Source organism: Ambystoma mexicanum, chromosome 2q, assembly GCF_040938575.1.
Source record: "Ambystoma mexicanum isolate Mex_15411 chromosome 2q, UKY_AmexF1_1, whole genome shotgun sequence".
In the NCBI taxonomy this organism is placed as follows: Eukaryota; Metazoa; Chordata; class Amphibia; order Caudata; family Ambystomatidae; genus Ambystoma; species Ambystoma mexicanum.
Window position 1 is genome coordinate 1,268,315,219 of NC_090924.1, and position 144,179 is coordinate 1,268,459,397.

Below are 144,179 nucleotides of genomic sequence, written 5' to 3' on the forward strand. Positions count from 1 at the left end.
TGTGCGCTTAAAAAGCTAGCAGTTTAGTTTTACAAATTTGTGCAAATGCATTTGGCAATTGTTATTTTACGCACACTTTCGCTTTAAAATAAACCCAGGGTGATTTAGCAGTTTGTTTTTCAGCCCCCCGCCCCTACTTTGGTCTGTGTTGGGGAAGACTGTTAGAAAAAATTGAATGATTTGGGAATTTTGGATTTTAGACCCCCCTCCACTTAAAGGTCTGTGTTGGTGATGCTGGATAGTAAACATTGGGATGATTTGAGGATTTTTGAATTCAGGCACACCTCCACTTAAAGGTTTGTGTTGGGGAAGCTAGATAGCAAACATTTCAATGATTTGAGATTTCAGACCCACCTCCACTTACAGGCCTGCGTTTGGGAAGCTGGATAACAAAAATTGGGATGATTTGAGAATTTTGGATTTCAGACCCCCTGCACTTAAAGCCTGTGTTGGGGAAGCTGAACAGAAAGTACAGCCTATGGTTTGCAGCACACACCGGGAATGAGCTTGGTTAATTTGAAATTATAACACAAATCACCCCGTGGTGCCCTGCCAAGAGGAATTAATTAAATTAATAATCTTTTTTGTTAAAAAGGCTAAGGATCAGCACAGTTTTGACCCACCCGCTATAAAGGGAAATGATTTAAGGTCTGCAGATCCCCCCACCTTTTTCGTTGCAAAGGGGTAAATTCTACTTACATAGAAAGCCTCCTTTTAAAGTTTAGGAAAGCCAGCTGCATGTCAGCACCTATTGGAAGGATAGGGCAGTGGTCGAGTCACTCCGCTCTCAAGGAGGGTCCCACCTCTTCACCAGTCCAGTCAGCTTTTTTAGGCCGCCTTAGCAATAGACAGCTCCACCCGAATGCAATCTCCTTTGGTGATTCCTTGCAGCTGTCAGATCGTACATTTCAGCAGCTCTCCCTCTTCCTCACAGTGCATCCACTTATATAGCAGTGATGACAACATCAAGTTTACAATCTTGGGGAGTACTCTGCAAGAGTTCTCGCAAAGAGGATTCTCTCTCCTCCCAAACCCATTCCCTCTCTAAGCATTTGTTTAGGAGTCTGGAGCAGACATAAGGCAGCTTCCATTTGCAATCTCCATTTGTTCTCATGTCATATTTTTGGAAAAAAACTAGTTATGTGTCAAAAACCTTGTGATTTACTAGTAACTAGTAAGTGATCATAGAAGCTGGCTATATGTAGAGCCGCCATTGTATAGAAGCTGGACATTGGTGTCATAATTTTAGTAAGCTCAGACCCATGATATGATATGGCATGTGTAACGTGTATACACAATTGTATGAGTGGAGAAAGAAGGTTGAGGGCTGTTTTGCAGTAAGAATTAGCTGGGATCGTGAAAATGAATGCCGAAGTTGTCTGGCCCGGTGTCAAGGCTGAAGCAGCCAAGACTGGTTATCTATTCTTGAAGGCGGCGAACGTGAGATGCTGATTCAACCCTTGTTAAGGTGCAAAGAAAAACACCATGACTGACAAATTGTATTAATTTAAGACATTTAATTGCTGCAAACTAATCCAAATCGTGGTCTCTTGTCACATGAGCCAATGATGGAAATAGAGTTGGGCAAGGAGTTCTAGATGGGCGATAGTGGGAGCCTCTACTCCCTTATATTCCCAGAGACAAGAATACACTGCAAGGCCAAGTTCAAAGACAATATTCATGGCAGAAGGCATGGGTGATGAGAGATGTTGGGCTAATTGGGTGGGGAGCTACAGTCAACTCCACCTCCTGGAACCTGGGGTATGAGCTTACGTGCTGCTAGTGTGCCGAATGTTCCAGACTGGCACGAGCATGGCATCCAATTGTAGAGGGCCATATAACGAAGGGCCTTGTAGTTTGAGAGCCAATGATATACTGTGTACTTAATAATGATGAAGATGACGTGCACTAGCGGTAGGCAGAAGATGTCAACCTGACAGCAGAGACCCAATCACAACCCAACCCTATATAGAAAGTATACTTAGATATTCCCCTTGAGCGTATCATAATCCCCCGTAGGTTTCTCATATTTGCTACGTAGTATGACATCACGTATGACACATTTTTTCTATATAACTGCAAAACTTTTTTCCTTCTTCCACCCTGACTACCTCCCCTCTGGCTGCTTTTACACCTTCTTCTTCCACCCTGGTTCCTCTGCAATCTACCTCTTTGCCACCCCTTCCTCCAACTCTCAGGCTCCCTTGCCAGCTGCCTCTCTCCTTGCTCCTTTGCCACCCTGCCTCTTCCTCTCTGGCGCCCTTGCCAGCTTCCTCTCTCCTGGCTCCCATGCCTCCCTCGGCCTCCACATCCCTGGCTCCATTGCCAATTGACTCCCTTGCAACCCTTTTGCCTTCCATGTCTTCCTTGGCTCCTCTGCCTCCTCCTCTCGCTACCTCTCAGGCTCCTTTGCCACTTCCGTTGGGGACCCCTTTCCCCTCTATCCCCCCGGCAAGTCTTTCAAAAGTGGCAACCTTCTCCACATTGCTACTCTTAACTTGTGCTGTGCTGTCAAACACTCCTCTGACATCTGCCACCTCCTTGAACTTCTGCATCTAGATGTTCTCGTTCTTACCGAGACATGGTTTTAGGCCAGCTCTGCCATGTGTTTTGACACACTCCTCCCTTTGGGCTGCAAGATCCACTCTGAGCCCAGGCACAACAGGCCTGGAGGTGGTGTGGCCCTGATTTTTCCTAAGTGGGTTTCTGCCTCCATAATCCCCACTCAAACCTACTCCTCCTCTGAACGCCTCGTCTGCAGGCTCTCTGTTTCTCGTGGTTCCTCTCTGACCTTGGTCACCTTCTACAGGCCACCTGGCCAGGCTGCCCTTTTCCTCTCAGAATGGGCTAACCTGACCTCCCAGTTTCTTCTCCTTGGGGATCACAACATCCACTTGTACCTGCCTGACTCCTCAGGGCTTTTCCTCCGACTCTCTCCCTTTCCATTCTACCCTCTGGATCCGACTCACTCTGCAGGACATGCCCTGGATCACTTCTTTCTCTCTTCTCACTTGAAGCTTACTCTCCCCTTGGCAAAGGCCCACCCAACACTGCGACCTTCCTTTGCGGTCATTCGGCCCATGAAGCGAGTGTCAGTGCCAACCTTTGTCTCCACCTACTCTCCTCCTCCTTCTCCTGCGGCTGACTCCCTTCCTGACAGCCCTCTTCAACCTCCACCTTTCTATCTCTAACACTCTTGACATCTTTGCCCCTGTCATGAGGATTCGCATGAAGCATGCCAAAAGTGCAATTCTTGGTATGACTCCGATATGGCCGCCCTGAAACGCAAGTGCAGAGCAGCTGAACGGAAATGGGGAGCTTCAGGTACACCCTCTGACAAACTGGCCTGTCGCCTACTCCAAAGGCAATATAAACTCTCCACCCGCTCTGAAAAGAGGGTCTATATTCAAGCCTGCATCTCTGTGGCCTCTTACAACATGGCCAAATTATTCAAAATCTGCAAGGAGCTGGCCAATCCTATTGCAGTTTCTTCCTCCACTGCAGCCACCCAGGTCTTCTGCTCGGCCCTGGCCTCCCATTTCACCTCCAAAACCCAGGACATCCTGTCCTCACTCACAGCCCCACCCCCCCTTTAACTTCTCTCAGGCCTTCCTTGTACACCCCCTCTCCTCTCCTTCTCTCCTCCCTCTCTTCCTGTCACACCTGATGAGGTTTCCAGAAAAGTCTGGTCTGTGAAAGTCTCATCCAAACAGGGGTCCCGATTCCCATCCCGAACCATTAAGGACAACATTGACTCTCTCGCTCAAGCCTTGGCCGATCTCTGAAACCTCTCCTTTGCCACTGGTATTTTCCCCTCTCCACTCAAGCACTCTCTTATGCACCCCTTCTAAAAAAGCCTTCTTCTGACCCCTCCATTCCGGCAAACTGTCACCTGATCTCTATCACTCCTTTTCTGGGCAAACTACTAGAGAAATTGACTATCTCCCAACTAACCCTCCACACCAAAGCTGTTGGTTGTTCGCACAACCATCAGTCTGGCTTTAGAGCAGCCAGAGGCATGGAAACCGCTGTCCTGAACACCTGTGAGGATTTGCTCTATAACCTGCACTTTACCTCTTCCTCTGTCCTCATTCTCCTTGACCTTTCTTCTGCCCTTGACACAGTGAACCAGAACATCCTGCTCACTCGTCTCTGTGATACCTTGGGCATCACTGATCAGGCTCTGGCATGGCTATCCCCTTTCCTCGTGGACCGACTGTCCCAGGTTGCATTGTGGTCCTTTCTCTCCTCCACCACAATCTCCACATGTGGTGTCCCCCAGGGCTCTATCCTCTCCCCCTGGTTTTTCAATGTCTACCTGGCCCCCTTTACCCTCCTGCTCTGTACCTTTTCCACCAACTTTCAGTGTTATGCAGATGACCTGCAGCTCTCCTTCAGGCTACCCTGGGAGCTCCTCCTCCTCACTCATCCCTGACTGTCTTTCCACTATTCTGGCATGGTGCGCCTCTAACGATCTCTGCCTTAATGCCAGTAAGACTGAGATCCTTCTCATTAGGACCCCTGCTCCCGCTTTTCCCCTCTCACTCTGGCCGGCCTCCCTTGGCCCTGTGCCCTCACCCTTTTGTGAGGCAAAAGACCTTAGGGTCATCTTCAACTCCACTCTCTCCTTCTCTCCACACATCACGGACATCTCCAAAGAATCCCATTTCGAACTGCACCCCCTCAGAGTTATTCTACCTTTTCTCACCTTCCCCCTATATAGGAGCAGCTGCATGCCTCTGCAGGAAATCCCGCCACCCAACCTCCTATATGTTGGAAGTCTGAGACTGTGCCATGTTTGACACCAGTAATTGTGGCAATGGCGTAGCAAATATTTGAAAAAAGGTATCCACTGAGAAAACCCTATTGAATGTATCCCCGAAGAGATGACAATCTGAGTTAGGAACTCCTGAAGGAATATGAAAAGGAGCACAAGAGAGAAGCTAGTGATGTCACCAGAGACAAGCGTGACACCCTGAGAATACTGGCTGAAGAGAATGGGCCTCATTACGACCCTGGCGGAGTGGGTTTACGCCAGCGGTATTCGCGGCGGACCCGTCCGCCCCACTACGAGTTCCTGTAGCGCCATGGAGCGTTTTCCGCCTGGTTTATCCGGGCGGAGAAATCCATGGCGCTACGGGACCTTGTTGTTAATTACGCCACCGTATTTTACGGTGGCGTAATTAACGCCTTCCCCACTCCCATTATACCCTATGGGGCAAAAATGGGAATGGGGAAGGGTAAAATGGGGAATGGGGATTTACCGCCCCGCCAAGGTCGGCAAGGGACACATCTCTCCAGCTCTGAAATCCCTCCACTGACTCCTGATGCCTGCAAGGATCAAGTTCAAGACCCTCTGCATCGTCCACAAGGTTTCTTGAGCCAGGCCTTTAGTATCTCCAAAGCTCTCTTCCTAAGCACCTTCCTACCTGCTCATCTACTTCCAATTCTCTTCGGCTGAGTCACTTTGCCATGCAGAGACTGGGTGGGAGATCTCTCTCCTCTGCAGGTGTCTACCTTTGGAATGGCCTCCCAGCCAACCTCCTTAAGTTCCAGAAGCGCCTCAAGACCTTCCTCTTGGCCTCTTCCTTTTCTCTTCCTCTCCTCTGATAACCTTTCCTCTCCTCCTTTTTCTCTTACTCTCCTTTGCTAAATGTCCCCTCCTCCTGCACAGTATATTGATTGGCTGTCTGGTTTTCCTCTGAGTCTTAGAGGACACTAGCCCCCTCCCCCCCACTGTCCAGTTCCTCGCACTTGCATGCCGGCCTTCCTGCACTGCCCCCTGCCCTTGTCCTGGCCCTCCTTGCACTACCTGGGTGTGATTCCCTTGGGAGGACCTGCCCTCCTTGCACTTAACTCTGGGCCCTGCTCTGGGTGCACTCCTTCCATCCCCCTCACTTCTTGTCTGCGCACTTGCACGATCTGAATGATACTAGGCCTAGTAAGATTGTTTGTCTTGTTCTCCCCTTTGATCCCCTCCCTGCCTGGTTGCGTCTCGAAACACTTGTTTATAGCACATTATATATGACTTATCAATCAATCAAAGTACGATGAGAGCAAGGGGTTAGAATATGTCCTGATGTATAGATCCTCAGTTTCTCTAAGGTTAATATGAAACATTTGATCATCATCGCATTTGTATCACTAAAGTGTAATAGAGAATAGCAGATGAAAAATAAGAAAAGATCTGTGTTCCTGTCTAAAAAGTGAATACTGTGACTTTTAGATGGTTTACCTTTGCATTGAGAATTACAAGTATAGATTAAATCTGTAGTTTTTTTGTCTTCATAAAAAGGAACATTTATTTCTGTAGGAATTGCTTTGACTTCGATGATGCTTCGTGTGAAAAAATATTTCTACAACATTTGGGACTATGAAGACAAATTAAGCAGTGAGCCATGGGCATTTTTCTATAGTTAATCAACAATAATTTACTATTATAAGAAGCTATTGTATAAAATGCCTCTTCTTATTATATCTCACAGGGCCCTCTTGCATTATCGTTTGGGTCCTGAGGAAGGTGACTGGATCATATATCGGCGAAACGTCTTTAGAGGTTGGACCCCCAGTGCCTCAGAAGCTCTCATACACCAGTGTAACATTGACCTCCGAAGAATCCCAAGATCATTAGATGTTCATAATGAACGTTCATATGAACTGTAAATATTGATCTGAAGTAATGAATTCATAGTGGAATATTCTCTGCTGCTCGTTCAACTGGTCGCCTTATCATGTTGCTTTGTTTCGATTCTGAACATTTATGTATATATTGTGTCTGTTTGTTGAGGTTTTTGTATGTTGTGATCGCCTAAATGCTGCAACTTGTCTCTGAAAAGCAGGATCAAGCAGTGGTGTCTTTATGCTCTTTGTCGCCACTTTCTATGCACTGTATTTTGAGAAATGAAGAATCACGAATCATGGATTGCCTTGCATCACTCGATTTCTGAACATTACATGCCTACAAGATATGTCTGAAAGGAAGAAACTCTTTCTTGTTATTGCTGCAGGAACACTGCTCTGTAGATATTATTTACAAAGTATTCTACTCACCATTATTCCATGCCAAGATATATGCCACCCTACATCAGGAAGGGCAGCAGCGCCATGCAGAGGCATAGTTCTCATTTCTGTGAACCTGCCCTCTTTAGACTAGTATTTGTTCCTCAGTAACTAAAGGAGTGGCTTAATGAGGTCTCACTGCTCTTCGGTGCATTATCGTGAGTATATATATGCATTTGCCTCGGGCTACCGCCACACACAGTAACCTCTAATCGGGGGCTCTGCAACGTCGGCAGCTGCTTCACCCACTACAGCGATGTGTCACTGTCATGCTGTGCCCCAAGGAGAAGAGCAGAGTCTGGGCTGAAGCCACACAGCACTGCACTGCACTGCACTGCATCATTCCTGAAATCAGGAACCAACAGTGTCCCTCACCAACGAAGGAATCAACATTGGCTGCATGTTACAAATCTGTTTATAACCTACTTGCTCTGGGGTCTCGGGAGGATAGCTCAGGAGCAACGTGCTAACCTAGCAAGACGACGCGAGCATCGCAGGTTCGATCCCTGTTGCACGCTTAGACACCTCTGGGTATTAAGGGCGTTATAAATAACCTCATACACTCCCAATATGGAAATGGAGGGAGGGTGTCCTAGATTAACCTATGTTTCACTTAAACTGGCTAATTTAATGTATCCTCTCCTGTGGACATTTTAACAAGGATGAGCTCCCTATCAGGAGTGGGTACTGTACTGCATGTGTTCTTGTTCAAAATAAATTGCAAATACCGATCAACACTAGGCCATACGACTATGTTCTATGCTAGTATTCCAATTTCTCTGAAATGTCTAGGTAATCCTTCCCTGGCAGTCCATGCGGGCACTGGACTCGCTTGCTCTCAAGCATCCCTCTCTTTCACAGGGCAGCAGCTAGAATAGAGAGGCCTACCTCAGTCAGGAACCATCATAAAATAACTCCCTATCTTGCAGTGATGCACATCTAGGCAGTTCTTAACAGTACCCCGCCATGGATGAGTGCAACCTACCTCTGCCCACCCTTTCTGAGTGCAAATGTCTGCTCCTACACATTTGCGGGGAGAGCCACTGCATTTCATCTCCCATTTTAGAGAAAGGCACAGAACTCTCTTGATTGCTTCTGCAGAAGGGATCTGCATGCAGGCAGCTGCCACTGTTTTTCATGCAGATCCTCATTGCGCATGTGGCGTGCAGCAATGCAAATAATTCTTAGGGCCCACAGAAAAGAGGTCCATGGCGAGAGGCCTACTGGGGAAATCTCTAGACTTCCCTATAGTCCTGTCTGTCATTGTCTGTCTCTCGTTGCCTCATTCTATGTCTCTGTGGTACGACGTACTTTCATCGCCTGCTTTTACATCGCCAGGCTTTTAAACGTGCACATTACATCGAATGTGCTCATTGAATTTTTTAGGGGGGGTGGGAAAGGGCAAATAAGGGTTTGGGCGGGTGGGCAATAGTATAAAATAAGTGTGGGTGGGGGGAGCACATGTGATGGAATTTGCACGTTTAAAAGCCAGGCGATGTAAAAGCAGGCGATGGAATCACATGGAACCATCTCTGCATCGCTCTCTGTGGGCAAGAGTCACATTTTCAGATTTCCATTTGCTACAGCACCCGCCCCGCCCCCCACTATTTGCAGTGCAACCAGAGAAAAGAAACATGTATCTTGGGACTGGAGTAGCTTTGTTTATTTAATTGAAAATAAAAAATGGGAACATCAGCGACAGAAGCATCTGCAGAAGGAAGTAAGAGCCAGTCTGGCATTTGCAGACCTATTGTCATTGCGTGTGTCCTGCAGGAATGTCCGCATCACACTAATGGTGCATTACCCCTATGCACAGGTAGGTGACGGGACTCGGACAGGCTCTTCCACAGGTCCTGGGGTTTTGACAGATCTTATAAAAAACCAGAAGACCATGCCCTTGCTTCAGAGTCTAGACTGCGTCTTTTACTTGCTATTTTTTGTTTATTAGTAGTGGTTGTACCTACTGTAAGAAATCCATGTATGCTTCAGCCCTACCAATCAATCAGTGGGCAGCTCATAAAAATAAAACATTGTCTTGGTGTCCACACAAAAAATAAATAATTTTTTAAAATAGTGCAGACATTTCTAAGAAGGAAGGACATTTTGAGAAACAAGTGGTGGGTAAAAAAGAATCTATTAAAAAACAAATGTAAATTATTTAATTTTACTAATATTGTAAACCGGCTAATTTCCCAATTTTACAATGTTAATTTCTAATGGTCATTTTATTGTGATAAAAAAATAAAATCACACTTGTCTTACTGAGCCAAGCATATTACCAAAACCTTCAATAACCAGATCAATTATTTTATGACAGCCAGTCATTTCAAGATAGTTAGCCTGGCATGCTTGTATTGTACTCTTTAAAAATACACCCTATGAGAAAGAGAAATGGAACAAATGGCAGCACTGAGAGTTCCTGGCTGCATAAAATCAAAGATAGTTTTCGGAACACAAGAACGACAACAGATCTTAATATTTGACAAATATGGCAAGGGTATAAAGTTTGTATGCTTAAATCACTACGTGCATAATGCACACTAAGCTTGGTGTTCATTTCATGGTTCATGACACTCACCCTAATATTACGATCTAACTATGAACCAAATGCTATATATTACTAACCATAATTGTATTTCTGATGATTGTATCTGCTTAGGTTCACATGCTGTGCATATAGAGTGACATCTAGTGTTAATCGCGAGTATTGCATCTTTCTTTCAAAGATCGGAAAGGTACGTCGACATGGGCGTGATTGTAACGCTATCCGTAACGTGATGTGTAGTGTACCTAAAATCCATCACACGTCGAGGTCCCACCAGTTGTTTTTGTTCTGTCGTGAGGGAGCCTTACAGAATGCCTGAATGAGTATAGAAAAAAGCAGGTGTAAGAGGTCTATGTTCCTTCTACTCCAAGAGGGGAGGAAGGGTGGCCGCATGTGAATCTAAGCAGATACAATCATCAGAAATACAATTACGGTGAGTAATGCATGCCCTCTGATGCTTGTGAATCTGCTTAGAATCACATGCTGTGCCCAGACTAGCAAGCAGTACCAGGAGGCGGTGGTGGGATGTGTGAAGGAACAGTAGCAAAGATATGTTTTAGCACCGCTTGTCCCACCAAAGAATCAGACTTAGAGTGTGTGTTTAAGCAGTAATGTTGAGTGAAAGGGTGATCAGCTGTTTTGCAAATAGAATCAAGAGGAACATTTGTAATAAAGGCTAAAATAGCTCCTGTGCCCCGAGTCGAATGAGCCCTAGGTGTAAAGGGTAAGTCTCTCTTGGCAAGAGTGTAACACAGTGTGATGCATTTAACAATACACTTGGAAATAGATGATTTCTATTAGCTGCCAAAGAGACAAAGAATTGGTTTGTCTTTCTAAGTGGTTTGGTCTTTTCAAAGTAGTATACCACCACTCTCCTAACATCTAGTGTACCAATGCTTCTTTCAGCTGAGTAAGATGGATTCTGAAAGAAAGTTGGAAGTTTGATTGATTGATTCACATAGAACTTAGAAATAAATTTAGGCGCGAAACTTGGGTGTGTGTGCAATATCTCCTTATCTTTGTGAATAGTCAAGAATAGGTCATGAACTGAGAGAGCCTGCAGTTCACTAACTCTCCATATAGAGGTAACTGCCACTAAGAAGATAGCCTTATAGGAGAGGGCTTTAAGACTAGCCTTATGCATTGGCTCAAAAGGAGATCCCATTAATCTTGTGAGAACAACATTCAAGTCCCATCCGGGAGTTGGGGTGGAAATAGGAGGGTGAAGCCTTTTTACCCCTTCCATGAATGCCTTAATTACCGGAATCTTCCACTGTGAAAACTTGCTCTGAGATGTGGTATACAAAGAGAGGGCAGCGAGGTGGACCATTAGAGAGTTGAAAACAAGTCCTTAGTCTAATAAGTGTGTTATGTGTGTTAGATAAAGGACTATGGGCCTCATCATGAATTGGGTCAAGTGGAAAAATGTGGCGGTAATGCCATTACCGCAGCATTTACTGCTCTGCTCAATCTCGAGTTGGGTGGAAAGTGGGAGTTTTAACTCCAGCTTTTTGCTGGAGGTAACAAATGTGCCATTTCTGCCATTTTCGGCACTATTAGCACAGCAATAATTGTGCCAGCGCTAATAGCACCAAGAAACCCAACTCAAGATCTGGCACAAATTGCGACCAATCGAGTTGCTATAATGCTAACAGTGCTGGGTGGTATCCTGGCGCAATTAGCGCCGGGATACCGCCCAACCCCTGATGAAGCCCTATATCTTTAGGTGAACAGTCAATAGGATTGATGTGTTTAGAGTTGCACCAAATGACAAAACGTTTCCACTTATTGGAGTTACAATGCCTGGTGTTCGGTTCACGTTCCTCTTTAAGTATGTCCATACATAATTGAGGTATTTGGAGATGCCCAAACTCTTTCACCCTGATTCATGGATTATTTGCTTTAAAAAATAAATGGGATTTGTGCGTCATTCTGCCCGCAAATCCCATTTGTTAAACAGGGATTTGTGGGCAGAATGGCACACAAATCCTGTTATTTTTGGCGCAAATAATCCATGAATCAGGGCCTTTGACTTCAGGAGCCAAGCTGCTAAATTGAGTGTTTGGGGACACAGGTGCTGTGTCTTCCCTAGGTCTTGTGACAGCATGTTGTATGAGCATGACAGTTTCCTTGGAGGGGAGACTGTCATTCTCATGAGATGAGTGAACCATGGCTGTTGAGCCCACATTGGTGCCACCAGCATCGGTGTGACTTGTTCCTGGTGCATCGTGTGCACTATCCTGTTGAGTGTTTTGGGACAGATTGCATAGCCCTGGAGAGTGAGTACCCTTCTGTTTGTTCAGAGCATGGTGCTGCATGTAAGGACAACAATTGTCTTCCCATGTAGATGTGTTTGGAAGGCTTTCAGGGCTTTTAACACTGCAAGTAGTTCCAACATATTGATATGTTTGGATGCTACTGACGGAGACCACATGCCGTGTGCTATCTGCTGTAGGAGGTATGCTCCCCACCCCTACAGAGTTACGTCCGTGGTGAGAGTGACTTACACTGCAGGGGTGCTAAAGGGTTTCCCCTTCAGATGGTTTTCCTTTGACCACCAGTACAGAGACTGAACGAGGGCTGTCAAAACAAAGACTAGATCATCCCACTGACCGCTTGCCTGACACCATTGATCGAGAGCCACTCTTGCATTGGGCGCATGCACAGACGAGCATGTGGAACTGAAAAGATGCAGGATGCCATCATCCCCAGAAGTCACATTGCTTTGCGCGCAGTTATACGGCGACTGGCTACATACTGAGGGATCTGGAACAACATGTTTTTAACCCTTTTGTTGCAGGGGAAGACAAGACTGTCTATCTGAATTAGTGCCCCTAGAAATTGTTTGACTTGACTCGGGACCAGACTTGACTTGTTATCGTTGAATGAGAATCCGAGATTGAAGAGGAGATTTACTGTCTTTTGAGTGTTCTACAGACACATTCTGTACTAATCTCCAGCTATAAGCCAGTCATCGAGATAAGGGGGATCTGCATGATTTTTCCATCACGGAAATGTCTGCAACGGAAAAGGTTGCATGAGAAATGTACGCACCACAAAAGGTTTGTACATTTCCCATGCGAACATACATTTAAAACCCCTACAAACCCACCCCCACAACCACAACACCCCCACACACACCGTCAACACACCCCCACCCACACCCCAACATACCCCCACGCACACCCCCAACATACCCCCACACACACCTTACTTACCTTTCAAGGCGCGCTGTGTCCCTGCAGCACTGGTTCCCTTTCACTTCCGTGATTGGGAACGGGCGCCACAGGATCCTTTTCTTTTTTTTCAGGCAGCTGCAGGTGTTTCCCCCCGCAATCCCCATACTGTGTAGTACAGTGAGTGGGGTGTTGCGGGGGATACCCTTGCAGCCCCCATTTTATTTTTTCTCGTGTGCTTTTTTTTTTTACCTACCTAAAATGCATGCTACTTTTGGTGTTCGAACCTCTGGTGGCATGAGTTGACGACCTTTTTGTATAGGTCAGAACTTTTGGTGCAGTCATTTTGGCCTATACCGATAAGGGTATACTGGAATGGACTGCCTGCGCAAGAGAGCTACCACTCCTACTAGTACCTTTTGTAAATGCACTTGGAGCTAAGGCAATGCTGAAGGGGACTACCTTGAACGGATAGTGAGTGTTCTCTATATTGAACTTGAGGTACCTTCTGTGCGCTGACAACATTGAAATATGAAAGTATGCACCTTTAATAACCAACATGGCCATGTAATCCCCTGTTGCAGCAGTGGGATTACTTCCTGAAGAGTTGTTATCCTGAACCTTTGAGGTTGTACATACTTGAGTACAAGGAAGTATATTGAATAAATACCTTTGTTACCTGAAGATGAGGGCCGACCTTAATTGCTCCCTTTTCCAGAAGGACCTGGACCTCTTCTAGGAGGATCTGTAGATGCTCTGTTGACAGTCGATTGCTCTTGGGTGGATGGTAGCGTGAATTCTGTGCAGTACCCATGGGCAACGGTCTCGAGTACCCACTGATCTGGAGTGATGCCCTCCCATGCATGGGTAAAAGGTGTTAAACGCCCCCTGACTGAAAGACATGGGTGGGACCCGTACTGCTGAGTCATTTGTTGGCCAGGGTTCAGCCTCTGGCTGCAGAGATTCTCCCTTTACCCTTTCCACGTCAAAATCCCTGCTGTTGAGGGGACTGGGAGCCGCTGGAAGTACCTTGACCAGAAAACCAAGGGGCTCCTCCTGTACCACAGTGCCCCTGGGAGGAGCGGGAATGCCCACGAATGGACCGGCGATTGTTTACCACCTCAACAAAGAGAGCAGAGTCTTCCAAAGGCCTGTTGATGAGAGAAGCTTGAGTCTCTGGCTTAAATCCTGAGTCGTTTAGCCTTGCATGGTGTTTTAGTAGAGTTCCTTGTGTGAGAACGTGTCCCGTCATCTCAGCCAAATCCAACGTGTGCATGAGGATGTCCCCGACACCCTTCAGCAACCGCTGTTAAGAGTTGGGTGTGAGTAGGTTCTGGGATGTTCTGAAGACCCTTCTGCATGAGTCCCCATTGCGCATCGCTATAGCTCATAAGGAGCATGGTGTTCTTGGTGATCCAAGTACAGAAAGCATCAGAGGTGGTGACCCATTTGCCCAGAGAGTACAGCCTTTTACAATCTTTGTCTGGAAGAGACTCTGACGGCATGACCTCTAATATATAAAGAGTCTGAGTGCAACAGATGAAACATATTCTCCCCCACACCTTTTCCTTAAGGATATCCTGTACGAAATATCTATGGGGTACATCCCCTGGGTGACAATCTTGAAGTGGTCAGCTGCCTTCTTGAGGAGGTTATTGAAAAGCATTTGGTCGTAAATGTGCGATGAATCCCAGGGTTGAACAATGGGAGGAGTGTCCAAGAAAATGTCTGGGTCAGGGTTATGGCTCTGGGTAGTGTGCCAAGTGCCCTGGTCATCAGTGGGGTCCTAGTCTGAGTCTTGTGAGACAGGGTCTTGTGATGCCTGATCTGGGACAGGAACATAGTTAATGTCCTCGTCTGGCTCATCCTGGTTAACAAGGAACATATCCAAGGAGGTTCAAATGGGTGTTGTTTGGACAGTGATGCAAACTGTGTACCTGGGGAAAGGAGCATTGGGGACTTTAGAGGAATAGGGCAAGTATCCACAGTCTTAAGTCTCTTGAATATCATCAACTGATCTGAAAAGTTGATAAACTGAGACATCTTCTCCATACAGGTCTCACATGTTTCCCTAGTTCACCTAGAGGAATTGGACTCATCAGTGGGAGAGAAGGGTGGAGCAGCTGGAGCAGAATCCTGCTGCAGGGCCTGAGATAGAGGGGAAGTGGCTGGAGAATACCCTGCAGGGAAAGGAGAGACATTTTAGGGTCAGAACTGTGTGAATGGGCTTTAAAAAGATTCTACCAGATCTTTAGGGGTGTTTTGGACGGGTGGGCCTGTTTCAGCATGCCTTTCGATACAACCGCACCAAGGGCTGAAGATTTATAGGAAGCACCCGATAAAGATGTAGTCTTAATGCATGGCAGGCATGCAGAGGGCGCTGAACCTCAAGGTTCAGTAGGCCCTGTTAAACCTTTTGACGGCCTGCGGTTGTCAATAGCTTCCTCATTGGATCCGTCGAGGGGAACTTAGGGGTTGTATGTTTTTGTGTAGTGGTAAGGTGTATTTCCTTGTCACCGTGGTGTGATTTCCCCATTGCAATGCCGGTGGCATGCTTGCCGGGCCGGACATGCAGGAATTTGTAGGTTCCAGCATTAGGTCTATGGCTTCCGAATCAGAGCCATGGCTGCCGGCAGACTCCTCGTTCAAGGAGACAGCACCATTGGGGAAGTTACTCTCGGCCTGCATGGTGTAGGGCCCCCCACTGCTTGGTTCGCCTGTCTTTTAAGGTTTTAGCCCAAAAGAATTTATAGGCCTTGCAACGCTGCTCATCGTGGTCACGAGGGAGGCACTGATTTCACTCTGTATGAGCATCTTTCCAGGGAAAATAGCGGTTGCAAAATTTTATTTAAAAGGTCTTTGCTCCATAACATAGAAATACAGCAGCCAGAGTGAAGGAATAAGAAGAGGATGGGCAAGGAAGAGGCATTCTCAAGAGAAAGACAGTAAAAATGGACACCACTCTCCCTACTGTGTGGCCGGGCCTGATGGCCAAGGCTGAGAAGAAATGAGTAGCTGAGTCACCAGTAGATGTAGCGTTGGCGAGGCAAGATCAGTCTATGAGACGATGCAGAGTAGTCGTCGAGACTGCCGTAAAAGAAATTTAGCGAGACTAAGTGATATAAACTCTCTACGAGCCCCGCATTGAGCGAATTGAGCGAACGACTAGATAGGTGGAAAAAAACAATCTGGTGGGACCTCAACGCGTGAAGGATTTTGGGTGCATTACCATGTTAGGGATAGTGTTACAGTTACGCCCATGTCTATGTCCCTTTTTCGATCTTCGAAAGAAAGATGCAATACTCTGCCATTACCACTAAATGCCAGACTACATGCAGAGCATGTGATTCTAAGCAGATTCACAACCATCAGAAATACATCCCATTTATACATCCTTTGAATTTGGATGTGAGGTTAAGTGGCTTTGACATTGGTCACTCAGTTTCTTGTTTTGCAGAGTGTTATAAGAGGAGGGGATGGACATCAGTTTCCGGATGTCTGTCTTTTACACATTCACAGTTTCCATTGCTTTGGCATACTTAAAGGTTTATATATGTAGAATTGATCACACTTACAAAGATGGTGCTACATCGTTGAGGTCTTTGTCGTCTCCTTTTCTCAGGGAATCAATAAGTATTCCTTATGTTTAGCAAGGCACATGAGGAGGCCAGAGCATCGAGCCCAGGGTAGGACAGGTGATTGACGGGTCTGCTTAAGTGATTCCATTTAGAGTTGATAGAAAGAGGCAAGAGCACAATGAGAGCTTACCATCTGTGTTAGACTATATTAAAGAGAATATTACAAGAAATCATAGCTGTGTTAATGAATGTGGGAGGCTATGATTCAATACCAATGTTGCCGACCATCTTCACTCTTTTCTTTTTCACTCCCCTTCTCCTTGCTTTCTTCTTAGTGACTTTAATCTTCCCCTTCTTGCCACCTCTATCAACTCTCCCCGTATGACACTCATTGACTCCTATCATTTAAGCCTCCGTCCCTCATCCCCTATCCCCTTCATCAATCAGGCTCAATCCTTGACCTCATCTTTTATTTGCTCCCTTTTCTGGGTACTATCACTGCTCATCCCCTTTACTCCTCAGATCACCTTCTACTCTCTCTTTCTTCCTCCTTTGTCTTCACCCCCGCTCACAACCCCTACCTTCACTCACTAAAATCTCAGCTTTTTTAACCTTACCTCATTTCTTTCTTCACTTTACTCTTGCCCCTATTTCCTCTTTCTCCTCTCTCTCACCCAATGATGCAGCAAGTGCTCTTCACTCCTCCTTGTTGTCTACTCTCGACACGTATCCGGCCTGCCCTTTTTCCTCTTCCCGTAAACCCCCTCAACCTTGGTTTACTCCTGTCCTTACCTCACTCCAATCCAGCCTTCGCAAAGCTAAACGTCGCTGGAAAAGGTTCTGGTCTACTGATCGTTCTGCGCTTTCGTCTCTAGTTTCTCCCTATGTTCTTACTTTGCTTAATGCAAAACAATCCTATTTCTCTGAAATTCCACTTTCCCATCACCTTGTTGCCTTTTCCAGCTTCCTCATACTTTTGTCTCCCCTTGATCCTCTGATCCCTCCCTCTTATCATCACACATCTTCTGATTTAGCAAACTTCTTTACTTCTAAAGTTGCAACTCCCCACTACCTCCGCTTCTCCACGCCCACCTCCTGTTATTGACCCACGCAACTCACTATTCACCTTTTCTTTTCTCTCTGATTTAGACACTTCTGCCCTTCTCACACAAGCCCATCCCACCGCCTCACCTTCTGACCCCCTTCCTTCTGCCCTGATCCCACAAATGTATCCCCACCTCCTCCATTATCTTACTTGCCTCCTCAACTTCTCCCTTAATAATTCTTGCTTTCCTTCTCTTTTCAGACAAGTACTAATTCTTCCTATTATGAAGAAACCATCTCACTATCCCTCGGTTCCCGCTAACTTTCATCTCATATCTCTTCTTCCCTTCCTCTCTAAACTTCTTGAGTGTGCCATCTACTCTCAAGCTTCTGCCTATCTCAATCTTCACTGTCTTCTGCCTCCACTTCCATATAGATTCTGACCATCCCACTCCACTGAAACTGCCTTCTTTCATGTCTCCAACACTCTTCTCACAGCCCAACACTCTAAACGTTCTTCTGACCTTATCCTCCTTGATCTTTCTGCAGATCACTCCGTTCTTATTTCTACCCTTTCCAATCTTGGTCTCTCTGGTTCCATTCTCCCTCACCACTCCTGCTCTGTGATTTGGGCTAGCCATAACTCTCCTTAGTTTCCTTCTTTATGGCGTCCCTCAAGGGTCTGTCCTTGACCACTTGCTTTTCTCTCTTTATACATTACTGATGTCTCCTTTCACTTTTATGCTGAAACACCTAAATCCGTTTCTCTTTTTCCTCTTTCACAGACACCCTTCACTCTACTGTCTAACTGCCTCTTTGGAGTCCAAAGTTGGATGACATATTTTCTTCACCTCAACCCCTCAAGAATTGAGGTTTTATTTTTTTCATCTACAATTCCTCCTCCCTCCCTCTCGTTCGTTCCTTCCTTCCTCCCCTCTGCTTGAAACCTGGGTGTAAATTTTGACACTTCCCTCTCTCCTCTTCCTATCTCTTCTACTCTCAATCCTGTCGCTATGCTCTTTTCAATAGCCGCTGTGCTTGGCCCTGTCTCTCCCTTCATGCCACCAAGCTTCTTCTTTCCAGCATAGTCTTCTCTCGCATTGACTGTTGCTCAGCCCTTCTAACCAGCCTTCCTGCCTCTCATATTGTTCCTCTTCGTTCTGTCTATATCTCCTCTATTAGTCTCCTCTTCTAGCTTTCCTGTCGACCTTCTATTGCGTCCTCTCCATCTCTTCCCCCTCTTTTGAATCTCATCTCCTTTATCACTTCCTCTCCATTCTTTAAATGAATCCGTGTTCTTGGCCCTTTATCTCTTTTCACTTATCTCACTATACTGTCTTCCCCGTGCTCTTTGTTCTCAGAATCAGTTCCTTCTCTCTGTCCTTAAACCCGCCCGTGCGTCCTCTCGCTTTCGTTCCTTTGCCTTACTTGCCCCTAAGCACCGGAACTCTCTCCCTCATTTGATTTGTTCTTCCTCCTCTCTCTGTATCTTTTGAACCAATCACAAAACCCATCTGCTATCCACTGTTTCCAACAACTGACTCTAGTTTCACTCCCCTCTGCTGTTCTCTGTTACCTGGATTATGTTATTCATATTGATTTCCTATTCTTGGACAAGGGATTTGGCGTAAAGTGCTATATAAATCAAATCCAATACAAATACATATAGATACCATGTATACCTGATTTGCATAAATGTTATAAATGATCATCAGAAGCACAGATTAAAAAAATGATTTAATGCATGTTAAGTACTACAGTTGTATTACAAAATAAAAAAAAGACTAATAACAGAAGTATCAGTTGGCACTCGCACTGGGCTCAGTGGCACGCAGGATGACTGGGCTCAGTGGCATGCAGTATGGTTACTGAGCTCACTGGGACGCGGGATGGTGTCTGGGCTCCATTGCAGGCGGCATGGTGACCGATGCAGTTCTCGCCATTATCTCCATAACCAGGACAGCTTGGTCTAGCTGATGTCCAATGGGTTGTCTTCGCAGTGAGACATGTGAATTCTGGGATTTGCTCCATTTATCAATTTCTGCATCGTCTGTCTGGATGTTGATGCACATTAAAATACGAATAGTGATGCATTTAACCCAAAGCCTAGTTCAGCATAAGCAAAAGAAACATCAACTCACCAAGTTGAGAGTAGCAGCCGAGTCTTTGGTTCGCTGCATTAAACCTTACTGATACCAGCAGATTACGAAACTGCTGAAACTAACACTATGTTACATAGTAACAAAGAGACAAAAAGGGACTTTACGGTCCAGGTGGTTCTAATGAGCCCACTTCTTGCTAGATCTAATTACTGCAGAGGGTATATGTACATAGAGATGTTGGGAAGCATATTTATAAAATGGTAAGAGTCTAGTTCTAAGGCAAGAAGATGTCATCGTAAACTCCTCTAGAAACCTAACCCCAAACTCAAGTCTTCCTAAATATGCTACAGTGAAGACATGGTTGGCCCATACAATTTAGTTTGTAATTTTGTTATATTAAACAAAATGTTTAACATGGGTTTAAATGTACTGGAATTGGTTTCTCAGACATACCACCTTGTACAAAATCGCTTTCCTGCTATGCTCTCTTTCTATTTAAGATCGCTCAAACATGTTACCCGATAACTTTCTCACCAGAGACACTCCCACAGTGTTTCTGTTTACAAACGCTGTAAGCGGGTATTACACACCAATGTGCCGATTGATGAATGACAATAGTACATTTCGCAGAATGCAGCCGGCACCGAGTGCTGCATTGAGTCTGTGGTGATGTGGAGACCTGGGCTTACCCTTTCAATCAGAACACAGTTCGAAAGCTCAGGACCTGCTATACATGGAGCATATCTGCAGGTTCACCACCACTGAGGCTTTCCAAAAAACCTTTTGTCTCTCTGAACTACCCGGTGAGTATGTGAACTCCCACTAATCACTCCCAGAAATGTTCCCTTGCTGAGACCAGTGATACAGTTTTAGACGGATTGAAATTCCTAACCACAATATTTGATGCTCAGTACAAAAGGCTCTTGATGCTCCAATACTAGTTTACGTACATGGTTCATCGTAGGAGTTCAATAGCATGAGCCTCGTGTGACTATGCATCCAGTCCTTCCTGTAAGGCTTACACATCTATATCTATCTATTCTATAACAGCATAGACCTAGAAGATCCACCTGAAGAAGACAGGATGGGAAAGAAACTTCCTTCTTGTGTGGCCAAGTCTTCATTTGTTCTTTTTTCTTTTGCGGCATGGTATTCGAGAATGCTCTTCACCTGAAGAATAGAAGAGGGGGGATGAAATGTCCATCCTGAGTGGCTCAGCTTCCTTTTTTCTTTAGTGGCATGGTGGCAGAGAGTGCTTCACACGTGGGGATTGGGGAAGAAAAGTCCTTCTTGGCTGACCAGGTCTACGTGTTTCATGGTTTCTTTAGTGGTAGGGCTTAATAGCATGTTTCCACCTAACGAGCAAAGGATGGGGGAAGAAATATTCTTCTTGCGTGGCTAAGTCTTCACTTTTGATCTTTTCTTTAGCAGGATAGAGTAAGAGCGTCTTCTGCACCCAAAGAACATAAGATAGGGGAAAAAGTCTTTCTTGAGTGGCTGAGTCTTCACTTTGATAGTTTCTTTAGAAGCAAGGAGTAAGAACATACTCTTCACCTGAAGAACCCAGAGATGGGGAAGAAAAGCCCTTCTTGTTTGACCAAGTCTTTGTTTTTGATCTTTTCTTTAGCGGCAGAACATCAAAGCATGCTCTTCACCTAAAGAAGACAGGCCGGGGGAAGAAATGTTCTTCTTGAGCAGAGCAGCTAAATCTTCACCTTTGATCTTTTCTTTAGCAGAATGCAGTCCAAGCATGTTCTTCACCTGAAGCACAGGGGAAGAATGTCCTTCTTGATTGGTTAAGTCTTCAGTTTTGATCTTTTTTTGCGGCAGAGGATCAGAACATGATCTTCACATAAAGAATACAGTATAAAGGGAAAAAGTGCCACATAGTTATGTCCCATTCCATGGTCCAATGTCATCAATATGATGAAATACTCACCAGACGATTCTCCACTTGGTTCAGGCAGTTTCTCGCTGACTGGCCAGTGTGCTGATGAAACCTCCCTCAAATGGAAGGCGAAGAATTCAGATTTCGACACAAAGCCACTATGGGCTCAGTGTCACTTTGGCAGGTTAAGTGCATAACACTTGGGGCGCTGTATGAGAGTAAATCTCGAGAGTCATTCTTTGTTCAGATAGGCTTCTATTGCAACAAGATTTCACATCTTAAGGTCTGGTGCTTTACAGGACCAGATTCCAATGGAACTGTTGATGCTAGGTTGAGTTGTAGTAAAAGTCTCTTTTCTCTGATAGCAAATGGGGAAGTGCCCCTTGTATAGGGGATGTCCCCTCTGACATGCTTTGCAAATTAAATGGCGGAATCTTCCCGTTGGATGATGAATTAGTGTGCATGGAATAGCTGGAATGGCCGTTTGACCAGGCAAGTTATTTTCAATGTATTTGTCACTCCTTCATAATGTAACTTTTTCTTCTATGTATTTCAGTTGGAGAGTTGAGTGGGACTGGGACTAATTGATCCAACCTGATGGACGTATACCACTTGTGTTTAGACACTTTGTCTTGTATGTCAAACGGGTAAATGACATTATTTTGGTCCTACCTATTCTGATCCAAAAATTGCTTTTAGTATTTCACTTGCGTAGCATTTTTACCATTGTTGCAAATGTTGATAGGTCCCTTCCAACGTATACTCACCAAATTTCCAAGGGCGGCTGTGGTGTGTCAGAGTGGCACAGCCATAAAAAGGGTCTTCTTTCACTGCTGTCTCATTACCCGTCCAGTTTGAAAGTTCCAAAATAGCTAGCAGTCTCTTCATGCACAAGCATTGCCAGGCTAGAGACCGATACAAACAGCTCATCTCCGGCTCTTAGCTCAAACACCCCGGCCTGATGCACAGAGTGCAGGCCGTACTCAGCATTGGGTGCCCAGCACTTGGTTCCCACGCCTTTGAGGAGCAGGATGGGGTGCACATAGGAGGTCTTCTTGTGAACGCACTGCACAAGCTGTTGACTGGTGGCATGGGCAGCATGCTCGCTTTGTTGAGGGTAGCGGAAATAGATCTGGGAATATACATAGTATTTGCCAGCATGGGTGATCTTCAGCCTGCCCTCGTGGTAGCTGACATTCTGCCGGTGCGACCAGATGTTCTTATCTTCCCAGCGGCGAATGGGGTGCCTGCATGATTGGTGGAGGGTCCCAAAGCCATGGCTTTCTGGTGGGGAGACTCCTGAAAAACAAATACATACATCTCGAGTTAGCCATCTGTAATAGGCAGACTCTTATCTTTCATCAAACAAAGCTATTAGCCCGAGTTGAATATGCTCAACACCTGGAGAAAAACTGAAAAGTAAGGCTGAAATACACACTGAAAAATAGATGTCCATGATCATGATGTGTATCTTACTTTATGGATTCCAGATGGCCACAGATTAAAAGGCCGGCCATTCACATAATTGGCTATAAAGGACTTGGCTACACTTTACTTAGACCTCTTCTGAACTCTAACTTGCCAATAAAATATCAACTGTCAAGCTCTTAATGGATGGTTGATTCCCGAGATACATAAGTCAAGCGTATATCAGTTCATGTTTAGCTCCAAGCACAGAATAATATATATATATTTAATATTCACATAATGCAGAACATGATTCTCTCGATAACTCCACAATGTTGTGGTCTACCGGGAAAGCAACAACTGTTCTGAAATCGGCAGACCAAGCCCCATGAAAGGAGACTAAATATGACATATGAATATTCATTAATACAAGTATTTAATTTGAATAACATTACCATATGACATGCTGCAGAGGCATGTAACATGTCTAGAAATGAGGGCCTGCTCTGCAATTCCGAAAAAGATATACTTTCATGATGGGAAAAATTGTGAATGAACATTAGGAAAGAAAATATGAAATTGAGTCCAAATTGACAAAACCATATGTGTGAACTATTTTGACTTCTAAAGTAAGAGAAAATAGTCTCTGGGGGTGTTCACTTCTTAAGAGAATGAGTGGAAAGACTCAACCAATCAAATATGATGTTAAATAAGACAGTATGGTAAAATGTAGAGTCTATTTAAGTTTAAACTCGTAGAAAGCAGAGGAGCTCTGGGATTCTGAAAGTCTGCAGATGGGGTATTCCTGACCAGATCAATGAGTGCTGAAGTATGATAATAACTTGAGATGATGGGAGGAGTCCCTAGCATGACCCAATGCAGAGGAAGCCTGAAGCAGACTTTTCCTAAAAGAAGACCAGATTCCCTGAGGAGAATTCCTGAGTAGAGACTGGTGGGCCTAGGCCACTGCATATTACTGCCTTCATCTGGGAGGGTCAATGCCGGTTCTGTGTCTTAAAAGAAAATCCCAGAAGGGAGTATAAAAGCCACAATTTAATTAGGTATTTGTCCACAAGAATCCTTTATCAGTAGGGTAAGGAAGGGAAGTGAAATTGGGGGAGTGATTTTAAATTGAATACTGTAGTATTTTTTCAGTATGAAATATCTCTGGATTTCTGGCCATATTCTAAGGCAGTGGTCTTCAAACTGTGGTGTGAACCCCCACCCCACCAGGGGGCCGTGGCCACATTCAAAGGGGGGTGTGAGAGCCAAGCCTAAATTCTTTTCTTTTGTTAAACATTTTCTTTTTTTTTTAAATCGAGGAAATTATCTGGGGCGGCTCACAGGGTGGGACTGGAGCATAAAACTGTCTCGGGCACCAATGAAAAAGAATCCCACAGTTGCAAATGGCAATGCATTCCTTTAGTGAAAGGCTGTTTAGATAGTACCCAAGGGTGTTTTTTGCTAAAACAGAAGCAAATTGTGATATGTAAACAATATTAATTCAGCAACAACCATCAGAACTACCAGCTGCATAGTGAAGTAAATCATCCCGCTGACCCACATTGGCCAAAAAACTGGCCGATTTTGACCTAAAAAACTGGCCCACACAAGCATTTTGCATTTTTGGTTCGGGCATTGCAGTTCAGTTACCCAGCCTCAAATTCTCAATGAGCCATGCAAGGCTGGGGGTGTTTTGCTTAGCCAGCCTTCCGTAACTCATTGGAAATGCTGGCTGGGGAACTGCATGTCTGTGTGTGCGAGGGGGAGCTCCTGCACCTCCTCGCACATACAGACAGAGCAGCCTGTATTGGGGCGTTTCAGCACCTTATTCAAATCTTTGCATGCGTTTTGTGAATTTGCAAGATCTGTGCAGGCAGGCGAATTCTCTTTTTGTAGACTTGCACAATGTAGTTGGTGACTTGCCCAGCAACCACCTTTGGTTTTTAGTCATTGTTAAATTAATACTAAGCCCTAATGAAGCCTGTTTCTTGTCCCCGAATTCTGGGGTAGTATTGCTGCAATATGGGGTGTTAGATCAGGAGATTTAGCCTAAGAAGAATGAATGATTGTATTCATAGAATATTCAACTAGACCTTGCATCAGGGATCTTCTTTGGCAGTAACGGCTAGTGGGGAAATAGCTGATGGTAGGCCGGTCTTCCACCGTCCTTTAATTGGTTGAGCACCAAAACCTGTGTAGCTGGCAGACACCCTCTCATGCCACCTACATCTAAACACATCCCTTACAATAGTAGCAGAAGATCGGTTAACTCTCTGGTGAAGTCTCATGGCATTGCCACAAGATGCACATTCTTGCTCTTGTAACACCAGAGAGTCATATACATTTCCTTTACTTTTAGCAGAACTACAACTTTATCTCCGCTGACGGCCACACGCTGATCTTAGCAGGCACTGAATTTCTGGGCAAAATGGCTCTGCAACAGAAAGGTCTGCATATTCCATTCCTCGTAGCACTGGCTGTTTCCATCTGGCAGTGGAAATGCATGGAATAGGACCAGTTTGAGGGATTGCACACCATAATCTTCACCTGCAGAAATGAGACGCAAGTCCTCAAAACCAATGTTGGTTGGTTGCAATTCTTACTTCCAGTGCATCAATAGCTTTTGGCATCCATGACCTTTCAGAGCAGTGATCTCCATGGATTTTCAGAATGCATGAGGTTAAGAGCAAAAAAACAGGTCTTTGCTCATGCTTCATGTGAATCACTGAGCCATCTCTGCTAGGCATGGAGACAATCAGAATTGAGGTAAATAACCCTACCGATCTGTCCCAGTAATGGCACAGCTCTTTTCCTTGGCCCATCCTGCAGGATCAGAACGTGGCCCTGAATCTTTAGCCAAAAATCTAAACAAAGAATGACAATGTCTCTGCTCTTCTTCTGACATTGAACATGAGTATGTGTTTCTCTCCCTCCACCAGGCGTTTCTCTCTGTGTCTAGCATCTGTTGCTGCCATGTTTATTTTCTCCCCATGATTTTAATGTCTCGAACCACTGCTCGTACGAAGATGCCAGACAGTGGATGCTTGAATAAATAGCATACAAACATTAAGAAGGGGTTCTGGTTATTTCAATAGTAAATATGAAAAACTGAAGAAGGATTGCTGAAATTTGCATATTTTTGGTGACATGATAAACCAAAGCCCGGTTGGTTCATAAATGTCATCCAAACCCCAAGATCATAATATCGTATGTAATACATAAGTTACCTATTAGGTTTTTTAGAATTAAATATATCCGGCCTACATAAAGTAGAACACCTTGCTAACCGTCTGCTCAAATATCAATCCCTCTAAATGTCCATGGTCCGACCACTCTATATTATACTTTGAGCTAGCTATGCCTGGGAAAATAACATGCTCTCCAGTTAGCACAACTAGAATTTCTTGTCGTATTTCCAGTAGAAATACCTGCCAGACCATGAATCCCTTGCTTATGCCCCTAATGTCTTTCTTTGAAAAACCACTGGAACAGAAAGTTGATTGCTATCATACCCCTATAAAAGCTGCCATGCACCTTGTTTCCCCACTTAGGCTAAAAACAGTTAGGTTACAGCACAATCTAACTGTTGATAGCCCTACCATGAACAATCGTATGATCAAACGGCGAGCTGAGAGAAAACGGGGCAAATCTGTTCTCACAGAGCATAAGCAGAAGTGGGCAACCCTACTATCAAGCAGGAAGGAGATATATAACCATATCTCCCTGGCTGCGAATTATTCGAAAGAGTTCAGTCTATTGCACACTCTTGAGAAAGGGCATGTCATTTCCACTGGCCCTCTTGCTTCCTCAGAATGATTTTTTTTTGTGGAACTTTCTTAAGATCATGAACACCATCGAAGCTAAGATACCATCTAAACCGCCTTATGAGACTCTCTCCAATCTCGTTGGACCTTCGAAAGCTGTACAGAATTCAATCCCTCCATTTTCCTTCCGGTCTGTGTTCACCAGTGAAGTGGGAAATGCCATCCAACAGTTTAAAGCAACAAATTGCTCTAGTGACATATGCCATGGCAAAATTATTAAAGAATGCTCTCCGTGCCTGGCACAGGCCATTCATGCAATTGTAAACAAGACTTTTGCCACCAGTCTCATACCAAGCACGCTGAAAGAAACCTGCATACGCCCATCATCAAAAAGGTTTCTCTTGATCTGTTAGATCCAGCCAATTATCGTCCTTTACTAATGTCAGTTTTATAATGGAAATTTTGGATCAAGTTGCTTATTTACAAATACAGCACTTTGTCGTCACTCACAAACTACTTGGGACCTAGCAGTCGGGCTTTCACCCTGTGCATAGCAACAAAATGACCCGTGGGGTGAAAATACATCCCCAGAGTGACAGAGATGGAGAGGCCATGCTGGGCCCCTCTTGTGAGAGTGAAGCTGGCTAATCTGGAGTACCATTGAAACATAAAAGCTTAGTACAAAACATTGATTTCTGACATAAGGCCCAATGAAATGAAAAGTTGATGGGCCTAGTTAAATTCTACTACAATGGACAAGTGCACAAGTGAAAGGGAATCTACCTGAAAAACTGCTGGATATGCCCAATGAATGGGCAATGACATGTGGTGCTGCAGATGCTGGCTTCGGGTAAACTGGGAAAAGGCACCTTTTGACAGATTCAAAGCGGCATCAGTACACATGGGAAGAGATACGTTGAAATGCTAGGCATGTGAAAAATACCAAGAAGGAATTGTGCCTTTCATTTAAAAAGTAAAGCCAAGTGACATATTTCAGAGAATATTTCGGACACTTTTCACAAATAAACTGACATTTAAATGGAAAGGCTTACTTGTTGGAAACGTGAACAAGAATGTTCTATGTAACTGTGGCCTATGTCTGAATAATACCAAAAGTGAACTCATATCTGTCCAAACTGTATGACAAGAAAGACTGTATTATAAAGAAAATACTCAGATATAATGCTAAATATTACATGTAAGCACATCTTGTCAATTTAACGTTGTATTTTCTGAAGTATGGATGCAGCTGGTGTTTTTCCCACTGAACTGAAAGTGATGTGCCTTTGAAACGTTGAACTCCAGACCTGTGGACTGGGCCCACTGGGAAAAGCAGGCCTGGTACAGTTAAAAATACAAAGAAATAACAGGGAATTAGATCAAAATTGTGGGAGTTGGAGATAACACAGCCATCAGAAATGACCTTTAAGGTCAGGTCTCCCCATTAGCTGTGCATCAGTGGCCATCAGAAATGACCTTTCCAGAGCTGACTCGACCTCAAGAAAATGGCTTCAGAGCCACTAATGGATCTTCAAACATCATGTAACAAACAGACACTGCCAATAAGCAGATGTTCATATCAGGTCCCGGTCATGTAAGGTCACAAGAACAGAAACAAATGTTTAAAAAAAGTGTGGGGATATTATGGAGCTGAGGGGCACATGTAATGCCTTACCACATGATTCACATTGGGTCACCTTTTCTTTAATTACAAGAGAATCGTATGTCCAAGTGAGCTCATCCTGGACTCATTAAAGGGGATAAGAAGCCTTTTGGTATTGTGTAAATATGAATCCGGTGTGATGTATACAAATTAAGTTATGAAGATAATTACAATTCCGGCCTTCTCATAATTCTGAGGGAATGGAAAGTTAGTGTGGTCATAGGTTATGGAAGTAAGGTTTTAAGGGTCAGGTTTTTGACTATTTCGGCTCAGAATCGAGATATTTTTATTATGCATATACTAAATCCTTAAGCCAAATGCTGTTAAAGTATCAAGATTTGCAACAAGTTGTGAACACCTTAAAGTAGTTGGTTAAAACATGGGATTCTGTTGTAGGGTGTCTAAAGGAGCATAGCATAGAAACAAGTGAATCCTCCTGCATAATTTGGATGATGCTATCTCTGCGCCAGAGGCAGATTTAACAGTTGGACAAGGGACAAATGTCCACAGACTCCCTTGCTCTGCCTCTGACATCGAAGACAAACAGCCAGGCGTGCACATGGCCTTCTTGTGTAACCTTCTCTTTTTAGCATGTCTCACAACATGGCGGTCCTCTGTGACCTTCTCTTTTTAGTATGTCTCACAACATGGCCATCCCGTGTGACCTTCTCTTTTTAGCATGTCTCACAATCAGACCATTTACAAGGGGAAGTGATTAGTGAAGGGATAGGTAGCTGGCAGTGACAATTGCTGTGGTAGGTTTTTACTTAGACTTATACACAGTTTTAATACGCAATTTAAGTGAAATGGTGGAATTATTCGAAATTATGAGGTCACAGACCAAGCTAAAAGTGTGTATTTTATTTTGTGTCCATGGAAGATTTTTGATATTGATATTGATATTTTATTTCTATTGCCCTAGTACACAAGTGAATCAGAGCGCAACAAGGCAAAGGAGGGTTACAAAATGTATTCTTGTTTCATATTAATTTTCATTCCAGAACTTGCAGGCTTACATTCACGGTTGGGAAAAAAAGCTACAATCATAGGGTATCAGTTTCCAAGTCATGCTGAGTGAAAGAATTGGCTTATAAAAGCTGTTACTGACACTTTTTTACACTTGCAGGATTTAGCACCATTTGGCAGGAGAAGTTGCAGAGCAGAGCCGACTTAACATGTTCAGCCGGGCCCTTACAGGTCCCCCTGCTAAATCTGCTTAATTTTTCATCAGCATGTATTTTTAACCTGGCAGAAAAGCAATAGACAACTATGGAATCTGCGTGGCTTTTACACATGTTAAATGTGGGCAGATTCCAAAGGAATCCATTGTAGATGGCTACCACAATCGTTAATGGTGAGAGGCATGTACACTTTTCCAAGCATGTAGTGGAAAAGTGTGAGTGAAGGCTATTTCCCCAGTGTTTTACTATTTACTTTTTAACTGTGAGGTCGAATCAATTGAAACTGCAAAGTGTAAAGAGAAGTGGTCCTCTCCATGACATTTAGGATGCAAATCAATATTACCCCATGCACTTGTTAATAAACATGTTTCTACAATAATGTATACATTGTCAAGTTGGTGTTTCATGTGACTTGTGCACTTATAAAGTCATTTGTGTAAAATGGAGTATTATTTTAGGTTTTTAACCCTAAACATTAGCACATATTTGTACCAACGTCAGCTGGTAAGATATTTGGTTAGGTACCTACATTTCAGACTAGTCTTAAATTCCGGCTTTGCCACAAAGTGTGAGATCCCGGCCAAATCATTTAAGCTTACTGTGCCTTACCTGCCAACATTAGGTGCCTCTAGACGTGGTCCATTTTGCAGTGTATACTATTCCCAAAAAGTCTCACTCAAGGTTTAATATACTAATATTTCTCCACATAAAAATAGTGATCCTTTACATTACCATACAAAGTTGCAGATGTTATTTGCAAATGTTTGTCGCCCTAAGGATGTTGGTTGCATTTCCAATTGCTGTTGCGCCTTGTCTCTCTCCTACATACTAACATTACCTTGCACATTAAACTCAATTAAAAATGTGCTGCAAAAATGGAGATATAAAAATAATATTGTTATTTAAAATGACATTCTTTAAGCTCCAAAGTGTCCCATTCCATGCAGCATTACTATGGAGAGGAAGGGACTGACTTTAATTACAAGATGCCAGGCCCCTTGCCCCTCATCGTGGCCTGCTGGGAGTAACCACAGTTTTCAGAGAGGCATTGTGGAGTTCACTGAAGCAGAGATGAAATAAGGAATGGGGACCACATTGCTCGGCCCACGCAGAGAAGAGGAGGAGTCATGGAATAGTGGTAAGAAGGAGTGGATGTAAGGTGACTGGGGGGGTCAAAGGTGAAGGGACTGTGGATGAAATAAAGTAGACTTCAGATGATTATCTGGGGTCAGGGACCACTCTATAGTCAACGCTCCCTTACCAAATACTTCCCCTCTGGACTCTTTCGTTCCTCTGGCACCAACTCCCTACGTGTGAGGCGGTTTGCTAAACAGAGAGCGGGTGGTCGATCACTGGCTGCAGCGGGCTCCCTCCTGTGGAATAGCTTCCCTCTCCCTCTGCGTCTTGAGCAGGACCTCTTAAGTTCCGAAAAAACAACAAGAACTTTTTCTTCTCCTCCTCCTTTTCCTTCTCTCTTCCCTGATAATCATACAGGATCCTGGAGGATGTGCAGGGCCCTTATGCATCCTCGGGGCCCTGACCCGCCACATCTCTCGTTCCAACCACTGTCTTTCACTGCACTTACTTTCTCACCCTCCCCACGGGAGGTTGCACTTATGCTCTTTTCCTCCGAGCACTTCTCTCTGAGCCCTTTGCCACGAGCACCAATGCACTTATCCCTTGCCCCCTTGCACTTCACGTTTTGAACACTCACAAGGCATAGTAGGTTTGCCCCCCCTCCCTTTTACCCTCATTATTTGTTTGCACTTTTAATTCAATAATTTATCTTGTGATCTCATTGTCTACCTCCCCTGTCCCCACCCTGTTGCCCTGTGGGCGTCATAAAACATTTGTTGCTAATTGTATAAGCACCTAACAAGTGACCAATAAATAAATAAATAAGAAGGGAAGATTGGTAAATTGAAGTTACACTTGCCTTTACTTCTCTTTTGCTCTGGATTTGCACACGTTTTGCATATATTGAAAAAAGGTGCACACCTTTCATTCTTAGGGTATGATTAAATGGGATTTACCGCTCATGCCCTTGTTCAGGGCTCTATGTTGTGCAGTTTTCATTTGTCATGCTGTTGCAATAGTTCCCCTCCTCTTTCTTTTCCCATCTCTCACTCCACATGTCACTCCCCATAACAACCTCATTATTTCTTCCATGCTCCCCTCACGTTCCAAATCTATTGCCCTCTCTTTCTCTTTTCCCGGCCAACCTGACCTCCCTTCCTCCTATACCCTCCACATTTCTATCTCCCTGCCTCTATCTCCCTGTCTTTACCTACTTTCCTCACTCTCTTTTCCCATCCTCTTGCTCTTCCCATCCATCGTTCCCTCCGGCTCTGCCCTTTTATTTCACTCTCCTAGTCTGCTAGGCAGCAGCACCCTCTAGTTGCACACAGAGCTCTGCAGCAGGTGCGTTAACATGCCAAGCTGTATTATTGGAATTTAAAACTGTTGCTTTCGGGGTAAAGCAGATCTCTGCAACAGATGGCTACTTTTAAAATAGCCATCTATAATACTGGTGGGTGATCCATGCAACATGCAGATAAGGTGCAGGTCATTGCAGCCTACTGCAGTCATCCCTCCCTCTTCCTGATGGTAAATGCTACTACAAACCCGATCTGTGCTAGAATTAAATTCTACCCTTGAGGAGGAGAAATATCTAAAGTTGTGATCAGGGCCCACGACTCACTTCCATCAAAGCACAGGACTTGATAGGACGGCAGCTCCCCGATAGAGAACAGGGGACTGTGCCTTGCAGGGACTGTGCCCTGTAGCGGTGCTGGGCTCACTGTCATTGGTCCTAATCCATAGTCAGGCTAGGCGAGGCTTCTGAAATGAGGGATCCCAGATTCATGGGGCAAGGGAGGGTGCAGTGTTCAGGAGGATTCTTTGCAACAACGCTGTGGACATCATAGGGGAGTGGGGGGTCAGGTGGAACCCCACAAGGGGAAGGGGCGTGGATGGCATTTTATTACACTGCACAATACAAAGACTGTCAAGCAGTCGGTATATCAGTGCTGCATATCTCAGGATGCCTGCCTGCGGCCTTACCGCTGCAGGTGAAGACGTGGGTCACTAAACGGGGAGATGTGGGATCGAATCGGAGAGCCAGGGAACCAGGACGACCCCCATAGACAGTCGGGAGGATTGGGAGCAGGAAGTGTGCTGACTCACCATTTCAGAGAGCGTGAGGGAGACAAACTGCAGACAAATCATGGGCAAGTGGGAGGCAAATAAAGGGGGCAAAGAAAAAGGAAGGGTTGTCAGGTGAGATGGACAGAAAAAAATAAATCAAAATGAAAGAGAAAGGAAGGGAATAGTTTCTTACCTGTAACTCCATTTCTCCAGCATTGGTATCTTTCATGGATTCACATGCTTAGAACATTCCCCGTCGTTAGGCTGGGAATCCCCGGTACATTATATAGACCCTTTTCCGTAGGAAAGCTTTTTCGACGCTTATGCGTCCCATCCACCTCGTTTTGTATCATGCGTACCCGCGTCGTCAGGGCGTCATGATATAAATACAGGCCCCGCCCCCGCGCTCCCTCAGATTTCGGCCCCCAAAGTAGTGGGGGAACCGGTTTGCATGTTCAGGGGAGGCAGGTGGGCGCATGTGAATCCATGAAAGATACCAATGCTGGAGAAATGGAGTTACAGGTAAGAAACTATTCCCTTCTCCAGCATTGGATCTTTCATGGATTCACATGCTTAGAACAGATTACACAGCAGTACCACCCCCAAAGAGGAGGCGTGCATGCAAACCCATATACTTTGTTCGCAGAGCCCGTTCCCTATGATCATATATACATCAGTAATAGTTAACACAGGAAAACGAACCACATACAGTCACAAATTCCATAGGATGCAACCCCTCAGCCGGGGCTTACCTTACTGGAATAGGTGTCGAAGCACCGCCTGCCCCACCCGGGTATCTTCGGCATGTTGCTGCGACAGACAGTAATGGCGGGTAAAGGTGTGTGTAGCCGCCCAGGTAGCCGCCATGCAGATGTCCCCCAGAGGGACTCCGGCCCACAGTGCCGTCGACGATGCCGCTGCTCTAGTTGAGTGAGCTCTTGGCCGTCGCAGAAGAGGTTTCCCTGCCCTAGAATGGCAGTACGAAATGGTAGATGACACCCATCTTGACAGTCCTTGTTTCGAAATGGCTTTTCCTTTAGCACCCAAACCATAGGCCACGAACAGCTGCCTTGTTTCTCTGAACGGTTGCGTTCGATGGAGATAAAACTTAAGGGCCCTTTTTACATCCAATGTGTGTAGCATGCGCTCCGCTCCCGAGCATGGCTCTGGGAAAAAACGTAGGCAACACAATAGAGGAGTGTTTATGGAACACCGACGGAGCTTTAGGTATAAACTGCGGGTTAGTGGCTAGGACTACCTTGTTCTTGAAAAATCGTAAGTATGGCGGGTCTACCATTAGAGCCTGAACTTCTGAAATACGTCGAGCTGAAGTGATGGCCACTAGGAAGGCCAATTTCCACGACAGAAACTTTAGAGACGATGATGACATTGGCTCAAAAGGAGGCTTCATAAGAGATGTTAAGACAGACCAGATTGAGGCTCCACTCCGGAGGAAATTTCTTCTCTGGCGGGAAACTCCGAAAGAGGCCTTTAAGGAAGTGTTTAATCAGGCGGTCGCTGAACAAAGGTGCCGAGTGCCGTCGACGAGTAAACCTGGAAATGGCTGCTAGGTGTACTTTTATTGAAGATACCGACAGGCCCTTCTGGGCTAAGAGCAGCAAGTATGGCAGGAGCTGTTCTGGCTTAATCGATTGCGGGGCCAAGCCTGGTTGATCCTCACACCATTGACAGAAACTTTTCCATTTGTACGCGTATGAGGCGTTTGTGGAAGGTGCTCTTGCCGCTTGTAGGATACGCCGACAGTCCTCCGGAATCGTTAGCCGACCAAATTCGGCGAAGTCAGGAGCCAGGCCGTCAACTGGAGGCTGTCCGGGTCGTGATGCCAAACCACACCGTCCTGTCGAGACAGAAGGTCGGGGGTCTTCTTGAATCTCATCGGTTCCGCCGCCGCTAAGTGTAGCAGGTCTGAAAACCACACCTGTCTGGGCCAGTATGGGGCCACCAGAATTACACGACATGGGTACCTGAGGATCCATTGCAATTTCCTCCGGACCAGGGGAAATGGAGGGAATGCGTACATAAAATTGTTCGTCCATGGGAAGGCGAACGCGTCCCCCAGAGAGCCCTTCTGAGGCCATCTGCTTGCGTACTGATGGCATTTTTTGTTGTTCTTCGTTGCAAACAGGTCTATGGGCGGGTGTCCCCATTTCTTGAATACTTGTTGTAGTAGCTGGTCGTTCAGTACCCACTCGTGAACTTCGTTCATTTCTCTGCTGAGGGCATCTGCTTCCACGTTTCTCACGCCTGGCAGGTGGAACGCTAAGATTTTCATGTTGTGTTGAATGGCCCAATGCCAGATTTTCTGTGCCTCCGTCGATAGGGATCTGGAGCGTGTCCCTCCTTGTTTTCTCAAGTAGAACATCGTAGTGGTGTTGTCCGTCATGACACGCACCACCGAGTCCCTCAGTTGCGGAAGAAAAGATTTTAGAGCCCATCGCACTGCTCTCAATTCTAGCAGGTTGATATGCAGGGAGGACTCCTGCAAGGACCACCGGCCCTGTACCTGTAACATATCCAGATGAGCTCCCCATCCGCTCAGCGATGCATCCGTCACCACCGTCTTTTGAAACTCTGGTTCCAGAAGAGGCATCCCTTTCGTTAGATGAGTAGACACTCTCCACCAGCTGAGTGCTTGAACTAGTTGGTCGTCGACGACCAGTTTGTCGGACCAGCGACCTCGGCTCTGCGCCCAACGGTCCGCTAGAAATTCCTGGCAAGGCCTCATAAACAGACGGCAGTTGTTTATTAGCGGAATGCAGGACGACATGGTCCCTAGCAGGGACATGTACTTGCGCACTGAGACTTTGGTACCGCCTCTCCATTCCGAAGCCTTGTTTTGAAGTTTCTGAATTCTTTCGCTGGATGGTCTCACCAGGCTTGTATGTGTATGAAACTCCGCTCCTAGGAAGACCAAGGTCCTCGAAGGCTCTACAGAGGACTTGTTGAAGTTGATTGCGAAGCCCAGTTCCTGTAAGAGGGACATAGTGGCTCGTAGACTGTCTCGTGTTTGTTCCTTGGATGAACCTCTGACCAGCCAGTCGTCCAGATATGGATAGACATGATGACCGTCCTTCCTTAAATGGGCCGCTATAGGGGCAAAGCACTTGGTGAACGTCCTGGGGGAGGACTTGAGCCCGAAAGGGAGGACCTTGAACTGAAAATGCTTTTTCCCCACGACGAATCTTAAATATCTCCTGTGTCGTGGGCGTATTGGGATGTGAAAATAAGCATCTTGAAGGTCTAGTGATGATAGATAATCCATGGGTTGCACCGACCTGATAACCTCTTGGAGCTTTAGCATTTTGAATTTTAGGCTCTTTAGCCACTTGTTGAGTACCCTCAGGTCGAGAATGGGCCTCCATTTGCCGTTTGGCTTTTTTACAACAAAGGACCTGGAATAAACTCCTTGTCCTTCCTGCGCTACAGGAACTCTCTCTACCGCCCCTTTTTGCAACATAAGCGCCGCCTCTTGTCGTAGGACTCGGAGGTGGGGCTGTGTCGAGAATAAAGGCGGAAGACGCGGAGGCTTGTCTTTGAATTGCAGCGCATGACCCATGCGAATCGTGTCTAGGACCCATCGATCTGTGGTGATGCATTTCCATCGGTCGAAGCGATGAGAGACTCGACCCCCCAGGACGTTCCGAAGGCCGTCATTGGTTGTTGGATTGCTTGGTCTTCGTCGACGACTGACCCGAGCCTCGCCGTCTGGAGGCCTGATAATCCCTGCTTCTACGAGCCGACTGGGACGCTCGTCTGAACCCTTGTGAAGAGTAAGAGGGCCTATTGAATCCACGGTCTCTCGAGGCTCCAAAGCGGGAGTTTCCAGAAGCACCCCTGAAGGGGCGAAAAGAACAAAAATTTCTACCCGTTTGCAGGGCGCCGAGGGACCTAGCAGTATCCGTGTCTTCTTTCATCCCTTTCAGCGCTTCATCAACCTTTTCGCCAAACAGGTGTTCCCCTTCGCATGGCATGTCAAGAACTTTGTACTGTACTTCAGGACGAAAAGTAGTACATTTGAGCCACGCTTGCCGACAAAGCACAACTCCATGGTTGATTTGTTTGAACCCAGATTCTGCTAGGTCAACTGCGATATTGATAGCGTGGTTCGAGGCCTCTTCGCCATCCCGCACCAGTAACATAGCTGCTTTCCGGTGTTCGTCTGACAGGTGTTCTAGGATAGGGGCTAATTTGTGCCACATTTCCCTATCATATCGAGACACGATTGCTAAGGAATTGGCTGCTCTTACTGTCGTCGCTCCGACCGAGAGCACCTTCTTTCCGAAGGCGTCCTGTCTCCTAGCCTCACTTTCAGGTGGCGTTGAACATTTTTGCTGGACCCTGGCCTTCCTAGCTGCTGCCGCCGATACCACCGAGTCAGACAGAGGCTGTGATGTTAGACATTTTGGAGTGGACTCCGGAGCTTTAAACTTTTTCTTGATCCGTCCCTTTATGGCCGGCTCCGAGAACGGATGGCGCATCGTTTTGAGACCTTCTTGCCACACATGGTCCAGGATTGGGATGGCAAAAACCGATTTTCTCCTTTGACCCATGTGGTCAAAAAGGAAACAGTCTTTCTTCTGCTCCTCCGGAATCAAGCCGAATTCGGAACAAGCTTTCCCCATCATTGCATGGAAGGCTCCCACATCATCCGGGGGAGATGGCTGTGACTGGCTCCTCGTAGACTCCAACTCTACATCCGAGTTCCATGTCGGGTCCCTCGAAGGCGACAGGGAGATGTCTGACCCTGAGTCACCCAGTACAGAATCGGACTCCGACAACTCACCCTCCTCCTGAGCTCGAGGACGATCTTTTACTGCCTGGGGAGCCGATGGGTGTTTCGTCGTCGATCGAGCCATGCAAGTTTGCTCGTCGACGGAAGGTACAGACAGAAGTGACGATGACGTCCCGGGCTGAGGGAACTGCGTATCCAGCCGTTGCAGGAGCTTCTGAAGAGTATTAAGCACATCCAGAGACAAAACCGTCTGGGGGGTCAATAACGTGGACGATATCGGTACCACCCCCCCGTTTGCACTCGTCGCCGTCGTAGTCGACGTGGAAGGCCGTAAGCCTAAATCCGATGGTTGCAGAACCAGATCACCTTCTCCTTCAGCCGAGCCGGCCGTGTCTGGCTGCAGTAAGACCTCCGGGGGGATCGGGTAATAGACCTCGGGCAGCCAAGCCATGGACTGAGTCTCCGTCGACGGTGGAATCCCCACCGCTGCTGCTTGAACTGTAATAGGCATCGTCAATGACACCGAGGTCGACGAGCAAGTCGTCGTCGTCGTCGAGCCCTTAGACTTCGTCGTCGATTTGGATGCCGACTTCCCGGCTGAGGCTTCCCGACTCATGGAAGACCTGGGACGGTCCCCTGAGGAGGATTTCGACAGCGCTAGCCTCTCCGTCTTAGATGATGATGAGGAGGAGGACTTTTTATGTGATGAAGAGGAACCATCCTGTTTCCTCTTATGCTTGTCCTCAGAGCGCGTTTCAGCTGGCCGTACCTTCTTCGATGGAGGTTCCGACCTACCCCTGGAGGCCGTGGAGCCAACTTCCGAAGCCGGGTAGGCCCCTGCTCCGTCATTAAGCCAGTCGACCAGCCTTCTTTTTCGGTCCTTAAGGGTTTTTTGGGAGAAACCCTGACAAATTTCACATGTATCCGCCGAGTGGTGCGGGTGGAGACAGTAGATACAGTCCATGTGGCCATCACCTTCATAAACCTTTTTGAGGCCACAGGTTGCACATGGGCGAAATAACGCTTTTCCAGACATAGTTCGCCGGAATTTGAACTTCGCCGAAGCGAAAAACAGACAAAAACAACCTAGTTTTCACTAGTAGTAAAACACGAGGATCCCACTACTTTGAAAGACGGTTGAAATCTGAGGGAGCGCGGGGGCGGGGCCTGTATTTATATCATGACGCCCTGACGACGCGGGTACGCATGATACAAAACGAGGTGGATAGGACGCATAAGCGTCAAAAAAGCTTTCCTACGGAAAAGGGTCTATATAATGTACCGGGGATTCCCAGCCTAACGACGGGGAATGTTCTAAGCATGTGAATCCATGAAAGATCCAATGCTGGAGAAGTAAGGAAAGAATGCAAAGAAAGTGAAATGTAGAAAGTCAAAAGCAAGAAAAACGAATGTGAGACACTAAAGAAGAAACTTTAAAACAATGAAGTAAAGGGGAGGAAGCCGGCCAAACAGCTGTCACCCCCCCCTCCACCTTGCCTCCCCTCATCAAAGCTCATTGACGGCCATTAGGCCAGCTTGTCACCAGGTGGCCTTTTCCACTTTGAAATGAGCAGCACTTGTTAATTGAGCAAGATGTGCGCGAGCACTTCAGAAAGCCTGCACCCAAAGGAGACGAGCCAGAATCCCCGCCACTCTGCGCTCAAGTGCGACTTTTTATATATTCATGAGAACTGTTTTGCTTTGAGATTCACAACCGGGGGCAAAAAGACCCTCGTGCCCCCGTTGTTCAAGGCCCTGCCTGGAAGGGACGGCCAGGATGCCCACGGTTCTTTTCCTCACAGTCAGTTTTCAGAGGAAGAAATGACGTCTGTAAACACCTTTGTTTTTAGTGACAGCAGGTCCTTGTTAGTTTCAGTAGTCGCAGCCACACACCTCCTCTTCATCGGCGAGGAAACGGTCGTCCCTAGCTGGCAGTTAGTAGATTTGAGAACTTGCTGGCAAGCAGACATGAGGCGAGCGGGTGGTCTAAAGGCAGTCGGGCACTTATGGGTTTCGGGAAAATAATACTGTCACGGCTGCCGTATGGGGACTCCTTTGGGTACAAGGTGCATAGGGAAGTAAAGCGGCAACCCCCTGCCCCCCACCACCCCTTGCAACTGTGATAACCAGAGCATGGCTGCCCGACTACCATGAACCACACACAGTGTGAGGAAAACGTGCACTTCTGTTGCTCGTGCTGCACCTGTTTTGTGTGTGAGGTGGGCGTTTGGTTAACTGTGTTCGTTGTGTGCGCGCGTGTGCGCGCGCGCGCGCGTGTGTGTGTGTGTGTGTGTGTGTGTGTACTGTTGCGATCGGAGGGCCCACTGTGGTGGAGTGCGGGCCCCTCCTAGATCTGGGGCCCTGCGCGCAGATGGATCGCGCAAGAACGGACACTGGAGACGTCCGCCTGTTCCAGCGCTCCGGCCCGAACTGCCGCCGGGCGCCGCCTTTATTAACTGGCGCGCATGCGCCGGCTCGCGGGCCACGCATGCGCGTTACGTGTACCACGTACACAACATCCCTCCTTTTTCCCCTCAAACAACAAAACATTAAACATGGGGAGCCAACGTGGCTCAAAACATTTTATACTTAACAGACTCGATTGCTCAGGCTGCTGAGTCCATAATGAAGTCTTGGAACCTTTGTGGGGGGCGGCGCCCTTCCCTGCGGGGGTATCTGGGCGGGCTCCTTTCGAGGTTCTCTGGCCTTCCTGGATCTCAGGGCGGTTCAACGTTTTCCGGCGGCGCTTCTGCCGCCAGCCCTTGGCCGGGATCCCGTTCTTCTTCTGAGGTTATTGGTCCTATGCGTTTGAAGGACACATTTCTGGTCACCGTCCCACGCGCGTTCGCCGCCGTGATCATGGATCCTTTGACGTGAGTTACTCCCATCGGTTGTGTTTCATAAGTCATTGAGAGTTTCCCCTCCGGCTTCCTGTTTCGGACAAGGACGGTGTCTCCTACTGCTATCTCTTTCTCCGGCAGCTTCCGCCTCGTTGTCTCACTCTCGTTTCTCGCAGCCCTGTCTGCTGCCACCTGTGCGTCGTCGATCACCCCTGGGCGTCGTTCTCCCACTTCCGGTATCAGCCCTCTGGGTATTCGCTTGAACAGTGCCTCGGCGGGCGCTATTCCGGTGGACTGATGTGGGGTGGACCGGTACTCACGGAGAAAGTCGATTAAATTATGGCGCAGGTCTTCCCCCCCATTGACAGAGATGCGAAAAATTTTGTTAAGCGTCCGCATGAAACGCTCAACCTCTCCATTGGCCCTCGGCCACAGCGGGGTCACCTTGCGGTGCTTGATGCCTCGTTCTGCGCAGTATCTGTCAAAACGCTACCCTTGGAACGGGGCTCCATTGTCTGAGCAGATCTCGAGTGGGAAGCCGTGGGTGGCGAAAATTTTGTCCATGGCCAGGATGGTGTGATCGCTGGCGGTGGATTCCACGAGTTCCACCTCCGGGTACCTCGACCACTGGTCTGTCACTACTAAGAAGTATAGGCCTCTACCGGTCGAACCGAAGTCTGCGTGAACGGTCGCCCACGGCACGTCGCTCCGTTCCATGGCTCGAATGGGCGGGCTCTTTTCCGCCGGACTCGCGGCTTGGCAGGGGATGCAGGTCCTTACGAATTCGGTCACCCTGTGTTCCAGGTCGGGGAACCAGACCTTCAGCCTTAGGCGCGCCTTCATCTTAGCCATGCCTTGATGCCCTGTGTGGGCTAGCTGGAGGACTCTCGTGACCAGGGACCTGGGGATCACGATCTGGTCTCCCCGCAGTAGCAGGCCGTCCGTGGACACCGAGAGCTCGTGTCGAGCCTTCCACAGTAGTTGTAGGTCTCTCTGCACCTCTGTGTTTCTTCTGGCGTTGTTCTGGAGGACGTCCCGCCATTCCCCCGTGGCTACCGCTCTTTTCACTCGCAGGAATGCCTCATCAGAGTTCGAGTCATCCGCAATGTCCTCCCTCGACAGGGCCACTGGCAGGGCTGATTCAACGACAAGATGCACTGCGTCCCCAGCGTCAGACAGCTCCACGGGACTCTGGGCGTTTCTCGTGCCTGGGTGGCGGGACAGGTAGTCCGCGGGATTATGGGTGCCTGGGCGGTACACCAGCTTGACGCCGTATTCGATGAGTGACAGCAACCATCTTTCGATACGGGGAGGCGGCTTGGAAGATGTGCCAGACAGGATGGGAATCAGGGGTTTATGGTCTGTGACCACGACAACCGGTTTGCCGAGGATGTATATCCTGAAGTGTTTGCACCCCCATAGGATGGCAAGGGCCTCTCTCTCAATTTGTGAATAGCGCCTTTCCGTGTCGGTGAGGGCCTTGCTGGCGTACGCTATGGGTCTCATGGCCCCCAGTTCGTCGGCCTGCATGAGGACTGCCCCTAGTCCTACAGGGCTGGCGTCAACTACGATCTCTGATTCCCGGCTGGGGTGGAAATAGGCCATTGTCTCCTGCTCTGACAGGGCCTCTTTGATGGCATTGAAAGATCTTTGTTCGGTCGATGTCCATTGCCACGGCACGTCATTTCTGGTAAGTGCCCTCAGTGGTTCTGATAGGGAGGCCAGGTCTTTGATGAATCGGCCGCAGTAATTGACCATCCCCAAGAAGCTCCGAACTTCTGCTGGAGATGTGGGTGGGGGCGCATCTCTTATGTCTTTTACTTTTCCAGGGTCTGGGGAAATGCCGCCTGCATGAAAAGTGAACCCGAAGAACTCCAGCCGGTCTTTAAGGAACTCGCACTTTTCTCGGTGCAGGGTTAGGCCCACCGCCTGGAGCCTCTCAAACGTGCGCTCTAGCCTTTTAAGGTGTTCGCTCTCTGACTTGGCGAAGACTAAAATGTCGTCGGACATGTTAATGACACCCTTCAGACCGGACAACGCTCCTCTTATGGCGTTCTGGAAGACCTCAGCCGCGGATGAGATCCCAAAGTTAAGCCTCTTGTACTGGTACAACCCCTCGTGCGTCGTGAACGTCGTAATGTACCTCGACTCGGGGTGCAGTTCCAGTTGATGGTAGCCGGATCTGAGGTCCAGTTTGGAGAAGACTTTGGTTCCTTGGAGTTCACCGACGATATCATCCAGGGTGGGTGTGAGGTGGCGCTCCCTTTTGATGGCGGCATTTGGGAGCCTCATGTCCACGCAGATGCGCACAGCCCCTGGTTGTTTCGGCTTTGGGGCTACTACGATGGGCGAAACCCAAGGGGTGGGGCCTTCTACCCGTTCGATGATGTCTGGGCCAATCAGCTGTTGCAACTCCTCCTCCACTTGGGCCCTCAGGTGAAAAGGAATTCGGCGGTGTTTGAGGGCTGTCGGCCTTACAGACTTGTCGATGTGCAGGCGAATAGGGTCTGCGTTCAGTTTGCCGATGCCCTTGAAGAGACTCTCGAACTTGTGTAGCATGCTTTTCAGATCAGCGTGGTATACCCCAAATGTGAAATGGACAATATCGAGCGCTTCCGACGCTGCACAGCTCAGCAAGGAATGTGGGCTGACGTCGGTGACGAAGAATCTTGCTTTGATGGAGTTTTGCCCATGAGAGACTGGGGCGACAAACGCACCCTGGATGGGCAAGGGAGTGTCCCCACCGAATGCATATATCCTTGCTGTGGATGTTGACAGTTCTGGTGGGCCTGGCAGGGCTACATAATGTTTGGTGGCTAGCACGCAGACTGAAGCTCCGGTGTCAATAAGGATGGGGGTGGGAGTGTCATTGATGTTGACAGTGCACGTGGGTTGGCGCCTCGTGCTGGGACCTTTCGCGATGCTGGAGATGAAGAAGACTTCTTCCTCCTCCTCTTCTTCTTCCGCGAGGTCTAGGTCTTGCAGGCCCTGATCAATCGAGGAGATGCCTCTCACTCTGCGAGTACCACCTCGCCCCACTCTCTCTGGTCCTCTCGCTGCTGCAACCGGGGAAGCCGCACGGCACACTCTGGCAAAATGACCCGGTGTTCCGCACCGGGCGCATGTCTTCGACTTCGCCGGGCAGTCACCGCTGTGGGGGAGGTCATACCCACAGTTCGAGCACGATGGGGCGTTGCTTGGTGTGGACGTGGTGTCAGGCCTTTTCGGCGCCCATCTCGACCTACCCGCAGCCGACCGCCCTACTGCGAACGCTTCTTCGTTGTGTCCTGGTCGCGAGGCAGCGTCCATTTTCGCGCCTCTGGCCTCTGCTAGCTCATGTGCTCTGCCTAGGTCTAGAATCTGCTGGAGGGTCAGGCCGGGCTCCCTCAATACTTGCCTCCGAAGTTTTCCGGAGCTGCACCCCTGCAGTAGTTGGTTGCGGACCATTTCCTCCTCGTCGACCCATGTGCAGGAGGTCGCCAGGTGTCTCAGGCGGGCGCAGAATTTGTCTAGGGGCTCATCATCCAATTGTCTCTCAGCGCCCATGACAAACCTGTCAAAGTCTACATTGGCCATGGGTAGGAAGTGGTCTTTGAGTGCCTGCTTGACCGCGTCGTACGTGACCACGGGGATGACGAGGGAGTCGTAGATCTTGTGGACTTCTGCGCCTGACGAATAGATCATGGTTGCAATCTTTTCGTCATCATCGTCTACCCCAGATGCCCTAAAGAACATGTCCAGTCTTTTGACCCACAATAGCCACTTCGGGCCTAGTTTGGACGGGGGGCCAGTGGCATCGAATTCCGGCATGGGGGCCAGGGAGCTGCAAGCTCTGCGGGGGATTGGGGCTGCAGCACCCTCATCGTCGGCACCTTCACCCATTTCAGTGCCACGTACTCACAGTTGGCTGTCTCGGGAGAGGATGGCTTTGTCTCGGCCTCGTGGTAGGGTTGGGTGCGAAATCCCCTTCTTTCTTCTCGGTTGCCACAGTCTTGCGCCTGCAGGACTGTGGGCGTTTCAAAAATTGTTCTTTGGTGACTCCCGACGCCATTGGCGAGTGGCGCACGAGCACCCTGTCGGGCCGCAACCACTGTCGCCACGTGTGACGGGGAGCGGGTGGAAGAGAAAATGGCCGCCGGTGCTCCGTGGGTCCGTGACACGGTAGACTTCCGTCACTCCGTGGTTGTCGGGCACGGAAGTGGCCCGTACCTCCTCGTCGCCTGTTGGCTCCTGTTGGGTAATGTTTCTCCAGATGCACCAGAACCTCATCAAACTCGTCTCAGTGCTTTCTGGGACCAACCAACATAGGTGGCAAGGTGTGAAAGGGTCTTTGAGCGGCTGCCCCAACCTGTGCATCTATATCTATGTACGCCTCCTGAGATGGATGCCGAGGCCCCAATTCCATCAAGGTAAGTCATGAATTTCTCTTTTCATACCTTTCAAGGGGAAGATGGCTCACCTGGAGCTCATCAAACTTCTATGGCAGTTTAATTTGTGGCACGGCCATGTCGATGCACAAGGTGAGGGGTCCTTTGCTCAGCTTCAGTAGTGTGCTGGGCAAGACTTACCCTTCCTCTGCATCCATGCGCTGGACTATCCATCCTACTGGCTTCTGTTTGGTCCGGCACTTGCTTGCTCCGTGGTACCATTGGCAATTGGATACTGTGACATCACAGGAGCAACCAATGCTGCTCTGTCGTGTGAGCAGGCAGAATCTTGCTCCCATAAGGAGGTATTGTAAAGTGACCTGTGTAGCAAAGGGACCAGGCACACCGTCCCTTTGAAAGACACTGCAGTATGCAGCGTCAGACACTAGGGGTGCTGCCTGGCTAACACGGTGATGGTGCATGGTCACATGAGAGACACTTGGTAACCTGTAGTGATTGCATGGCCCCAGAATATGCATGACAAGCTGCTTCTTGAAAACTGCACTGCCCTTCCTGCGCGGCATGCACGGCTACGTCAACATTGAGGAGAACCTCATTACACATCATCAGCCGCATGCAAAGTCTCTGGGCACTGGTAGACAGCAGCTGGGATGCTGTCTGTACTACAAGGAGGGAGTGAATCTCTGGGAAAGAGCCCCACTCAGTGGTAAGTACCTTGTAGTCTGGATGGGCGAATTGTGATGGAGGAAATGTTGTGCCCAATTGGTGCTTCGGGTTAGCCGCGGCTGTACCATGGCTGTGGATGACTGGGGAAACGCCGGCCCTAATGTGCCATGGTGTGGCAATGCATTCGTCTTGGAAGCAAGACAAAGCAGCTCAACACTGGTTAGAATCCCGATCCCGCACTTAGAAACCAATCTCTGGTATTAAGCACATTATAAAAGAACAATTATTATATAAGAGGGAGGCAGCCTCAGTGCTCCAATGAAGATGGAACACGGCAGAGGTAAAGAAACAGGCTTTATTTCCGCCCACACCACAAAGGAGTGCAATAACCAACCTGAGCAGCGACGAGTGGGTGCCCCTTACACTTTCTCCCCCTTAATGGCCACCTCTGGAGCAACAGATCTGCCTCTCCTGGGGGTCACAGACTCTCGTCCGGGCCACCACAGGTACCAAGCACCGGTATTCGGCCCAGCTCCTCTACGGCATGGAGAACAAAATCAAGCGCCCAGCTTCATCAGTTGCCAGACCACACCCCCAACAACAAACATGATCAGGGGGCATGGGGACACTAAGGCTAAGATGAAAGGGGGTAGAAAGATGAACTGGAGGCTGCACTGGGCTTTTCGGCTGAGAGAAACACATTATTTTATTTAAGGGATCTGTTAGAACACCTTAATAGTTATAGAGACAAAACTACTACAGAAGTAGTGTCTATATTAAAAGCCCAGTTTTAAGTTACGAAAGGCGCCTGTTTCCAAGTACTTTCAGTTATGGGGAGGAAGGTGACTGAGACACAAGGAGTGAAAGTGTTTTGCTGAGGATCACACAATGGAGCCCATTTTGGATTGTGGCATTACGTGACTTGAAGGCGTAAAAGCATTGACTAAGGTTTTAACTCCTCCCATTCACGCCATGCCACATATTCAAATCATTTGTATGGCATAGAGGAGGGGCAAAATCCAACTTGCGTTTCAACCGTCTTCATTTCTCTCTGCCATACAAATACTCCAGCATTTGTGCTGGCATGGATTTTCATGTCGGTGCAAATGCTGGAGATGCCTATGGAGTCCGCCTGCTTTATGCACCAGCACCGGGATTCATTGAGTCATGCTTGCATACAATTAAATGCTATCACGCTTGCATGTAGGATAGCGTTTATTTAGAATTGTGAACAATTTGTGCACAAGTGTTCACAATGAAATGCATGTTGGGTAGCGTTTAATTATAATTGTAAGCGCTGCTTGCCATGTGAGCATGGCAAGCAGTGTTCAAAATTAAAAGTGAATGCTTCCTGACACAGAAGCTAAACAGTAATTCATAAGAAAAGTGAAAACGGACTGGCAAAATATATGGATATGTACAAGTACGTATGATTTATATAAACTGCTGGAGATGTTACTAAGTGTGTTTTGAGGTCCTTTAGGTGTCTGGTCGGCTCAGCTATGTTAACTGTGCAGGCACAATGGCAGGTAGTATAAAAAACCCCAGAGACCAGTTCTCTTACGTGTTTATTTAGAAACATCTATTTCCCTCTAATCTATCCATCATTGTCTAAATCTCGTAAACCTTAAAATGGGTTTGCATCTCCAAGAATTCTAAATATAGCAAAACCAGTTCTTCTGCCACTGTTCCCAAGTAGAGAGTACAGGACAAAAACATTACCCTCGGGCATGCAAAGTGTCTGATGTATGCCGTGGTTGCCTCTTCTGGTAATTACAGCCCTGTGGCAGAAAAACATACTTTCACACACAAAAAAATCTGAACTATCCTACCAGCTTAAGAGTAAAGCACTTGCCACAGAGATCTGCGAAGAACCTCAAATCACGAATTTAAATCCTGCAAGAATCAATTCACCACTTCATTGTTCTGAGGACAGAAGTAAATGTAGTCTCACAAAGTGAACGATAATAACACTGATGTTAAAAGTGTTTTGAAGTGGGGGGAATCCAGAATGCAGGGCTATATAACAATATTAAGAGCTTATTTCAGTGTAATGGGAGGAACACATTTAGACCATGAAAGAGCCGTTTTTAACGTCTTTTTGAAAACATCTTTGTATTGAGTAAAACAGAATAGGTTCTACAGTGGCCGGCCAACTCACATGACTATTATAAAAAGCTGCATACTGGAGCACAACTGTACCAACTCATATCCAGTATCTCAGACGAAGATTGGTCTGCATACACATGTCAAATCTATCACATGTGCCGCGAAGAGCTGCAAGCCCCAAATACAGCACCTTCTAATTATATTGCTGCTATAAAGAATGGAGGTGCAATAGTTAGGCAGGTTCTCAAATTGTATGTGAAATTAATATTGACCATGGCAATAGTATGACATGTATGGATGGAAAGTAATGTAAAAATAACAATTCTGAACCATACAACAGCTTTGCTGACACTTTTAGTTGATACAATTAAATTAGTGGAAGCAACGAAAAAGCGCACAATGTCAGCTTTATGGATTTCATCAGCGAAATTGAAGTTCTCACTTTTGCCTGCATTCTTTCCCTTTTAACTGATTTTTTGCTGAAAAGATGAAGCCCAAATAACAAAAGAAGTCTACCTCTTTAATTCCTGCACTATTTATCGCCCAGGCATAGTTTTTCCTCTTTCTTTGACTAGTTATTTTCATTATTTGTGATTTCCCTGGATTGATAAGCAAGTTGTTTTCACATCGATATGTGGTAATTCCACATAGTGACTGTGATAAACTTGCTGGTGTGAAGTCTAACAACAGGAGGTCATCAGCATAAACTAAACAGTTTACTTTAAACTCTTTTAAGTTTCTGAGGAGAGCTATTCGATTTATCACATTCATTGCATAAATCTGCAAACTATAAATTAAAATGTGTGGGTGCGGTAACACATCCCTGTCGGACTCCTCCCAATTTTTATTATCGCCCTTGATAAATCACCCTCTCCATTGAGCCTTACCCTCACCTCATTATTCGAACGAAATAGTTGAAGCATATTGTGAGGAGTCAGGAATGAAACTCGGACACATGTTAGACATGGTTTTGGCCAATTACTTATTGATACATAAGAGTGATTAGAAGAATGCCTCGCTGTCCATGCGCTAGAGGTGTTTTACTACGTATACTCAAAACTAAGGATCCTTCCACGTCAGAATGTCCAAAACAAAGTGCTATTCTGACCCTCACATTCTAAGGTAATAAATCTTAAGGTGAAAAGGAAATTTGCATTTTGCCTTCAGTGTTTCAACAATGGAAAAGGGAATAAATAACTCCAACAAAATGTATTCCAACGATATTGCTCCTTGAGCGAGAGGGTGTTTCTCTTCTCCTGTATTATTTTTCAAAATAACAGTGTTTGTATTTCCGTTTGATCACTACCAAAGTCATGTATAAATTATCTTTGGGCTGTGGGTTGTAAGGATACCTTGTATACTCTCCTGCAAGTGCTTATTGTATTCACACACTTGTAATTTCCTGGTATACTCTCCTGCCAGGGTTTCTTGTATTCACACACTTGTAATTGCCTGTCTCTGCAACTCTACTTTTGATCATTCACCACATCAGCCCTTTTGGGTAATTCCTTTGGTCCAGAGTGTATTGACTCGTTAGTGTTTTGCTCACACCTCCAATCTTGGTAATTCACCACTTTAGCACTTTTGGATAATTCACATTGTCCGGTAAATACTAAGTTGCTACTCTTTTTTATTCACTGTAGATAGGGGCAAACTTCAAAGATTCCCTTCTGTGGTAAATGCACTTTTACTTTCTCACTTTCGGTGTTAACAATAGTTTTACTTTCTTTATCTGTTTTGGGTTGTTCCATTTTTAACATGCGCTGTGCTCGCCAATATGCCCCGGTGTTCCCTTTGTCCCAACATGGACTCACTGGCTCTTCATGTCGATTCCCGGTCTGCTCGTAGCACGCCGTTGACAGCCAGCCGGGTGCTCTCTTCCTCCTGCTGCTCGTCTTTTGGCTTCCCTGCTTCCCGTGGTTCCAGTTGGGCTTCTCTTCCCCTCGCGGGTGTCTGGCAAATGTCTTGCTGCTTCTTTCGCCCAGCAGCCCTGAACTTGCTTCTGGTGTTCCTGTGTGGAATCTTCTTTGGGTAGCTTTTCTCTGGTTAACACATGAGTCGGTTGGCTCCACAGTCCTTCTCTCAGCTCCTCTGTAACACAAAGAGCAGCAGCCCGCTCCCACCAGCAGTCTGCCATTTCTTCTGGTGATCCCGTTTTAAACATCCAGGGCACAGGTGCACCCTCCCAACAACTAGAGCATTGCCTTTGCTCAGGGGCTCTCTTGCTCTGTATTCCTCCATTCCTCTTCCTCATCGAAGTGTTAAGGTGTTTCTGTGAACAGTAGTTCCTTTTAACTAACTTGCACAAAAACATTGGAGGAATGGTTTTAACATGTTCTGAGGGCAAGTCAGTGTTTGGAAGTTCATCTGCACATTGGATTGAGAGGAATTCAGCACTCTCCTTTAAGGGAACATGGGAAGAATCACAATAGGCCACTAGAGTGTTTTGTATGGGAGATTGATACTGTAAAGGGACAGTGGGATGCCATTTCTCATCCCCTGATATGACCACTCCCTCCTGGAGGTGGTCCTCCCCCATAGAGTCACCCCAAGGGCCAGGATCAGGTAGCAGCTGCCATCCAATGGCCACATGTGGGGAAAGGGAGTAATGATATCATTGGATTTATTACATAATCAAGCAAGTCTGTATCTATTCACCACCTATCTAACTTCTTCCATAATATGAATCTATCAAGCCCATCAAACACTGCAGAAAGATCCAGGCTTGTCACATACAACTTTCTTTCAGAAGCACTCCCCTCTAAAGATAGACAGGAGGGAACTACTAACCCACTAATCACGGTCTCCCTTCCTGTACCCCATTTGCAAGGGGCTAAATCTACATATACTTTCTGTCCATCTGGTAAGATCTTTCAGCACCATGTTTGCCAAGACATTTGAAGAAATATCTATTAGCGTAATGGGATGGTAACTACTGGCAAATCCTTCTTCCTTTTGTAAACATTGGAATGCTTGAGTCCACGAATTGGGTATTGTCCTAGACCTTACTATCTGTGTAAACAGATTAAGAGGAATCTATCTCAGACCATACATCAGTGTTATTTTTAAGCAAACACCATTAGTGATGCAATCTAGTCATGCACCTGGAGCCATTCAATCTTTCTATAGTCAACTTGATACCGTTCCTATCAAATTCAAATGTCCACTTTTCTTCTATTGCTATAGTTTGGCTGCCCAACCCCATATTTGCCCTTTTCATACCAAACGTCGAAGACAAAGGCACAATCCAATCTCTTTCCAACACACACAAGCATTGAGTTTTCACTTGATAGTGATACACGCCTTTATGAATGTTCTGTATCAATGAAATGTACTGATTAATGAAACTGTCTTTGGAAGATCTAACTATATGTTACAATCTTTAGGTTAGGGGTAGTCCTGCTCACTGTGCGCTAACCGTTGAAGTGCTTTAATGCTGTGGACTTCTCACTGCCCCAGGTACAATAAGGTATAACCAATCCTTAGTCTGAGTTGCATAAAATGGGGTTGGGACCTGAGTATGGGGCTAGTGCCTACAAGTCAAAAAATGATGTACAACGCAATGTAAACCCTGGATGTCCAAGGGTGCCTTTATTGTAACTAAGGGGCACACTTCACAATAAAGGCACTCTATACATCCGTCTTTAACATTGCGATGAACATCATTTTTTTGACTAGAAGGGCCCAGCCCAATACGCAGGTACCCAACCCCATTTTATGTCACAATGTTGTATACTAACGTGGATACAAATATGGAGAATCTATCAATCTATTAGTATATTAGATTAAGTGCTTTAGGTGTTTATTAAGTCTCATTTTTCAAAGGTTTTCGAAAACCTATATGAAAATGTGATCTATATTCTGAATATTAATATTCTGTTGATGTTTTCCTTATAGATTTGGTTAAGTTAACGATTGACCAAAGACAAGAATCAAGCAAATAAGTAATTTGGTTCATCTTTTAGAACATTATAGGATGGCCTACCTGTTGTCACTAGGCTAACTTCTAGTTATATTCTACTATGAATGAGGAAGGACTATGTTTTAAATCAACAGTAGTGTTACCACAAACAAATGTGTTCTCAACATACATAGTGTGCTTATTTTTTATGATCTAATGTTTTTATTGGCAGGGAGAATAAACTATAGGCCTACTTTTGATTTCTCGCTTGCAAGGTCAGGTGATATCTTTATAAACATAGAAAGGAGACGTCCCCATGATTCTGTTAGATTTTGGGACTCCCTGTAGGTGGCGTCCTTGGTGCTCCTGCTTATCCTGGATGTTGGTTTGTCTACCATTCCAGTGTCAACTGCGGACTACCTATTTATGCAACTTTGATTGAAGGACATGGTATAGCACATTAACCATATGTTGATTATTTCCATATATATTGTCTGTATTATTCAATTTTATTTTTATTTACATTTATTTCAGCGCACCGAACCCTGGGGCATCTGGACGCTAGTTACAGTTAAGTGCAAAGTACGTGGGTTACAGATTAGTCAATCGCAAGCTGCGTTTGGGTGCACAGTTTGGAAAGCCTTGCCTCATGGTAAGGGGTCCTACATCAAAGCACGCAGTTACAGTTAGGTAAAAAGCGACTTAAGTTTGGGTGTACAATTTGGAAAAGCCTCGCCTCATGGTACGGGGAGCTACATCCAAACATGCAGTTGCAGATGGGTGGGAAGCAATCTCAAGCAAATGGCAAGCTAATGGGTGGCTCAGTAATAAAGCGACCAGCACAGCCAGACGCTGGTGTGACAACGGGATGTGAGGTTAAGTGCAGTCAGGTAACACTGATGGGCTGACAATGGTGCTGTTGCCGGCAGGTCTCCTTAGTGTGACCAAGTGAGAGCGGCGGAAGGTATAGGTGGCATCTTAGGGATAGCACAGGGTGCGACAGACAGGCACTTTCAAAGCATGGATGGGGTGGGTAGTAGTGGAACCAGAATGCTTTGCACGAAATACATGCATTCAAGGCAGCAGATAAGCAACACTAATATGATTTTCGAGTAGCGTAAAACTTAGAAATACAGCGGAGGTTGCAGCACGGCACTACTGTAGATGAAGGGAGTCAAAGGGGATGAGGAAGTCATTGATCTAACCTGATAATGCAGAATCTGGCAGAGCGATGAGTGTGCAGAAAGAATATTCATTGACTTGTGGTTTGATGAGCCAGGAACTAGGGCCAGGGGCAAATCCAGGCACTGACAGGGACAGACAGGGCCTTGGAAAGTGGACCTTTGATGAGAGGGCCGGCTAAAGCCTGCTGGTCCCCAATAGGGGGGTATAAGATGCCCATTAACCAATAGGCGAGGAGGAAGGCACAGTGAGAGGCACTCTGGGTGCCTTTTCCATCAAGCAAAGGTGGGGGCCATTGTGGAGTGACCCCCAGGATGGCACGGAAAGCACACAAGTAGTGAGCTTCCAGCACTCAGAGCATGACAAATGTTTGGTGCACAATCATTCGTGGATTTCGGGCAAAAAAGAAAATTATTTTCTTTTTTTTTCAAATTTGCAAGCAATGTTGCTGCTCATCTTCAAATTAATATATCCTCCTATCTTGATGCAGGAATGATGAGGTTTGGATGAGGCAAGGAGTGATGAGATACATTTATTGTATAATGTTGATTGACTAACATGACTGGTTTACAGAATGTTTAAACATGTCGCTTTATTGTATTTTTTACACAGCATTATGCTCCTAATGATGGATAAATTAATCTGAAACATGTTGAGCATTACAACTAATTTGTCATACTATGAATGAGACTTTTCTTGAGATGAACTAATGAATCTTATGTAAACTCTTTTTGTTGAAATTACGTGACTCATTGGAGATTGATATGACATTCATTACTTACCGTAAAAGCATTTCTGATGGTTGTATCTGCTTAGATTCACATGCTGTGCATAGTCCGACATCCAGTGGTCACTGCAGAGTATTGCATCTTGTTTTTCAAAAGTCGAAAAGGGGATGTCGACATAGGCGTGTCTGTAATACTATCCCTATAGTGACGTGTAGAGTACCCAAAATCCCTCACGCATCAAGGTCCCTCTGTATTTTTTCTGCCATGAGGGAGCCTTATGGGTAACGTGAGTGAGTACAGAAAAGAGAGAAAGTAATAAGACATCTATGTTCCTTCCATCCGAGCGGGGAGGAAGGGTGGGCGCATGTGAATCTAAGCACTTACGGTAAGTAATGCATGTCTTCTGATGTTTGTTAATCTGCTTAGAATCACATGCTGTGCATAGGCTATCAAGCAGTACCAGGAGTTGGAGGTGGGTTATGAGAAGGAACAATAGAGAAAAGATGTCTTAGTACTGCTGGTCCCACCTGGGAATCAGATCTAGAATTGGAATCTAGACAATAGTGTTTTGTAAAGGTGTGTACAGAACTCCAGGTTGCCGCCTTGCAAGTGGACTCAAGGGGAACATTTGCAATGAATGCTATGGATGCCCCAGTGCCTCGAGTAGAATGTGCTCTAGGCTTGAAGGGCAGTTCTCTCTTAGCAAGAGTGTCACAGAGAGCGATGCACTGGACAATCCATCTAGATATAGTGGATTTGGAAACTGCATCTCCTTCTCTTCCTGGCACTACTGAGACAAACAACTGATTAGTCTTTCTTAGTGGTCGAGTTCTTTCCATTTAAAACATGACCGCCCTGTCAACATCAAGTGTGTGCAGGCTCTTTTCTCCCAAGTGTGATGGGTTTTGAAAGAACATTGGTAGTTCTATAGACTGGTTGACATGAAACTTTGAAATGAATTCCGGTGCAAACCTAGGGTCTGTGCGTAGAACCACCTTATCTTTGTGAACTGTTACAAAGGGATCGAAAATAGAGAGCGCTTGTAGTTCACTCACTCTCCTAATGGAGATGATAGCTATTAAGAAAGCAGTCTTAAGAGTGAGATCTTAAGTGTCACTTTATGCATGGGCTCGAAGGGGGGATCCCATTAGCCTGGTAAATACAATGTTCAGGTCCCATCCGGGAGCTGGGTTAGATATAGGAGGGTGAATTCTTTTCACTCCTTCCATGAAGGCTTTAATAACTGGAACCTTCCACCATGACACCTTATTTTGAGATGTAGTGTAGTCGGAGAGTGAAGCTAGGTGAACTTTAATAGAATTAAAGACTAAACCTGAGTCCAGCAAGTGAGTCAGGTATAGAACAATATGCGTGGGAGAGCAGTCAACAGGGTTGATGCTCTTTGAGTTACACCAGATGACAAACCGGTTCCACTTACTAGAGTAGCAGTAATGAGTGTTCGGTTTCCTTGCCTCCCTGAGAATGTCCATGCATCTCTGAGGGAGCTGCAAATGCCCAAAATTCTATGACCTCGGGAGCCAGGCTGCCAAGTTCAGGGTCTGTGGGCATGGATGCAGCGTTTGGCCCCTGTCCTGTGACAACATGTTGTACGGACAGGGTAGTTTCACTGGAGGAGACAGTGACATTTCCATCAGAAGAGCGAACCAGGGTTGGTGATCCCACATGGGGGCCACCAGTATCATGGTAACTGGTTCCTGGTGTACTATCTTGTTGAGAAGAGGAGTCAGGGGGAAAAGCGTAGGCAAATTTCCCTCACCATTTTATCCACAGACCGTTCCCCTTGGAGCGGTTCTGGGGGTACCTGGAGGCGTAATCTTGGCATTGGATGTTCTCCAGCGTTGCGAACAAGTCGATCTCTGATAAGCCCCATTGTGCGAAAATGTTGGAGACGATGTCTTTGTGTACTTGCCATTCTTACTCTGTGGGTAGAGGGAAGTCTCTGCTGAGTTTGTCTGCCAGATGATTGAGTTCCCCTGGTACATGTTGAGATAACAGGAACTGTTGTGCCTGAGAGCCCACTTCCAGATGTTCTGGGAGAGCTTGGACAGTCCTGGAGTGGGTGCCCCCTTGCTTGTTCAGGTAGTACATGGCTGTGGTGCTGTCTGTAAGGATCAGCACTGTTTTTCCTTGTAGGTATGTCTGGAAAGCCTTCAGTGCTTTGAAGACTGCCAACAATTCCAGCAGGTTTATGTGTTTGGACGCCACACTTGGGGTCCAAACCCCGTGTGTAGTCTGATGGGCTAGGTGGGCCCCCCATCCTGAGAGAGATGCGTCTGTGGTTAGAGTGGCGTCCACTGCGGGGGTGGCAAAGGATTTCCCCAACACAAGGTTTTCCCTCGACCACCACCGCAGTGAGAGAACCAAGGCTTGCGAGACAACCACTAGATCGTCCCATTGTCCGCTCGCCTGACACCACTGGCTGTTGAGCCACTCCTGCATTGGGTGCGTGCGCAGGCACGCGTGAGGGACCAAATAAATACATGACGCCATCATTCCTAGCAATCGCATGGCTTTGCGTACCATCACCTCTCGACCGGCTACATATTGAGGGATCTGAAACAGCATGTTTTGGACCCTCTCGTTGGAGTGGAAGACGAGGCCATCCTTTGTTCGAATTAGAGCCCCTAGGAATTGCTTGACTTGGCTGGGGTCTAGACTGGACTTCTTCTCATTGATGGCGAAGCCCAGGTGGAACAAGAGGTCTACAGTCTTTTGGGTATTTGAGAAGCATATTTCGTAAGAATCCCCTGTTATGAGCCAGTCGTCTAGGTAAGGATAGACCGAAATGGACAACCTGCACAGGTGTGCCGCTGCCACTGCCAGTACCTTCCTGAATACCCTTGGTGCTGAGGCTATGCCGAAGGGTAGCACTTTGAACTGATAGTGTTCCCTTATATCATGAACCTGAGGTATTCCCTGTGCGCTGGCAACATTGAAATATGAAAGTATGCATCTTTCATGTCCAATTGCCATGTAATCCCCCTGCAAAGTCACCATACGAAATGTTTGAGGTTTTACAAATTTGTTCGCTGGGCGCAGATCTAATACAGGGTGCATGGTTAGATCCTTTTTGGGGACAAGGAAGTACACTGAATAAATACACTCCTTTACCTGTGATAGAGGCACAACCTCTATGGCTCCTTTTTCCAGCAGCAGTTTGACTTCCTGAAGAAGGATGGACAGGTGTTCTGGTGATAGCCGTCTTCCCCTTGGGGGTCTGAATGTTGGGGACCGACTGAATTCGATGCAGTAACCGTGGGCTATTGTTGACCATACCCAACGGTCTGTGGTAATTCCCTCCCATGCCTGAAGAAATGATGTTAACCGGCCCCCGACCGTAGATGCATGGGAGGGCACCCGAACTTTCGGGTCATTTGGTGGTGGTAGCCGGGGAGCCTCTAGGAGTGGGGCCCTGACCTCTTCCCTTGCCACAACGTTGTCCTCTTTGAGCATACTGTCCATTGGTTCCCTGAGGGGAGTACCAGTTGCTGGCTGAGGTGTATTGTTGCTGAGTTTGTCGTTGGCCACGTAAAAAAAGCGCCTGTTGCCATAACCGCGCTTATTAGGAGGTCTTGTGATTTGGTCCAGGGTTTTTAATGTTTTGTGTTCCTTTTAAGCTGTTTCCAGTGCGTCATCAACCGCCTTACTAAACAAGTTTGAGTCTTCAAGGGGTTTGTTGATGAGGGACGCCTGTGTTTCTGGCTTGAAACCTGAGTTTCTGAGCCAAGCATGTCGCTTAAGGAGTACGTCCTGGACTAGGGAATGGCCAGCCTTTTCTGCAGCATCTAAGGTGTTCTTGATGATGCTCTGGGTTACCTAGGTACCATCTGTCACAGTGGCTAATAATCGGGTTCGCAAGGGCTCTGGGACTTCTTGTATGCCTTCACGCAACAGTCCCCATTGGGCATCGGCGTAACTAGTCAACAAGGTTGTATTGTTGGCAATACGCGTGGCAAAAGCTGCCGAGGATGTAATCCTCTTCTGTAAGGCATAGAGCTTCTTCCACTCTTTGTCCGGAGGTGCTTCGCTAGTAGATAGCCAAACCCCGCCCTTTTCCTCGTGATGGTTACTACCAGGGAATTTGGTATGGAATGACCACTAATATATAAGGGATCAGAAGGTGAGGGGCTAAAAAGCTTCTCGATTCTTGGATTGACACCTCTAACTAATGCAGGTGTAGATAAAGAGGGAACAAGGCGTCTCTTGATTGAGGTGAGGAGGGGTATGGCTTGGCTAGCAGGCGGCTTTTCCTTGATTATTCTTTCAACAAAATCTACTTCTGGGGTAGTCTCCCCCGTATCAATTTGAAAATGTGCTGCCGCCTTGCGTAGCATTTCATGAAATGTGGGTTGATCGTCCACAGGCGAAGGTTCTCTGACCGGCGTGGTCTGAGGAAAGGGCAGATCTAAAACATCAGGGTCTGTTGACGCCCCTGGGGACTACCAGGGCTGTGGTTCACTTATGTCTGGGTCTTCCTCAAAGTCCCCTACAGGGTCTTGTAAATCTTCAGTATTTAGGAATTCTTCCTCTTCCTGAAAGTGAGCATCCTATTCAGTGAGGTCATATGTATCTATTTCTTCCTAAAGTGGTTCAAAAAGTCTTGGGGATTTGGCTCTACGGTCTTCAGGGAGCACCTGCCTTGGCCTTTTGGGTGAAATGTGTTCAGAAGTGCACAAAACCTATCTAGCCTGTCCATACATGATTCAAATATTTCCCTAGTCCACTGGGATGACCCTGAACGGTCTAGTGGCGGAAAGGCTTGCTCCTACGCCTCTAGGCGTCAAGATCGCTCCCATTGAGTGGAGGATATACCCCCGTCGCCCTCTGAGAAGCCTTACCTTGGGCCCGACAATGGGGACGTATCTCTGGGTCTTCCCTTCGACGTGGGGGGAGGTTCAGGCGTACCCTCTGTAGATTTCGGCGTTTCCCCGACCTTCTGAGCGGGCTTTGGTGACACCTTCACCAGCCGTTTCTGTGAGTCTTTGGAGACTATTCTAGCTATGCTTTCCACAACTAATTTCTCCGTCGAGGGCTGGTCGTGAATAGTTTTCGGCGGACCCGGAACCTTACCGTCGACGGACGCCTTCTTCCGAGGTGTTTCGACAGATGCTTTGATGGTAGCGCCCTTAGTTGTAGACGCCCCAGTCGCTAGGCGCGCATGCGGCTGCGGGGAGGGCTGCCGGCCCTTACGGTCGGCGGAGGCAGCCGGTTGATTCGGCGTCTCCGTTGGTGCTGAGGCCTTCTCCGATTTACTCGACGAATGGCCGTGGGTTGTTTGTTTAGTGACTTTTTCGTGTGCGTCAGCGTCGCCCGGGTGTACATCTCCATAAGCAGGGCTGGAGCCGAGCTTTCCAGGGCCGGGGACAGACGCAATGGAGTGGGAGCGCTCCAATGAGAGGTCAACAACCTTCGTTACGGAGGTAGCATTATCACTATCCCCCTCGTCACACTCGGCGGCCGCGGCCACGGGTGAGGAATCAGCATTTGACATGCCATAGACTGCCCACCTTTTGATCCTGCGTTGCTTCCAAGTTTTTGAACGAAGGAGCTTACAGGCCGCACACTCGGCCTTGTTGTGGTCGAGGGGTAAGCAGCGGTTACACCGCTTATGCTCGTCCTTCCACGGAAATGTGCCCTTACAACGTGGGCAAAATCTAAAAGGAGTCCTCTCCATAGCTGAGGACGTAACCAGTGATAACGACCCGGAAGGAAAGGGGGGAGAAAAGGAAAGGCATTCTAGTAGAGGCAGATATGTCCACCCCGACCCCCACTCTCCCTACTGTGTAGGCCGGCGAGGCCGGGCCAGGTGTTCGGCAGCGCCGATAGGATCACCTCCGTCGAAACCACCGCCGTCGAAGATCTTGACTCGGCGGGGAAATTGAATGGCCGTCGAAAGAGGGCTGGAGGTGGTATAAATTAACAATAACTGATAAATCGACCAAGGGTCGAGTAAATGGTAAATGGCAATGTCTTTTACGAGATCCACATAAGGCGACCAGTATTCTGGCTGGAAAAAAACAATCTGAGGGACCTCGACGAGTGAGGGATTTTGGGTACACTACACGTCACTATAGGGATATTATTACAGACACGCCTATGTCGACGTTCCCTTTTCGACTTTTGAAAAACAAGATGCAATACTCCGCAGTGACCACTTGATGTCGGACTATGCACAGCATGTGATTCTAAGCAGATTAACAAACATCAAAAAATTATTTACACTGTGTGCGCATACCATTGGTAGGCATCTACCATCCCACCAAGACTCAATCAGGACGAAGGCCATCTAGGCACAATTAAATAGTATGGCAAAGGTCTCTTACGAGACCAATCAGGACGAAGGCCATCCAGGCACAATTAAATAGTATGGCAAAGGTTCCTGAGGCTCTCAGAAACCCTGTCGCCACAACGGTACCTGCAGCTCAAACTCCCACTTCACCACACATACCTCCACACCTCTACTCTGGCCATCTCATCTTTGCCCACTGCAAGAACAACTTGTATATATGACTGTTGAGTGCTTATCTTTGTTCATAGTTCTGGATTTTGGGCACCAAACAGGCTGCATTGCCCATTTCAATGGTCAGCACTGTTTTATAAATGCCCATACAGAGGCCTGATACATTATCAGGACTCTGGAATGGTTTCCAAACCTTGAAGTGAAGGAGTTCGACATTATAGGCCTTTATAATGAACAAGAGCTACAAAAAGCGATTACGCATGCACTTATGGACATATTGTTATTTGTTGTAGGTGTGGCAGCACTACATATGGGGCCCCAAGTTGCACCGGGGTGCTAGCGGTGTAAGATGAAGAGCAAGGTAGGGAATGCACAGTTCCGGGGGCACTGTACAACATTGGACAGAGATTGCAATAAGCTGCCTTCTGTTTCACAGGAACCTCTGAACCCCAAACCCAGGTTCAATGGACCAGTCACCCAAGCTACTCAACAGCAATGCATGATCAGTAGTCAGTCTTTCCTAGCGAAGCCTATGGGGCAGCAGTCCAGATCTTGACACAGGAGAGGACTAGAGAGGTGGGGGTGGAGGACAGTAAAGGAAGCAGTGATGACGGGAGATGGTGGACATCCATAGCAAATGAGGCAAATCCAGAGATGCTGTTTACCTGATCCCGATAGAAGTAGAGAGGGGTTTGGCAGGACAGAAAAGGAAAAAGAAAATAACAGGGAAGGCAGGGAACATTCGTAGCCAAATCTGAGGGGCCCAAAAGGATCCGGCATGGGTGAGACCAACGCAAGGCGCAATAGTACCAATGGCTGTAGACCACCACCCTGCACTATTGTGAGTGCACCATTCTACAATTCTACATTCAGCAAGAGCTGGGAGTTTAGAAGCTACTAAGTGTTCTACTAGGTGAGCTTTGTAGACCTTTTATATTCTTTTGGTTTGAAAGGGCTCGCTGAATGTTGGGCTCCTTGGCCAGTTGACACCACAGGTGTGAATCTGGACTCACCATGATGAGACGTCGTGTGGAGTGTGAGGTGAGCTGAAGACTTGGATGACAGACCTCTTGGCATCTGGAACTCTGAATTGTTAACGTAGACGGGTCTGGTTTCTAGAGAGGATGGAAAATCACAGAAATTGTGGTCTCGTGGATATATAGGCCTGTTCCGGCCTGGAAACATTTTTGCATCATGGTTTACACCCATATGCTAGTTTTCCTTTTTTCTACATTACTGCATTGATGTAGCACTGCATGTTCACGAAACCTGGTAAAGTCTTATGTGCATATCTGAAGCAATCATTGGCAAAGCCAACAGTTTCGACTATTGTATAAGTATGGGATCCGCATTTTCCAGACACTGCCATAATGATACTACCAGGCCATAAAATGGCAACAGCTGGCAAACAGTGCTAGGACCTGGCCATATTATGGCAGTGCCCAAATAAATAATGCCTATCCAAGAGCCAAACCGGTTAGCTTTGCCAATACATCTTTTTAGCTGTAATTCATTGCAAGGTGCAGATACAAGGACATGCATGCACGTTATAAATCAGGTTGCTGAGGGCACACTTGGTTAAGTCATTTTAATTACTTCAAGAGCTTGGTTAGCTGGTTCAGAGCTGCAATTAAGCAATTATTACCTTTGCGAATGATTCTCAGAAAGCAGGGAGCTAGACTCAAAGGAGATCCCAGTGGGTTGTGTTTTTGGCAGGAACGGCGGGAACGTAGAGGGTAGGAATGGTCATAGGGACTAGCAAGGCCACGGGCAGTCAAATGTGGGCAAATAACCAGACAAGAGGCTGTGTGTTCCTCCTAACATCTCATTCCTCTCCCATCTTCACTTCCAATAATGACCGTTTTTCTTAAAGGTAGCAGTTTCATGTGCCAACTAATAGCTAAAACTAAATCTTTGTACTATTTCTATAGTTTTAATATCGATCTGGCACTTGTTTATCCCCTTTAATTTAATAATCCTTCAGTTGCTGTTTTTGCATCAATTACACACAAAATACAGCAATGTTTCAGTTTGGCTGAAAAAGAGTACAATAAAGACAGAAGGAGGAAATGACAAATTCCCCAAAATAACAATGTTGCATACTAGGCTACCTTGCTTTGGTTGAGTTCCGGCTACAGACGTCCTTGGTACATGCAATAGCCGCTGTACCCTGTATTTAGGAAACCGGCTCCCACACATGAGAAGCATCACTGTAGTCTAAAATGTTATCCACTGGGACCCAGCGCACGGTGCCGTGGGGTTCGGCTGCATTATACGCAGGTGCTCTAACCTGAACCACCACCATTGGTCTGACCATGCACCTGCTGCAACCTCAGCTTCATAATAAATGGCGCGTCACTACTTGCCTGTTGGGTTGTATACCATTTGTGGCATGCCGACCCTATAGTTTCCACCGTGTCTACGAGGAGTACCTTACTCATGAGGAACAGGCACCCTAGGTTGAGAATGTGGAAAGTGGATTTCGAGCAGCGCTGCAAGGCAAAGTGCACATTTCTGTGGTCAAAGATGGAGTAGATTCTGGATGGGGAGGTCAACGGATATCCTCAAGTGCTGTGTATAGTCACTGACCAAGAGGCAGGGCACAGGGAGAACCCGGGACTACCAAAAGGTTGACTTTAGGAATACAAGCCCTACTGCCGCAACCATCTACTACTTCTTGAGGTTCTCCAAGAGAATACTAGAACCGGCTATTAGCGGCAGACAAACTTTCAAACCAACAGAGACGGACCACCATATGACAACCAGAAGACAAGAGGTAATGTCTCTCCCGCCAGAGGGCAGAATATGCAGACTAGTGGCTGTGAAGGGTCTCATTCTGCCCGACTGCACACCAATTACAATCACGGTCACAAAAGAATCTGGGCCCAGGTAGGGGCACAAAAGGTTTAACAAATGCAACCATCTTTTTGTTTAGAAAGTCAAAGTCGCGTGGTCTTTGTCATACACAGAACAGTTGGATTTAAAATAAGGAAACTACAAAAGACATTTTGATGCAAGGAGAAAACCAAGGCATTCAAAACCTCCCCAGACTATTTCCTTCCAAAAAGGTGTCCAACATGTCCTTAGAAACAATTTCAAAACGTCTGAAAAATGTTTGTGGTTGAACTTGACGACTAAGATGTACATTCACATTGAATTCATGATTTCAATGTTGGACTTATTGCTTCAATGGAGCACCAACACCCTGCGAGAAATGCACGAGCAGGAAACCTGGGTGCCCTTTTTGCAGGTTCTAGAACAGATGCATCTTAAGAACCTCGTGGAACACAGCATCTGCCCCTGGATTACCCAGGCAGGGAGCTCATTCCATGGTGTACAGGCATGAAAGAAGAAAGGACTGGACACAGGTCTTGAGAGGGCGGACTCTAAAGAGTCGCCAATGATTTGGGGAAAAACTGTTTCAGGTTAAGAATATTGCATTACTGTACACGATCAGAACAGACTTGGCAGCACATTTGCCTTATTTCATTAAGGACTCTTCCGCCCCCATGCTTTTCTAAGCAATAACCTTTCTGCTGGATTTGAAAAGCCCGCCATTAAATCCTCTACATTATCATCCGCCTTGGAAAGACAACTGTTACAGGATCAGCGTTTAACTAATCTGGTCTTGAAAGGCTAGGTAGTCTCTACCAGGTCAAGCACCAACTCAATGAGAGTCAGGCGGGTCAGGCGGTGCAGTTGGAGCTGGTAAATACCCAGTATGAGAGCAGTGAATGCTAACATGATGCCTGAAGAGTGATCTAACACACTGGAGCATGGGTTATCAACTTAAAACATGGGGACTTCATTCAACCCCTATTTAACTCAAACAAATCTGCACTAGAGTGTAAACCTGTGCCAAACCTAAAATCCAAAGTGCCAAGTGCAATCTCTTTGCATTTTGTTTTCATATGGCACAACATCTCACAATGGTCTGGCCGAGTCATTAAACCCATGTGTGCATTTTGTGTCTCTCGATTAAGATCTGTGGGTGCACCTGACCCTAAAGGGGTACCCTCAGGGATCTAATGGTTTCGAAGTTCATTCTCTTACTTTACATGGTCCCACATAACTGTGTGTTTTCATTTCTTGCAGCTGGCAGCAGCGAGGGCATGGGAGCAGCGAGGGTTAACTTTGTTTTACATTATTGGGTTCTCCAATCCACACATTTGCAAAACACATTTTTTAGATGTATTTTTAGTGTGGTTTAATAGCATTTCATCTCTGCGGGAAGTGAAATAACACAGTTTAATCAGTTCATGTTTGCACGGTAAAGGTTGTAAGGTAAATCGGGCTCCTACAAAAACATACGCCTGGTGAACTCAAATTGATTTCATTCGATGCTCAGGAATTCTTCCTCTAAGACAGGGATGTAAAATGCAAACCATCAGGAGATAGTACATCGCTGCTGGTAAAATACCTTCTAGTGAAAATAGTCCTCTCTGGTCTCCTAAGCAAAGAGGCATTTGATTTAAGCAATAGGCCCCGAGCAGGAGGGGGGCATTACCACTTCAGGTAATGCCCTGGGGCCATAGTTACAGGCCCGAGCGAAGCAAGGGCCTTAACGAAGACCCTGGGGCATTACCTGAACTGGTAATGCCCCCCCTGAGAGGGGCCTATTGCTATTATAGTACCCCGGCCCATAAGACGGGGGTACTAAAAGTATTTTTTTTCTGTTCCGAAACACTCTGGTGTTTCAGAACAGAAAAAAAAAGTTTCAAAAATGGGTGCCGGGAACGGAAAACAAAGTCAGTTTTCCCTGTCTATGGCAGCCCTTGAAAAAAATAGAAAAAAGTACAAAACAAAAAATGGCCACCATGGAAACGGGAGAAGGGACTACGTGTAGTCCCTTTTTCCTTTCCATGACGGCCTGTCGCAGATCGAGAGCAGACACGCTGGGGACAGAAGTGTTCCCAGCGCGTCCGCTCTCGAAATGGACTTCAACGAAGAAAAGTGCGGGTGGGGGCGGGGACGGAATTCTGTGGACGGGGGAGAGGAGGGATGGGGAAGGGAAGTGGGACACCACTTACCTCATTGCCCAGCGGGGGAGGATGGCGGCCTCCAGCCATGATGCTGCTCAGACTGGGGGGATTATCGCTGATAATGCCCCCATTCCCGAGCCTCCTCATTGGCTGAGAGGCTGCCACATACCCCCCCACCCCGTCGGGTACTAATATGAAATGTTGATATTTCTTTTAGATCTTTTGTTCATTGGCTCTATTAGATTTTAAATCTACCATCCCGTTTTAATAAGAAATCTCTCTTTATTTGCATTCATTTTTCTCCCTATTTATCCTGGCACGTTAATTTCCTAGGAGGTAAAAAGAAACACATAGCCCCATTCACGAACACAGGACATGACACGTTAAAGCCTATCGACAATATCCCAATACAGTAGCGATGATGGATGGGCAGAAAGGTGTGCAGACCCAGGTTAGACTAGCTCTAAATCTCTGGAAATTGATCCTGCAATGACCAGCGGGCGATCTAGGTTACAATTGACCTAAACTTAGACAGACTACTAGGGTGTCAAAGAATTAGAGTCTAATACATAAAACTTGCATTTAGAATGAACAATACCTTTCTGAAGGCTGGTGCGGATGATTTTTTCAGTCACCTGCGAAGCGGGAAATAAAAGATCATGAATGTGCTGGTCGGGCCTTTAATAACAACAAACAAATGGGATCATTTGCAATATTGATCATAGTAGGCGCTTGTGTAACGTGTGTAGCGTGCCCTCCATAACATCTCCACCTGTGTGCACTGATAGCAGAGTTACTGTTACCCACCTTAATTAAGCAGTAGAACCCGAGCGTCGGGTAATGCCCCAAGCGAGCTCGGGTCCGTACCTATAGGCCCCAGGGCATTACCTGAGTCGGTAATGCCCCCGACGCAAGGGTTCTATTGCTATTAGTACCCCGGCCCGCAAAAATTGCGTGACCGGGGCACTAAAAGCTTTTTTTTTGTCCCGAAACGCTGCAGCGTTTCAGGAGAAAAAAAAAAAGAAAATGGCCGCCGCCATGGAAAGGGAAAACGGAGTCTGTTTTCCCTTTCCATGGCGGCCATCGTGAATGGACGTGTTGGGAACACAAGTGATCCCAGCGCGTCAGCTCCCAAAAAAAGTTCAAAAAGAAGGTAAGTGGGGTTGGGAGGGCGGGAGTGGGAGAGGGGAGAAGAGGGAAAAAAATCAAAAAACCTACCTGGCTCCCCGGCGGAGGACGAGGGCAGCCCCCAGCTGTGTGGAGGCACAAAGCAGGGATGGCCCCCGCTCCGAGCCTCCTCACGGCTGGAGGCTTCCCTCGTCCCCCGCCGGGGATGCAGGACCAAGAAGGTAAGTTGGGGGGGGGGGGCCGGTGGGAGGGAGGGAAGGGAATTTTTTAAAAAAAGAAAAAGACTACCGGCCCGGTAGGGACCTGGCGAGAGCCAATCAGAATGCTTGTTGCATTCAGATTGTCTCTCGCCAGGTTACTATTACTAATAGTACTTAAATGATCTATTTCAGGAGAATGAGTCTACCCCCATCAGAAATCATAAGTGCAACCTTCGCATCGATTTATTGCAGCCGGTGCATACACACAGACGCTATCCAACAGACTCTGAAAAGCAGTGCACCTCAAAGATGGTCCGTTGGGTGAGCCCGCAAAACTCGCACAGGTTACGGTCTTAATTCGTTTTAACCACTTCTTGGAGGAGAGAGGGTGATATGGTACTCGTGCCACTCTTGACAGGCTTGCGAGACCCTCTTCCTGGAACACTACGGCTCTTGCCTGGAAGGCGTCTTCGTCCCAGAGGTGCCAGCGGCCAGTGATTGGGTTCTCATCTCAATTCTAAACAGGAAGTCTTCTGTTGATCCCTGCAGCCCACAATGCACCTGGTATACATACCTGTGGGAGGGCTTGTGGATGTACCAGAAGGCCCATTGCCCAAAGGCCTTAGCCATGGTGAATTGCGCGTAGAAGAAGAGATAAGCAATTCAGTGGAAGAACAGAGGGCGGCATTGCACGTTGCCCGTTCTCTGACAGACCGGTCACTGCACATGGGCCTGGTGTTATATGAAACGGTAATCTAGTTCTACTTCGCAAATCTTGTAGGAGGGTAGAGGCACATGTGTAATTCTATCCTTTCTACAGAGAAACCAGTTTGGAAGATCTCTCAGCTAAATCTTTGCTCATGGACTTGTGTGATCCTGCGGGCTCCTGCGTGATCCTGCCCTCACTGAGCAGCAGTGGTTGGGGGGATCTGCTTCTCAGACCATACACGGTGCCAAAACACTGCCAGGGACTATGCCGCAGAGGAAGGCCCTGCTACAAACAAAAATAGTTTGGGCAATGGAACAATGCGAAAAGTGGCACTGAGCAAGGAACTGACCTTGACATATATGGTGCCAACCTATATGTTCTGCAGTTTAAAACGTATCCGTTTTGTGCGAGGTTTTGATACCGGTTTATTTAAATGTTGTTGTCCGAATTCATTGTTTCACAGTGGTGCAATCTATCCCTTTGGTTTACAGCGATACACAAATGTTCATAGCGGGGGTCTTGTGATGTTTTTCTATTTGCTTTGGGCTCAAGCTCTGAGGCTCAGTGTTCCTGGAACGCTAGTGTCCTCGTTCTGACCCACAGATGGAGATGCTGGCGCGGGATGTGCTTGGAAAGCTGCCTTGAGTGGCTTTAGTTTGCGCTGCTGCTCCCCTAAACTGGAGCTGCAACAGCCGCATGCCAGTCACAGGTGAACCCGAAGAGGGCATCTTAGGTCCTGGACTGAGCAGTTCTGATCTCCATCTTCATAAGGCTGTAGCTTGTGCGGTACCCCGGGGCTGTGCGCTTTCACTGCAATTGTTTAATAAATATCTCAAACGTTTGCCAATCTTTTTTCATGTTTTGGTCTGGATTTTTGTTCTATTTTATTAACTATGAAGATGATAGACACATCCTGCAGAAACGGACAGGTGCTGCGTTTTATATATAGGCACACTTAGCTGTGACCTAACAAAGTGCAGAACAACCAGAGGCGACAGCAAGAGGGTACAATGATGCAGAGAGCATTACAGGCATAGAATACTACGGGCATACCTGGAAGAACATGTACAGAGGGGTACTGAGGTGTAAAGACAGGGGATACTGTTGAAGGAGCGAAAGGCGGACCCGACCTTCATTAAATTGCTCGGGGTTCTTCAGCTGTGCTCCTGCGGATCCTATATTCCTAACCCGTTGCCAGCGATCCTGCTCTTTCCAGCTGCTCCGTGCATCAGCAATCCCCTCCCTTGCCCCCATCTGCTATGAGAAGGCATGTGAAGTGTGCTCCCCTTGCACCCCCAGAAGCCAATCCCCCCAAAAAGGCCTAAACCATCGGTATCCAGTCCTTTCATCGCATTTTTTAGTCATTGCGCCTTTTTTTACTGCCAATTATTTACCCCCAAGATGCAGGGGGGATTTGGGTGGGTAAGAAAATATGGGGTGGGGGATAGGTGGAGTGGGGTCGGTGGCATAGGGGGTACAGTTTGGGGAGGGGAATTGGGGGGTTTAGAAGGAGTGCAGCCCCCCCCCCCCCGCATTTTGCAACAAAAAAAAGTACGGAAGAAAAAAAGCTGCGATGAAAAGAAATGTGCGATAAAAAGACACAGAACCAAAGCAACAAGTCAAGTGACTCCTTTGTACCCACCTTTTTCTTGGTCAGTGGGGGATCCTCCGAGAATCCAAACAATTGTAACCGCCGAGTGTTAGAAATGGATGGCCGTCAATTGGCTCAAATCATATGTCATTCTTATAAAGGAGACATCCAGGAAAGCGCTGGTCTGAGATAGTTCTTCTATTTGGCCTGGCACGTTGGGCCCCCTGCCCACAATCTGTGCCCACCTTTCGCAATGCCAGGCTGCTACTAGTCAGCAACCTCTCCTTCAATGTCCAGATGACTTCGTGTGACTGAAACTAGATTCAAGGATCCTGCCATTCCCAACCTTACCCCAATAATGCAAGTGATCAGGTCATTGGTCCGATCCGGGATCGACTCTGCTCTGGTGATGATGGCACGGAATTCAAACGATCTGCAGCGCCTCTAGAATTCTAACTCCAAACCGTGAGGAGAATTAGGCAGAGGTCGCCTCCATCCACTTATTTGGGAAGATGTTTCCGTAAGCCAAGAGCCAACGTGTGGCGAATGTGTGAGCTAAAAATACTGTGAATATAACGCGCCAGCTGTTCTGTGATAATGAAGCTCTGTGCACTATGTTTTTGCAGTGCAGAAATCACACCCACATCTGGCAGGCACACGTCGAGAGAGCACAGAACTGGTAGGTTTGTGTTATTTATGTAGCACCACTCAAAAGAATGAAGGTCACCCCAAACAAAGTCTAGTTTGTCACCCCTGGCCCTATTGAGGGCCAAATTGGATAATTGACGGCCAACGTGATATCCTAAGTACCTTCCATATGGTGGTGCCCTATACTTTGCCAAGTTAGCTCAGAATGTTCAGGGTCTGCTGCTAAAATCTACAGAACGTGGCTCTGAAACCCCACATGGTCGATTGAGGCATTGCTCCAACTCACAGTATAAAGACCCTGTACACCACCAAGTCGAGAGCAAACCATCACTGAGGGATTGTACACCATTAACGGGCACGATTATGCACCTTTCCTCCTCCACACGCCCAAAATGCATTCCAACTGGAAGCAGAGTTCAGTGAGGAATCTTCAATGCAGCCGCCCAAACTGATAAAGGTCAAGGTGTGTGCTCCATTGAAATTGTAATGGGTTATTTGGAACACCCAGAGGTTTCTGAGCAGGGACCCGGGGATCGAACCTGTGTTGCTCTGTGCCCTCTTGCTTCCAAGACGGATGCCTTGCGCATGAGCTATCCTCTATACTGTAGGCCTGGCTATCATGGCCTAGGAGAGTACCATGGCTTGACGCTTAGCAGCCTGGGAGGATGAACCTGCAAAACTATGACATCCTTGCTCCCAGGAGCTCCATCTACACAGGGCAAAGAAGGAGGTGTACCTGGCAGTGGCCATTTCTGCAACTTTCCAGGCAAATAGCGCCTGGGAACAGAGGGTGCTTTTCTGCAGACACTGGGTGGCGGTAGAACTGCTGGCCTAGAACCTGTCGTACCTTGTCCCTGGGTTAGAACTCCAGGTCACGCTGTGTTTCTTGCCACTGTCCCCCCTTCCATACTCTCGCTCCTCTACACCCTCTCTCTTCTCCTTCTCGAGCACTCCGCTCATTCACCTCCTATTCTCTGAGGGTCAGACGCTTCTCCAAGCAGAGAGTTGGGGGCAGACCTATCTCCTCGGCTGGGGCCTCCCTCTGGACAGCTTCCCTGCCTCTCTCAAACTTCAGCAGAACCAGCTCCGGTTCCGGAAGCAACTCAAGACCTTCCTCTTCGCTTCCGATTTCTCTCTTCCTCTCCCCTGCTGATGCACCCGACTGCTCTGCGCACTGGTCACCTGGTCACCCTCTGAACTCGGGCCCAGGCTCCAGCATGTCCAGTTGCCCTTGCACGGCCTCCGGGCTCCCCAGCACTTAAGGGTCTATATCTGCAACCCTACAGTCCCTTCTCTCTGCACTTATGAGCCACCCACTGGCTGCACTTGTGAGTTAACTGCACTTCCCTCTTCCCCTCGCCCCTGGCACTTCCCCCCTTCCGTCTTCCTAGCACTTGCGCGATCTTAATGACACAAAGCCTAGCAAGATTGTTAATTTGTCCTCCCTTTGTTTCCCCCTCCTTGTCTTGTTGCGCCTTGAAACCCTTGTGTACAGGTGCGTTATGAATGCCACATCATATCATAGAGCTTTGAAACAGCCTAGAGACAACATTATTGACTATACAAGAAAGCTACATGTATATAGGGCCATGGCAGTAGCAGAAGCCATACGTACAGCACTTTTTCTGTACATGTTTAAATTCTGGGGCCATGACTGCCAATTGGCCCAGGTCATGTGTGACACTTTCAACCAGTGCGGGCTTTGTAGCCAACAGCACTTTGCAAGCTGAGATATGCAGGTCTAGACTTTAGAATGGGAAAAGCAAAACTACAAGTTCCAGAATGCAACGCCAGAACTGGCTGATGGTTTAGAAGTCCTTGGCAGTTTAGTAGGGCAGAAAGGTTTGCAGCCAGTACATGTGTATGGTGCGTAGGCCCATGGGAAATGCTTAGTCTTTATTGTAGGTTACTCTGAATGGGGGTTTCCTTGCTGGGATTATCTGCTATTTTCTCTTGAGATCATCCTTAAAAAACAAACAAACAAATACTAACTTTCAATCAATTATAGTTGTACATAAAAAGTTCTCATGTTAAAGGTTTTGAAAGAAATGGCTGTATAAGAAACACACTATTGTAATTAAACGTCCACAGACTCAGGATCCAAACACTTCCATTGCCAAGAAGAGTCGCTGGGGGAGACATGAGCCCAAACAGCTGTTTTTATATGAAGGTCTTTTTTATTATTATTCTCCCCTTGCAAACAAACAGCCAAAGCTCCTCAGGGGTCTCCTGCTTGATAAGAGGGGAGACTGGGGCGAGCAGGAGGCTCGGCGCTGAGCACATTATAATAATTTGGCATTTTATAGCGCTACGAACCCTCAGGTATCTGAGCGCTGCTTATTATTACCCACGGTGAGTGGTGCTCATTTATCGACCTCCTGCGGGGATTCGAACCTGCGTCAGCATGCTCTGCATAGATGTCAAAGCGAGCGCTCTGTAGTGCTGTCAGACCTGCTTTGTCTGCAGAGAGCTTGTAAAGGAATGGTCTTGCCTATGCTATGGAGGCATTGGATGTGGGGGGTCGCAGTAGGCCGGTGGGGCTGGGGCAGAGTAAGTGGCACGTCATGCTCGAACATGAGCTTACCATGGTGATGTAGGAGCGGATGGTGCCGGCCATCCTCTGGCAGGCCTCGTTCATGAACAGCTCGCGCAGATCAGCCTCGGCGGGGTCCATCTCTTCCAGGCTGTTGATGTACTGCAGGCACTTGAGCTCTTCGGAGATCCCCTGGGTCTGGGCCTTCAGCTGCAAAGCAAATAAAAGCAACACATCTGGGTCAGTTTATGAGGAGTCGGGCGTGTGTATACTGGAAACATCTGTGGCGGATTAAACGGCCAGGAATGGAAGAATCGGCCAGGCAGACAGGCTGCTGCTTCCAAGCATGGCGGGATAGGCACAAAATGGCCGCCTGTGCATAAAACCCCTAATGGCTTTGCTTTCCATAAGGAGCATACTGCAGATCCCAATCTCAGGACGGAGACCCACTGGAGCCCTCCTGTGCTCTTAAAACTTAGTAACTGTCTCGAGATGAAGTGGGAGATGTTGGCAGACCCGTGTAAATAGTGTAGATCAGACTTGCTCTAGTACATCTGCATACATGCCCCACTACTTTATTGCAAGATGGTCAGGCAGTTACGGGTTGACTCCAAATCCTGGGCTTTCCTTTCATTTAACATCCAAATGCATTCTGGGAGCTGTTGTCCGAGTTCAGAGCAATACTGTGAGAGGGGGATTGTGGTCTTAGTGTCTCACCTCCCTCAGGATGTTTGGGGGCAGGGGTGGGTGGTACGGTCCAGGCACCCTCGATGGAGATTGGATGTCTAAGATTCCAGACTCGCCCACCGTTTTGAAGGGAGCGATTATTCTTGCCCCACTCACTTTTCTTTTGGGTACTAGAATTGAATTTGTTTGGTTAAGGAATAGGTACAGTAATTAATGTTTTTAATTCTTATTTGGTTGTTAGATGCGACAGGTTTAGGCATTAGTGGTCAGGAGTTTTGGGCACAATATGTGTTGCTGGCGTGATAGATCGGCCAGGGGCATCATCCTTTTGATGGTTTTTAAAGGTTTGGGCAGTGGTTTATGGTTCAGATTGAGTTTACAATGGGCAGAAAAATTAAGGAGGGATGGTTAGTCCTTTCTGGGTGTGGACTTGCTGCCCAGGCAATGCTTGGGGGAAGGAGACTTAGGTAGGGGGTATCAACAGGCCAGGCAGCAGTAACTCATCCAAGAGATAAGGAAAGCGCAGACCAGAGCAACCTATTGGGGAATGAGCCCTAAACGCAGGATCATAGAGTGAAGACGGAGGTTGTAGAAAGTAAACGTGGTCGCGGAGGTCCACAGGTGGCAAATTAGGTTTAAAGGAGTCAGGGGCGGAAGGAGCCATAGGAACAGGGCAGTTTGAAGGAGTCGTTGGTGGAAGGATCTATAGGAGCAAGCCAGTTTGAAGGAGTTGTTGGTGGAAGGATCTATAGGAGCGAGCCAGTTTGAAGGAGTCATTGGCAGAAGGATCTATAGGAGCAGGCCAGTTTGAAGGAGTCATTGGTGGAAGGAACTATAGGAGCGGGCCAGTTTGAAGGAGTCGTTGGTGGAAGGATCTATAGGAGTGGGCCAGTTTGAAGGAGTCATTGGCGGAAGGATCGATAGGAGAGGGCCAGTTTGAAGGAGTCGTTGGCGGAAGGATCTATAGGAGCGGGCCAGTTTGCAGGAGTCGTTGGTGGAAGGATCTATAGGAGCGGGCCAGTTTGAAGGAGTCGTTGGCGGAAGGATCTATAGGAGTGGGCCAGTTTTCTAGGAGTAAGATGGGGCCTCCAGGCCACAGGAGGGCGTCCTCCATTTGGATGCATTGTAGCACAGCCAATCATCATCTCCACCACAGCGTACATTTACAGCTTGTAGCGGAGATGGATGTTTCTACAGAGGCCTCTCTCTTGAAATTAGGTAATCCAGCACAGCTGGAAGGTCAGAAGATACTGTGCATGGTGACATCTACAGCAAGATTTTACTTGAAGGGTTTCATGAGCCACCGGCTTGGCTCCCCTCCTATGAGCAAGATTTTGCATGCCCCAAACAGGCTCCACTGTAAGTTATGTCACTTCAGCACATTTTTGCCGCAGCGTCTACTATTATTAGTATAGTATTTACTGAGCGCGGACCTAGCTCCAAGAAGCAACGGGGCGCTTTACAGAGGTATACAACAGTACAGATGCATAACAGAGCACTTTACAGGGGTCACAAAACAGATATACAGCGAGGGGTAGGATACAGAGGGGCACAGCTGTACAGGGTGGCAGGGACGAGAGGGGTGGACAGTGTCTAGCAAGCCAGGCATAGGTGATTTTCTTTTTTTTTTACACTATTTTATACATTTTTTTTTATCTAAAAACATATTGTAAAAAACATGTAACTTTAAACATTATATCCACAAATAGTACCATATATTTAAAGCCAGTAGAACTTCCCCTCAATCCCTAATATACAATCATGCACAGTAGGCGACTGGGAACAAAACAAAGGAGAAAAAGAAAATGGCCATGGTGTTGAGGAGGAGGGACTCCTTGAAGAGGTGAGTCTTGAGTTCTTTTCTGAATTGTAGGAGCGTGGGGGCGAGTCTGATGCTGACGGAGAGGAGTTTTCATAGTCTTGGAGCATAGACAGAGAATTGCTTGTTTTCTAATGTGGAGCACCAGTTAGAGTGCCCCATTTTAAACCCGTCGCCTCCATGTTAAACCGGTTTGTGCCCCCCAAGAGGTAATAAGCCTCTAAAGCGTCATTCGTGTAGAGAGCAGGCTCTGGTCTGTCTGAGACCAGACCTGTGCATGGACTGCCCTTTGCGACAAGGAGACAGCTCTGCAAAGTCGAAACAATGACACTTTTGGCGTGACTCTGTCACCAATTAGAAGGATGCCAAGTATTAAAGCTTCTTTGCCTGGATCTACTTCGGTGCACTGCAGGGGTGGGTATACAGTCTTGCACTAGATCACTGTAGATGCAGTGCGGGCACGAGGTCAGGGGCAAGGGGTGCGCTTCAATCTGCTAGAACGAGCTACAAAGCAAAGGCGTTCCCTTGAAGGCCGGCTCTGTGCATTCCATACCGCAGATCCATGGCCTTCAAAACACGCCAGGGAAGAGAAACTTGTAAACCAGTCCACCTAGATGTCTGTAAGAAGGATGCCAGGCAACCTGACTCACTCAGACTGACTAACACACAGACAACTGACTCTGAGCCACTTCTCCTGGGACACGCCCACAAATCGGCTCTGAATAAGTGGGTCAAGTCTGAGCTTTTGGGTATGGTGCGGTGACACGCTAGAGTGGTGACGCAAGGGGTGGCTTGGGGTCAGGTGGAATTCAAATGAGGTACGAGGAAGCAGGTGGAGGTGGTGGCGGAAGGGTTACAGCAGGACGCGGGCCGCCCTACGCAACCTTTTAGAAAGATGGTGTACAGCTGGCTCTGTGGCCTCAAAAAGCAGAGGTCATTGTCATATCTCGGTTCTCAAAAGGAAACGTGAACTTGGCTTCCACGAAAGACAGGCACGTTTTAGACAGGCATATTTCAACAGTTCAACATTGTACAGAATGCAGACTCGGCCACCTGCACAGAATTACCTGTTAGTCTGGGTTTTTTCAGAGCTAGGTCTTCCAACAATCAGACACATTGGTAAGTGGGCGCTCAGGGAGAGGACATCAAGTGTCAGTCAGTGCCGTAAATATTTATTCTAGGTGATAAGAATGAGCACAGCTCCGTCTTGTTTGGGCCTAATTACTCTCTGCTGTCAATCAATGAACATGCTATGATGGGGGGGAAGGGGCAGTCAATGTTCACAATTTAGGAAGGATAGATTAAAAGTCAGTTAGAAGCAGCTTCGGGCCGTGAGGAACCATTAGTGTCGCCGTTGTATCTGTGTATGCTGTGTATTGCTTTTTGCACTCTATGCATTTTGCACAGAACCTTGCATCTGGTTTCCTGGTAATGAGTTGCGCTTAATAAATACCACTACTACACGGGTCCAGAACACAAAATCGCCTTTTGCTGGATGTACCTGTTAAAACGAAATGGAGCAAAACTCCCTTAAAAATGAAAATGCAGTTCAGTTAACCTAGGGTGTATGGGGGAATGCACCAAGAAAATAAAAGGGCACAAATAGAAAAAAAATAGTTCCGGTCCACAAGAATCAGGAGCAATATCCGGCATGATGTTTAAAAACTTTAAGAACAGTAAACTCATTTTCACCAGTTTCAGTTTCAATGGAGTTAGAAAAGATGGCGCTGATTTTGTCCGTCCTCAAAATGCGAGGCGAAAGGACCCAGCGGCGATGCTCCCATTATGTATGGATAATCTCCACTGCAGCGCGTCCTCGTCTTCCTCGTCACAGTCCCAGGTTCCCTCAAGGCCTCTTCTGTGGTCTGTATGTGACTGAACGAGTACCGCTTCTGTATTGCAAAGAGGATTTCCAAGGGAAACGTTATGTACATATGGCCTCCAAGCAGGTGAGGGTCTAGAGTGGCTGCTTGCACCACATGTGCTGTGGCATTTGTAACGCGCTTGTACACAAGTCTGTCTAGGCGCGACAAGACAAGGAGGGGGAGACATGGGAGGACAAATTAACGTTCTTACTAGGCATTGTGTCATTCAGACCGCGCAAGTGCAGGGAAGAGGGAAGGGGAGAAGTGCCATGGGGGAGGGGAAGGGAGAAGTGCAGTTAACTCACAAGTGCAGACAGCGGGCGGCTCACAAGTGCAGAGAGAAGGAACAGTAGGGTTGCAGATACAGACCCTTAAGTGCTGGGGAGCCCGGAGGCCATGCAAGGGCAACTGGACATGTAGGAGCCAGAGTTCAGAGGGTGACCAGGTGACCAGTGCGCGAAGCAGTCAGGTGCATCAGCAGGGGAGAGGAAGAGAGAAAGCGGAAGCAAAGGTCTTGAGTTGCTTCCGGAACCCGAGATGGTTCTGCTCAAGTTTGAGAGAGGCAGCAAGGCTGTTCCAGAGGGAGGTCCCATTATGACATTAGGACTAAGACGAGGAAGAGTAGGTAACATCACACAACTTCCATATTTCACTTTTCCATGAAAAATAATTCTGCTCCTTCCATCTCCGGTATCAGGAGAGTGGTTTTTCAAGCGTTTCAAAATCCTGCAAAACCAGGTTTTGGTGCATTTTGTATGAAACAACGTTTTGCTATTGGCTGAAGGAGTTGACTTTCATTTTGCTGCCTGGCAGCGAGTCAGTGGGCCTCATCACGAGTTGGGATACGGCCCAACTTTATTAACCGTGCGGTAATTGTGCCAAAAATCAGCATTTTTCCAGTATGTGTACCCCCAGCTCTGGGTACACACACCATACTCATGATTGGATGGACCCTTAAATGCGGCGGTAACCCTGTTGCCACAGCATTTAAGGGCTACCGGCCAAATCGTGATGAGGCCCAGTGTCTTTGCTGGTGTGTTTTACCATTTACTTCCTACCATGTCTATTCGCCTTGGAAGTTAACAGCCTGTAAGATACGAAAAAAGGAACTTGGCTGAAAAAGGGACCTCAGCTGCTTGCCTGCCAAACACAGAGTTTGATATCCTTTGGGAGGGTGGCCTCGCCTACGAACCTCAGCTGCCAGCTGAATACAGAGCTTGATACCCTTTGGGAGGGTGGTCTCACCTAGGAACCTCAGCTGCTTGCTGAATACGGAGGTTGATTTCTTTGGGAGGGTGGGCTCACCTAGGAACCTCAGCTGCCTGCTGAATGCCACATTTGATATTCTTTGGAAGTTGGGCTCACCAAGGAACCTCAGCTGCCTGCTACATACAAATATTGCTATTCCTTGGGAGGGTGGGCTCACCTAGGAACCTCGGCTGCTCCCTGAATACAAAGGTTGAATTCCTTGGGAGGGTGGGCTCACCTAGGAACCTCGGCTGCTCCCTGAATACAAAGGTTGAATTCCTTGGGAGGGTGGGCTCACCTAGGAACCTCAGCTGCTTGCTGAATACGGAGGTTGATTTCTTTGGGAGACTGGGCTCACCTAGGAACCTCCGCTACCTGCTGAATACCAATACTGATATTGATATTTTAGCGGTGGTACAAAGCAGGTAGATTCCATAGGAATCCAAATAATCCAAAGAATGTGTGCAAGCATGACAATGTCATGCTGGCATACAAGCGTGCACGTCTGTATGCTGGGGCAGATGTGGTGGCCCAAACGGTAACTGTTACATGCCCCCTCTCTGCCATACAAATCAATGAAAATGTGAAATAGATTAAAAAGCATCCATACAATTTTTTTACACATACATTTTTCTCTACTGCATCAGCAATATGACGCGTTGTGTGTTCGTACATCGCAATGCCTACCGGATTCCTCTTGCTTCTAAGCACAAGTAGGACTAAAATAAGCACAAATAAAACTGTAGTCTCACATCTATGTTACTGGCCGGTTGCAGGGGTGGGGGGAAGTGTGCTCACAGGCACAATCCTCTTATTGGAGGAGAGTGGCCGGGGAGGAGATACGGGAGGAAATGGGGGCATGAAAAGCAATCACGCCCCCATTCACGCGCAGGAAGAGTCGCGCCAGGCCTGATTTCGGGATTTCAAAATCGGGTCTTGGCAAAAACCGGGACTGTAGCCACCCACCCTTCCAATCCCGAGACAGGGTTTATAAAATTCAAAAACTCCCGGGACGGAGGGTGATTTCCAGGGACTGTCCGGGAAAATTGGGACATCTGGTCACCCTAGGGATTATCCCACTTTAGGGTATCAAATGGATCAGTTGATCTTGAAAGGATGAAGGGCTGAGCAGGTCCAGCCACAGGATGTGAACTCAGACATGCAGTGCAGCCTCATGTGAGTGGCGAGCACTTAACCTGTGAGCAATCTACCAATGGTTGCGCTGTGTCAGGATTAGATCATTTTCACAAGGAGCCTGCAAAAACAGTGCCACTTTTCAAACTCAATGTAAGAAGCACAGGGCTCGTCCTTGGCTCCCAGCTAGTCAGGCCTTACTGCGCACTAACGTCTCAATGCATGGTGAGTCAGGCTGGGGGGACGCTGGAGATGCCTTTGTCCCGACTTCCTGGGCTTTGTCGGGATTACTCAGGGCCCACAGACGACAATGGCACCTAGACAGTTCATTGAGGTGACTCCATGGCCCCATCTGAACGTGGCGGCCTAGTGCGTCCCTTGGACACGCGCCCACATCCTTCTTAAAATCTTTAAAGAGAGTATGTGTTGTCACAAAACATTCCTTTTCTGGCTGCTTCATTGCTACATTCTAGGGCCTGCCAACCACTTCCATGCTATTCTCACCACTGCTTCCCCATTTGTGAGCATTTCACAACCCAGCACTGTGCAGGGATTTCACAATCTGTAATCGTCCACAAAAACAAACAGGCAATTTTGAGGGTCTTTAGCAGTTTCCTTTTTTCCTCCCCATTTTATTTGTTTAGTCTAATTTGAATTTGAACTATTTAGTATAATTTTCTGTTTAGTTAATGAACCCTCATTTTATTGTGGAGGTTTGGTCGAATTACCTTTTGAGCCATTAGTCTAATTTTCTCTATAGTATCTTATTTCTATCTTCAATCATTGGTCAGATTTTCATTTCATCTGATATATTAGTTATGCAAAATGCCCGAAATTATCTGCACCTGAATGCAGACAACGGTACCATTTGACGCTCTTTTCATTCTCCTTATATCGCTGCTAAATTAGCATAGCCCTGCATCTTTTCCAGACCTAGCAACACCCCGGGTCCGCACAGCCACTGGCCTTCTGAATTCAAGCCACTGGCCCTTCTGAATTCATGAAAAGCAATCGCTCCATGCTCTCCATTCTAGGAGCGGAACCTGGGTCCGTGGCTACATGCCTGCTTTTGCAGCGGGTATCTGAACCCACTGAGCTACATTATAGCAGCTTATGGGCCTGATTCACAGAAGTGGTTTATAATGGCACAATCCCATTGGAAAACGCTCTTGAATGTCTGTACTTCACACAGCGCAACATGTACTATGCTGCGTATTATCTGCACAGGGATCATAGCCGACATTCGAAACATCCCCTTGGTGGGGAAATGCCAACCTTTTCAGAAACAAAGGTTTCTGGGGCAACAACTTGCGGAGTTAATTTGGGGATCACTTTGCAAAGCCTCAGAAATGGTCTAAGGGCCGGCTAGGTTTCCAGGAATCTCTTTGGGACTTATGGGCAGTGTGCAAGCTGTGGTGAGCGGCGACCCCACACAGCGACTGCAGCCAGTTTTCAGTGTGAAGCCCCCCTACTCCTCGAATGATCAGTTCCCCCTGGGGTGCAGGAGCCCAGATGTAAGGGTAAGTGTTGGGGTGTGTGAGGCAGCTACCGAGGTGCAGCCCTTCTGAGATAATCGGGTCCAACCTCATAGACGGCCTTTTTGCGCATGTGTAGCAAGGCTGCATGGCCTCACTAATTGAAGCCATAGGCCCTGATTCATGGAATTATTTGCTCGGTTCAAAGTGACATTTCACAAGTGCAAAGTGACTTTGCACTGCCAACAAACGGGCTGATTCATGCAACATTGCAAAGTGTCTTTTTGCCGTGCAAATTCACTTTGCACTTCTCCACACTGATTCATGGAGCATTGCCGTGCAAATTCACTTTGCACAGCAAAAATACACTTTGCGCTTCTCCAACCTGATTCATGCAACTGTGCAAAGTGTCTTTTTGCAGTTCAAATTCACATTGCACGGCAAAAAGACACTTTGCACATCTCCAACCTGATTCATGGAGCAGTGCAAACTGTCTTGTTGCAGTGCAAAGTGACTTTGCACGGCAAAAGCACACTTTCCACAGTGCAAATAATTGCATGAATCGGACCCTTAATCCTCTTTTAAGATTCATGCATAAAATAATACAAATTCATGAACAGATAAAAAGGTGAGTCCTTACAGAAGAACATATAAATGACAATTAAATATTCACTAAGAATCCATACATTGTATTATTTTAGTGGCATTTAAGAGTATGCGAGCCCTTTACCACTGACCATTGCTTTTATTCTGCATGCTGCTGATTAATAACTTCATATAGAAACACATGTGTACAGGCGCGTTATAAATGCCATATCATAACCATACGTGTATTTAGTAGGTCCAACGCACAAAGGATTCCTAAATAAAGTCAGACCTAATAGTCTAGCAAAGAGCACAAGTAAAAAGCAAATCCCCTTTGCTTATGCTGGGAAAAACCTGAATCCTCATTTACTTTCTGGAAGAAAATCCTGAACCCCCTTTCATTATGCTAGAAAAAGGAGCCAGACACAACCAGTCTACAGCAGTGAAACTTGAACAATGTGGAACACTAGACCGATTCGTCTGAAGAAGCCATTAGCTTTCTGCCCAAAGAAGCTGCAAAAGTAGACTCTAGGTCAAAGCTGATCATACAGACTAAAACAATAAAACCAAACACATACATTCATTCACACTGTCTCTTAAATATATGTACTGTCTAATGTCCATATCCCATACCTTCAGTACACAACTGCAAACTGACCCATAACACAAAACAACATGGACGACTACCTTCCAGACATTATCCATGGAAAACCTGACAATGACAATAGTATCACTACAAGCAACAGCCTACTCTGCTGGCCTATTGCCAGAATCCATCCTCAAGACACGCCCCATAGAGGTCCCCTACAACATCCTGGTGAACATCAACTTGTCCCTCTCTCGGGGAAGCTTCCCCAACACCGTCCAACCCTGAAAAATCCTACCCCTGCTCAGGAAACTAATGCTGGGCCATGAGGACTTCCGCGAATACTCTACTGCACATCTTCCTTGCCTCTGCAAGACCCAACTTCAAGCACAAAGCATTATCAATGACCTCCTACAGACCTTGCAGTCAGGCTTAAGACCCGGATGCAGCACAGAGACAGCCATCATCCGAGTGGCAGGTGATCCGTTCTGCATGCTTGGTGATGGACACCACTGCATCCTGGTACTCCTCAGTCTCACTGCAATCGTAGACACAGTTGACCTTCAAGCCCTCATCAACACACTGCACACCACATGGAAAGTAGAGTGAAAGTCATTAGCTTGTGTACCTCCTACCTAGAAGACAGCTAGTTTGTCTAGATAAGTGCCTCCAAATCCCCAGCTCAACCGCCACCAGCAGCGTCCCACTTGGATGCATCCCTTCAACCCATGATTTTCAGCATTTACATGGGTACCCTGTGGACTCATCTCACCAGCCAGAACACCCAAATTCACCAGTATACAACTATCACTTAAAATACTGTCTATCAAAACACCTTCACCAGCTCATGGTCTGCCACACCCATAACCAGACCTGAGTGCCCAATCTCTACTTTAAAATGAACCCCACAAAAACAGAAGTCCCGCTCCTCACCAACATCACCCAGGACCACACATCCAGACCAGGCTGTCTGCTAGGAACCTCAATAGTTTCACTCCACGGCACGCACTGAGTTCCCTATAGCTGACCAACTCTCCTTCACAACACACATAACAAAGAAAACTCAGGCAGCATGGTCCCAGCTATCTGTCCTGTGTAAGCATCAGGCTACTGCTACATTCAGATCCACTGAACAGTCCATGGCCAAATTCCACGTGGATGGAATTACTCCCTGCTCGCCAGCATACCCACAACCACGGTAGCACCTCGGAGAGATGTTGCCTATGCTGCTGGCTCCCTCAAAGACCTACGCAAATACAATCACATCACGTCCTCACTCATTGAGCTCCACTAGCTACCTCTGCAAGCACACATCACCTGCCAAGCCAGCTGCATCACACACAAAACTGCCACCAAGCACACTGCCTCTTTCATGGCAGACAAAAGTCACCATCTCCGTTGGTCGGCGCATCGCCAGAAGTCAGGAGCGGCCAGAGTGGAGCAGCAGAAAGAACATAGAACCCAGGGAACAAGCATTCCGGGTCTACACCCCAGACTGAGGAGCCTCATACCCGTCAGTCTCAGACTCAACACCACCCTAACACAAGACTCCCCTTCCCGCCCCGTAAAATAGACCCACCGCCCGGAGTCCAACCAGCCCAGTAGTCCTCATTGGCTACAACCCTCTACATCCCGCACCACTGTACCAGCCCTCACCAGACCCTCCTACTAGTTTTCATATTTTCCACCGTCTGTTAACTATTCCCTGCAACCCTAAAAGCTGTGCCGGCAAGAAATCCTCTCTCATAAGGACCGAGTCTCTCTGTAGCCATGTACTATGTACTTGTGACCCCTACTGCTGGACAGAGCTCCATTGCTTCCTGAAACTAGGCTCATGCCCATCAAATGCCCAGAATAAGAGAATACAGGAATAAACCAAAAGCCCTTAGGGTATTTCCTAGAAGGGGTACATGGAGGGCTCTGTGGCAAGATGGTGGACAGGGACAAACACAACGGACAAAATTGCCTATTCATCCAGAAATGCAATTTGTTTTTTTAAACTGAAAACCCACCAGAAAAACAGGGCCTTAAATAGTCTAGTGCAGATGGACAAAAGTGGGAAGTACGAGTCTAGGAGGGCAGTGGGGGACCCCTTTAAAAGAAGGTAAAGGACTAGGGCTGCAGGACCTTTTCTTAATTATTAACTGGACAGATACCTGGAAAAAGACTACACCGGTCCCTATTTAGAAATAGGGTCTTTCTACGGATTCCAAGAATCACAGGTTGACTGTCCTCTTGGACGTGCCATCAACATTCCTGTCTAAGTTGCTATTAAAGGACATAAAGGCCATTCTCTACATCAATTTTCTACCACTGAGACGTTGAGGGAGTATCAATATTTGGATTTGATCTTTAAACATAAGTTAAAATGGGATGAACACAAGGGGTGATTTTGTTTGTAATCCCTCGCACTATATGAGAGCCCTGACCAGTGGCATCTTACCTCTAATAAAAGGTCACCAAACCTGCATAGCTCCCACTGCATTTATTTGGATCATAGCTGTGAGCTTTAGGAAACGTGAAATGGTTAAAGAAGTTGGAAGCGTTCATCGGGTCTTCCGGTTGAGTACATATGGACTGAACTTACCCTAGTTTCAATGGCCTCCTCGGCGAGACAGCTAGCATTGCATTATAACGGGACGATCTACGCTTACATGAGAGAAGGCCGGAAGGTACTGGTTTGATTAAAGTCATGACTGTCATAATTGGATGACGTTACTTAATATTAAAATAGAGAATTTGCTAACTGGAAATAGTATAAACAGAGAAACAATATTGCAAGAGTGGGAGCATACAAATAATTATGAGTACATAAAAGGTAAAGGAAATTCCACTGAGTAGTTAACAGTGTTCCCAGACCCCATGTTCAAGCTACCCTATAGAGAGCTGGTCCCTCCCAAAAGTCCAAGGATGCTTATGGGCCTCAGGGTAAACTTACTGGAAATGTTTCAAATCCTTGGAGGATTGCTGCAAATATCAGGAGACGATCGACATTGATGCATATTCTGAAATCTACCTGTTGTATGTACAGAATTTAAAGAGGTAAGAATATTAATTTTGGGATAAAAAGTTGATGATGAGAAGATTCTGAACTCTGAATCGTATCGGCTAAGGATTCTGCTGGGTAGAAGATCAAAGCTCGATTTTGTTGGACATGTATTTATAGATTTTAGGATTCTGCTTGCAGGTTTGAGATTGTGATGATTTTTCAAAATTATAATTATTTTAGATCTGTGGTAGTTTGCCTGTCTATAATGTGATATTACTCTGCCTTTGTACAGTGTTGAATCTCCACTGTAGTTTCAAGGCGTCAAACGGTTTTCCGAGGAGTATTGCACCCCGACCCGGGGTCAGCTGTACTTCGTCTGCTGGGAGGAATAGCACGAGCAAGACCAAGCTAAGAGGGAGGGAACGAACGAACGAACGAACGAACGAACGAACGAACGAACGAACGAACGAATGAACTAACGAACTAACGGAGTTTGCAAATTCAGCGAGGTAGTTGGGCCAGGCTCGATGATTGCATTAGTCACACTTCAGATTCCAAGGCAGCTTTGGAATATTAGAGGATACAGGTTAAGTGGTTTGTGCTGCGTGGGGGACTGAAGAGCGTGCTCTGGCTATCCTGGTAGATAATTAGGTTTAAAATACCTGCCATGTCTATTTATGGTACCACAAATGAATTCCCGAATATTGATTCTGGGGCGGCCAAGAAGGTGGCCTACTCCAAGAGCTGGACATGTGAGAGGTGAAGACACAACACAAAAGTAAATATCTTACCTCTGGCCCTACATGTAAAGCAATCGATGTTTGCATTCTGTAGAGTACTGCATGTCATTGTATGTCCACCTCAAAGGACTGAGGAGAGGGTGAGAGAAGCTTTCAGGCTGAAAAGCAGTAAAGCGAACAGCAGTATGCCCACAGAGCGGCACTGAAGGACCCGAAGGCGCCGAATGACCATGAATGGCCAGTTCTATAGTAGGGATAAGTGAGTGACCCCAAAGACACTTCTAGGTTAGGGTGGCTTTACGAATTACATTAGTTTCATATATTCTTGCTTGTAAGGTTTATGTGATTAAATATATATTTGTAGTTTGCGGGAGTTTCAGAAAAATGTTGATTACTGTATAAAAGGTCTAAGATAAACCATAATACATATGCTAAAAGCCCTTCAGTGTAGATGGTCATTTGCAGTGTATTCCAGTTCTAGGTTTTTAGTCCGCCCATTGGCGGCGCCTCCAAAAAGAACTGCCTTTTTAGACCACCTTGGTACTGCCTCCAATGGGCAGGATGTTGCTACCATTGGGGGTTTCATCCCCTAACTCTATGCCCAGCACCTCCACACCCGCTGTATCCTGACCCCAGTGTGCACTCAACCCAACCAGGCCCCAAACCCTCTTACCTAAGGCCAATCCTCACATCCCCGCACCCACAAGGCCTCTCCCTCTTCCCCGACAAACTCAAGTCCACTCCACTCACCACCCCAGAAATCCACTTACCTGCTCCCTCTCTTCCTTATTACGGCCTTGTCTCGCTTTATGGCCGTCCTTGGAGGGGGCATTTCCTGAGTGGTCTCCTTTAGACGCGGCCAAGACCACACACTGTATATGCCTTATCGGAGTTCTGGGCCTGCAAAGGGCCCACCTCCTTAGAGGTTGCTGCATGGGATTTTTATACGATGGAGCTGCAGAAGGTTCGAGTGCAGCGGAAAAGGATTTTATCAGATGAGCAGATTGAGCTCTAGGCGTGTAGTGCTGTTCTTTTTTGGCTGAGAATGTTCTGGGGCCTTCACATGCACATATTTGGGTTTGCTATATAGGGTTCGGAAACTGATGTATGTGTTGATGGGAAGAGGTTTAGTGAACTTGGGATCATTTTTGAGTCAAAGGTGACAAAACCTAAACATTAACACTGAGTGAGGTTGACTGAACCTGGATGAATGGTGGCGCTTGGATGAAAGGAGTTTCAGTGTTCGAAATTGGGGGCATCTAGAGCCATCTAGCTCCTGCTTGCAACCTAGAGGAGCCTGGTTAGCTTCACACCAACAGATACCAGGAGCTACGTTTGGCTCTCCAATCCAAGTGATGCCAAACAAACACACCTTTGTAAATTTAACCCTGCATTTGGGACAATCTATAAGTAAATATGAGGACACAGCTATACAACATATAAAGCACGAGGGGTCATAAATAGTGGACTTTGCAGAACGCTATGTACTGGCTCCTCGTTCCCCAGTGGTAGCTCCTGATCACTGGTTAATGATGGATACCCAGGAGCTGCTTTGAGCTCCTGATTATCCAATTGATCCCCGAGTTTAGTTGTGCATTTGGAATTGTGGAGCTTTAAGATCAGTTCTACTACAACTGAATTTCAGAAAGTTCTCTGCCAACAGTTTCAATGGCAGGCAGGCCTGCGTGCATGTACCACAGCTTTGGATTTCTGATGGTCAAAACATATTTATTTTTATTTTTGGATTTGTGAAGCGCACTACAACCCAGGGGCATCGAGGCGCTGTTGCGAGCAAGTGTCTGTGTTACAGGTACGCGGGCCTTGCTCAGGGTTACAGAGAGCAAAAGCCTAGCATAGGGAGGTGAGGCAAGTGTATAGTGTTAAGATGGATTTCTGAACTCTGTCCTGGAAGGGCAGAGGTTCAGAAGGCCAGCCTAGTTTCTTGGAACAGGGTAACCTCTGGACAAGCCAGAACAATCAGGGTAGCGATGGCGGCGGTCAAGACTAGGTCTCAAGAGGGGTGAGGGTGACTTAAAGCCCGCAATGAGCACACAAAGCAAGGACACTTACAAATTACTCCAGACAGGTCTTATATTAAAAATATAGACACATTTATTACAAGGCCTTTGTAAGATCGACCATAGTAAAGAATCACAGCAAAACTCCAATAAACCAACACATCACAAGCAATACAATATATATACAAGACCAAGGGGTCTAAGGAATTAGAAGCACGAAATATGCAGACCACCTAGATGGGGAGGAAAACAGACAGTGCAAGTAATCGTTAGACCCAGTTCGACATCAGAGGCCATCTAACTAGAAGGAAGTCCGAGCCCTACGAAGAGTGGAGCCTTGTGCTCAAAAGTACCTGCACACGCGGGTGCCAACGGGAAAAAGGGAGTCTCTTCAGGGAAATCAGGCAGTTCAGAGAGGTGAACAAAACGATGATGAACAGATCCCCGCTACTCAAGCGTGGCCTCCACTTGTGGGCAGAAGCAGGGTGCGAGTGCGGAAAAGGGTTGCTGTTTACGACAGCGATGGAAAGCCACAGGCTCCTGCGGGAGGGCGACCGGTTAGGGTATTGACTTCTCACCGGTCTCGGATGCAGGCAGACCCAGGCTTCTCCGGTTCCGTTTTGGTACTGGCAGGTTCAGATGCGATCAGCAGGATGTCTCGACGCTGTGTAGATTCCGCGACAGCAGGAGTCAGGGTTGAGGGTGTCCCTAATGCAGCGAACACGCACCGATTGTTACCACAGCAGGGCAACTCGGCAACCGCGTGTATTCCGGTCCCAAAGCACACGTCTCACTTCAGACCTGGGAACGCCAAGTGTACGAATCGTGTGAGAGTGCCGAGGACTCGGAATTTAGCAGCGGCCAGACGGCGGTGACAGAGCAAGATTCCTGTGTAGGCTGGTCAGTCCACTGGATGGCCCAGGGACGCTTCCGAAGGCTTACGTACAGGATTTGGTGAAGATGCCGAGAATAGTTGTTCCCACTATTCTAAAGGGTCGAAGCGCCTTTGCAGACCTTCTCGTTCGATCAGAGGCTGAGTGGTCTCGCAGGACGACAGCAGTGCAGGGTGCCAAACCTTCAGCGGGTCACCAGCATTCCTCGACTCAGCTTCTTAGTTGCAGGATACTTGGCTCCTTACCCTTTGTTCGTGAGAACTCAGGAGATCGACATGGTAGTGGGGTTTTCAGCCTCCTCTTATCCAAAGTTCCCTTCGCGCCAAAATGGAGAGGGCCCAATTGGAGATCCTCTCACAAACACTCACACCATACGTGGACCTATCACGGACCACAGTGGTCCCAGGCATTGAGGACACTCTAGACTCTCTGGCTCCCAGGATGTGTATTGGGAACAGATATCCCAGCCCACATCCTGGAGGCACACGCAAGGCATGCAGCAGCCCGCGAAAGCGTTGTGTTTCGCGGGAAAGTGCATGACCAAATAAGGACTGCCCTGGGTCGGCTCGACCTGGGGGAAGGTGAAGGGGCAAGACGGTCAGCGGACAGGACAAAGAACCTCGTGGCATGGCCAATTTGGAGGCCAGGCCACCCATTTGGGCCAAACGCGGTTAACATGGCAAAAAGGGGTTCAAAACACAAAGAAACGATAGCTGCCACCAGTCCCGTCCGTGACACACTTGCACATTTCATGATAAGTCTAGCGAGAGTTTCTAGGGCCTTTGGAATGACTAGAGACCCAAGAGCGCGGTAATGTAAGTTACGGTGCACTCTTGTTTCATGTTGCTCAAAAGCTGCAACATGAGGAAAGGACTAAGGGAAACAAAGTCTCCCGGTACTGACTGTTTTAAGGGCATGTCAGTTTCCCCGAGCCCAGAAGAGTACGGCGGAAGGCTGAGCTTCTCTGGCAAAGTCTAGATCAGGGTGTAAAACAACAGCAAAACGTTTGGGGGTTGCCACATGGAAGGAAAATTACCTACAATTATGAAATCTTTCCTAACACATAGGTGGTTGTGCAGTTACATGCAGTACAGTATGAATGCTTCTTTTGTGCAATGTTGGGGAGTAAGTATATACAACAGTGAGAAAAAAGGGTCCAGACTCAATCGTGCTGTGGATAACAATGTATGGTATATCAATAATCAATAATCAATTGAACAGCAAACAGTTGACATAGCCTATTGGATGTCACGATTGAAGAAAAATCCTACTAAATTAAACAGCAAACTATTGACAAAGTTTACTGGATTGAAAAGACAATTGACTGTTTTTTCAATCCAGTGGGCTTTGTCAATAAGTAGAATAGCCCTCTTTTCCCCTTTCTTGCCCAGCACAATCACTGCAAGCTCAGTGGGAAGCCTGCAGAGTCACAACAAGGAAACAGATTGCAGAAAAACAAAGTGCGCACTTCAGACACACGGGAGAGCCCGTGTGTCAGACACACGGGAGAACCCGTTCTCTCGCGCACGCCTCAAGTGCATGCACGCCTCAAGTGCACACAAGCAGCCTGCGTGCTCTGGGCTATATTTACCCCGACCTTTATGCTATTTAAAGGAGGGCGCTGCCTAAACACAGTGGCATAGTGCCCGCTGCGAGGCAGGGCACAACAATGGCTCGTGAATTCATCACCGAGTTCTCCCCTCCTCCCCTAAATAGTATCTGTTAGCACCTTTTCCACTGAGCATATCTGGAGCACAACAGCATCCAGGATTGCGCCACGTGGAGTGAATCAGAAGACGAAATGGGCCTAGAAGAGATCTTCTTGGCACTGGGAAAACGACGTGCAAATAAATGTATTGCGCTTTAGAGCCATGCTTTCAGTTCATGTACACATGCAATGCAAAGACATCCATATGAGACCGCAATAACATGCGATGCAGTCATACAATGCATTCAAAACAACTAGTGCACTAATCTGTGACTCACAGAGCAAGTCCCAAATGTAAACATGTTAACCCACTTGGCCAACAATTCTTCTAAACGCAGTGCTTTTCAGCTTCAAAAATAGTTGAATCTTTTTTTGGAAAGTGACCAGATTAATCTTATTTATTTATTTATTGGTCATTTGTATAGCGCCTATACAAAAGGAGCAGTGTTTCAAAGCGCTTCAAGGCAGGAGAGGGAAGGGTAAAATGCAGTCAGACAACATTCTTACTAGGCCTTGAGTCATACCAAAGTGTTATAAAGGTACAGACACGGAACTGAACAGACAGCGATACACAACAGATGGAATATAGAACAGAACTACTGTACTAGGCCTGACAACATTTCAGATAGTGCAAGTGCTGTGACATAGAGGGAGGAGAGGGGGTGGGGGATATGATATGATAAGTTATTTAGAGGGAAAGAGGACGAGACGAGAGTGCAAGCGCTGTGACCTAAAAATAGGAGAGAGCGCGAGGGGAGGAGAGGACAGGACAGAGACTTAGATGGGGTAGTAGAGGTGAATGAGGAGAGAGGAGGGGGGTAGTAGAGATGAATGGGGGAGAGAGGAGGGGTTAGGGTATTTATTGAGCATAAACCTGGCTTTGAGAAGCAACGGAGCGCGTTAGAATCATAGGGGGAAGAACGCAGTGAAGGAAGCAAAGGACCATGAAGCGGGTGCCAAAAACAGGGGAGGGAGGGGGGCAATTAGGCAGCAACGGATCTACAAGCAACCAGGGGAGAGACAGTGGGGAGCAGATCACTCAGTCTGAGGTAGGGTGGGGAGTGGAGGGTGTGTGGACCTGGCTGCTGGAGAGGAGCGCTGACATGATTTAATCACTGTCCTATGGATGTATGCATTGATTCTAATGTCCAAAGGAAATCATTGAAGTCTGGGGCATGAAAGGGTTAAACCGCAGCACCCCCATGAAATTGGCCAACGGCCTATACATGGGTGCCTTCATTTTGAACTCGCCTTTTCTCAGACCGGGATTTACTTTGATTTTGATCAAATTTACGTCATGACAATAACCTAGTCTATAGAATAAAGCGGCAGCACCTTTTATTCTTCAAATGTCCCTGGGATTCCAGATCTAGTCCTTCCTTTGTTTTGAATGAATCTGTAATTATGGTACTCGTGCTGCTGGTCTGCTTGAGACACATGGCCATGCACGAATCTAGCTCGGAGATGCTGTCTGCGCCTAAAAGAGAGAGTGCCAGGGGCTCCTTGGAAGTGCAATCAAATGTTATAAAAACAGCCCATGTGTCAATATGTTGCCTTCGGTTCCGTCTAGCGGCTGCTGTTTTGGAAACAATGAAACAGTGATTTTGCCGGTTTTAAAACACTGGGTCCGATTAGGTTATTACATTTCATTTCACACATCCAAGTGAAAGACAGTACATGGAAAAGAACAGTGGCGGGTGTGGGGGGAGGGGGATGGGGGGCTGCCTAGAAGGCCAGAGGAACGGGGTGCAGACCCTTTTTCGGAATTGGCTGCTCTTAGGCTCGGAGCAGATGGCACAACGCTGGTGTTTAATGTGAACATCTGCACAATGGGGACATATTGTGGATAAAACTAGCTGTTTAAAAGCGTACAACTCACAAAGGGCAGCATGTGAGCCGGCCAGGAAGAGTAAAGCTGGAGACTACAGTTGGTTACGAGAGGATATCATTGGAATGTAGCCACATCAGTTCAAGGGGTTATTCACTGACACCGCTTTCTATGAAAAGGATGAATTGGTGATTTATCAATACATATAATAAGAAGTGCTGAGTGGCGTCACACACCGTACAAGGCGCTTGGTAACGGGAGTTACTAACTAGTACATTTAAAACCCACATTTGTAGTACTCCCGTTTATATCCTCAGAGGGAGGAAGGCATGAGTGTGGCGAGCATCACACTTTCGTGGGCACCATCCTATCAGAATTTGGCCATCAGACTTGCAAGCAGAGTGGCGGAGACCAGGCTCAGTTTGCCTATTAAGAAAGAACGCGCGAGGGGAGTATTTGGCCCGTTTAAAAGAGTGTCCGTTTATTCGGAGCAAAGACACATCCAAAGAAAAATCCATTGCATGGACGGTTTTTTTTTTTTTTTAAAGGGGGCGCGGGCGCTCCGCCGCATGCCTGTCATTCACCACTTTCTCCGTGGACACGGAAGGACACCTGCTGATTTCCCTGAAATCAGTGCTGCACTTGCGCTGTGGGCGGGTTCAAAGTGCCTCGCGTTTTCGGTAAATAATAGTGTGCTGGAGGACGAAGCAGCTTAAGAGGGAAAGTACGAGCTGCCGCCTGCCCCTGCCCCGAGGTAATAGAAGCGGGAGGGGAGAGCAGGTGCGCGTGTATTGCCTGAGGTCACAGCATTATCTACCTGCCCCTGGGCCATGCATCCGATGTAACTCTTACTATGCTAAGGCAATGCAGCCCCCACTACCTGCCTCTAAAAAATGCATGCACGAGGGCACAGATTCCCCAGGGTTTGAAATTCAGATTGGAGAAGCAGGAGCTAAAAGCAGCTCCTGGGTATCCATCATTAACCAGTGACCGGGAGCTACCACTGGAGAAGCAGGAGCTAAAAGCAGCTCCTGGGTATCCATCATTAACCAGTGACCAGGAGCTACCATTGGGGAACGAGGAGCCAGTTCATAGCGTTCCACAAATTTAACTTCCATATAAGATAGAAACATCATGTTGTCCATTATTTATGACTCCGTTTACTTTAAATGTCGTATAGATGTGTCCTAAAGTTTATTCATAGATTGTCCCAAATGCAGAGAGTTAGATTCACATAGGTGTGTTTGTTTGGCATCAGGTGGCCTGCAGAGACAAAAGTAGCTCCTAGTAGCTGTTGGCATCATGCTAACCAGGCTCGTCTAGGTTACAAGCTGGAGCTAAATAGCTCCTAGCTCCCCTCAATTTCCAACCCTGTTCCCCACTAGAGAGCCCAAGTAATAGCATGACGCAAGGGCCTCCATGCAGAGCCCCAGGGAGCAGCGCAAATCCCAGAACTCAAGAAAGTCAGTATCATTAAGGTATGGGAGTTTCTGATCCTGAGGAAAGCAATGGTGAATATCCTGGACGAACGATGGTCCTTCACTTCCCCCACATGGTCGCAACCATCACGGCTGGATGTCTCAAACTCACCCGCAGCTAAACGCCAATCAAACCAAAGTGGCACTGATTGGACCCAAACATCTATTGACAGATACGTCTAGATGCCCCAATTCTCTTGGTCTTATGGACTCAAGCTTCACCCCTTCCTCCAAACTTAAAACCTGTAATACATATGGCAAGTAAACCTTGACAGCTAAAACCAGGTGGGAGCCAACGTTCAATCTATTTTTTATTCTTTGCGCCTGTTACACCTGCCCTCCCTTTCATACCATCACATGATCACGCCATGGTAGTGGGAGCCTCAGTCAACTCTCGTAACTAGTCTGGACTATGGAAACAGTCTGTTGGCAGGGTACCCGCAGAAATCGCTGCTAACTCTTCACTTCACATGTCTTTACACTGGCTCCCGGTGAAGGAGAGAATCCATTTTAAAATTCTCTGTCTTGTTTTTAGACATTTGCATGGCCTGGCTCCATCATACCTGGCTGGTACCAGCCAAACTGATCACTTGGATCCTCTGACAAGCTACTTCTTGTGGTTCCACCTCCTCGTTGTGTGTTCAGAGGAGACAAAGTTTTGCGCTCTACAGTCCCAGACTCAGGGACTCTCTTCCATGGAACTACGAAATTTGACAGAGCTAACTCGATTTCCTAAACCATTGAAAACCTATCTGTTTAACTGAGTCTCTGTTTACAGGCCCCAGTCCCCCTTTTCTATGTGTACATTTCTATTGTATATGCATGGGACAGCCATGTAGTAGAATTGCTTTTGGTACCGTCTGAGCCCTGATGCAGTTTGTTCTGATAGGTTTCAGCGCTATACAAATATTTCAAATCAAAGCAAAGCAGAGCAGCTTTCAAGCTAACGTTTCGCTTTTTTCCACCAAGATTCCACAGAGGTGCTATTAAGTCACATGGACAGTCTAAAAAACTGCCATGCAGGGTCTTCAAATCGCTAATGGGACAAGGAGGACAGACGAGTAGAGAGATAGAAGAGGGCAGGACAGGACATGAAAAGGGAGCGTGCCTACGAGTAATCTCGGGAGGTAGAGGGCAGGACAGGACATGAAAAGGGAGCGTGCCTACAAGTAATCTCAGGAGGTAGAGGGCAGGAGAAGGTAGAGGGCAGGATAGGACATGAAAAGAGAGCCTGCCTACGAGTAATCTCGGGAGGTAGAGGGCAGGACAGGACATGAAAAGGGAGCCTGCCTACGAGTAATCTCGGGAGGTAGAGGGCAGGACAGGACATGAAAAGGGAGCCTGCCTACGAGTAATCTTGGGAGGTAGAGGGCAGGACAGGAGGTAGAGGGCAGGATAGGACATGAAAAGAAACCCGGCCTAGAGTAATCTCTGGAGGTAGAGGGCAGGACAGGACATGAAAAGGGAGCCTGCCTAAACGTAATCTCGGGATTTAGAGGGCAGGACAGGACATGAAAAGGGAGCCTGCCTAAGCGTAATCTCGGGATTTAGAGGGCAGGACAGGACATGAAAAGGGAGCCTGCATACGAGTAATCTCGGGGGGTAGAGGGCAGGAAAGGACATGAAAAGGGAGCGTGACTACGAGTAATCTCGGGAGGTAGAGGACAGGACATGAAAAGGGAGCATGCCTACGAGTAATCTCGGGAGGTAGAGGGCAGAACAGGACATGAAAAGGGAGCCTGCCTACACGTAATCTCGGGATTTAGAGGGCAGGACAGGGCATGAAAAGGGAGCCTGCCTACGAGTAATCTCGGGAGGTAGAGGACAGGACTTGAAAAAGGAGCGTGCCTACGAGTAATGTCGGGAGGTAGAGGACTGGACATGAAAAGGGAGCATGCCTACGAGTAATCTCGGGAGGTAGAGGGCAGGACAGGACATGAAAAGGGAGCCTGCCTACGAGTAATCTCGGGAGGTAGAGGGCAGGACACGACATGAAAAGGGAGCGTGCCTGCGAGTAATCTCGGGAGGTAGAGGACAGGACATGAAAAAGGAGCGTGCCTACGAGTCATCTCGGGAGGTAGAGGACTGGACATGAAAAGGGAGCATGCCTACGAGTAATCTCGGGAGGTAGAGGGCAGGACAGGACATGAAAAGGGTGCCTGCCTATGAGTAATCTCGGGATTTAGAGGGCAGGACAGGACATGAAAAGAGAGCCTGCCTACGAGTAATCTCGGGAGGTAGAGGGCAGGACAGGACATGAAAAGGGAGCGTGCCTACGAGTAATCTTGGGAGGTAGAGGGCAGGACAGGAGGTAGAGGGCAGGATAGGACATGAAAAGAGAGCCTTCCTACGAGTAATCTCGGGAGGTAGAGGATAGGACATGAAAAGGGAGCATGCCTACGAGTAATCTCGGGAGGTAGAGGGCAGGACAGGACATGAAAAGGGAGCCTGCCTACGAGTAATCTCGGGATTTAGAGGGCAGGACAGGACATGAAAAGGGAGCCTGCCTAGGAGTAATCTCGGGAGGTAGAGGGCAGGACAGAACATGAAATAGGACAGGACATGAAAAGGCAGCATGCCTATGAGTAATCTCGGGAGGTAGAGGGCAGGACAGGACATGAAATAGGACAGGACATGAAAAGGCAGCATGTCTACGGGTACTCTCGGGAGGTAGAGGGCAGGACAGGACATGAAATAGGACAGGACATGAAAAGGGAGCCTGCCTACAAGTAATCTCGGGAGGTAGAGGGCAGGACAGGACATGAAATAGGACAGGACATGAAAAGGCAGCATGCCTACGGGTACTCTCGGGAGGTAATGGGCAGGACAGGACATGAAAAGGGAGCCTGCCTACGAGTAATCTCAGGAGGTAGAGGGCAGGACATGGAAAGGGAGCCTGCCTACGAGTAATCTCGTGAGGTAGAGGGCAGGAGAAATAGCTTGCCATCAAAAGCTCAGCTACTCACATCACATGCCATGTTTTGCCATCTACAGCGAGGCACTCACGCCATTTCAGGGTATTGCCCTCATTTGCTCAGTTACTAAATTTGCCTGGTATAGCCAATAAATGGCCAGGTGCCATTGGCAGGGACTCCAATCGTATTCTAAAGTACATCATCACCGCAGATTACCAACAAGCTCATGTTACACTAACCATCAGTGCTGGTGATTGGGCCGGCTCACGCTGGATCCGAGACCCAGCCCCAGTTGTGGAGCCAGATCTCGGGAACTGACCAGAGTTAGGCTGGGGGGAAAAAAAAGCACCCGCAATCAAACTGTAACTTCCTCTGCTGACCCCGGGAAGGGGGTCACAAGCGGAAGTTACAGACCTCAGCCATAAACGGTCCTCAGCCACGACCCGGTTTATTTATTTATGCAATGTTTGTCGGATACATTGACGGATTATTCATGTAATGTTTGTCGGATACATGTACCCGACAAACATTTAATAAATAAATAAATATACAGGCATCCGACAAACATTGGATGAATAAATAAATACCCCTATTAAAACTATCACACACGATGCAGCCTCCCAACTGCTTTCAGAGGGGAGCTGCAGGAGCTGTGCCGGGTGTGGTTCATGTGAAAGAAAACGTTGCTTATGCCGAACACAAATCACCCTGTTTGAATAGTTCCCAAGGGGGAGTTTAAAAAACAAATGGGATGCAAGTTGTGCATTTTAAAGAATATATACTCAGCAACACTGGTCAAAACTATTATCTGCATAGTGAAGTAACGCCTCAACAGTGCCATGGAAGTGGTTTAAAGTGGAATTGATATATAGTTTGGAAAATAAGCAGCATGAAAGAAATAGCGCCATTTGAAACTATTATTTCGGACATTTCCTTTGATCGAGGTCAACTGCCTGCTCTGCCCACCTAAACCCTGCCTGCTCTGGAACAGCCCCCCAAACTCCGACCCCACCCGGCCCTTGCGGGATCCCCCACCACATGTTTTTCCATTTCCACCACTGCTAACCATCAACGGGTACTGAAATCGAATGTTGAGGGACTCACACCATTGACAAGGGTTTCATCCCATGATCAGATGCTCTCACCAATGCCCCTGAATTCCACCATTGATAGGGATGGCCATCATTACCAATTGCCAGACATTGTCATCAGATCCTCATGCCATTGCTAGGGCTTACCATCAATTTGCCAAGTTCTCCCAGAATGACCACCAGATGCCTAGATGCGCACCCCATAGCTAGTATCTCCATGATGGCTGTGCAAGAAAGTAGAGGGCCACAACGTGGCTACCTCTCCTGTGCAAGCAGTCTCCTGTCCTAGGCAGAGGCAGCCTACATTGGAGGGAGTGCAGCAGGGTTGTACTCTTATCCCACACATGACAATTATGAGAAACCAGGCGCAGGACTTGAGTCTTACTCCCTCCTCACTACTCACCCTCATGCAACTTGGAAGCAGGGTCAGAGAAGCCAGGCAGACGGAGTGAGGAGAAGAAGGTTGGAGCACAGAATACTTATGCTCTTGGTGACCCACTTGGATCTGTGTGATTTATTTGCGGCAACATTTCCTACAATGGAAATGTCTGCATTTAAAAGTTCTGTTTTGTTTTTTCGGGTCAGCTGCGGGGGTTTCCCCCACAACCCTCAATCACTATTCTGTAAAGTATGGTGAGCGGGGTGTTGCAAGGGACACCCGCCGCAGCCCTTTTTACAGACCCCACCAAAACACACATACCACCAAAGGTTCGAAGTTTTAGTATTTAGAACTTTTGGTGGTATGCTTTTTAGGTCTTTTGGTGGGGTCGGTAATTTTAACTCAGTAATTTTGTCCTATACCGCCCCACTCACTATGCCAGCTTTGCCTTTTACAGCATGACTGCGGAAGCAGTTAGTGCAGGTAGTGTGATGAAATGACTACTGCGCGGCAGGAGTACAGAGTTGAACGATGGTTAAATGACCATGTTTGCCCCACAATGTAACTAAACCAGCAGTGATCGCAATCATAAAGGTGAAACAGACCCAGACTGACAGGTGTACCTCATTCACCTTTGCATGGTAACGTGTGCAAGATATTCTCATCAGGAGGGATGTGAGGTGATGACAGTAGCAACATAAAAGAATGCCCAATGGAGTTTCTATAAAAAAAAGACTTAACTAAACAATACAATACAATGCAATAACTCATTAGAGACACTACAAACCCCTCCCCTGTAAAGAAAACACAGAACATGTATAGTTTGGGAGAAAGCTACTTTGGGCAAATAAGCTAGGGCATTCAGGCACAATGTCAGTGTTGAAAACTGTGTCTTGGAAGAAAAATATGAGAAGGGGCTTAAAAGTTACCATGTCCCAAAACGTGTCCAGGAGGGCCTTATTTCTTTGTTTTAGGTGATGGACAGTGCTAAGTCTAGATTATTTTGGCAATGGGCAGGTGTCGACTTGAGGAGTGGTAGTGCCTCAGACTCTGTGGCATTGGGTGCGGAGAAGCAGAGACAGGCCTTTGGCTGCAAGTGGGCTCGACTGGCTCAACATGGCATTAGGGAACTGCAACAGTGTTCGGCTGAAGCTTGAAGAAGCTGGAGACCAGATGGCACTGTTGAGTTGGGGTTGCTAAAAGGATCGGCGGGTCTCTGATTTGGAGACAATAGAGCTCTGGAACTGAAAGAGCTCGAGAGATGTGGATGAGTGGGGCATTGAGGTTGAAGAAGGCTCAGGAGGTTCCCCCACAGCAGCACCCATATGTGTCCTTTTCTTGTGTCCTGAAAAGCAGCCACAATCAGGGGTAAGTAACTGCTCCAGTGTCCAGGATTGCAAACTCTTTTACCACATCATGGACAAATACTCATGACTTACTTGCCCTCTTATAATTTCCCCTCCATGTCTGGCTTTCGACAATACTCTACTTTATAACGATAACTTGAAAAGTACACATGCCATAGTGTCACTCAAGTATGTAAATCCTTATAGAACTATGTTAAGCAAAAAGTGTACAATTATGGCATTATTCCACCCATCTTGAATGGGAGACTACAAATACCAGAATGCAATTCAGCAAAAGGCAAAAAATGGTCACTAAGTGTGATACTTTCAAAGACTGACAGTAGCACGGTTAAATAAAAAAAATGAGGATGCTGTGTGTTTTCTTAGTGTTTTATGAGATATTTAAAACTAACAAAATACATGGCATCCGGGACTGTCTCCCAACCATGCATTTTCCCGGGGCGGCCCTGCTTAGCTTCAAAGCAAGGAAGGTATGACCCCAGATCGAGTCAAGTCACATATTCAACAACGCCCCCTAGTAACCATCGCTGATGTTCACCTCCTGTTCAGAGCCACATCAGCAAGGCACTGTGGTTGTACAAATAAGCTCTGCCCTGTAAGGCAAAGGCAATTTTCTGGAGCAAAATGCTTACATTTGAGCTAATTTGCATACCCACAATGCCTTGCTTATAACAAGCTTTTTCTTAAAAGGAAATAAGTATCACAAAGGCACTCATCCTTCAATGAACTACATAAGAAGCTAGGCCCCAGCTCTGAGGGCCCAGTTACAGCATTCCTGTAGCTCTTCCTGATTTCTCCTTCAGCAGCACCACAACCTCCCATAACTCTCCAAGCCTCCCCCGCTGCTGCAATGCCCAATACATTACTTTTTACGTGGCTCCTCCCTTGAATGCCCAGGCCCTTACTCACACCTCACCCCTTTGAGGGTTGCCTCCTACTTGTTTTTTTTGCTTCTCCCAAACTCATAGTAACAATCCCAACTCTCACAACTTCCTGAGACCTTGCTGCAGGCTCTCTGACAGTTTTTACACACTGATATTCTAGGCCAACAAAGCAACACGCTCACTCATCTCAAGCCAACGCTCCTCCAAGTAGGGTGACGAGATATGAAAAAGAAAAAAAATGGGACAGGCTGTAGACATAGATGTAGGACTACAGTAAAACACAAACAGGACTCAGATAAAACTGTAGTCCTACGTCTATGTTGCTGGCCTGTTGTGGGGTGGAGGGGGGTGTTCCAGGCACAATCCTTTCATTGGAGGAGAGCGACCAGGGAGGGGAAGGGTAGAAAATAGCGGCGTAAAAAGCCTTCAAGCATAGGAAGAGTCACGCCGGGCCCCCGATTTCAGGATTTCTGAATCAGATCCTGATAGAAACCGGGACCTCAGACACCCGCCTATCCAATCCCGGGACGGGGTTCATTAAATAAAAGAAAACTCTCGAGACCCCAGGATGGAGGGCGATTTCCCCGGACTGTTCTGGGAAAACTGGGACGTCTGGTCACCCTACCTCCAAGAAACCTTACTGTGCCCACAGCATGCATCGCTCAAGCCCACCATGGCAATAAAGAGTGGGATACTGGTGTGAGCTGCTAGTGTGAGCTTCTATACGCCATGGGTGTAAAGAGTGGGATGCTAGTGCAAGCTTCTATATGCCATGGCTCTGAAGAGTGTGATGCTGGTGCGAGCTGCTTTACACCATGGATGTAAAGAATGTGATGCTAGCATGAGCTTCTTTACACCATGGCACTGAAGTGCGTAATGCCGGTGCAAGCTTCTTTACACCGTGGCTGTAAAGAGTGGGATGCTAGTGTGAGCTTCTTTACACCATTGCTCTGAAGAGTAGGATGCTGCTGTGGGCTCTTTTACACTGTGGCTGTTGAGTGGGATGCTAGTGTGAGCTTCTTTACACCGTGGCTGTAAAGAGTGGGATGCTAGTGTGAGCTTCTTTACCCCATGGTTCTGAAGAGTAGGATGCTGCTGTGGGGTCTTTCACACTGTGGCTGTAAAGAATGGGATGCTAGTGTGAGCTTCTTTACACCATGGCTGTAAAGAGTGGGAGGCTAGTGTGAGCTTCTTTACATCATGGCTCTGAAGAGTGGATTACTGGTGAAAGCTTCTTTACACCATGGCTGTAAAGAGTGGGGTGCTAGTGTGAGCTTCTTTACCCCATGGTTCTGAAGAGTAGGATGCTGCTGTGGGGTCTTTCACACTGTGGCTGTAAAGAATGGGATGCTAGTGTGAGCTTCTTTACACCATGGCTGTAAAGAGTGGGAGGCTAGTGTGAGCTTCTTTACATCATGGCTCTGAAGAGTGGATTACTGGTGAAAGCTTCTTTACACCATGGCTGTAAAGAGTGGGGTGCTAGTGTGAGCTTCTTTACCCCATGGTTCTGAAGAGTAGGATGCTGCTGTGGGCTCTTTCACACTGTGGCTGTAAAGAATGGGATGCTAGTGTGAGCTTCTTTACATCATGGCTCTGAAGAGTGGATTACTGGTGAAAGCTTCTTTACACCATGGCTGTAAAGAGTGGGAGGCTAGTGTGAGCTTCTTTACATCATGGCTCTGAAGAGTGGGATGCTGGTGCAAGCTTCTTTGCACCATGGCTGTAAAGAGAGAGATGCTGCTGTGAGCTTCTTTACACCATGGCTCTGAAGAGTGGATTAGTGGTGCAAGCTTCTTTACACCATGGCTGTAAAGAGTGGGATGCTGCTGTGAGCTCTTTTACACCGTGGCTCTAATCAGCAGGATGCTAGTGTGAGCTTCTTTACACCATTGCTCTTTAGAGTAGGATGCTGCTGTGAGCTCTTTTACACCCTGGCTGTAAAGAGTGGGGTGCTAGTGTGAGCTTCTTTGCACCATTGCTCTGAAGAGTGGGAATCTAGTATCTTCTTTACACCACTGCTCCTTAGAGTAGAATGCTGCTGTGAGCTCTTTTGTGCCCTGGCTGTAAAGAGTAGGATGCTGCTGTGAGCTTCTCTACACCATTGCTCCTTAGAGTAGAATGCTGCTGTGAGCTCTTTTGTGCCCTGGCTGTAAAGAGTAGGATGCTGCTGTGAGCTTCTCTACACCACTGCTCTTTAGAGTAGAATGCTGCTGTGAGCTCTTTTGTTCCCTGGCTGTAAAGAGTAGGATGCTGCTGTGAGCTTCTCTACACCACTGCTCCTTAGAGTAGAATGCTGCTGTGAGCTCTTTTGTTCCCTGGCTGTAAAGAGTAGGATGCTGCTGTGAGCTTCTCTACACCATTGCTCTTTAGAGCAGGATGCTGCTGTGAGCTCTTTTACACCCTGGCTCTAATCAGCAGGATGCTTGCGTTAGTGTCTATCCATACTGCAACTTCACTATGCCCCAAATCTAAAGCCATTGGCAGATTTTGCAACTGGCCTATTACATGCGTTTGCCAGAAAGGGGTGCGTTGACCAACTCAACTGCTGTGCTTCTTTACACCGTGGCTATAAAGAGTGGGATGCTAGTGTGAGCTTCTTTACACCATTGCTCTGAAGAGTAGGATGCTGCTGTGGGCTCTTTTACACTGTGGCTGTAGAGTGGGATGCTAGTGTGAGCTTCTTTACACCATGGCTGTAAAGAGTGGGATGCTAGTGTGAGCTTCTTTACACCATTGCTCTGAAGAGTAGGGTGCTGCTGTTCGGTCTTTTACACCATGTCTCTGAAGAGTGTGATGCTGGTGCAAGCTTATTTACACTGTGGCAGTAAAGAGTGTAATGCTAGCGTGAGCTTCTTTAAACAATGGCTCTGAAGAGAGTGATGCTGGTGCAAGCTTCTTTACACCGTGGCAGTAAAGAGTGGGATGCTAGTGTGAGCTTCTTTACCCCATGGTTCTGAAGAGTAGGATGCTACTGTGGGCTCTTTCACACTGTGGCTGTAAAGAATGGGATGCTGCTGTGAGCTTCTTTACACCATGGCTCTGAAGAGTGGATTAGTGGTGCAAGCTTCTTTACACCATGGCTGTAAAGAGTGGGATGCTGCTGTGAGCTCTTTTACACCGTGGCTCTAATCAGCAGGATGCTAGTGTGAGCTTCTTTGCACCATTGCTCTGAAGAGTGGGAATCTAGTAGCTTCTTTACACCACTGCTCCTTAGAGTAGAATGCTGCTGTGAGCTCTTTTGTGCCCTGGCTGTAAAGAGTAGGATGCTGCTGTGAGCTTCTCGACACCACTGCTCTTTAGAGTAGAATGCTGCTGTGAGCTCTTTTGTTCCCTGGCTGTAAAGAGTAGGATGCTGCTGTGAGCTTCTCTACACAACTGCTCTTTAGAGTAGAATGCTGCTGTGAGCTCTTTTGTTCCCTGGCTGTAAAGAGTAGGATGCTGCTGTGAGCTTCTCTACACAACTGCTCTTTAGAGTAGAATGCTGCTGTGAGCTCTTTTGTTCCCTGGCTGTAAAGAGTAGGATGCTGCTGTGAGCTTCTCTACACCATTGCTCTTTAGAGTAGAATGCTGCTGTGAGCTCTTTTACACCCTGGCTCTAATCAGCAGGATGCTTGCGTTAGTGTCTATCCATACTGCACCTTCACTATGCCCCAAATCTAAAGCCATTGGCAGATTTTGCAACTGGCCTATTACATGCGTTTGCCAGAAAGGGGTGCGTTGACCAACTCAGCTGCTGTGCGTATTTGTGGTACGTCCCAAATCTGCTTTCTCGTAACCTTAAATTCCGAGCCTAGCGCGGTTCGCCTACACTAGACTGCAATTCGCACCAACAACGGCACAGCTGCTCAAATGCATGCATGTTCAAACGTGTGCACCTTTAAATCCTTCCACCATCAACGGGCAGCGACGTCTTCGGAAGTCATTCTGCGTGACATTCCCCATGCCTTACATTCGCTGTATACATTTCCCTTTTAACCTCAGCAGAGGTATGGGATAACTGGGAGACCTCACTGTGTGATCCTGGGCAATTATCGTCCCTGCTCAGCCGTCACTTTATCAGTCAGCAATCTTGAGTGTTCACGAATTGGACATGTACAAAACCAGACTCTTCGCTGTTGTCAGTGTTTGCCAACTAGGCATGCGAAGTTTCACAATCTCATCTTCCCTGTGAAAAGGCACACTGCCAACCCTGGGAGGAGTAAGGTTTGTGCCAAAAGAAAGGGGCGGTGCGGTGCAGGGAAACCACAGGCAACCCTCTGTTCAGCACATCGTTTTAAAATGGATTTTGTATTTGAATGAAATGAAAGGGGGGTGCGGGGCTGCGGGCACGTCTTTTTCTTTCAGCGCCCATAAAGGTTCGTTTCAGAGGACTTCATGTGTATGCTTCGCTTCCGGGACAGATCCCTCATTGCGGGAGGAGGGGTAGGGGGCCTAGCTTGTGAGGGTGTCCACGGGAAGTTAGGGCATTTTCCATACGGCATGGCGGAAACCCTTTGTATATTAGGGGATGGTGCAGAATGTACTTTGAACAGAAGTAGTCTCTATTGGCAAACGACATACCTCACAGGAGCCATTCGTTTACATTACAAGAGTAGGGCAGTTTTTAATCAATTAACATGCTCGGCCTTATGTACAGGAAAAGTTACTGTAGCTTTAATGTACTAAGCCAGAAACAAGTCGGGTTTACTCGTAGTAACTTCTCTGGGAAGCGACTAGCCCCCTCAAGATGCTATGAGTAACTATGAGTTACCCCTAAAGAGGTCTGTTTAATTAAGTTACTAGACATAACTTTCTCGTCACTTCTTCGTGACTCAGTAGACGTCTCCAGGAGAACCTCGGTTACTCGTAGTAACTTCTCTGCGAAGCGACTAGCCCCCTCAAGAAGCTATGAGTAACTATGAGTTACCCCTAAAGAGGTCTGTTTAATTAAGTTACTACACATTACTTTCTCGTCACTTCTTCGTGACTCAGTAGACGGCTCCAGGAGAACCTCGGTTACTCGTAGTAACTTCTTTGTGGACGTTCCCCTTTGTTCGCTAGTTATTAAAGATTATAAAACATGCCTCGTGCCTCCTTTTTCCCAGGTGAAAAGAACCACGTGCACAAAGAAGCAGCAGCACGCTCTCCTGAGGGAAACTCGGGAGAAACCGTCTTGAATAGCGTGGGATATGCGAGGGGGGCTAATTTGTTGACTGTGGGATCAGTTGACAAGGATTGTAATCCCGGCTTCCCCACTTGATCAAATTGTGTGATCCTGTGCTTGTCACATATCTATAAGAGCCTTCTTCATTCCTTAAGTGGCACGGTTGAAACTGTTTAGGAGAACCACTATATCCTTCATTGTTAAGCACTGTCCTGAAAGATAGCTTGTTGCATATTTTGATTTTCATGAGATTGTGAAGTTCTTCTGACATGTTGTGTAGCAATGAAGCCAGTTCCATGCAAAACCAGGCGGAGACAGCACAGTGTTCTGATATTAACTTGCACATGGTGGTCAATTCCCTGGGAGCAGGGGTTTCGGGGAAAACACTCCCATTTGCACTTGAAGGCACTATGAGAGTCTCTATGTTGAAATAAAGCATTACAAGTTGGCTATAATAATAGTTTATGTATGTTCATACTCGCAGCACATTATATGCCATGAGTGGGTTCAGAGCGCCTACCAAGATGACAGACAACTCAGGGCAGCATAAGGGAGGAACGTTTCTCAAACTTTAGGGCATTTTTTGTGTGCGTTTGAACCAGAGTCAGCCAGAGCAGGGATTCCAGAGTTTGGCACCGAGGTAGGAGGGCGCTCGTCCTCCTTTAGTCTTCTGCCCAATGCCCGATCTTAGGTGCACAGTGAAGCCTGGCAGAGAGGATGGGTTTGCTCCCGCTGCATGCAAAGCTTTGTGGACAGCCTAGGGCTGAAGTTCTCTAGTGACCGGCAGCCAGGGGAGGCCGGGGCAGGCCAGCAAGATGTCCTCTCTGCAGTCAAGGCTCAGAAGCAAGGCTACCAGATGACTCCAATGAAGTGACCCAAGGCTGCCGCTCATAGAACGCAACTGATGGGGCATGAAAGGCCGTAATGGAGAGCGAGATAGAGTTCGCTGTATGACTTCACTCCTTCAGTCTGTAACGTTGGTAACTCAGTTGCCATTATCTTACGACCTTAGGGCACCCATTACTGACCCAAGAAGAATGAAAGGTTGTGTCAACCCACCATATTCAAACAGGTGTCCTGCAGGATGCACACACATCTCTGCAGTGCGTGCACGAACCCACCGAGTCACCTCACCAGAAAAAGCAGGGCTGCATCTTGCTATCTGAGCTCGCGTACCTGTCGGTTTCAGTAGGGGTTGGAGCGCTGCTTTCTTAGAAAATCAATCCACTTCGTTGCTAGTTCACAAACCTTCCCCACATGTTCTACTGAGAATGCTGATGTGGCCCCTGGAGACTTTAAATCTCACGGGTAAACTCGCCTCTCTTGGGTGCTGGCCACGGTCTCCCTGTGCTCGAGAATGCCATGTTCTTCCATCATTAATCCACCGCAGTGATTTCCCACTTCCCGGCTCCGGCAGTCCGGAATGTATATATTATTTTTAAAAAAGAATGCTTGCACGAACTACTTTAAAAACAGTTTTACTTTAAGAGATATTTTTTTCTGTAGCGCCGACTGAAAACAGAATCGGCTACGAGGCGCTTGGGTGCCTTTAGTGATTGTGAAAGAGGCTCGACACACCGCTGGAAACCTGGGGCCAACCGCAGCAGCGAGACCCGTGGGTCTCTGGGTGGCAAATGGGTTTGGTGGCGACCTGCTGGCCAAAGTGTAGGGTCTTGATGCCCGGGACTGCGATCACTTTCCCTGAACCAATAGGAAGTGTCCTCATGGAGTCCATCATTAAACTGCTGGAGGGGACAACCTGCCCCTTTCTCAGCTCTTGCACTGCAAAACTACTAAACTTCTTTAAACATTTTGGGCCTGATTTACAAAGCATTTTCCAATGGGATTGCGCCACTGAAAAACGTTTTTTTTTTCTAAATCAGTCCCTTTGCATTGTCTCACTAAGATTTTTTGCAATTTGAAAAAATATGGACCGCCTGAGTGATCGCCTTTACCACAGGATTATAGCCCAACCCAAAGTGGGTTCTCATACAAAGACATACGTTGGGGAGGGCAATTATCCGAGATTATAATGAGAACTGGGGTGGGCTATACGCCTATTAGTGCCCTGTGCGTGACCAGCACACACATTGATTAGAACCTTTGTGGATGACGAATGCGGGAAATAAGTGATTTTGTGAGCAACAGTAACTGACTGTGTGGGAGTGAGCTGAGGAGTTACTGTCTACATTTCAAACCATTAACTCAAGTTGGTAATCTCAATTGCAGAGTCGTTTAAAGCGATGTTATTGAAAGCACCATACACGCACAGACACGACTGTCAACATTTACATAGTGTCCAAGTGAATGCTGTACTCCTTGCACGGCTGCGAAAGGGCTAGGATTTGCAAGTGGCACAGCAGAGCCCGTGGTGAGTTTTTTATTAAATGGTATATATTGCCTGTGTCTAGGCGCTACTCTTGCTGGCGGATAAAGAACTCAGGAGCAAGGATATTAAACGTCATCTCTTCAATTTCCCCACAAGCTGTGAATCAGGGATCAATCAACACTCAGGGCCGCCGGGTCCACAGCTGGAAAAGTAGACGCCACCGGGTCACGCGCACTCCCTGATATTAGTTATTAACTGATGCAAGAACATTATTAGTGTCACTAATATTTTTATTTTATTTTAAATTATGAATATTATCTAGGCGCAGAATGATAAACATAGGTGTGACATTGGCAGGGCTAGAACCTGCAACCGTGAGCAAATGTCAAGGCTGGCGCAGCTGAGCCATAAACACACGTGGTTGTTTTGCCCAGGAGGCATGCCCCTGATTGGGGCATGTTGCTGAGTGCAGCTTCCCGCGAGCTTTTAGCTAGCAGCTGGTAAACTTACTTTTCCAGCTGGACGACTCCTCTGTGAGCCCAGGGCTACCCCTAGCTTAGACTCTGGTAGTTGAGTCCTTTTAGTATACTGCGGGCGACCTGCCCAGCGCCCCAATGACGCCCCCCTGACCCTCGGCGGGTCACTTCCCCGCGACGCCAGCTCACCTTGGAAATGGACATGGTGAAGTAGACGAAGAGACCGGTGGTGGAGGCGATCTGCAGGGCCAGGATGCCCATCACGGCCATGGCCGGCCAGACGGGGCTGCACTTCCTCGGCGCCTTCCTCGCCGCCGCCGCCGCCTCCTTCCCGAGCTCTTCTTCCCCCGTGCCACCCCCGCGGGGTCCCATCATGCAGGCTGCAGAGTCGCTGCTGCTAGTGCGGTAGTACTGGTTGGTCTGCTGGTGGTGTGCCATCGCCTCCCCCCCTGGATCACACACACACACAGAAACGTGCACACACTGTCACTCAACAAGACCCCTGCCCCTGCAGTCCCTCTCTGACACTCACGCGCAAGAGGCAACTCGGAAAAGCCACACAGCTTGAGGTGGCCCCTCCAAGGGAGGAGAGAGGGAGTTGGGGGAGGGGTTCAATCAAAGTTGCCACAGTAGTGCAGCCTAGCACGCCACAAGCCCTGCCTCCAGATTATCAAGCCCTGTGGGAGGAGAGAGAGGTGTAGAGTTCACACCGCCCCAAGCAGTCGCTCTGGACACGGCTCCCACAGGTCTCGGCTGGATACAGCACACCATTCTGTGCGCAAGTTCACATTTTTGATCAAATTCACAATTTAAAAAATACAACCAAACATTCTGCGTACAGATCGCATCATTGAATTGCGATGATGTGTCTTCTGCATCTCAGACAACTAACTTTGTATGAGGGGATAGGATGCGTCTAAGATCACACCGTTCAGCAGCGTTTACCAGCTATCTCATCTTATCACACACTTAGCAACTTTGCTATGCGTTTAAAGTTGTCACTTCCTAGTGCTGCTTTATTGAAGTCTCACGTCGCTGAGCTACCTGTGGTCAGAGATCTCACATTTATCCCCGAGGCGAGTCTTGGCATTGGGGGACGTGAAGCCAGCATGTATTTACTTATGTAACTGCTGTGCCTGGACACGACCCACACAGGCATCAGAACGCTTTATATACAACTGAAAATAATTTGATGGGGCATGCCACGCTTTTCAACTGACTTTGCCACAGACATAAATGAGGAAATAATAATACACAGAAAAGTGTTAATAAACACACGCAATGTGAAAAGCGCCAAGCAAGTAGAAGCACAAGAATGCAAATAGGGGGCGGGGGAGGTATTAAACGAGTCTCTGAGAGGGGGCGTGGAGAAGCGTGAGGTCTACGTTCGCCTAAAATCATAAGCCCTTTCGTGGAGCAGCCTCTCACACCTTTGATCGTGCAAAGTATGTCGTGATATTTACACTCGGTGTTTTATAAACGCGTAATTGACGTATGGATTGCTCATCCTGGTGCTGTTTATCCGAATAATCCAGGCTGGAGCCCTCGGATAGATAAAGCAGTGGAATGACTCCTGCTTTCCAACCGGCGTGGGTTGCCCGACCTGGCCACGCCCACGAGCTCGAGCTGAAAGTGAAACCAGGAGGCAGCACACCGACTCGGAATTTCCAGTAAACATTTAGGCGGGAGCTCCAGAACGGGCTCTGGAGGAAGGGACTCGCCCTGATTCCCGGTTTGAGCGCCGTTTCCGTGAGAGTTGCGCTCACAAGACACACTCTTATGTTTTAGACGTTGTAGGGCGAACCACTGGACAACCAGACAATAAAAAACAATCCTCTGAGGAAAAAAGCTCCATAGCTCTCAACCATTTGTGTTGCAAAGGCAGGTGAATTCACCCAATTTTGTTTTTGGCGGGTGAGACGCCCATTGGAATGACTGGACGTGCAAGAGGCTTGGCGGGTGAGTCAGCCCTGTACAAGGCTGGTGACAACCACCAAAAGCGTGCCAGTTGAGAGCTAAGAAGCTCTGTGAACCTCTTGTAAGGATAGCAAGGTTTTTTTTAAATACAAAATGGAGAAATAGTACCAGCCTGTGTTATGAGCCCGACCGCCATGGAGATCTCTCGTCGTTAAAAGCAAACACAGCATTTTACAGGCGACACAAGCAATACACAGTATTTATTCCCAGTCATCATTGGCTAACCCCTATGTACATATTACCAGTCCCCTATGGTACTTCGACCGATTGGCCACAACTAATAAACTCCAACCCCCTTCCGCATGGTCTCCTGCCCTGCCCCCTGAGCCCCGAGTGCATGATTGGCAGACATTTGGACATGTTACCCTCCCCATGAGTCATAGCACGTGAAGTGCACCTGTATATAGACATGAGCTCAGTGGATACTTTTTAGGTCAAATTAGCCCTCTGAAATATCGAGGAGCTTCTTGTGATCCCAGACATGCAGGTGGCCCTGCCAAGCCTCCCCGGCGGAGAGGTAAATTGGTTGGTATCACCCCTGGCACCTTGTAGTACAAATCACAGGGCGTCATGCTCTTCACTCCCATCTTGTCAGCTGCCCCTCCACAGGACTTCACCAGGGCCCTTCCAAGACTACATTAATCAGACAATCGTGAGGAGTTTAGGACTTCTGTTTGTGGGCACCTAGCAGTTCAAATAGGATGACCATTCTCCCAAGGGGGGGCGCCAGTCCCCTAAATCTAGGATAGGTTGTTTTGGCAGCTCAGGACCTCTGACCTGACTCCCATGCCGCAGCCCTGTTAATGCTCGGCCATTCGTATTCCTTTTGGGTTTCTCAGGCCTACAATGTGGCACAATTAAGGTTTATCTATCATGCTTGAAGATCTTCACATCTAGTTCTCGGACTGGGAAAGAGGGGGTGGGAGAGGTGTCTCAGGCCTCACTGTCATGGTGCCCTGCTATTTTCACTGCGGCTTGTGGCACACCAGGCCTCACGTTTAATATGGCCGCGCTTTAGGCTTTCTCGCAACTGAACTGGGGGCTAACTACTACATAGGTTATTCTTGTTACTTCATAACTAAATTCTGCTAAGAAATACATGTATTCCCTACATCTAGGTTTAGTAAACGTGGTCCCATGCCTTGGTGTCATGCAATATCCCTATTCTCTGTATTTCGCACCTCCTCCACCCCTTCTACAGCCGTGCCCATCTATTCTTGCATGTATTTAATATATTTTCCTCAATCTAAAGTGCCTGGGGGGACATGGGAGGTGGATATGCATACCAATAACATCAAGCCTCATTCCTTGGAATTCCATTTGACCCAACCCTGCAAAAGACTGCTGTCAGAGGTTTCTGTGGTGTCTCCCAGAGAAGTGTGGTGTTGTCCCCTGTAAGATGAGGTGTCATGACTCTGTCATGACAGGCTCTCAATAAATGGAGCTCGAGCCGGCACGTGCAGCAGTATGTCTCGGGAGAATAGCTCAGGGGCAACGTGCTCCCCTTGGAAGTAAGATGACACGGAGCAACACAGGTTCGATCCCTGGGTCCGTCCTTAGAAACCTCTGGGTATTAAGCGCGTTATAAATAACCTATCATATCCTATCACTATGGTGACAGACTTCCTGTGTGGCAACTGTGGTGTCGGGCTCCTTATTTGATGAGCGCTGTGTGCCCACAGCCAGTGTGCCCATGAGCCCCTTTTCTTTGTCTCTGTGATCCCAGACAACCCCTTCTGATGTGTGATCATGGAACGGAGGGTCTGCGCAGGGTGCCCCCTGCATCTGTCCTTGCTGTGTGACCCTGTGCAATGTTGGGATCTGCTGCGTACCTGCAGCAACTGGCTGGTGACCTTGGGTGCCCCCTGTTATATCCGCCCTACGTCCCGCAGCGCGGTGACGTAGGGCAGCTAAATAAAGGCCCCGCCCCCTGGAGTGGGAGGCAGTTCCGGATGTATGCAGACCAGCGTGTGTGTGTGCTTCTTCCACGCTCCTGGCCCCGCCGCGCTCAAGGCCGCGCGGCCTCCTGGACCGGAGCCAGCCCCTCGCGCTAGGCCTCCGGGAGAGTAGCATCAAACAATGGCGTCGAGGAAGTGAGCGAGCATCCACGCGCTCCACCACCATTTCACTCGCGGATGCCACACGGACGCTCCGTGTAAATTTTTGGACACCCGGTGGGGGCCCCCACGATCACGTGACCCCCACCCCCAAAAAAAAAAAACAAAAAAAAAAAAAATTTTTTTCTTGGTCACTCCCCTCCCACACCTCATCCTCAGGGGGTGAAAACATTTTTTTTTCTTCTTGCTTGCCCCGGTCATCACCTGCACAACGTCTCCTGCATGGCACAAGCGCCAATCAATCGGAGCACAGGTGCCGGTAGGAACGTGTACCACGTGGAACACTGCCTCACCACAGGGTGCGCACAAACCCAGAGGGCGGAGAATCGGTGACCAAGCGCACGCAACACCATGGCGACTGGGTCATCTACCCCGGGACCCTCAACACCGTCCAGGATGGAGGCAAACCTGTCAATGGCGTCACCACCGCCTCGCACGCAGGGGAGTTCGTCGACGTTGATCCAGCCATTCGACCCCTTCACAGACCCATCATCCAGTGGGCCCAGATGGCAGCTATAGCTACAAAAGTTCGAGATGGCCATGGAATGTAAGGACATCACGTCATCCAGAAAGATGAAGGCTCATCTACTCCTCAGCGTGGGCGACGAGGTGCTGCGCATCTTCAACTCCCTGGATGTGGATGACGGCCAGGACGCATACCGGAGTGCAAAGGACGCTCTAACAGCACATTTTCTCCCGCAACTCAATCCAGACTATGAAACTTTTATCTTTTGCACGACCATCCAGGCCACCGATGAGACTCTCGATGCCTACCACACGAGGCTGAGGAAGCTGGCCATGTCATGTGAGTTTACAAACACTGAAAGGGAGATTAGGAGGCAAATCATAAATGGAATTCACTCGGAGAAGCTGAGGCGTCTCGTGCTCAGTGAAAAGGGCATCCCTCTACAACGCATCCTGGAACTGGGTCGGCAGAGGGAGCTTGCCCACTCCAGGGCCGCCAACATGGAAGCGACCCTACAAAAACTCCAGCCGTCACCCTCCACAGCGATGGTCGCCCAAATCTCGGACAGACAATCAACAAGAAGCGAAAGTGGCAGCGGCTACACCCAGAACAGGTGGCAGCCTCGAGCACCAGGCCCAACAGAATGTGGATGGTGTGGGGGTCAAAGGTCACGAAAGACGGCACAAAAAGGTCGATTGCATATGCATCCAGGGCGCTCACAGCAACGGAACAAAGGTATTCCCATATAGAAAAGGAGGCAATCGCCGTTCTATGGGGGTGTCGACACTTCCACATGTACCTATATGGGCGTAAGTTCACGGCGATCACCGACCACAAGCCCCTACTACCAATCTTCATTGGGTCCTCGGCGCACCTACCAGCCAGAATCACCAAGTGGCTGCTACACCTCCAGCAATATGACTTCGTACTTGTATACCAACCGGGCAGTGGCAACCCCGCGGACTTCCTGTCGAGACACCCACGACCAGCCACCCAGCAGGAAGTGTTAGTCGCCGAGGAAACGGAGGAACACATTTGTCAAGTAATCCACACCATGAGGCCCAAAGCGATAAACATTGAGGACATTGCAACAGAAACCCAAAATGACCCCTGTTGCGATCTGGTAAAAGATGCCATCATGTCAGGCAACTGGAAAGAATTCATGTCGCACACACGCAACAGAACCGAGGGGGCCAAGGAGTTCCTAGCAGGCATGTTCACGGTTCGACAAGACCTCTCAATCACTGAAGGAGGGCTCCTGCTAAGGGGTGACCGCATCATCATACCCCCAGGGCTGCAAGACAGAATAGTTGCCCTAGCGCATGAAGGACACCAAGGGCTCGCAAGAACAAAGGCCCGGGTCAGACACAGGGTATGGTTCCCTCACATCGACGATCGTGTCGAGGACCTAGTGAACACATGTCTACCCTGCCAAATAACGAGTGGGCCGCCAGACCCAGAACCAATCCTGTCGGCCGAGCGTGGCCGGGCACGATGGGAAGCCATCAGCATTGACTTTTGCAAAATCAGAGAGGGTCTACATCTACTGGTGGCAATCGATGATCACTCACGCTATCCAGAGGTCGAGATACTGGAGTCCACCGCCGCGGACGTGGTCATCCCGGTGATAGAAAAGATGTTTGCCACCCATGGTCTGCCCACGACCATTAAGAGTGACAATGGACCCCCGTTCACAGGGGAGGAATTCAGGTCATACCTACAGGAACTGGGCATTAAATACCACCACATCATGCCAAGGTGGCCACAAGCTAATGGGGACGTCGAGCGATTCATGAGGACCATCAACAAGGTACTCAGAGTATCAAAGGCAAACGCCAGCCCGTGGAGGATCGACCTATTCCGGTTCCTAAGGAACTATCGGGTCACCCCCCACAGCACCACGGGCATACCACCTGCTGACCTTATGTTTGGAACTATCATAAACTCATCGATTCCCCATCATCCAAGCAGGACCCCTGACAACGTCGACAATGCACGCGTGGAAGCGAGGAGAACACGTGCCAACGCTCACATGAGCGTAAAGAGAAGAGCAAGGCCCTCAAACCACAGAGTGGGTGACCAGGTCATCATGTTGTGAAATCCCACGAAATCCAAACTAGACACCAGGTACGAGGATCTGCCATGGACTATCAGCAACCGGCGCGGGACCATGATAACTGTCACCCGGGGAGGTCGGAAAGTAACAAGGAACGCCTCCTGGTTCAAGCCCGTGCCTCAGCATCTCTGGACGGACTGCGAGGGGTCTCACGACGACAACGAGCAACAAAGCAGCGACGTGCCGGCGCAAGACCCCGAGGAAGAATCCGCAGGGGATCGCAGCTGGCAATCACCGAGACTGCCCAGCAGTGAGGACACATGCAGCGAAGGTGAGCAGACTTACGAACCGAGCGGGGACAGCCCCCAAGCGAAGCGGTACAGTCTGAGAAAGACCACAAGACCGCCTGCAAGGCTGAATGACTATGTATGCTAAGCCAAGAACAGTGGCTGGAGTTTATAGTTGATCACGTTTGTTTGTGTTGTTTGTTAGGTTGATTTGAAATAAAGGAGGAATGTTATATCCGCCCTACGTCCCGCAGCGCGGTGACGTAGGGCAGCTAAATAAAGGCCCCGCCCCCTGGAGTGGGAGGCAGTTCCGGGCGTATGCAGACCAGCGTGTGTGTGTGCTTCTTCCGCGCTCCTGGCCCCGCCGCGCTCAAGGCCGCGCGGCCTCCTGGACCGGAGCCAGCCCCTCGTGCTAGGCCTCCGGGAGAGTAGCATCTAACACCCCCAAAACCCCCACATCATTCGCGATGAAGGGGCCCATGAACCCCGCTGTGCTCCCAAAGCGCTTTGATGAGCTTTGGTCTTGCTCCGTGATCGGAGTTTCCAGGGAGTGCTCGCTGCGCCCCCCTGGTGTTCCAGGGTCGCACAGGCATCTGAGGTCGTTGCGATCCGAGTTAGCAGCCTGGTGAAATAAAAAGGCACTTTTGTGTTTGTCTCCGCACTCCGTTATCAGAGCTCCTTTCTAGGGGCACACAAACAAAAGGAAACAGCACAGTGATTGGACGCGCTCCGTGTTTGGAGCGAGGGGAAGGAGGAGTACCTCCTGTGCGTTCTGGATGTGCTCGAGCTGTGGTGGTGTGTAAAGTGCACTTCTTGTGTGGGGTGAGAAAGGCTGACAGGCACGGGAAGCATGTTCTGCACATCTGTGACTGCAGCCTGAATAAAAGAAAAGGTGCATGAAGGGTGAGCGCGCCTCACAGTATGATTCCGGGCCGTGCAGGCTGTGCATGGTGGTGAGCTCCGGATTGGAGCTGTTGCCCCAGGCCCAAGGCCGTACGAAGTACGGCACGATGGAGGGCCTGGGGGGTTAGGCGCAGGGTGGGGTAGAAATGGTGCGAAAGCCAGGAAACGGCATAACAACACCAAGGAAAGGCGTGAGGGGAAACAACAGGGGGGCCGGGGGAAGTCCGTCCCCTCAAGGGAAGAACAAAGGGGCCTAGGGGTATAAGTAGTCCCCAGAAAGAGGGAAAGAGCACAAACCAGGTAAAGAGCTCACCTCATTCAGGTAAGCTTCTAGGGCCTGGAAAAGGGGGAAGAAAAACGTTTTGTTTTGTGTCCCTCGACTCATGCGGCCAAACTTGCATTAGCCGCTTGGAGAAGGAGCAGGAAAAACACTTACTTTTGGATACAGGTAATCGCGTCATCGGTAGCGAGGGCAGTGTGGGAAGCCAGCCGTGGGGTTACGGCGAAGAACCAGCAGTCGAGCGGGTAGAGCGCCGTGCAGATCCATATGAGCAGCAAGCCACATCGGGAAGCCGGCTGGAGGACGCCACCGAGTACTTTCTTATGCCGTGTGGATCCAGACGAGCAGCAGGCAACGTCGGGAAGCCGTCTGGAGGACCGTGCGGTGGATCACCAGCCAAGCAGAGGAAATCCCGTGCGGAGCCGAGACGCGGCGGGCTACCAGCAGGAAGAAAGGAGGCGGCGGGGGAGCAGCATCACAAGGTCGGGACCGGAACAGACACTTGAGGGCCAGCGGTGAGCAGGGCCAGCCCGGCGGCGCCAAGTGAGGCCGAGTGGGAAGAAAGCATAACCGAAGGAAGGAGCAGTGAAAAGGGGCGGGCCTAAGTCACATGAAAGTACAGCGCAGAGCGGCAGGCCCGGCTAAAAAGGGCTGTGGAATCCTTAAAGAGACAGGCATTTTTCGAACAGCTGGTCCGGCTAGAACAAAAAAGCTTGATGAGGCAGCACTAATTTCTCACGGCAGTGCCCAGAAGGGGAACGAGGGAATGATAAAAAAATAAAAACACGCGACACGAACACAAGAGACCGCGGAAAGGGGTCTGGAGCAAAAGACAGGCCTCACAAAGAGAAATAACGAAAGGAATGGGAGCACGTGACACGCGAGAACTGACTTGTTAATCAAAGAAGCAAAAAACAAAAGGAGTATTGGAAAATCCGAGGAAAGGGCAGATTGCAGCAGAAAGGAAGCATTCAAACAAGAAGCATGGCGGAGGAAAGAGCGAGAAGGGCACAGGAATTCAGTGAATGGGGCAGAAAGGCAGAAAAAGAATATGGGACCAAATGGGTTCTGGACATCATGCAAAAGGAGGAGAGGGCAAAGGTAATGTCGCCTTTGCTGATCGAGGAGTCCAGCGACAGCGAAGGAGAAGATGCAGTAACACAAGGACAGAAGAGGGAGAGAGAAGAGCCAAGAAGATCACAAGACCAGACGGAGGCGCCCAGGAAGAAGAAGAGGAAGGAAAAGAATAAAGGTACTGTGAAAAGTGATGATAAAGTTGGGAGGCAAATTGTAAAAATGTTGAAAACCTGCATCACGGGTACGGGTAAGTCGCCCAGCACCAGTGACAGGAGGGGCAGAAAACATAGAAAACACAGGGAGGAGCAGGGGGTTTCATCATCAGAAGCAGAAAGCAGTGACGATGAGGAAAGGGACCACCTGAAGGCATGGGTGAAGTGGAAAGGGGTGGTAACCAAAGATAAGCAGAAGGGCTCTGGTATAGAGGGAACAGGAATAGGGTGAGGGGGGGCAGAACCTCTAGAGACCCCAGTGCCCACACCCCAAGGGGCACCGACGGTACCCAGCCCACAAGGGGTACCGCCAGGTCCCAGTCCCCAGGGGACTACACCCAGCCTGCCGGTGGCACCTGTTGAAACAAAGGCAATACCGGCGGCAGGGAACCCACCGCAGGGGGTGGAACCACCAGGTGTAGTGCCAGCAGTCACAGCGGGCAAGGAAGGGGGGCCAGCCATGATTAAGTACAGAAGGGCCAACAATGGGGAAAGATGCACAGGGCCGGTCCATGAAAACAATGGCATGGTATATAAATGACAAGGTGAAAGAAAAATTCTGGAGGAAGGAGTTCATAGAAATTATTTCCCTGTTAGAATGTCAAAAGAGAGGAATGAACGTGTCAACAGAAGACATAAAGGAGGATGAGAAAGGCTTACTAAGGAGGGCGACAGTAGTGAAGAGTTTTGATAACTGGGTAGCAGTCTTTCAGATAATGTTCACCATTATATTGCAGAAATACCCAGAGGACGGGGTAGCATTAGTCGCATATCAGCAGACGGTGTTGAAAGTGTAGAAGGCATTCGGGGGGGATGCATGGAAAGAATACGACCACGAGTTTAGAAAAGAAATTGATTGCTTCCCGGATATGGGGTGGGACGTGGAAAACTTTAACCTATACATATTTTACGTATTGAAGGAAAAATGGGACTCCAGGGAACAGAATTCAGGTGGGCAACAGAGAAGGCAATATTGGCAGAACGATTATAGAGGCGAGTATAGGTATGATAACAGAAGGTACGAAAGTAGCTATGGTAGATCAAGGGAGCAGAATTTTCGGAATAGGCAATATGGGTCACAGAGAGGTTGGCAGAGCAGCATACCACCAACGGCCCAGGGGGGCTGCAGCGGAAACACTTGGGCACCACGGGCAGAGCAAGCGCAATCTCGGAATTTTGAAAAGGGAGTTCCATGCAGCTGGGGCTGAAAGTGCAAGTTCAGCCAAAAGTGCGAGAAATGTAGATGAGACCATAGCAGCACCAAGTGCACCAGGGCAACAGCACCCAGCAACCGAGGCAACGAGAAGCAGAACTAGGGGCTGGGGCGAGAAGGGGGCCACACCAGTTAAAATTGAAAAAATGGAAGAGTGGCTCCAAGCATTCCCAGACCAAGAGGCTGCCAAATTGATCAGAAGAGGTTTCCAGGAAGGGTTCAACATTCCATTTACAGGACAAGGGTCGCAGAACATCCCAACAAATTTGAAGTCAGCTATGGAGAACAAATGGATAGTAAGCAAAAAAATCCGGAAAGAGGTGGAAGTGGGCAGGATCGGGGGCCCTTTCACAGCCTTGCCATTCAAAGAGTTAATATGCTCCCCATTAGGGCTAGTCCCAAAGAAGGAAAAAGGGGAATACAGACTTATTCACCATCTCTCATATCCCCCCGGGGCTTCAGTAAAGACGGCATCCCGCAAAATGAAGCAACAGTAATTTACTCAGACTTCCAAGAAGCTGTGGAGGTAGTCAGGAAGGCAGGCAAAGGGGCATGGATGGATGGCGAAGGTGGATATTAAATCAGCCTTCCGACTGTTACCGGTCAACAGCGAGTCACAGAAATGGCTATGTATGCAATGGGAGGGGGAATATTTAATTGACAAATGTCTACCTATGGGATGTGCCATCTCATGTGCATATTTTGAGAGGGTAAGCTCATTCCTGCAATGGGCAGTCACAAAAGAAATGGAGGAGGCCAGGGTGGGACATTACCTGGACGATTTTTTGTTTGTAGGGCCCTAAGGGTCAAAATTATGCAAGGCCACTTTGGACACATTTGTAGAGATAACAAACAATTGGGGTTTCCCGCTGGCAGGGGAAAAAACGATGGACCCAACGCAGACAATCCAATTTTTGTGGATAGAAATTGACTCAAGGCAGGGGGTAGGCCGGATTCCAGAGGATAAAGTGTCAGATCTGCTGGAAACAATAAATAACCTAAAAGGGAGAAACAAGGCCACTGTAAGAGAATTGCAAGCATTAGCAGGGAAGCTAAACTTTGCTCGAAGGGTCACACCACAAGGAAACGTTTTTCAAAGAAGCATTGAGCTAAGGACAAGAGGGGCCAAGATGGGGCACCATAGAGTCAGGATCGTAGGGGGAAATAAGAGAGACATGGAAGTTTGCGGAGAATTCCTGAGGTCATTTAATGGGTCGGTCATCTGGCGCTCGCCCATCAACGATGAGGGAAAAAGAGTGTTGTTCACGGATGCAGCAGGAGGTTTTGGTTTTGAGGCAATACTAGGGAGAGAGTGGTGCACGGAGAAATGGACAGGAGGCAGCATGGACAAGGAATATCACGCTGCTGGAACGTTTTCCAATCTGGGTAGCATTGTGTGCATGGGGAAAGGAGCTAAATAACAAAGAAATGGCGGATTGGTCGGATAACATGGCAGTGGTGCACGTGTTGAATAAAGGGAGTGCATCATGCCCAGTGGTATTGGAATTAATGAGAGCCATCACGCTGGAATGTTTAAAAAATAATGTATGCATAAGGGCGAGGCACATCTCTGGAGAAACTAATGTGGTAGTTGACGCCTTGTCTTGATTTCAGTGGGAAAGATTCAGGGAGCTGAGGCCGGACGCCAAAAGGGTGAAAACGCCCACGCCAAAAAAGACATGGTTCCCATTGAAAGTACTGGGAAAGAAAGAACGGTTGACTGCAAGGTTAACTCAAAAGAAAAGGGAAAACCACAGGAAACAGAACGGGTCGTAGACAAGCTGGCCAGGAATGCCCTAACGTACAAAACGGGTAAGCAGTACGGAAAGCATGAGAATAATGTATTGGTGGAAACAGGAGTGCAAGATGTGGGTAAAGTTTCAACAGAGAAAATGTGTGAATTTTCGGAAGGGGCGTTTGCCAAAGGGAAAAAGAAAAGCTGGGCGGCAGCACACTTAGCCGCAGTTGCATAGAGTGCAAAGGTAGCCAGTGTACCAGATCCAACAAAAAGCCCACGGATAAAGTATGCAATGAAGGGTTGGGCGAAGTTAGAAGGGAAGAAACCGGACAGCAGGAGGCCCCTGAAGTTTGGGAAACTAGTGGTTCTGTTGAAAATATTACAAAGCACATGTAGCAGTGTATATGAAACAGCCCTGTTCAGGGCAGCATTCGTCTTGGCATACTATGGGCCCTTCAGGGTAGGGGAACTAGTAGCCCGTAATACGATAGCGGGGGATGGCCTGGCAAAAACAACGTTAGCATAGGGAGCAAGGGCATGTCCATAATGTTGAGGAAATCCAAAACTGACCAGGCGGGAAAGGGGAGAGCAATAGACCTCAACTGTATCAGAGAGAAGGACCACTGTCCCAGATGCATCACCAAGGCATTTCTAGAGATCCGACCGTAGGTCGGCGGGCAATTGCTAATAAATAGGGACGGCAGCGCACTCAGCAGGTACCAGTTCCAGGCGGTATTAAAGCAAGCAGTAGCCAAAGCAGGGTGGGATCCAGCTGAATTTGGGACCCACTCATTTAGAATAACAGCAGCTACTTCGGCATGGGCAGGGGGCCTAGGAGCAAAGGGTGTGAAAAAGATTGGGGGGTGGAGGTCACAATGTTTCAAGAAATTTATAAGAGAGGAACTGATATGAACCTCTCTCCCCCCGCTTCTACAGAGACGGGCCCCTACAAGTCGGCATGGATCGTGGGGCACTCCTTCGTGACCCGGGCAGGCATATGGATTGAGGAGGTCAAGCAAGGACTCCACTTGAAGAAGACAATCACGTCCTGGTGGGGCCTCCCGGGGATGCACTGGGAGGACATTCACGACAGGTTGTCAGACTTGATCGGTTTCAAGGACCCACCCGAGTACCTGGTTATACACCTTGGGGGAAACGATCTGGTCAGCACGAATAGGGGAGAATTACAGAGAATCATTTGCGAGTCCCTCCATAGCATAGCACAAGGTTGGTGGAAAACTGACATTTTCATGTCAGAAATAATAGCATGGAGAATCTGGTATGGGACACATCGGAGGCAGGCCATCGAAACAGCGAGAAGGAAGCTAAACAAAGCAGTGGAGAAATACTGCAGGTGCAAAGGGCTCCATTTCATAAAGCACGGTCTCTCCCAAAATAACCCAGAGATGTTTCATCAGGACGGGGTGCACCTGTCTAACAAAGGCATGGGGGTTTTCTCTGACAATATCTTCAGGGCACTGGAGGAACGGGGATGCAGATAGAGGCGCTTTTGGGGGGGACCTGAGCGGCCAAGGCAACGCCCACTCAGGTGTGGTGGCACGTGTCCAGGAACGAATGCCTAAGGGTAACAAAGACTTGGTGAAGAGAAGCTTTGGGCATCTACAAAGCTGGACACGAAGTGCCCAAAAGCACATTATTGCGACATATGTTTTCTGTGTATTTTCTGTAAGAAAATAAAAAGCCTACGGCCTATAATTGTTTCCACAACAAAACTGGTCTGCAATTTTATTCCATAGGTGGGGTCAGGTAACAAGAGCAAAGGGAGCCCACTCTACTCAGCCTATGCCCCAGGCCCCGGACCGTACAAAGTACGGCACGATGGAGGGCCTGGGGGGTTAGGTGCAGGGTGGGGGAGAAACGGCGCGAAAGCCGAGGGGAGGGGTGGCCAGGTGGCTCCCTCACCCCAGCGTTGCCAGGACACGGCATAACAACACCAAGGAAAGGTGTGAGGGGAAACAACAGGGGGGCTGGAGGAAGTCCGGCCCCCCAAGGGAAGAACAAATAGGCCTGGGGGTATAAGTAGTCCCCAGAAAGAGGGAAAGAGCACACATCATGTAAGGAGCTCACCTCATTCGGGTAAGCTCCTAGGGCCTGGAAAAGGGGGAAGAAAAATGTTTTGACACCCAACCCACCCTTCAAAAAACGAAAGAAGAAGAAACAGACAGGAGCCGGAACGCCGAGTACTTTCTTCGGTACACAGTAGAAGAAAGTCATAGGCGACACTTGTCCTGGAACGGATGCCTAAGGGTAACAAAGACTTGGTGAGGAGAATCTTTGGGCATCTACAAAGCTGGACACAAAGTGCCCAAAAGCACATTATTGTGACATATGTTTTTTGTGTATTTTCTGTAAGAAAATAAAAAGCCCTATAATTTTTTCCACAACAAAACTGGTCTGCAATTTTATTCCATAGGTAGGGGTCAGGTAACAAGAGCAAAAGGAGCCCACTCTACTCAGCCTATTGAATTGACATCATTTCCTTGCTGGACTCCACTTCAGGAGCTGATTTGAGGGCAAAGCTCCTGCCTGGGGGAGAGAAAGGTTGTGTGCTCTGTGCTCAGGGCAGGAAAAAAAACATTTAAGACAAGTTAATACATAGTTGATAACCTTAATACTAAAAGGAAGCCCCTGCTGTAGGGTACCTGGTGTCGAACAAAATACAATTGCACAGTTATACCCACATTATTTCTTTTAAATCTTAAAAATAATCAATTTCTACTGCATTTAATGCCGAATCAATTTTTTCTACTCTTTGCTCGTGACCAATCTTTATCAATTTTATTGAGTATTTCTTTTTTCTTTTTCTCTTTTCATTTGCCTTGATTACTTTAACATGTTCCACATTTCTTTTTGCAAACATAGTTTCTCTTCCACAAGCCATGTTGATGTACCTTAGTTCATAAACATGAAGACTAGATCAATAATTACAATGTTGCATACATCCTAACGTGAAAAATAATTGCTAAATGTACAACCAAGTGAGCACCACTAAAAACCCATATAAAACTTGATTTGCATCTATGGCTGCGTATTGTGTCTCTTACTCTATACACAATACGTTTTCTTTTTCTGGGAGCAAAATTACATTTCGATGGTTCTGTAATTTCACCGTCTTCCTTGGGACCATATATTGTGTGGTGACCCTGGAAAGCAACTACAAGTGTGTGAAATCTATTAGTGGATTGATAATTTTTTTTAAAAAAGCACAACATTGGTCAATAAACTAGTGCCTCAACTCATTGTGACCTCGTCGCCATTTACTAACCTTGCTCTGCACTTCTGTCCTCCTATATCCACTTTTGGCATTCAAATATATAGCACTTACTATCTCATGGCTGTCTCCTGTTAAAAATGACCAAGGTTTAAACATAAATTGTGCCCTTTTAAATGACTTGTCAATGTTCATTACTTGTATCCCTTGTGAGGGAATATCTGGATATCATACTCTATTTGCTGGTTCTTAGTGGTTGCGAGTGGCAACAAGCTGTTTGTCAATGCAAGGGTCTAGAAGTTGGTTCCCTTTTTCAAATGAAAATCAACCTCCTGTGCCAAGAACCACATATTCAATTCATTCACAAATCTATTTTCCCACTGAACAAAGTTTTTGTTCCTGCACACAATTAGTATTCAATAAAGTAAAAAAAAAATTCCATTTGATTTAACACAAACCAGACTATAACAAATTATAAATTATAAACAAAAAGCCAACACGTGTTTCAACCTTTCACAGGTTTTCATCATGGCTAAGTTACATTATTTCTACAAAAATCAATGTATTTCTCCAAGTGCTGGATCTCATGATAGATTGTATCATGACCTGTTTTCGAATCCATCTCATGAAGTATGAAGGGCTGCTTCGAATTGATCCTGTGTACAAGGGGATTTGAATCTTATGATGCCTTACTTCTGTAGGCATTGTATCTGTTACTGACAACGGTTACTTTAATGTCAGTTTTTTACCATTGATCTGAGGAATCTCACTGAACCACCTGGGGAATGATCACCTTCAATATAGTGCATGCTGACTATGGAGATGATAGACATGAGAGACCCAACAACAGTTTGCTGACCAGGTTTAACTATAAAGCATCAGATCGCGCCGGCTACCGAGCAACATGACGCAGCCAGACGCCAACGCATGCATAGTTACGACGTCACCCTTAGCAACCAGACGATACCTACAAACAAATCGACACGCAAGCACAGTTATCGGCAGTAACATTATTTTGCAAGCAGCCAGTAACCATGAGGACGTGTTGGCTGCACGGAAAGGACAATGATCCAAGCAAGTAATGGGATCTATCTGAAAGAACATGGCCAATACAAACAAATATATATATATATATACAGGGGGTCTAACGCACACAGGACAGCTCCATTAACCAGATACAGTAATTCTTACATCGCCACATTTAACGTAAAGGGCGGCAAAATCAAACCAAGGGGCATACGAGAAGCCTGCCTGCCTAAATATTACGGGAAATTACGTCGACTGAAATGGCAAGACGCCATGCCTCAAGGTGTTAGTGACACCAAGACAACATAGCTGCATCCAACATGAAGCACATGTGCCATCCGCACATTTGGGACACTCACACACCCAACTACATGAAGAATATTTGCGTACCTAAGGGTTAGAGGACAGTGACATTTACACAAAGTCTGTACGTTTATTATTATTGCCATTAGCTTGCCGCAGCAACGCAGGAACTCAAGAAGCAAGAAGGACGTGTAAATGCTTGCAAACGCTTTCATGCAAATAATACTATGGAGTGGCAGAAGCACTTGAGGGACCTGACTGCTATAACGCACTAATCTATGGATACTACGAAAGATGCATACGATGGAAGCCAGATCATGGTTTAGGAAATCCTAGTAGGCCATGATCATTTTAGAGAACCCCAAGGCCACGCAGGATGCTCTGTAAGCAGAACCGCTGCAGCAGAACGAAGCCACTGCCAAGGTCGCAATGTTGCAAGTGACATTCCTCAGCCTGAACTGAAGTAACACCGGCTGCAGAAGAGGCCCATTCCCCTTAAAATACAGAATCATTCAGAGCTCCTGTGCTCACAAACGTGGTCTCCAAGCACGTGATCCGGCCAAGCTGATGAGGTGCCAAGATCTGGTGGCTGGGAAGAACAAACCGTCTCATGGACCAGACAATGGTAGCAACAAATTTGTTACAGACAAGCTACAGCACTGCGCTGGGAAACGGAGCACACTCATGCCAATAATGGTCCACAGACGGTTATGACTCGGACATATAGTTGCACCTCACAGACACATAATTGCACATGCAACGTGAACAGGTGTCTTGCAGGCTAGGAACTGAGTCTGTCCCAGGCTTGGGGGCCTGTGGCTCACCCAATCAAAACCCATGGCCCTATGGGCCATGGGCCCTATCGACCTCCTGATTTTATGAAAGATTTTAGTGATCAGTTATCCGAATTATTGTTAACTTTTCTAAAACCACTATCTAAAGTCCTACTATTGGGAGATTTAAATCATTGGTTTGGGGATAAGGCTGACCCACAAGCGAACCAAGTAGACAGAGCTCTGTCCAATTTAGGCTTCTCTCAAATAATAGACGTGCCAACCCATGTGAAGGGACACTCTCTTGATTGGCTGTGCTGTCTCAACACAACTCCAGCTAACCTGAATGTTAGCCCTTGTCCTTGGTCAGACCACTTTTTCATCCACTTTGAGATACTATCGGACAAAGTCATCCATAATGTGAAACCGGTCACTAGTACAGTGTTTAGTGGAAATTTTAAAAAACTGACACCTGAGACCCTTGACCCCTGGATTACTACCCTGAATACTTTGATTAAAGATGACTCATCAATCTAAGATGTCACTGTTGCTTATCAAGATACTCTTCGAGAGGCAGTCAACACCTTAGCTCCTCTCGAAAACAAAAAAATAACCCCTAGGGAATCTAAGTCATGGTTCACGCATGACTTACAACAACTAAAAAGTATCAAAACTAAGGCTCTCTATACCTGGAAAAAATTGCTTTCTGAAGCAGACAGAGATCTTTATACTGGTCATGTTAGGGCTTACAAAAAAGCATTGATTGCTGCCAAAAGAACCTATCTTGACGATAGGATAGCTAAAAGCTCAGTCTAAACCTAAAGAGCTGTTTAAAGTGTTTAAAGAGTTGGAACAACAACAGACATAATACAGAATCCCATTGTTAAAGACACCAAATGGTGTAACCAAATACAGGAAGCTATGGATGCCAAACTCACTAGAATTAATAAAGGCATTGTTGAGGCCAGAGCCATATTATCGCTCAAGGGCTTTAAGGATACAGCCACCCCTGTCAAATGCTGGAATAATGAAGAATTGTTCTCATTTAAACCCATTACAGAGGCCGACCTTCCAGCGATAATTCAAAACCTTAAACCATCTAACTGTAAGGGTGACGTATGCGCGGCACTCATAATTAAAGCCTGCGCCCCTTCACTCATTCCTACTCTTTGTAAGTTTGTTAATGCATCCTTCAGGGACAGTGCTATGCCTACATGCATAAAACAATCCTGGGTGACTCCATTATTTTAAAAAAATGGATCTATCCCCCGATGATCCATTGAACTATCGTCCTATTTCCAACTCAACTTTTCTGTTCAAAATCCTTGATAGAGTTGCGTATTCTCAATTATTAGCCCATCTGAGAACTACTGATGTCTTAAATAATAGACAATCTGGTTTTAAGGAAAAACATGGTACTGAGTCTGCCCTGCTGGATTTAAAATCCAGGCTTCTTCACCTTATGGATCAAGGCACACCGAGCATGCTGATGCTGCTGGACCTCTCTGCTGCCTTCGACCTGGTGGACCACTCAGTTTTGGTCCACTGGTTGAAGGAGGTTGCAGGCTTTTCGGCTCCTGTGGCCGCATGGGTTGCCTCTTTCTTGAAAGAACGCCAATGGCGAGTGAGCAGTAATGTAGAAGAAGCCAACCCCATTGATCTGACACAGGGAGTCCTGCAGGGAGCTTGTCTCTCCCCAATCTTTTATAACATCTTTACGGTTCCATTTCTTGACATTCTGGACAACAATGACATAGAGTTCACCAACTACGCTGACGATACCCAGTGCATTATTCCTATTACGGGTGTCTTCGCGGATGATGAAGCCATAATCAACAGGATATATTCGCTCATTGAAAGTTGGATGTGTGCCAATGGATTGGCCCTTAAAACTAACAAAACAGAACTCATGCTCGTGGGCACTGATCCAAAACTTTGCAAACTGGAGGATTTATACTCCCAGCTTGTGATTGATAATTGTGTCATAAAGATCAAGAAAAAAGTTAAAACATTGGGGATCTATCTGGACTGTAACCTGAATATGGAAGCGCAGGTTAGTAATCTGGTCTCCTCTTCCTCGTATTATATTAACCTACTCTCCCACGCAAGACCCTTTCTCTCACAAACCAGCAGAGAAACGTTGGCCTGAGCTCTGATTAGCTCAAGGATTGACTACTGTAGTACCCTCCTGATTGGTCTTCCAAAATGTGAAGTAAACAGATTGCAGGTAGTACAGAATAATGCTGTTAGGGAACGGATTGTCATTATCCACAACAAGCCAGCCTACAAACAAACATATTGTGTCACATCCTGTCGGTCACACCCAATCCTGCGGAGGAACCTCGCATTAGGGTGGCAATATGTGACAAAACGTTTTCCTTTCTTTTTGACACTCGGGCGACTAGGTCATGTATCCGGGAAGGGACATTTGCGTTGTCAGGTGATGCCATGAACACTCAAGGATTCTTTGGGCCTCTAGAAGTGGTTCCCTTTACTGATAACATCTCCTTATCTATTGGAGATCACGACTTATCTTTATCCTTACTTTGCAACATATTGAGCAGACTGAACATGACCATCTCATTCACAGACAAAGGCATTGTCTGAAACTAGGCCCCCCAGTGTAAAATCTGTGGTTAGCAATTCTTCTACCACCATTTTGAATGCTACTGTGCCAAATGTGTTACCACCTGTGTCCACCACCTCTGAAAAAAGGCCCCCAAGTGTAAAATCTGTGGTTAGCAATTCTTCTACCACCATTTTGAATGCTACTGTGCCAAATGTGTTACCACCTGTGTCCACCACTTCTGAAACTAGGCCCCCCAGTGTAAAATCTGTGGTTAGCAATTCTTCTACCACCATTTTGAATGCTATTGTGCCAAATGTTTTACCACCTGTGTCCACCACTTCTGAAACTAGGCCCCCCAGTGTAAAATCTGTGGTTAGCAATTCTTCTACCACCATTTTGAATGCTACTGTGCCAAATGTGTTACCACCTGTGTCCACCACCTCTGAAAATAGGCCCCCAAGTGTAAAATCTGTGGTTAGCAATTCTTCTACCACCATTTTGAATGCTACTGTGCCAAATGTGTTACCACCTGTGTCCACCACTTCTGAAAATAGTCCCCCCAGTGTAAAATCTGTGGTTTGCAATTCTTCTACCACCATTTTGAATGCTACTGTGCCAAATGTTTTACCACCTATGTCCACCCACACCCCAGCCACTACCGAACCCCATCTTAAATGCGCCATGATTAACGCTAGATCCATCAATGCCCACGCTTTAGACATCCACGACCTCCTAACCACCCATGACCTCGATCTACTCATGATTTCTGAAACATGGCTACACGATGCATCTGGCCCGGGACTCACCCTCGCACTACCACCTGGATATTCCATCACCAGACAAGATTGTCTATCCAAAGGGGGAGGTGTAGCAATTATTGCCAAAGACTGCCTTTCTATCAGGAAGGTAGAGAAATCCCTGCACAACAGTGACTACCTCCAAGTCAAAATTAACCTATCTCCCCAATGTACCATTGCTGTCCACATTGTCTACCCCCCCCAGGCCCAACAGGTGACTTCCAAGCCTCTCTCATCCACCTCCTCTCTGACAACCTCAAGAAACAATCTCAAGCCATTCTCCTGGGGGATGTTAACCTAGGTCTCCTGGACAGGAAGGACCCAGCAGCCAAATCTCTTGACTCAGCCCTCAAGGCTCTGGGCTACAACAACACCATATTTAGCCCAACCCACGCCCAGGGCAGAACCCTTGACTGGATTGCGCAACATAACTGCCCACTCATCATCACTGGAAACCTTCCCACCCCATGGTCAGACCACCACATCATCACTTTCAGCATCCTCACCACCTGCTCCACCACCCCCCCACCCCAACCACTGCCACCCTGCCTCGCCAGAAGCTCCCGCCAACTCAATAAGGAAAGGCTACTGCCTTTCCTCCAAGGCCCAGCCTTCAGACCCCCTTTCTCCACAGACCCAGAAACACTTGCAACAGCCTACGAAGCTGCCATCAAAGCAGCCATTAACTCCATTGCCCCCCTTAAACCCTGTAAATCCAAACCCACCACCCATTCCAACTCCTGGTTCACCCCAGACCTCCTCGCACTCCGCACTGAAAAAAAGGATGCTCTCACTCAGTGGCAAATGTCTCATTCTGACAAAGACAAGATGACTTTTAAATCATGCTCCACTAGTTATAAAAAAGCAATCACCCTAGCTAAGGCCAAATCCTTTGAATCCAGAATCTCTGAAGCCCAATCCAGCACTAAAGAAATCTTTGCCATTTTCAGGGAGCTAGAGACACCCGCGCCTGCCCCCCAGAACTTCACCAAAGACAAGGCCTGGTGTGATGATATACAAGCAGCCATGAAAAATAAACTGAGTCTGCTCCAAAACAAAATACTAGCCACCAAGCAAGCCCTACCCAACACACACACCCCTGTCCCACCACCAGCCCCGGACCCCCCCCAACCCTTTTCATTCAAACCCATTCTAGAAAAAGACATCACCAACATAATGAGGACCATCAAACCCTCCAATTGCAAAGGTGATGTATGCCCAGCCACCATTATCAAAGACTGCGCCGAAGCATTAGCTCCCTTCCTTACAGCCTTTGTAAACGCCTCCTTTGCTAGAGGGAAAGTCCCTGCCTCCCTCAAGGAAGCCTGGGTCTGCCCTCTCCTAAAAAAACCTACCCTCGACCCCACCTCCCCCAACAACTATAGACCCATCACCACTGTCCCCTTCCTCCCCAAAATACTGGACAAAGCAGCCTACCTGCAGGTTCAACACTTCATTGAAAGGAACAAACTCCTAGGACTCCGACAATCAGGCTTCCGCCCCAGACACGGGACCGAAACCGCCCTACTTGACCTGAAAAACCAAATGGACGATGCCAGAGACATGGGCAAAACAGCACTTCTCCTACTTCTTGGCCTATCCGCGGCTTTCGACCTCGTGGATAATGACGTCCTATGCCACCACCTCTCCTCTACGGCCAAATTTTCCCCTGAAGCCACAGCATGGATCACTTCCTTCTTACAAGACAGAACCATGCAAGTATTCTCGGACCTAGCATCCGCCTCACCTACTATCATACTCTGCGGTGTGCCCCAAGGCTCTTGCCTCTCACCCACCCTCTACAACATCTTCACACGACCCCTTTTTCTCATCCTTGACGCCATGGGCATTTCATACACCAACTACGCTGATGACACACAGATCCTCCTCACCCTCACTGGCAACTACGACACTGACTCCATGACCCTCAACAACCTCTACAACACCATCCAAGCCTGGATGGCAGACAATGGACTATGCCTCAACTCAGACAAGACTGAACTCCTCCTGGTAGGCTCACCCGACACGCTGAAAAATCTAGACTCCCAGTTCAGTCATTTCACCATAGACTCCATGAAAATACCTGTCTCAGAATCAGTCAAAACCCTTGGAGTCTACTTAGATTCCAACCTATCCATGGCTAAACAAGTCAACGCTATAGCCTCTGCAGCTGCATATCATGCCAAACTAATCAACGCAGTCAGGCCCTTTCTCTCCAAAGAGAACTGCACTAACATAGCCAGAGCCATCACTGGATCTAGGCTTGACTATTGCAATGTACTCTTCCTAGGTACATCCACCAAAAACCTAGAGAGGTTACAAATCATGCAGAATAGCGCTCTCCGGGCAGCCCAAGGCATTGCCAAAAGAGAACACATCTCAGAAGCCAGAAAACGAGCACACTGGCTCCCAATAAAAGAAAGGATCATCTTCAAAACGCTGACACTGACTCACAAGTGCTTTCACCTTACTGCCCCCGACTACCTCTCCCAAAGGATCCACCCCGTCTCTTCTACGAGGCCAACCAGATCACCATATACTAACATGCTTTCTGTGCCATTAGTAAAAAAAGCCAGAGCTGGCGGTTCCAGCTTCCCATATCTCGCACCCACTCACTGGAACGCCCTACCTCCTATAATCCGAGGTGAGGCCTCCCTTTGCACCTTCCGCAAATCCATAAAAACCATCTTATTCACATAAGATTCCTCGCACCAGTTGAATACATCTCTTATGTTCCAGTGCATAAACTGTTTTTAATGACCAACTGTACCAACCAAAATAGCAGCTCTATGCCTGTTGAATACATAATGTACTGCTGAATGCCTCTTTGCCTGTAACTAAGCTCTTGCAAGTAACAGCGCCTCAATGCCCATGGGTTACTTGCGCGCTATATAAATTTAAATAAATAAATAAATAAATAAATTGTATGCTCTACACCAGGAATACACATGCTGACTGTAAGACAGATCATTCAAGCGTATTGTCGGAGTACAGTACAGAGAGGGGAGCCAGCAAACCCCGAAATGTTCAAGTACAGGACAGACATGGCCCTTGCATGGATGCGAGGAATAGCAGGCAAGGTATGGAGAAGACCAGGTGAGTACCTATTCAGACCAGAGAGACCACTAGACGAGAAAGAGGGAACCATTATATCTATAGACATTGAGGGAGTTGTGGCAAGCGAGGATTGGGTGGCAGTACATGCAATTGATGGCCCAGGGAAGCATGGGGGCAATAATTGCAGTGGCAAAGGGATGCAGGCTGACACTTGTAACAGATGAGGAACTGTTTTCAGATGACAGAGGGGAGACAGAGATAATGTTGGAAATGAGTGTGCGCTTCTGGTTGCTTATCACATACAGAGAGGTTGCACAAAAAATGGCAATGGCTCTAGAGACACCACCACTGTACCAGGAAGAGGATCTTCCAAAGTACCCGACACACTGTGGAGCACAAGTCCCTATGATGTGGGGTGCATAAAGAGCATAGGAGCAGAGAAGATAAAACTGAAACCTGGAGCAACTTGCCACGGGTAAAGCAATACCTCCTGACCAAAGAAGCAGAAGAGGGTATTCATGAAACTATCAACGCCCTCATTGAGAGAGGCATTCTGTTACCATCAGAGTCTCCATGCAACACTGTGGTGCACCCGGTGCGCAAGGCCTACGGGGGGGGTCATGGTGTTTTATCCAAGAATTACGCCCTCTTAATCACATTGCAGAGGCAGAGTACCCTGTAGCAGCAAACCCTGCAATGATCATGTGTGGCATCCCAGCAGAAGCTACGTGTTTCACTGCTATCAATCTTAGAAATGCCCTTTTCTCAGTACCATTACACCCAGATTCACAAGATTTTACCAGCTTTATGTACCACAACCAGAAATGGAAGCACACTAGATTACCCCAAGGGTGCTGCGAATCGCCATCTATCTTTAACAGAGTAATACAGATGGATTTGGGGAATGTCCAGACATAGAGAACGGTCTTGCAGTATGTAGATGACATACTCATCTGCAGCAAATCATAGGAGGAATGCAGGAAAGACTCAGTACACATGGTCACAGTATTGGCAGGAAAAGGGTACACAGTAGACAAGGCCAAACTCCAGTACTGCCAAAAGGAAGTGCTGTATAATGGACAGTTGATTTCCAAAAATGGTAGGCACATTGCCCCAAATAGTGCTCAGACAATCCATAATACTCCACAGCCTACAACAGTGAGAGAACTACAACAGTTCTTCGGCTTATGCAACTATTGCAGGGCATGGGTTTTTAACTACAGTTCCTACACATGCCCACTCTTAGCCCTCAAGGAAGCACAGAGAGAAGCAAAGCCACTGGGGTGGACACGAGAAATGACGTAAGCATTCAACGAGCGGAAGGAAGCAATATGCACAGCTCCAGTGTTAGAGACCCCAGATTACAAAAAATGATTCTTCCTGTTTTCACATGCCGATGGTGTGGTTATGAAGGCAGTACCGACCCAAAAGGCAAGCCTGGACCATAAGCCAATTGCTTATTACAGTGCACAACTTGAGCCAATTATGAGAGGGCATTATCCATGCAAAAACTCATTGGCTGCTGCAGCATTCGCTGTAGAACGTTCCTCGACAATAACAACGGGATGCACAACCACCCTTTACATAGAACATGCCCTCTTTGCAATACTGCACAAGCCAAAAAGCACACTGACGTCACAAAGAGCATCCGGTTATGAGATAATACTTTCAAAACCAGTATTGATGATAGTAAGATGCAAGAATGTAAGCCCATTACTACTGTTAGCAGATGTCAACCAACCAGGAAAGTGGGCTCATGACTGCACAAAAAACATAGAGCTATTCACTGAGACACGCAAGATAGAGGAAGATGCACTTGAGGGGGAGAAGTACTGTACATTGATGGGTCTTCAACTATTGATTAAAGTGATGGGGTCAGGAGAACAGGAGCTGCTGTAGTGAGATTGAAGGAAGATGGAACAAGCGAGGTGGTAGTGAGTGCTTGGTTACCTCCTCATTATTCAGCGCAAGCAGCAGATTTGGTGGCACTAATATTTGCTCTGCAAAATGGTGTAGTGAAGAGTGTGACAATTTACTCAGACAGCGCCTATATCACCTCAACAGTACATTCAGGATTAGCAAGATGGCTCAGTAGAGGATTCAGGAGAGCTGATGGGACTCCAGTACAGAATGACCTGCTGTTAGGAGAACTAATAGAAGTAGTAACATACCCACAGGAGCTAGCATTAGTGAAGTACTAAGCACACATTAATGGGGAGGACAGAATTTCAATGGGAAATGCATCAGCAGACTACGAGGCAAAGTGTGCATCATACTTTGGAGAGATGTGGGAATTGAAGGGGAAACAAAAAGAAAGGGGGGGTGAGGCAGATGCTGTTGAAGGAGGGATACAATTACCTTCCAGAAACTCAAATAATGGAGCTGCAGGGAATGGCACCCATGGATGAAAAGGAACTCTGGGTAAAGAGAGGATGTTCAATGTCCCTCACAGATGCACTATGGTGACAAAACAACACAGGGAAGGTAGTCATGCCAATTGCGTTACTGAAAACAGCACTAACGCAGTTATATCACCCTGCACACACAGGGAAAGAAGTCATTGCAGCACACATTGGAGAATCATGGTTCCATCTAAATTTAAATGAACATGTGGCAAATTTGATAATGAATTGTTTGACGTGCCAGCAGTTCACTGTGGGGCACACCCTGAGAGTAGTCATACCCACACCCAAAGGCCCATTCCTGCACCTCCATGTTGACTACATGAACATGATCCAAGTATGTCAAGGATACTGCTACATGATAGTGGGTGTCTGTCCCTTCTCAAGATAGATAGAGGCTGGACCCTGTAGCTATGCCGATTCTCTTCAAGCTGCAACTTTTCTTGTCTGGGAAGTTTTACCAAGATGGGAATTTTGTGAGGTCATGCGGTCTGCCAACGGCCCTCACTTCGCCAATGAAATGTTTCAACACATCACCACCCTGCTAGGAATAAAACACAAATTTGCATGTGCGTACCACCCGCAAGCAAATGGATGTGCAAATGCCTCAATGGACTCCTGAAGGAACAAATTGGAAAAATGCAGCAAAGCACCAAGAAAAACTAGTTGCATTGCCTGCCATTAGCCCTATTAAAACTGTGCAACATACCAGGGACCGACCACCATTTAACGCCCCACGAGGAGGTGACAGGACGGCGCATGCATCTCCCATTGGCTCCTCCCACTAGGGCACTGAAAGACTGCAAAAAGGTGGCTGATGTACTGGGACAGAAAATATATGAATACGTGACTTCACTGATTTCTAGTGCTTCTTTTATCTCTCGCCAGATACAGCGGACACATGGCAGGCCTGAAGACAACATACAAGATGATACTAATAACCACAAACAGGAAAATCATGAGGAACAATCTGTGCAAATTGGAAATTGTGTCCTTCTTAAGAATTTTGTTTGACGCTGGAATGAGCCCTGCTTTACTGGTCCACACATTGACGAGTCAATAACCAACATAGTGGTCAGGGTGCAAGGAAATTCGGTCTGGAATCAAATCCAGGACATCGAGCCCGACAAAGCATTGGCCTCAGCCAACGCGTAACTGCAGAGATCGACAGGGCCAACGCTACAACTATTGAAAATTCACAAGCAACAACAAATGTCCCAAATACCCCTGAACTAGAGACTACTGGCCACCAAATGGTCAGGTGCTCCCAAATTGAAATTCTCACAGCAACATTGGTACAAATTGACCAATGAAGGACACTCCCCCGTCCCAAGTATTTTGATCCAAGTATTATCCCGTTTTCCAAACACACTCCTGTGAGAAGAAACAACTTGGACATAATTGCACATTGACAGCAGTAACACGATTTAACATTCTCTCTGTCTCGCACACGCAAGTCGTGCACCGACTACAGCAGTAACACTGTCTTAATATTTCTACTTTTCTCACACATGTAGGGTGCTGCGAATGTGATATACTTGTTAGAGAGGACTGTCTGATGTTACCGCCTATTTATTGCCCCGAAGCATTTTCCAACCAATTTGTTTATGCTATAAGAAAACCCCGCCATTTTAGAGCATGGTCCCCTGAAATTTACTTCGTAGTATTTGTATTAGTATATTTCATAGCATATTTGGCCCAAGCATACCTACAACCTGAACACAGTGCATACCCTGTCCTTCCAACTTTACGAAACTCCTCTATACAGAACATTTGGGAAGAGGTATTTGCATGGGCACTCAGTGATTATGTATAGGGGCGTAGGAGGCACATACAATCTGGGGGGGGACAGGGGACATCTGGGGGACTTTGCTTTATTTATTTATTTATCTATTTATTTATTGTGTTTTAGTCAAAGAACTCGACATTTCACAAAATTAGAATTAAAATAGCAGTACGTATTAAATTACAAATATCACTGTATTAAACAAGAGAAAAGAAGAAAAGAAAACAGAAGAAAATTAAAGGATGCAGCAGCAAAGAACATGTCTTTGTATGTTGCATTTCTGGATTTTTCATCTGACTATGAGCTCATGGTAAGAGAGAGGAAATAACAATCACTTCCAGTGGGCCACAGCTAGGATGCCAGCTTGTTAAGAGGCAGATCACCTGTAAGTGGAGTCCTGCCAAATAAAGGAATTGAAGCCTTTTCTACCAACTGCAAGTTGCTACTTTTTTGGTGTGGGGAAAGGTGACGTGTGTGTGTCTCTTGGAATGGAAAGATGGGGGTTTCAAAGAAAGAGGAAATCTTGTTTGTACCTCTGAGTAAGCCCTGTTATGGGAGTAGAGGGACCAGGTGTGTGATGTTGCTGCTTTGACTGTCCTCCGGGAAGGTACAGCAAACAAGGAGGATGAGCGATCGCAAGCCCACCCCTTATAAGCACTCCCCAGGTCTGCGGCCAGATGTGTCGGACCCGGGGGATGCCTAGTAGGTGGCATGTATTCTGACCCAGGGGGGGGGGCCAGAGGGGCAACCCGCTCTGTAGGCTGGCCCTCTAGCACCCCTGCGAGGGTCGGGCCAGCCTCTCATGATGAGTCTGGTCCCTCTTATTCCATCTTATGCTGGCTTCAGAGCCTAGCCCTTCTTTGCTTTTGTTATTCTGAATGCAGAGCTGGACTCTGTTCCTTTCTTGTTTAACATTTCCTGCAAAGCCTGATCTATTTGATTCTCTCATATGTTACTAGGACGGCAGAGCATGGGTCCTCTGCCCTGTTACATTATTCAAAGAGCCCCTCTGGCCTTTCTTTGCCTCTCCCTTGTCTCACTGCTTGCTTGCTTAATACATACCTCCTTGCTTGAACACTCAACATATTCTCCCTAACACAGCAATGGCAGCTGCAGTCTGTCTTAACTTCTATTTGTTCTGTGTCTTGAATTGGCCTCTTATTTATGCTTTTCTGTCTGCAGGGGAAAGGCATTTGCCAGTCACTGCCATGATGGTTCTACCTGGCCATAAGAGGGCAACAGCTAGCCAATATTGGAAGAACCTGGCATATTATGCCAGAGGCTGGCAACTGCCTTCCTAATGCCTACACAAGAGACATAACTCTTGCCTTTGTTTCTAACCGTAATTCAGTGGATGAAGAAACGCGAGAACACACATATTGCTTAAAAATGAAGGGGATGATGTCACACTTGGTTAAGACATTTTGATCACGCCAGGAGCTAATTTCCAGCTGCAATTAAGCGATTACCTTTTAGACTTCTGGCTTTAAATAACGTTAGTATCACCTGGAAAGCACAGAGGTTGCTCAACAGGGTTCTTGGAGTACGAGAGGTACCCTACTCGTGGGCATGGATGATTGGAGGGCATTCTTGCCCTGGTTTGGAGCCTGGCCCCTACAGCCATGATGGGGGGAGGGGCCTATTACTCTTGGTTGTATGTACCCTTTGAGGGTGGGCAGACATTGCCTCCTGCTTTAGCCCACTAAGAGCTGTGCTTTGTAACTTTATCACACATACCTGTCAGGTGGCATGTAAATCAATGCTACTAATGTTATCAGCCTCAGAAGTCTGGAATCCTTTGCCACATCAACTAGAGTACAGGCTTGTCACCTGAGTCTTACTCATGTCTGAGTCGGCATCTGTCGCCCAGTGGGGAAGACGCACACAGAAAGAGCAGGGCACAGTGCCCTTGTAGGTTTTTCACACTTCTTCCTTGTGGTGGGCACAATTCACTCTGCAGAGAAAGTGGCACATGCTGGGCAAAATTCTGCCATTTTTGAGAGCGAAATTGGCCATTTGAAATACCTCTGTCGACGTATTATTGCGCAATCCACACTGATGGGTTTAAGCACCTGCTTAACACGAGATGGCAGTTAAGGGCATTTTCCAACGCACTCAAGAATCACAGGACACCCTCTTGCCAGCGAAATGCCATGCTCACTCATTCTGATCACGAATTGGCATTTATCTCGGGTCATGTTAAATATATTTATTTATTTATTACGTATGTAGCATCACGCAAAACCCCTAAGCATCAAGGCGCAAAGTAAACTGCTTTCCTTGGTGGCTTCAACACCCTAGGCCCAAATCTGTATGTTGCCACATGAGCAAAATCTGCTCTGCCGAAAGGCTTGGCATTACAAGTGGGTTAGCCTTTTCCCTTTGCGCACAGGTAGGTGCACCCACACATATGAGGTACTGTTTTCGTCAGGACACCTGTGTGAACGTAGGATGGTCGGACATGTGTTGTTGGCGGCGTGTTTCAGTGGGTGGCCAGAGTGAAATGTCTGAAAATTGTGTTTTTTTCCACCAAATTTCAGATACATTTCCCTCTGCCCACCCACCGAAACATGCCGCCAACAACAGATGTCCTACCTTCCTGTGCTCCCACAGTTGTCCCGACAAAAACCGTACCTCACATGTGTGGATGCACCTACCTCGGCGCAAAGGGAAAAGGCTAACCCACTGATGACCCCAAGCCTTTCGGCAAAGCAGATTTTGCTCATGTTTACAACCTACAGATTTGGGCCTAGGGTGTCGAAGCCTCCAAGGAAAACAGAGTACCCCAAGCATTTCTGAAAAGAAGATACCCGTGGGCACCCCCCTTTCCACTAAAAACATCCATGGTGGTTTAGTGACCCCCACACCCACCCAAAACAAGTTATCATTTTTTTTATTTTTGTTTTGCCTCTTTCCTAGGGGAAGATTGTGCTAGCAATCTGCCCCAGGGAGGGCTACACGAGATGCCCCCTATAAATTTGGGGTGGGGGGAGAGGGACACCCCCCTTTCCACTAAAAACATCCATGGTGGTTCAGTGGCCCCCAACACCCACCCAAAACAAGTTATAATTTGTTTTATTTTTGTTTTGCCCCTTCCCTCGGGGGAAACAGGCACATTTGTGTGGCCATCTGCCCCCTGGTGGGGGCAAAACGTACTGCCCCAGGCTTGGGGGGTGGCTCTGCCAATATTTGCAGTGCCCCCCCACCCCAAATGGATGGGGGCATCTCATGTACCCCTTCCTAGGGGCAGAAATCTGCCCCCAGGGAAGGCTACATAAGGTGCCCCCATCCACTTAGGGTGGGGGGAGAGGGCCACCCCCCCTTTCAAACACAAAAAATCCTGGTGGTCTAGTGGGTCCCCCAACCCACCCAAAACAAGTTATAATATATATATTTTAGTTTTGCCCTTCTCTAGGGGCAGATGGCACATGTGTGTGACCATCTGCCCCCAGAGGGTGGCAAAATGTACTGCCCCAGGCTTGGGGGGTGGGATGGCTCTGCCAATATTTGCATTGGCCTCTCCCCTCACCCCAAATGGATGGGGGCATCTCATGTATCCCTTCCTAGGGGCAGAAATCTGCCACCAGGGAGGGCTACATAAGGTGCCCCCTCATCCATGTAGGGTGGGGGGGAGGGCCACCCCCTTTCAAACACAAAATATCCTGGTGGTCTAGTGGGCCCTCCTCCGCCCCCACTCAAAACAAGTTATAATATATATCTTTTTGTTTTGCCCTTCCCTAGGGGGAGATGAGCACATGTGTGTGGCCATCTGCCCCCAGGGGGGGGAGTCAAAATGTACTGCCCCAGGCTTGGGAGGGATGGCTCTGCCAATATTTGCAGTGGCCTCTCCCCCCCACCCCAAATGGATGGAGGGCCCCCCTTGTTTGCCCCCCTTCCCTGGGGGAAGATGGTCACCCATCTGCCCCCAGGGTATTGCACCCATGCTTTGGGGGGCAGGGAGGAGAGGGCAGCTTACATAGTAAGCAGCCCCTCCCCCACTTCAAAAACAGATCCCTGCACGACACACCAAACCCATATTCTGGGGGGGATAAATGACATTACATCCCCCCCACTTAAAATTGTGGGGGGGATTTGTACCCCCTGTCCCCCCCATGTCCTACGCCCATGATTATATAGTACCCAGAGCTTATATATTACTCACAAATACTAATACAATAATGCCTCCTCTCGATTTTCAGGCGTGCAACTTTATCATCTCATCAGCTGCTCAATAGCGGCATGAGTAATTATGGTACAAATAATAAAGATTGTCATGACTGTTGTGTGGTTCCTATTATCCACTGGGATTTTAGGTACTGGCTTCAGGCAGCTGTACTTTGCTTTGCATGCCACCGCTGTATCCCACACTAACATTTCCCCGACCCAAGCAGCAAGAACTACAATGCCAGGTTGAAGTGAAGACACTGCTAATAAGGTAAGGAGAGGTAAGCGCAGTGTTGGCACAGGCATGAAGAGAGTTGACACATATCTCACCGACACAGCACACGTAACAAAAAACATGTGGTACAAGCACATGTCCAAAATTGGTAGGGATACCACCGGGGAGAGCTGCTATGTCTGCTAATTAATCCATATGCCATGAGCACTTCCAGAACCTTCGTAGCAACAGAAATACCCACAGCCAGAGCACACTGTCTAATGTCCTTAGCAATGTTTCAAACACGAGGAAGATTCCAAGGGAGAACAGCCACATTAAGATGGATGCCCAAGGCGACCTTTCCATACCAGGACAGTTACATTATTTTTTTTTTTTTTTTTTATTATTACTTGTACATAATCAAAGAAAAAAAACATGATTTTTACAAGAGGTATCAGTTCTTAATTCCATAAGTTTCGAGAACCCACACAGGTGCAAAGCCGGGAATCAGGCAAGGTTTTGAAGCGTTGATGTGAAAAAACGAGTCAGGGCGGGATTTTTACAGATTAAGAGGAGAGCATCCACCGGAGCCTGGTTCGCCTGTTATAGCCTCATGTCGTGCACCTGTGTTATCAGGTTGATGTCCAGCAGCAAGCGCTTCCGGTGTGGAATTCTTGCTTTGGTTCGCAATTTTAAGAAAAGCCGCCTGCATTATTTTTGCCGTGGCCGTTGCCCAACGGGGTTTTTCACCGGAAATCAAACGGCACCACCATGTGTTTTCTTCAATCAGGATTGAATCGTGCCATAATGGAAGAAGGTAGGCCATCCGTTCTCGGTGCAGCGAGGGGCAGTTTAGCAAGAGATGGCGAATTGACTCCGTGGAGTCAGGGTCGTTGCATAGCCTGCAGGTGGTTGTAGCAGTTAAAGATCTTATCCCCAAGATTTCTCTTGTGTGGAGCAGGTTAAGACGTGCTCGCAAAAATATTACTCGCAGATTTTTATCTGGGAATTTTGTACAGTATCCTAGGGGCAACTTCAACTTGTTAAATGTTGGCGGAAGATGTCTTAAGCACTTCATAGCTACCGCTTTATCAATAGTGGAGATCCAGTCTTGGTTCTTTACTTTTTCATTTACCCTTTGGGGGTTCGAGATTAGATCAAGTTTGGAACATGACACTTCTTCCAGTATGTGTTCTTGTCTACTCACCCAGAGCAGAGCGGCTTTGGAGGACGAGGAGGAGAGCTCTTGGCCAATAAAGTTACAGATTGGAAGGCCATCTTTTATTAAGGTCTTTCTAAACAGGGCAAGGGAAGCCACCCTGACAGACGCACTTAACGAGAGCAGGCCCAGCTCTCTTCTAACTGCTTCGATGGGAATTGCATTTGGTAGGCCCAAAAGTGATTTCCAGATGTGTCCCTCTAGCCTACGCCATAGTTGGTGTGGGATTGTGAACATTGCGTCCATGCCATACGTTAATGCTGGCACTATTTTCCCTTTGTAGAAGGTAATGGCCGGGGATAATGAATATTTGCCAAATTTTCTGTCGATCGCTTTGAGTTGAGCGGTCAAAAGCTTGGTTTTTGTCCAGAGGTGAGCTTGCATTTTCTGTTCCTTGCTTGAACCGTCAATGATCACCCCCAGATATTTGAAGTGGGAAACCACCTCAATTCTAATGTTGTTTATTGACCACGATGTGAGTTTTTTGTGAGGGCGAGTGGCTTTTAAGAGGATCATAATTTTGGTTTTGGCCTGGTTTATTAATAGGTTGTTAGCTGACATGTAGGCTGCAAGGTTATCGAGCTGTCTTTGCAAGCCAATTGGCGTTTGGTCAAACAGAATCATGTCATCCGCATAGAGGAGTCGAGACAGGGCCGTGTTTCCAAACTTTGGCGGAAAGGAACGCACAAGTCGTTCAGAGTCTTTATAGTCCCCAAGAAATGCGACAAAGAGGGCTGGGGCCAGTGGGCAGCCTTGCTTAACCCCTCTGTTTGCACTGATTTCCCTAGAGAGAGAGCCTTGTCTGTTCAGCCTGACCTTGAGAGTGGTATTGGTATGCAAGGCCATTAGTGGGTTTAGGACCGATTCTGGGCAGTTCCAGTTTTTTAACTTGTCCCATAGTTTCCTTCTGTCGACTTTGTCAAAAGCCTGTGAAAGGTCAATAAAAGCAGCGTAAACGGGTTGTGACGTTTCTTTCGTTTTCGCTTTCAACAGGGATAGTATGAATATGTTCAGTGTCGTGCTCCCGTTCTTTTTAAAGCCCGTTTGGAGAGGGTCGCTGCAAGGGGCTGTTTTGACCCATTGTTGAAAGTGGCCTAGAAGGAGAGACGCAAAGATCTTGCCCATAATGTCCAGCAAAGCTATCGGGCGATAATTTCCCGGGGCGTCTCTAGTTCCCTGTTTATAGATGGGAATAATGATGGATGTACACCACGATAAGGGGATGTTTCTCGTTAATCTGCAATGGTTAAACAGGTTAGAAATGAAGATGGACCATTCATGGTGATGTTTTTTTAGGTCTATGTTGGACAGCCCGTCCGGACCTGGCGCTCTGGACGGTTTTAGCTTTTTGATTGCAAAAGATATGTCTGATACGGCTGAGAGATCCACCCATGGGGAGTCTGACATGGTGATACACTGGGTTTTTGCTGCTGATGGACTCGAAAAAAGGTCAGTAAAGAAAGTGACCCACGCTTGCTCCGGAACAGCGTTAATCATATTTGAAGAGGTTGTTGCTTGCGTGTGATTTATTAGGGACCAAAAATCTGCTGTCTTTTTAGTTGTAAGGACTCGGAGCATAAGTTCAGCGTCCCGCTGGTAGATGCCTGCCCGTCTGGCTCTTAGCCATGCTTTATACGTTCGAAATTCATTGGCCCACTTGTTCCATGCTTCGACAGTTTTGGCTGCTTTGGCTTGTCTTTTTTGCTTTCTCAATGCCGTTTTTTTGAGTGCTATTTGTTTGTCGAAGTGGTGAGTATGGATCTGTTGGGTTTTTGGACCCACCGTCGAGGGGTGCTTATAAGGTAGAAGAAACGGAAGGTAGTTTGGTCTACCAAGAGGCTCCCAGGGTAACTCAGCGGCTTGATTAGTCGCGTACTGAGAGGTGATTGCCCTTATGTTTGTGGCAGACAGACGCAGACGCGTTTGTTGTGGGTTGAGCTCCACCTCGGGGAGATAGTTGCCGTTCGAGAGTGCTTTAGAGGCCCAAGAAAGGGACAAAAGGTTGTGGTCGCTTAACGTTGTTTCCACCACTTGAAAGTCTTGGACTTCTGTGCACAAGGCTACAGAGGCAAAGATGTAGTCCAAAGTGGCCGACCAATGGCCTCTTTTCCATGTTGGGGGGGGGGCTGGCCTTCTCTGATCTTGGCGACGTTGTATAAGTTCCTAGAGGACATGAGTGTCATCCATAGTTCACCTCTTCGTTCGGCTTGCGTGGGTTCCGTGTCCTTCAAAGAGATTGCCTTCGGCTGGTCGCATTTTGCGTTGAGATCACCACAAATAATAATCCATGGCGTCTCCCATTCAATACAGATGTCATCGATTGTTTCCTCCATAGTTTGGCAAAAGAGAGATGAAGAAGTTCTCTGTGGATTCCAATAGGTGGTGATCAGCGCAAGGGGGGGCGACAAGGTTGGTTTAGAAGATGGTTTGGAAGAGACCAGCGGGGTGTTCCATGCCAACAGGACCGCCAGAACCCCGTAGGAGTTAGCAGTGGTTTTAAGAATTTTTAAATTTTGGTCCGATCTCACCGCTATTAAGAGACCTCCTGAGGGACGACCCAGAAGACCCTTTACCGCGGGTGATGTCACGATTTCATAGCCATCCAACACAGGTTTGTCTAGCAGCCATGTTTCCTGGAGGCAAAGGATATCGAACTGTTGTAAGTCAATATTGTTTTGAGTCGTTAAGTGAGCATGTCCCCTTGTGTTCCAGGAGGCCAGCGTTAAAGGTTTTGAATGTAGGGGGACGTCGGCTTCCTCTAATGATTGCTATTTTGCCTTGTTTGGAGCTAGGACTTCTTTGATCCAGTGCCATGGTCCAGTTGGCTTTACAGTGGTTTTCGGTGGTGATAAGACAAAAGTTGAATGTCGGTGTTGAGACCTGTTGGCATGGCTGGCACTTTGAGGTGAACAGTGTCTCCGGGCGTATGCTGATCTGCCCGTGCGTTGTCTGTCTCGCTGGTACTGAGACAGGCACCGGGTAGGTGTGGCTTGCCTGTGCTCATTGTGACCAAGGGACCTTTGGGGTGATGCGTCTGCCCAGGCCACTTTCAATGAGGTTCTGTATTGGGAGGAGTAATCCCTAGAAGGGTCTGTGCGATGGTCGTGGACCTGGTCGGAAGTTGACTTTTTTCTTGATGAGGCATTAAAGTGAGACCTTAGCTTGTCTCTGCGATCATGAAGGCGTCTAGATGGACTCTGGTCGTTGGTAGTTTTCTTCTTTGAGTGTGTCCCATAAGGGGTTGGTTTGTCGGCGTAGGTTTTTATTTCTGAGAGGAG

At 47.4% G+C, this 144,179-nt stretch overlaps 1 protein-coding gene across 2 annotated transcripts; it reads right to left on the reverse strand.

Moving 5' to 3' along the window:
- Positions 1-19,120: 19,120 nt before the first annotated feature.
- On the reverse strand, positions 19,121-107,602 carry LOC138570083 (tumor necrosis factor ligand superfamily member 10-like). Of its 2 annotated transcripts, XM_069648667.1 has the most exons (5): positions 107,223-107,600; positions 71,448-71,606; positions 65,186-65,222; positions 60,619-60,720; positions 19,121-22,691 (listed from the first exon to the last, which is right to left on the reverse strand). In XM_069648667.1, the coding sequence occupies exons 1-5, from the start codon at positions 107,469-107,471 to the stop codon at positions 22,234-22,236; spliced, it is 1,005 nt and encodes a 334-aa protein (XP_069504768.1). In that variant the 5' UTR covers positions 107,472-107,600; the 3' UTR covers positions 19,121-22,233. The 2 variants fall into 2 exon arrangements, with proteins under 2 accessions (XP_069504768.1, XP_069504769.1); XM_069648668.1 differs by lacking the exon at positions 60,619-60,720 and having other exon boundaries at positions 107,223-107,602.
- Between the last annotated feature and the right edge of the window lie 36,577 nt (positions 107,603-144,179).

Bases quoted from the DNA above. Each gene is read 5' to 3' on its own strand.
- LOC138570083 (XM_069648667.1), bottom strand. From the start codon at position 107,471: ATGGCACACCACCAGCAGACCAACCAGTACTACCGCACTAGCAGCAGC. The intron at 71,607-107,222 runs GTGAGCTGGCGT...TTTGCTTTGCAG, and splicing joins TCACCATGTCCATTTCCAAG to CTGAAGGCCCAGACCCAGGG. The intron at 60,721-65,185 runs GTATTGTTCATT...CATCCTCTCTAG, and splicing joins CCGCACCAGCCTTCAGAAAG to AAACCAGACCCGTCTACGTT.